The 143,189-nt window shown below is 45.6% G+C and overlaps 3 protein-coding genes across 5 annotated transcripts; 1 reads left to right on the plus strand and 2 right to left on the minus strand.

Moving 5' to 3' along the window:
• Positions 1-10,318: 10,318 nt before the first annotated feature.
• Positions 10,319-73,873, plus strand: Smox (spermine oxidase). 3 transcript variants are annotated; one of them, XM_047541200.1, is made up of 8 exons: positions 36,490-36,657; positions 60,201-60,434; positions 64,351-64,577; positions 69,103-69,276; positions 69,424-70,183; positions 70,896-71,056; positions 72,851-72,940; positions 73,393-73,873. In XM_047541200.1, exons 2-8 carry the CDS (start codon positions 60,227-60,229, stop codon positions 73,528-73,530), a joined length of 1,758 nt encoding a protein of 585 aa, XP_047397156.1. In that variant the 5' UTR covers positions 36,490-36,657; positions 60,201-60,226; the 3' UTR covers positions 73,531-73,873. The 3 variants fall into 3 exon arrangements, with proteins under 3 accessions (XP_047397155.1, XP_047397156.1, XP_047397154.1); XM_047541199.1 differs by lacking the exons at positions 36,490-36,657; positions 72,851-72,940 and adding an exon at positions 10,319-10,615; XM_047541198.1 differs by lacking the exon at positions 72,851-72,940 and having other exon boundaries at positions 36,494-36,657.
• LOC124976300 (basic proline-rich protein-like) lies at positions 36,632-37,498 on the minus strand. The gene has a single exon (XM_047539250.1). It carries the CDS (start codon positions 37,496-37,498, stop codon positions 36,632-36,634), a length of 867 nt encoding a protein of 288 aa, XP_047395206.1.
• Positions 73,874-114,313: 40,440 nt separating the features above from the next.
• Adra1d (adrenoceptor alpha 1D) lies at positions 114,314-138,737 on the minus strand. The gene is made up of 2 exons (XM_047536080.1): positions 136,819-138,737; positions 114,314-117,655 (listed from the first exon to the last, which is right to left on the minus strand). Exons 1-2 carry the CDS (start codon positions 137,927-137,929, stop codon positions 117,054-117,056), a joined length of 1,713 nt encoding a protein of 570 aa, XP_047392036.1. The 5' UTR covers positions 137,930-138,737; the 3' UTR covers positions 114,314-117,053.
• Positions 138,738-143,189: the final 4,452 nt, after the last annotated feature.

Below are 143,189 nucleotides of genomic sequence, written 5' to 3' on the forward strand. Positions count from 1 at the left end.
TGGACAGCTGGGGTAGGTGGGGTGAGGTGGAGTGGGCAGGAATATATTACTCCTGACATTCCAGGCAGGAAGAACATTCCCAGGTAACTGGGCAGCAGGGTCAAGTCTTTCTGCTTCTACCCATGCAGAAAAGCACATGTGCTTGTTCTATTCCCAGCTCCCAGGAAAGAAGATACAGGGCAGGCTCCCCCAGCCCTTGGGAGAGGCTTCCTTCCCTCTCATGTCCCCATGTGACTTATGGCATGCTTTGCAGAGCATAGGACTCTTGTTTTGGTCCTGAGAAGAAGTGGTTTTTAACAGAAAGAGGGCCTGTCCAGAGCAAATTCCAAAGACCAGGAATAGGGACTAATGCTGGGTCCAGGACTTTGGGATAAAAGCAGACTTCTGAGTCATAGGAAGCCCAGAGGTTGGCATGAGGGGCAGCTGGGATGCCCAAGAGAGAGCCTTGGAAGGGTAGAGCAAGTTCAATTGAACTGCAGCCAGCCTCAAGATTGGAAGTCCAATCTATGGGCAGAGGATAATAGCAGGAAGCCCAGATAGCCAGGCACCCTTCAAAATCTAGAGGGTAGGAGGTTTATTTGGGATGGTTATATATCTATATTTATCTACAACCATATCTATCTCCATCTCTATGTATCCGTTAGTCCTTATTACATAACAAACTACCCCCAAATCCAATTAAGCATTTATCTTTCTCACAAGTCTATGTTTTTGCAATTGGATGCGGGGTTGCTGGGCTGCCTGGCATAGAAGCTCATCCAGCAGGCTAATCCAGGCTTATTCACAGTGATTGTCGGAATTCAGGAAAGCAAATGAAAATATGCAAGGCCTCATGTGCTCTTGACTTGGAATTAACATACTGTCACTTCTGGCCACACTCTTTTGACCAAACAAGTCTCAAAATCAAGGCTTGCTTGAAAGTATTTTGCAGAAGACTCTTCTTGTTATAAGGTACTACAATTACAAAGTCACATTGCAAAGGGAGGGGTACAGACTTGGGGCCATTTTTGTCACCCACCGAACACAATTTTTATTTGCAAAAGACAGAAACCCATGTGCTATACTGATGTCTCGCTTCCCTGGAGGACTTACCTGGAACCTTTGTTTGGCCTCCTGTAAATACTGCTTCCACTTCTCGAGCATCTATTACGGCACCAGATCAAAATTCCCCACTGCCACCACCTAGTCCAAGGAGCCCTACAGGATCTGTTAAGCTGATCTACTCAGATCTAGGCAGCTGTGCTTCAATCTCTGAACCACACAGGAACCAGTGGGACCTCTTCAAAGCAAGTCAGATCATATCATCTCCTCCTGACTCAACCCTTTGAAGATGCCATATTAGTTCACAGTTGTAAGAAACAGAAACTGACTCTGACAATGGAAAAAAAAAATCTATTGGAAAGACTCACAGGATGACTAGAAAGTTAGGCCCTGAAATCACACAGGCACCAAGGGTGACAGGGTCAAAACCGTGCTGCTGGAGTACCTAAGGGGTACACTGTGGTCACCACCACCACCTCTGCTGTTCCTACCTTTCACATGCTGCTGCCACCATTGGCAGGATAAATATGCCATTGTTCCTGCTTCCTTGTATTACTGGATGTAGAATCAAAGACCTGGGTGAAAGCAACTGACTGACTAAGACCAAATAATTTGCAAATGGCATTAGGGGAAAAAAAAAAAAAAAAAAAAAAAACCTCATTTAATTCTTATGCTGACTCAGTCAGTGGGAGAGTCCTAGAAATTCCTAGGAAGGAGAAAGATGCTGATCATTCAGTTGTTCTGAACTTTTACTGTACTTAGCAGGTTCCCAAATCCACTAGAACTGGGTGGGGATCTTAACTGGTATGTGACATTTCTACTGCAATAAGCTTTATTTTAGTAAAAAGTCACAAACACCTTTTGATTTAAGTGATAAGGTGGTGAGGATGGGACCTTTGCTTTTTGCAAAGCCATAAAGAGGAAAAAGTCAGTTTGGGAGAAAAAGAAATCAGTCAAAAGTGAAGAACGTGACCGAATCCCTCTGTTGTCAGGCAGAAAAATAGGAGAGGAGGCAAATGATGGGCAAGAGATTCCTCTGGGCCTGGAAGGGAGGTGTGGGCCAGAGAATCCCAGTTACAGGAGCCTCACTGTGAATCCCAGCCACTGGGAAAACCCTTTCCCGTGTCCAAGTCTGTGCAAAGACATGCATTCCCAGTTCTCAGCCAGGGAAGAAAAGGAGAGAGGCTGGAGTGGGCAGCAGTAAAAGATAAGAGCCTGAAGCCACCATTGGTGGCTTGCCCAGGTCTCTTTTACAGCACATTCTCTTTTACAGTGCCCCATCTGCTGTGCCTGTCGGCTCACAACTGCGTGTACCCTTAGCCCAAAGAGAGCCTTGGTGCCTGGGGGTCAAGGGCCCACCCCGCAGCCAATGGTTGCCAGCCAGGTAAGCCCCAGGTGTGTGGTATCGTAGGTGCTGCGGTCTGATGTCCTAGCATGCTGGGGCTGGACTCCTGCTGAAACTACACTTCTGCTTAGCAATCGGGGTGGCAGAAGCCTTGCTCGTCCTGGAGATGAGGGCGCGGGGAGCAGTTGGTACATTTTCGAGATCTCCCCTTCCCTCGGCCCCCCAACACTCGTCCAAGCCAAGCTCCTCTCCGCACGCTGTTCTGCTTTCTGCTCGCGTTTGGGAGCCAGAACAGGCATCGCGCAGGGCCATTGACTTTCTTCTGCCCCCTTGTGGACCTGCTGAGAACGTTGGTGATTCCCGATGGTTTCCCCCCTAGTCTACTTGCTTCTCAAAAAGTGGCACACGAGGACTCAGGAAAGGAGGGAGAAGGGGCCAGGGCGATCCTTCGTAGCTGAAAAAATTGAAGGCAATTTTTCCAAGCAAAGGGTTTGGTGGGTTGCATGGAAGGACGGGTGTTATTCTGCCTTAAACACGTTGGCGTCCTTGAGGTACCAGGTAGGGAAACTGGTGGTGAAGGGGCTGGCTGGTTGATTCTGCTAGTGATTTCTGTGACCTTGGGTCAGGTACCACATCTTTATCAAGCAGAGAGAATCAGACCAGCCCCTATAAACTGGAGGTAAGGGGCAAACTTGGAGGGTCATTCTACAGATTTGAGAGAGTGTTGGTATATCAAGCTGCACTGATCTTGCTGCCTACTGGATTGTCACCACATTACCATTTTAATTGGTTGTCTGTTTTCTTTCTTGTATGTACTGCAGCCTCTTCCTATGGTCTTCCTGCTTCATTACAGTAAGAACTCTCTTACCCAACTCCATTTGTTCATGACACTGAAAAGCCTTCAAAAGTTTCCCACTGCACTTAAAGTTCAAACTGGTGTTCTATGGCCCCCACAACCCTGCATGTTCTGGTCCCTACTTGTTTCTCAGTCTCACCCCTTATCTATCTCCCTTTCTCTCTCTGTTCCCACACCCTCTCTTAGTGCCTTGACCAGCCAGACTCAGAGTGTCCACGCTTTTTAGCCTTCTGCTCAGAACACCCTTTTCTTGTGTGTGTGTGTGTGTGTTGCTAGCTCCTTTTCAGTTCTTTAGATTTCAATTTAATTATCATTTCATAGAAGAGTCTAGCCATGACTGACCCATTTTCCCGTTCTTTGTTTATTTCCTTTGTATCAATTACTGCAATCTTGAATTCTTGTTTATGTATTAACTTCCCCCCTCTCTCCTCTAGAATGTGTTCTCCCTTGCTGCTAGAGTTTAAATTTGAAAAGTCCCCCAAAGGTTCATGTGAAAGGCTTGATCTTCAGTTTGGTGTTGCTGTTGGGAGTGGTGGAACTTTTAGGGGGTGGAACCTACTAGAAGGAATTAAGTCATTGGTGGCTGTCCTTGAACTGGGTATTGGGCCCCTGGCCCCTTTCTGTTTCTCTTTTTCCTTCCTGCCACCAGGAGGTGAACAGGCTTCCTCCGTTACATACTCCTGCCCTGATGTACTGTGCTGCTACAGTCCCAAACAATGAGGACAACTTACCTCTGAGATTATAAGCCAAAATAAACCTTTTGTTCTTTTAAGCTGATTTATCTCAGGAATTTGTTACAGTAATGAAACGCTGACAAACACATTTGCAAAAGGGGCATTATAATGCCTGAACTATGACTTATCACTCTTCTAACTGATATGTATAAATTAAGAATGTGTTCAGCTGCAAGTACCAAAACCATTTGATAAATAATGGTTGTAACAAGTAAGGATTTCTTTTTGCCACCTCAGAAGAAATTCAAAGGTAAGCTATTGCTGGTATTTTTTTCATGACCCAACAATGCCATTTCTATTTCTATACTGTGTGTTAGATTGGACCCACCTGGGGAATCCAGAATAGTCTCCCCATCTCAAAATCCTTAGCCTTAATTACATCTGTGAAGTCCCTTTTGTCATGTAAGGCAATATATTCATAGTTTCCAAGGATTAGGGCATAGACATCTTTGGGATGCATTATTCTGCCTGCCACCCTTGATATCCCCAAGTGTATTATCAATTCTATGTGTAATCCATAAAAAAATGTTATAGGATTTTATCTTTCTTCCTTTCTTTTTGTTGTTTATTTGTTTGGTATTGGTGATTTGAACCCTGGGGCACTTAACTACTGATCTACATCTTCAGCTCTTTTTATTTTTTTATTTTGAGACAGGGTCTCACTAAAGTTGCTTAGGGCCTTGCCAGATTGCTGAAATCCTCCATCCTCAGTCTCCTGAGTCACTGCGATTACAGACTTTCAGGACTGCTCCTGGCACAGTTAATAGTCTTAAATGTGATACTGGCATTGGGGGTGAGGTAGGAAAATGTTGAGATTATTAGGAGACGGGTTTTATTGTGATCATCTCACAGATATAGAATAGATCTTCCCATCCACCCCAAATTTGGCTTCAATGTTGAAACCAATGATGTAGTCACACACTAACAAAGTAAGAAAAGTTTTGTTACTCTCATAATGAGAGATGTCCTGGAGAGAGTAAGCCGGTTACCCAAAATTGCTTGAGTCAGCAGGGAGAGCACTGGCTTGGCTTTTGTTGGGAGTGGAAGTGAGACTCCACTTTATTGAGACTGGGGTGAGGGTTCCTGACCATGGGTTGGGCTTACATGGGTTGAGCTTTTAGCCAGCACCTGGGCTTTTTTATTGATTTGCCCAGGTGTAGGGTGAAATGCAAAAGGGAAAGGTGGGGCTTGACAGCTGTTAGCATCCAAACATCAAAAGTGAAGTCACACTGGGCGTGGTGGCTCACACCTGTAATCCTAGTTGTTTGGGAGATTGAGGCAGGAGGATCATGAGTTCAAAGCCAGGCTCAGTAACTTAGTGAGGACCTAAGCAACTCAGCAACACCCTGTCTCTAAATAAAATCCAAAAAGGGTTGGGGATGTTGCTCAGCGGTTAAGCGCCCATAGGTTCAATCCCTGTTATGGAAAAAAAAAAGTGAAGTCAGATTCTTTATTACCGTTCATTCCTAATGTTTGACTGAAACTGCAATGTGCCATGTTTCATGCAGCTGAATTTGAACTTGTTTAAGTAAGCCATTATGGTGCTCTATGAAGCCTGCAATTTGAGGCCAATAAAGGAGTGGAAAGTTCCACTGAAGGTCTTGCTCAAGAGCTGAGTATTCATTGTCAAAATTAAAAATGTTTGTGCATCAGAGGACATAGAGGAATGTGAAAACACAGCCCACAGAATGGAAGATTTTGCAACTCAGATTTCTGATAAGGAACTTGTATCTAGAATATATAAAGAACTTTTACAGTTGGATAAATAGCCTAATTAAAGTGGATATTATTCACAGAGTGAAAAGACAACTCACTGAATGGTAGAAAATACTTATAAATAATATATCTGGTAAAGGCTTAATATCCAAATACATAAAGAACACCTGCAACCCAGCATCAAAAAACAAACAACCCAATTAAAAGGCAAAGAACTTTACTAGAAGATTTTTCAAAGCAGACATCTGCTTTGACAAATGGCCAAAAATCACATGAAGAGTTGCTCAACATCATTAATCATTAGGGAAATGCAAATCAAAATCATAGTGAGATAATTCTCCACACCCACTAGGATGGTTATAAAACAATGAAAAGGAAAATAGAAAATGTTGGTGAAGATGTGAAGTCAGACCCCTTGTGCATTGCTGGTGGGAATGTCAAATGGTGCAGCCAGTGTGGAAAATAATTTACTAGTTAGAATTGGCATATGACCCACAAGTTCATTCCTAAGTATACATGCAAAAGAATTAAAAACAGGGACTTATGGAATTAAAAACAGGGACTTAAACATTGTAATCAATTTTCATATCATCATTAATCATAATAGCCAACAAATCAAAACAAATGAAATGCTCATCAACAGATGAATGAATAACGATGTGGCAAATTCATATGGAATATTATTTAGCCCTAAAAAGGAATGAAGTTCTGAAACAGGTTACAACATAAATGAACCTTGAGAATCTGAAGTGAAATAGGTTGAACAGTAAGGGACTATATTGTTTGATTTTGTTTATATTATTGGAGGAGGGAGAAACTTACTGAAAAGTAAGTTATTACTGAAAAGGTACCCTTTCTGTTTGGGGTGATGAAAAACTTCTGGAAATACTGGTGATGATTGTTCAACATTGTAACTATGCCTAATGCCACTGGATTGTATCTGTAAAAATGGTCAACATGGTAAATTTTATGTTATCTAAACTTAACCATAATTAAAAATTTTAAAAAAGGATAAGATATTTGGATAGACATTTCAGCAAAGAAGATATACAATGGTAAGCACATGAAAAGTTGTTCAACCTCATTTACTCATTAAGGATATGGAAATTAAAACCACAATGAGACACTACTTCACACCCACTAGCATGGATATAATAAAAAGAGCAGTAACAAGCATTGGTGAGGATGTACTAAAGCTGGAGTCCTCATACATTTCTGGGGGAGGGTACTGTAGTGCAGCTACTTTGGATAGCAGTATGTTAGTTCCTCAAATTGTTAAACATAGTGCTATCACATGAGTCCATGATTCTACCTCTGAGTATATAGCAGGGCTAATGATCAGGGATACAGCGTTCCTTTTTGCAGTGATGAAATCTTCTGAAATTGATGGTGGTGATGGTTACACAAATCTGTAAATATACTAAAAACCATTGGCTTGTACACATTAAGTAGGGAATTGTATAGCATGTAAATTATATCTTATAAAGCTCTATTTATTTATTTATTGGTAGCATGGATTGAACCCAGGGGCACTTAGCCACTGAGCCACATCCCCAGCCCTTTTTTTGTATTTTATTTAGAGACAGAATCTCTACGAGTTGCTTTGGGCCCTGCTAATTTGCTGAGGCTGGCTTTGAACTCACGATCTTCCTACCTCAGCCTCCCAAGCTGCTGGAATAAAGCTCTTTTTAAACGTGCCAAGTGTCTTGTGTTCTGAAAAGTGAAATGAGTGTCTTGTAACCGTCAGCGATGCCTGGAACTGTGGAGGGCTTAAGAAGAATCTTGATAAGGCTTTATAAACTCATAGTTTTGGTATGTGCAGAAACACAATGTATTTGTATCTGGGTATCTGTGAGGCAAGAAATCCCCAGAGTTCTTTCCTCCAAAGGAGGGTGACCTTGAAGAAGGAATTTTTATTGCTGTCATTGGTGAGGCCAGATAGCCAGACCATTGGCAATGTTTCTAGAGTCTGTAAAAATATGTCAGTGGGGCCAGGTGTTGGCCAGTGCTATCATGACTACCTAGTTTGGCCAGTTGTGCCAGCCCTTGGGTCCCCTCTCTTATCAAGGACATTTCCAGTTAAGGTATGAGAAGCTACAGCTTTCCATCCGCCTCCATCTTTTGTGATGGTGTCTATAAGGTGTATGGACTACCTTGGTTGTTTACTCAGTTGATCCCCAAGCGTTCTCTGAGTAACCAAGGGGTAACCTGTTACAGCACCATGGCATGTAGCAAGGGACCTAGGGCAGGGGAGGCCACTTCCTTCTGCAAATGGGATTCACCAGAGAGTCCAGATCTGCTCCCCTCTTGTAGGCACCATTCCTCTTGTAGCAAGGAAGACTCAGTGACTGTGCCAAGTTTTGGGGTTACTGCTTCTGTGACTGAAGGCATAATGGGAAACTGGGAAGCTCAGGGATTATGACAGCCTGTGTTTCCAGGAGAGCCCAGCACGTAGCCAGCAATGGGTCATGGAAAAATCCAGATGTGATGAAGCTCTTGCTTGTAAAGTTCACATGTGACCGCAGGGTTGTTGACACACTCTCTCGGGAAGCTGGTAAAGGTGAGTTTGGATTTCTACTTGAATCATCCCCACTTGTGGGCCTCTGTCTTTTGATTTCTTGTCCTATACTCAGGTATTTGGGAGTGAGTGTGGGGTGGTTTGCTGATTCTGCCCTGGCCAGGTCCCCTTTATCCTTCACATATTTATGTTTCATCCTGCAGAGAGTCTCAAATCAGTGTGGTCAGGGTTAGGAAAAGACAAACTGTCTAAGAAGCTTTTGAGATATTTGTGCAAGAGAACATAGCCAAATCTATAATACTTGCTGATTGTTCTACTTGCTGATTGGACTGAATCATTTTGATTATATTGGATATGGGGGACTGAGTGGGTGGGACCACAGCATTAAGATTGTGGTAGTTCACTGTGAGGTTCCATTCATTCTTTCCAGTTTTTTTGAATAGGATATTAAATGAAAAAAAAAAAAAGTGGGGTAATTACCCTTTCACTAGATAAGTCTTTTTCTTTGGTGCTTGGAATTGAACCTGGGGCCTCGCATGCTCTACCTTTGAGATACGTCCCCTCTATAGATAAATCTTGACTAATGGGTTTCATTTCTTGATGGCCCTGTTTTAATACATTTTGGGCCTAAAACTATTTATTTATTTATTTATTTATTTATTTATTTATTTATTTATTTTTTGGTGGAGCTGAGGATTGAATCCAGGGCTTTGTGCATGTAAGGCAAGCACTCTATCAACTGAGCTATACCCCCAGCCCCTAAAACTATTTTAAAGAGAAGGGAAGAGGAAGGCCCGTGGTTGATTGCTAAGCACCTAAGATTTAATTTAATATTCACTGGCTCAGAGAGTCCACGGCCACTATGGTAAAGGGCAATGTGTGCTTTGAGAACAGGGAATTTAGCCAGGCAATGGTTCTGACAGTTAAGGTGAGGCATAGCTGCTTCTCTACTTTATGCTTAAGATTTTAAGGGGTACCTTGTTTTAATTTATTCAATTAAGATATTTCAGCACTAATAATAGTTAATTCAGAATTTATGTTGTAGAGGTACAAAAACCCATCAGTACTCTTTTATATTTTTGTTGTAGAAATTCCTTCAGCAGAGTTTGGACTTCTACTTGAATCATCCCCACTTGTGGGCCTCTGTCTTTTGATTTCTTGTCCTATACTCAGGTATTTGGGAGTGAGTGTGGGGTGGTTTGCTGACTCTGCCCTGACCAGGTCCCCTTTATCCTTCACATATTTATGTTTCATCCTGCAGAGAGTCTCACATCAGTGTGGTCGGGGTTAGGAGTTATATTCACTGATAATTATTACCTGATTGGTTAAAAGTAGTGGCTCAGGGGCTGGAGATATAGCTCAGTTGGTAGAGTGCTTGCCTTGCAAGCACAAGGCCCTGGGTTCAATCCCCAGCCCTGCAAAAAAAAAAAAAAAAAAAAGTAATAGCCCAGCCTAAGCAGGGGGCAGAGTAGCTCTTTAGCGTTGAAACTTTTTCTTTCTTTATTTTTATTTTTACAGGCTGAATTTGGATTCATTGTACACAAATGGGGAACACCTTTTTGTTTCTATGGTTGTGCATGGTGTAGATTCACACCATTCGTGTAATCATACAGAATCTGAAGTTTTGAGATGAAACTTGATTTCCTGCTTCTGCTGGCAGGTAAGACTGGAGTTTCTCTGCTTCTGCCCGTGGTGGGGCCTGCATGAGGTTAAGCGTTGCAGCTCTTATTGGTGGGCCATGCTCTTCAGTGTTGCAGCAGACCCCAGCAGCTCATCATGAATTTCTTTTTCTTCCTGGGTTCTTGTCTCCTGAATTGAAAGAATGAAATCCACAGACCAGGATGAGTGAATGGAAGAGCAGGATTTATTGAAGAATAAAAACAGGAACAGAACTCTTTGTAGTGCAAGAGGGCATCCTATAGTTTTCTCCCTCTGTGTCTGCTAGTCTAGGGGTTTAGATAGCACTTGGATCACTGCTATGGATTCAAACTTATGCTAATTAGGGTTTGAAAAAGTATAAACCCTTTTGGTCAACTCTTGAGTCCCAGATTCCATTCAGATCAGCCCCATGTCCATTTTCTCCTTGCAGGTCAGGAAGCAGGAGGTTGAGGTCATTGGATGGTCTGTGCTCCCAAGTTCTGGGCTGCAGCACTGTATGGAGCAGGCTTCTGCAGCAGGCATCAGTCCTGTGCCCAGGCCTGGCCACTGAAGGAGGACAGGTCGGTGTGCGTTGGCTTGTATTGCCTCACGTGCATGGTGGGCTCCATGTGGCCACTGGCTGTGCTTGCCGCTCCTGCTCCAACCCACCAGGGCCACCACTCTGTGGCTTCCCCACTCCATCACTCAGCAGGGACCAGTGGGCTGTCTGCTCGGCTCAGCAGCTGGGGAGCGGTATCAGTGTGTTGGTAAGTTGTCATTCAGTTGATCCCAGAGTTTTTGTTAACCCAGTTAGCAGCTGTCCAATAGGGTCATGATGCCTTCTGGCTCTTGAAGAGGGGCAGGGATAGGGCTGGGGTTGTGTCTCAGTGGTAGAGCGCTTGCCTGGCATGTGTGAGGCACTGGGTTCAATTCTCAGCACCACATAGAAATAAATGAATAAAATAAAGGTCTAGGGCGCGGAGCAGGGACAGGCTCTGTTCAACGGGGACATGGAGTCGGAGGCTGGCGCTGCGGCCTCTTAGACTGTGGATCTGACCATTCCCGAGGAGATATTGATCATAAATATCTAAAAATGGGATCAGATGTTGAGAGTGACCAATTTTCTGGGAAGTCATCTGCTGAAGTCCAGTCACCTACAGGTGTTTGTCTCAGAAATCATAAACATGGATGGATCTCAATGGAGTTTTGCTTGCAGTCAGAAATTGGGCTTGGGAAATCAGAAATCTACATCAAATTGGAAAAACTTGGAAAGGGTACATATGCAATAGTTTATAAAGGAAAAAGTAAACTGACAGAGAATTTAGTGGCATTAAAAGAGCCCTGTTTGGAACACTAAGAAGGCACACCCAGTACAGCTAAAAGAGAAGTTTCACTCTTAAAGGATTTAAAACATGCAAACATAGTAACCTTACAAGACATCATTTACACAGTTAAATCTTTGACTCTGGTCCTTGAGTATCTGATGTTTCTATACCAAATTCTACATGGGTTAACTTATTGGCACAGAAGAATGGTATCACATCGAGACTTGAAACCACAGAACCTTCTCATTAATAAAAAAGGGAAGTCTGATCCTGGGCCGACATGTTGAAGATTTGGACCTACATTTTCTTCTATAAGATGAAGGGTCTCTGGTCTGATTCTGAGGTCTTTGATCCATTTTGAATAGAGTTTTGTGCAGGGTGAGAGGGGTTAAGTTTCATTCTTCTGCATATGGATTTCCAGTTTTCCCAACACCATTTGTTGAAGAGGCTATCTTTTCTCCATTGCATATTTTTGGCACCTTTGTCTAGTATTAGAAAATTGTATTTATTTGGGTTTGTGTCCATGTCCTCTATTCTGTACCATTGATCTACCTATTTTGGTACCAATACCATGCCGTTTTTGTTACTATTGCTTTGTAGTATAGTTGAAGATCTGGTGTTGCGATACTCCCTGCTTCGCTCTTTCTGCTGAGGATTCCTTTAGCTATTCTGGGTTTCTTATTCTTCCAGATGAATTTCATGATTGCTTGCTCTATTTCTGTAAGGTACATCATTGGGATTTTAATTGGAATTGCATTGAATCTGTATAGCACTTTTGGTAGTATGGTCATAGACTTCCTTAACAGAACACCCATAGCACAAGAAATAAAAGCAAGAATCAAAACTGGGATAGATTCAAACTAAAAAACTTTCTCTCAGTGAAGGAAACTATCAGCAACGTGAAGAGAGAGCCTACAGAGTGGGAGAAAATATTTGCCACTCATACTTCAGATAGAGCACTAATCTCCAGAATCTATAAAGAACTCAGAAAACTCTACACCAAGAATACAAATAATCCAGTCAACAAATGGGCTAAGGAAATGAACAGACACTTCACAGAAGAAGATCTACAAGCAATCAACAAATATGTGAAAAAATGTTCAACTTCTCTAGTAATAAGAGAAATGCAAATCAAAACTACCCTAAGATTCCATCTCACCCCAATTAGAATGGTGATTATCAAGAATACAAGCAACAATAGGTGTTGAAGAGGATGTGGGGAAAAAGGTACACTCATACATTGCTGGTGGGGTTGCAAATTTGTGCAGCCACTCTGGAAAGCAGTATGGAGATTCCTCAGAAAACTTGGAATGGAACCACCATTTGACCCAGCTATCCCACTCCTCGGCCTATACCCAGAGAACTTAAAATCAACATACTACAGAGATGCAGTCACATCAATGTTCATAGCTGCTCAATTCAAAATAGCCAGATTGTGGAACCAACCTAGATGGCCTTCAATTGAAGAATGGTTAAAGAAACTGTGGTATGTTTATACAATGGAATATCACTCAACTATAAAGAAGAATAAAATTTATGGCATTTGCAGACAAGTGGATGGAATTGGAGAATATCCTGCTAAGTGAGATAAGCCAATCTCAAAACACCAAAGGAAGAATGATCTTGCTGATAAGTAGATGATGACACATAATGGGGGTGGGAGGGGGCAAGAATGGAGGAAGGAGGGACTGTATAGAGGGAAAAGAGGGATGGGAGGGGTGGGGGGGAAGGAAAAAAATAACAGAATGAATCAAACAACATTACCCTGTGTAAATGTTTGATTACACAAATGGTATGCCTTTACTCTATGTACAAACAGAGAACCAACATGTATCCCATTTGTTTACAATAAAAATAAATTAAAAAAAATAAAAATAAAAAAGGGAAATTAAAAAAATAAAGGTCTATCAACATCCAAAAAAGTAAAAAAAAAAAAAAAGAGGGGCAGGGATAAAGTATTCAGGGCACTTCTCATAGAGATCTAGGCAGTGGGTTGCCATGGGTTTCTGTCCTGTAACCCTGTGGATCAGGATCTTTGCTGTGCCAGAGGCACAGGTAACAGCAGCAACATCTGGGACTTTATGAGCCATCGACTTTTAGGAGACTGGACCTCAGCATGTGGGGACTACACTTCCTCTACCTGAATGACCTCTGTGGGGCTTGGGTATTGCACAGGTGTCAGAAGTTCCCTTGAATGCTCTATAGATTGGGGATCCTTCTAATTAGTGGCCCTAATCTATAGAGTCACACAGAAAATGTCAGGTGCTAAGAATTGTTCCCCGAGCCCAGCATCTGTCATAGCTTATGCTGGAATTGAGACACATGGTTCAGTGAGACATGCCGCTAGGGCCAGGCTGAGGTACACACCCCAAAGCCTACATGAAGGAAGTTTCCAATCCTGTGCTTCTGCCCCTAAATTCCAATCACTGAGGGTAAGACTCACTCATTATTAGGAGCATAGTGACTGGTGGCTCAAAACAAAAACAAAACAAAGAACATTGCTTGGAGCCAGACTCCTTGGGTAACAAATGAGCACATTATTTAGACTCTGTGTGTTTTAGTTTCCTTATCTGTTAAATGAGGGTATATTCGTTTGCTGGGGCTACCATAACAGAATACCACAAATTGGGTGGATTGAACAACAGAAGTTTTTTTTCCCTCAATATTGTGGAAACTGAAAGTCTGACATTGAGTTGTTTGCAGGATTGGATTGTCTGAGGTCTCTCTTTTGGGCTTGTAGTTAGCCACTCTCTTCCTTCCTGTAACTTCATATGCCTTTCCCTCTGTCCACATCTGTGTCCAGATTTCCTCTTTTTATAAGGACACCAGTCAAATGTATTTGGAGTCACTTTAACAAACTCATTTTAACTAAGTGATGTTTACAAAGACCCCATCTCTGCAAACAGTCACATTCTGAGTTATTGGGGTTAGGACTTCAACATATGAATTCTGGGGAAGAGTGGGAGATGGACACGCAGCTTAGCCCCTAACAGGAGGATGCTTCCAGGACTTATTCTTTCACAGACTTACCATGAGAATTAAGTAGGACATGCAAAGTGCTCACATCAGTGGTAGAAATGTTTTCTATGATTAAAGATGTAGAAGTGACATGAAAATGAGGCAGCTGTTTTATAGATGACCCAAAGCTCTGGCTTCTTCTGGAAGTTGGCTCCTTTGAGTCCTAACTGTTCTTAGATCCCAAAACCCCTTTCCCACCTCCCACCTTGCACATCCTGCCACTTATTTCAGGTGTCTCACTTCTGAGTCTGAGCTCTCAAAGGCCAGTGTCCCCTGGAACTCTCTTATCTCCACAGGCACCTGACTAGGTGGTCCTCTGAAGCCATTAGGCCTGTGGTTTTCATAGTGTGATCACCTGACCAGGTGATGTGGCACACCTCTGTAATCGCAGGAGGCTGGGGTAGGAGGATCACAAGTTCAAGGCCAGCCTCAGCAACTTAATGAGACCCTGTCTCAAAATAAAATAATAAAGGGCAGGGGATGAGGTTCAGTGGTTAAGTGCCCCTGGATCCATCCCTGGTTAAAAAAAAAAAAAAAAAGTGAGGTTACCTGGGAACTTGTTAGAAAGGTTAAGTGCCCCTGGATCCATCCCTGGTTAGAAAAAAAAAAGTGAGGTTACCTGGGAACTTGTTAAAAAGTGAGGTTACCCACCCCAGACCTACCAAGACAGAAGCACTCAACTTCCAGGTGATTCTAATACACCCTCAAATTTGAGAATGGCTGAGCAAAAGTCTCACCGCAAGTCCTTGGTGAAGGAATCAATTCTGCAAAACTACCACTTGGGGGCAGCATAGGCAGATTAAAAGCACCCCCAAGGGCAAAAGACTCCCTCTACTCCTCTCTCCCCAGTCTGCAAATAGCTGAAGTGACTCTGAGAACCTCAAACCCCATCATCTCACTGGTCCAGAATTCTTCAGTGACTTCCTAAGGCCTGAGGGGCCCTGCATCTGCTGAGCAGTGTCTTCTGCCAGCTGTGTTTCACGCCCTCATTCTCTGTCACTTCTCTGTAATCAGACCCACCTGGGTTCAAATTTCAGCTCTGCCTTCTACCATCTGGGTATGACTTGGGAAAGCTACATTACTCTGAGTCTCGGTTTCCACATCCATAAAATGGGAGCAACTAACAAGACTTTTCTCAAGGGTCTATGGTGAGAGTTGGAGACTTTGTTTATAAAGAGGCTTTAGCTTGGAGTCTGGCAAAGAGTAGGAGCCCCGTATGCTTCCCCTTGTGCACTGCCAAGCACAACACACAGTCAAGGAGCATAGACCTACCTCCATGCAAGTGTGGGCGATGCTATCTGAGCCCACCCACCCATCATGGCTTGGCGGCTGCTGGAGTGTAAATGGCTTTTCCTGGGGTTTCGTCGGGCTTCTGGCACTCATTCTGGGGCCAGAGGCATAAAACTCTGCAAAGGGAGGTTATAACAGTGCCTGCCTCATGGAAATGCTGCGAAGGCTTTGTTAGTGCCCTCGTTGTTTTTTTTTTTTTTTTCTTTTGGGATGGCCCAGAACTCGCCATCTCTGTGATCCATCTCTCCACAAGGAGTGTCCGTCTCAGGAATACTGGGAAGTTGATAAGGACACTGGACACCCCAGGGGGTCTGGCTCACATCGTGGCTCCCTGCTCTACCACTCCTGACCTCTGTGCTTGGGCCCTCAGGTTGGCTCCTGCTTACCTGCTTTCAGACACCCAAGACACCTGAATTTGTATTATAGGATATAAGAAGACAACAGGTATCTGGAACCTTGGCAGTGCAGCTAGTTCTTCAGAGGCTTTGAGAGTCTGAACAGTCTCAGGATGGGGACCTTGAGGTGATGCAGCCCCTCAACCTGCAGCCTACAGGTTCAGAGAATTCTGTACTTTCTTGGGAGGGTGGGTGAACGGCACACATTCATCCAAAGTCACTGTCATCTTCTATTCTTTCTTCTGGTTGCCTTCTGGGGATTGATTTACCCTTGATCTTCTTGTTCTACCTGAGGCTGATCCTGTCCTGGTTGTAGTAGGCATTCATTAATGTGATTTGATGTAAAGAACTCCAAAATATCACCCTCCCCAATCTGAATATCTGCCCTACTGGATTGTCATGCTATTTGTTCCTGAAACTTCAGGGTTAAGCATTGCCCTCTTCCAGTTGCTCTTTAAAAGTTAGCAAATTGCAGTCAGGATCTGCTACATAATGCAAGGTTTCTTGTCCAAAATTATTAAGAATTTCAAGATGGCAACAGTGGAACATTAAACTAAGTGTGGGGCCCCGTGCTGCTGCACAGGTTGCACATTTATAAAGCCAGTTCTGCCTGCACTGCATGCAGCTTTATCTCTCAGTGTGGTGAGTTTGGGTTTGTCTCTTGGGTCTTTGCACCAATGAGGAAAGATTAAGGACACAAGGACAAATATTTGCCTCTTCACTCAACTGAATCTATGAAACCCAGAGTTCTCTTTCCAGCTGACCTTTCTCACTGGGTTTCTTTTTGGAGTCTCCTGAATATTCCTGTGGGTATTCTAGGTCCCTGGAGCCATGGCGGTTTCTTGGGCTTTTTCTGTCTCTGACCTGGTTAACACAGGCAGGCAGCCCTTCCTAATTAGCCTCTGTGGCTGTGTTTGCCAGGCTTACTCTGACTGTGCTTGGGAAGTGGGCTTGGTCTCCTGGGACCTTTCCTCTTTCCTGGACACTACCAGGCCTTTGGGTCTGGGTCCCAGCTGCCCTGAGAGTGCTCCCCAGGCACTTTCTCCATGCACAGGGCTGTTCTTTCTATATCCACTCTTGTTTCTTCTCTGCCCCAGAAGGTTAAGCTGTGTGGCTTTCCCACTGGGCTCCCTGCACGCTGGCTTCTGGCTGGTGAAATCAACTGGAAACTGAAGGGAGCGGGGAGAGAGATGGGGCACCCTTTCACCCAGTGGGGATGGAATACAGGGGTGCTTTACTACCGAGCGACATCCCCAGCTATTTTTTATTTTGAAATGGGGTCTCACTAAGTTGCTGAGGCTGGCCTCAAATTTCTGATCTTCCTGTTTCAGGCACCTGAGTCACTGAGATTACAAGTCACCACACCTAGAGAGGTGGAGCAAGATCCCTTGTAGTAAGCACTGCCCCTGACTGTTCCCACGTCCCAGGTTCCAGCTTCTCATCAGGCAACTCTCCTGTAGCTCTCTCTGCCTCTGGGTTCTAACCCTTCCTGCTAACAGCTCCCTCCCCTTGGCTGCCAGTCCCGGGGTTGTCACAGAATCCAGCTGTCACTGATATTCCTCTGGTGAGATCTCCTGACACCCTGCCTAAACCTTTGCACCAGTGCATGTGCAGCCTGTGCAGTGGTGCAGAGCCTCACACTTGGCTCACAGCTGCATGCTCCATGGTTGCCACTTCAAAGTTCTTTTTTTTTTTTTTTTTTTTTGGTGCTGAGGATTGAACCCAGGGTCACTGAATCACATCCCCAGCCCTTTTTATTTTTTATTTTGAGACAGGGTCTCACTAAGTTCTTAAGGCCTTGCTAAATTGCTGAGACTGGCCTTGAACTTGCAATCCTCTTGCCTCAGCCTCCCAAGTTGCTGGGATTGCACTATACCCAGCCACCTTAAAATTCTTAATCATTTTGAAATAAGAAACCCTGCATTGTCATTTTGCAGAGTTTTACAAATTACATCACAGGTCCTGACTGCAATTTGCTAACTTTTTCAAAGAGTAGCTGGCAGAGGGCAATGCTTTATCCCGAGGTTTCAGGCACAGACAGCATGAGAGTCTGGCAGGGGAGGTGTATAGGCTGTGGGTGGGGAAGGTATTTTTGGGGTCCCTTACATCAAATCCCTTTATTAAACTCTACCAGAAATATGCTGAATGTGCATCTATTTCTTTCTGGGTCCCTGATGTATAAGGATCTTCGCTTTCTGTTGTGACCACAAATCTTTGAGCCATGATCCTAGGGACAGCCAGTTCAAGGGCCATATAGGAACTCAGGCCAGGGCCCATTCCCACAGAAGCACTAGATCCTCCATCCTCAGCTAATTTATACTAAGTATAAATTGTATCTTTTTTTCTCCTTTGGCTTCAGGGCCTGATAGAAACAAGATAGTCTTATCAACTAGAGTGCTATCCCACACAGGTCCCCTTTGACCAGGTGACTTGGTAACCAGGCAAGTAAATAATTAGATAGCTAGGCAACCAGATAACCAGACAACAGGCAATCAAACAACTAGGTAATCAGATAGCTAAACCCCCAGGCAGTGCTCTCTGAGGGGGATGTCTGTTGGTTTTGGGGTTCCATATCTGGTAGTGATTTTCTTTATGGGGCCTCTGCTCCCTCCATCTCAGCCTCCTGCTCAGGGGTGGCACCTAGGACCTAGGCCTAAGTTAATCAGCCAATCAAGCTTCACTAAAGCTGTTCCTGGGACTTGAGTAACCAGGATGAGGCTCTTCCTTATTGGACATTCAGAGAGGTCTGGAGCTGGTGAAGTCTGGAGCTGTGGCCACCCTTTTAAATTCAGGACAGGAGCCAAACTGGAAGAAGGCAAGGTTAAGAGATAGACAGCTACTGCTTGAGCCCTGATCAAGCCATTCCTGAAGCTAGATACCCTGGAGACTATCAATTGTATGAAGCAATGACTTTCCTTTTTGCATAAATCAGTTTATGTAGTGTTCATTCCCTTTCAAAGGAAGAGCAGGACTGGGAGCAGAGCCCCTGCAACTTTGTTCCAGTGCCCTGCTGTTGGGTGTGAGAGGCTTCTCCCTACTCATGAAAGGCTTACTGGAATACCACCCAGAGTGGTAATTAGGAGGCTGAGGCTCAAACCTCAATGAGTTGGATCAATGGACACATCCTTCAGCTCACAGGGCTGTGGGCTTCTCATGGATAGCTGTGGAGAGAACTAGAGCCCTGCTTTGCCAATGAATGAGACTGAGTATTCACACCATTCCCTGGGTGCCACCCCTGGGGCATGTAGAGAAGGGACATGGATGCTTTAAAGTTGGCTCTCAGCTCTAAGGACTTGTTGTTCCCTGGAGAGGAGACAGGGCTCTCCCGCTGCCCCCTTCTTCATTCAGCAATCCCTGCTCCCAGCCAGGGTGAGCTGAGCACATGACTTTTAACAAGGGTTTTATCAGGAAATTCCATCTGCACTCCTAACTCAGCCTTTAATCACTGGGAACTGCCTGTCCCTAGTGCTTAGCCCAGTGGTTCTCAAAATTGGGCTCTAGAACCCCGGCAGCAGCATCACTTGGAAACTGGTTAGAAATGCACATTCTTGGACCCTGCCCTGCCCATCAGAAACTCAGCATGGGCCTACTAGCAATGTGCATTGTAAGGGGATGTCAGTTCTTACTCAAATGCAAGAACCATGGCTTGGAGCTGGTGCTGGCACAAAAGGTGCCCAGAGAGGATTACCTGGGGCTACCTACATCCCCTTTAGCAGCAGGTACATATTTCCCCAGCTGCTGTGGATGAGTGTTGGCTGCTTGACTCCCAGCTATCCCTTCTCCCTGTGCTGAATCACTATGCCCAGAAATGATCAACTGTCTCCTTGGGCCCCAGTCAATGACTGATGGACATGGAAGTATAAAAGGCTCCAGGTGGGACACTGGTGTGAATTATTTTCTAGAGACTCTTTACAAATTAGGCACATTCTAGATTTCACTTGCTCCAACAGCCCAGAGCTGTTGTTGGTACACAGGTATGAATTACTGCACGGCACCCTGGAGCAAAAAATAAACAGTCACCTGACTTGGTTTTGCAAAATTAAAATAAACCTGGCTCTAAAGCTCTGCCTGCCAGGTTGGCAGATGTCTGTGCTTGGTTATCCTTCTCTGCAGGCTGGTTAGAAAGTTAGTCTCTCATACATCCAGGAGGTTGGGGAACCCCCTGCTTTGCAGGCCCTGGTGGCCACCAGCTGTGATTGGATCATTTTCCTCTTGGTCTTGAAGAATCAGCCCCTCTGCCATTAGCTCAAACCTTATAGGGACACGTTTCACAGGGTGCCTAGGAAATACAAAAAACAATTATCAACTCCTCTCCTTCCCCTCACTGCCCTCACTGAGAGAGGAAGAGGGGGGAAAAATATTTGTTTTTTGTCCTAAGTAGAAAAGAAGAAAAAAAGAAAGAAAGGCAGAAAGGCAAGACACAAATTCTTTTCCCCAATTACTTTTTTGTGGGGTCGGTGTAATAGAGCAAATGGCAAGTGTGTCTGTGTGTATTCGTATGTCCATATGTGTTTGTGTGTGGGTCTGTGTATGTTGGTGTTGGGGTGTGTTTGCTTGTTTGTGAGTGTGGATGTGTTTGCAAGTGTGTATAGGCCCGTGTCACTTGTGTATAGAGGTATATTTGCATGTGTGTACAGCTATGTTTGTACATGTGTCTTAGATTTCCTTATAGAGAGATTGTCACCAGGCCAGAGCCTAGAGGATGCCAGTCCCTCCCTCAGTCCCAGGTCTCACAAGTCACTGACACAGTGTCCATCTGCTGCCCTTGTGGAACCCCCTGGGAGCACAGAGCATGGTGCTGGATATAGTTGCACAGGACAGTGGGATGACCTGTTTGAACTCCAGCCAGCTCCCTTTGGCATTTCAGGGTCTGGGGTTCTGCAAAAACCTGAGCAACTATGGCTCTGCAAACACCCAGAAGAGACTGGAGGGAGACCTAATTAAATACAAATAAAAAAATACCAGTGGAAATACAGTAAAACATTTATAAAATTAATTTTTTCCCTGGGAGTTGTGATTATCGGTGACCTCTGTTTATGTTTTTTGTTGATTTGCATTTTTGAAATGTACTATGATGAACACGAAGCATGTGTGCAATGATTGAAAATGAAACCATAAGAAAGCTTATCTGCACCCCCACATCTGGCCCTTGAGTACCTGCTTCTTCTCCTACTCTATCAACGCAGGAAAACTTTTACTTTTTCAACTTGCTGCTTGACAATTCCTGGCATAAGAGAAGTGGAAAGGACTGTATGATTACCATCTGATCAATATACAATATGCCTCACCACCTAGGTTCAAAATTGAACTTTATTTCACATTTTATTTTGTGTATTAAAATATATACTTTATTCCTGAAACAATTAAAAGTAAATCTCATATCAAGACATTCTACCTCTAAATACTTTCTTTTTTTGAACGTTTTTTAGTTGTAGGTGGACAGATCTCTATTTTATTTATTTTTATGTGTTGCTTCACATGCGCTAGGCAAGCACTCTACCACTGAGCCACAACCCCACTACCTCAAAATACTTTCAAATACATCTCCTAAGAGAAAGGAAATTCTCCTTGTAACCACAGTGGCATTCCACATCTAAAATACTTTATTTTACCTAATATCCAGTCAATATTCTATTTCCACACTAGTCCTAAGAATATCTCTTGTAACTGTATTTTTTGAACCAGGATCTAATCAAGGGCTATACCTGGTATTTGGTTTTTTGTCTTGCTCTTTCTCTTTGGTACTAGGGATTGAACCAGGGGCACTTTACCTCTAAGCTATATCCTCAGCCCTTTTAATTTTTTTATTTTGAGACAGGGTCTCATTAAATTACTTAGGGCTTCTCTAAATTGCTGAGGCTGGCCTTGAACTTGGAATGCTTCTGCCTCAGCCTCCTGAGTTGCTGGAATTACAAGTGTGCACCACTGTGCTTAGCTGTTGTGTCTCTATTCTCTTTTCCCCTGCTATCTTTAACTTTGTGAAGAATTCAGGCTATTTCTTGTGGAATGTCCTATGATCTGGATCAATCTGTTTCCTTGTGAGATTGTTTATTGGTCCTTCTCTTCTCTGAATTTTCTTTAACCTGGAAATTATCTTAAAGGTTTGGTAATACTCAAGTTTTCTATGTTATTATGTATTGTTTAGATTGAACATTCTGGGCATAAATACTTGGTAGGAGGCTCAGAGCATCTGGTTATTCTAGTGTCCTTCATCACTTGGTGAAGCCCATGATTTCTCAGTTGAAAGGTTTGTTTCCTCCTTTGAAATTAATAAGTGGGATTTTATTTTGGCATCTTGTAAATATTCCATTTATGCCTTCCTTTCACCTAATATTTTTTACATCTATATATGGTTCTGGCCTGAAACAATTATTACATTGGGGATTAAAGTAATGGTGATTCTCGGCTTGGGATGTAGCTCAGTAATAGAGAGCTTGACTAGCATGTGCAAGGCCCTGGGTTCTATCCCCAACACAGCAAAACTAAAATAAAAAATAATGATTTAGAGATTTCAACGATAGACCTTTGGATTATTATTTTTCAGTGTAATGCAATCAGTTACAATCATTGTTCTTTCTGATGTTCAAAATACCCCAAATTTGCCAATAGGAGCCCTCTAATGCTGAATCACATGTATTTTTGACATGGATTGAACCCAGAGGTGCTCTACCACTGAGCTACACCCCCAGACCTTTTTGTGTTTTATTTTGAGACAGAGTCTTGCTAAATTGCCCAGGATGACCTTCAGCTTGTGATCCTCCTGCCTCAAGCTTCCCAGTGAGTGGGATTACATGTGTGTACCATCCTGGTCTATATCTGTATTCCTATGTATATCTTATTTACCTATTATTTTTACAATGGGACAGATGTTGTACATACCATTTGCACTTAGAATTTTTCACATATCCCAGAAGTCATTCCACATCATATATTATCCTCATTCAACTGTGTAGATGTACCAGAGTTTATTCAGCCAGTTCCCTGTAGACACACATGTAGGTTATTTCCCATGATTTGCTGTTACAAATAGTTCTTCAGTGAAATTCTTTGTTGTTTTGTATTTGTGGAGGTGTAACTTTAGGGTAGTTTCCAAGAACTGGGGTTTCTGGATCAAAAGCCTATGTACCTTCATAGGACAACTTCTTTTAAACCTTGATCTGATCCTGTGATAGTGACTTCCTGTGGTCAGTATTATGACCTCAGACTTTCATCCTGCCTTACCCTGACCTTGGCTCGAAGCAGTGTTCTTTACTGATCGAGCATACAGAATCAACTTTCTCTACCAAAATCATTTCCCTGCATGGGGTTTCTCTGAATTGCTTCATTTGTCTAGATCTTCCACTGATTAAGGGTCTATTGCTAACTCTATCTTCTTCATGAAGCCTTCCCTGAAATTATCAAATAATATCCTGTTTTGTTATTTAAGTCTTCATTCAACATTTCCTGGCTAGAGCAACTTAGAGACCAAAACCCAGTTCTGTTGTCCAGGAGCCCATAGTGTGGTAGATGCTTTGGGAGGCACCAGGATTTGGTACTGGTAGAGGCAGGGGAGGGGCACCTCCCAGAGGTTGGGGTGGTTAGAAGAAATATTTTAGAGCTGCAGATGATATCTGAGCTGAGACCTGAAGGATGCATGTGAGGCACAGAGCCAAGGGCAGATCATGGTTGGTGAAAGGTGTCTTGGGATCAGATTTTCAATATTAAAAGAAATTTCTCTTTCCACATGTTCAAAAATAATGTTTGAATGAAATACTGAATGGACAATGGATTGCACAAAAACATGGGGACTATGGAGGAACTATTGTAACCTCCAGGACCTAATTGAAACCCAAACTCAAGTAGATGGAAATGAGGATTACTAGGGAGGCACATCTACAGTGGTACTATACTAGACATGGGAGCATGAGTTGGGGGATCAATCAATAATAAAACATCCAAGTTTTTAGTTTGGTTATATGGTTTAATACTAGTGCCTTCACTGAGTCAGGTAATTTAAAAAAAGAAATTGGATTTTACAGGTGGGTGAGGGAAATGGGCTTCCTTTCACTTCAAGTTTGTTTGGATTGTCTGGGGTTCATCCAAGTGGAGACTTGTAAGAGGGAATTTATATGAGAGGTCAGAGGGCTTATCTAGACTGAAGATGATAGAATTGTGGGTGATTAGCATATGATGGCAAAAGAAGCCACTTCCAAAAGAGTGTGGCTTGAGAGAAGTCGACTGAGACCCAAATTCAGAAGAACTACATTTGTGAGTTTGCTGGAAGAAAGAGACCCAGAAGGAGCATTCAGAGAGGTGAGAGGAAAGCCAAGGAGGTGGTGCTAAAGAAATTGAGAACACTTCTAAGGAAAGAGGAAATGTCCAGCAAGTCAAAGGATCCCTGAGGAGGATGTACAAAGGTCCACAGAGGACAGAATCATTAAAGAACAATTTCAGTGAAGGGAGGAGGGCAGAAACAACATTCCAGGGGCTTGGGTGATAAGCAGAGCACAAGGCCTGGAGACACCCATCAGAGGTTGCTCTATAATCAATAGGAAGGAGTTGAGACTGAGGGATGAGGGAGGGAGGAAGGGAGAGCCCTTTGAAGGTGGTGTCTGCCATTTTCCATTGTCCCTCAGTATCCAGCTAGAGAAGGAGGAAGGCTGCGATGGAACCTGGGGTGGAGGAGGAATGTGGCAACTGCCAAATAAACACACCATCCAGGGAAGCCAGCCAAATCTGGGCCCAGAATATCTGAACCGGAACTCATCTTCCTTCTCCAGCAGGAAGTGGAATTGGGAGCTGAGTTAACTGTGGAATTTCCGAGGTTGGAGGATGTTCGTGGCAAAACTTTTTATTTATTTATTTTTTCATTGATGAAAAAAGAGTTGGAATTAAGTGATCCCCTCCAAGAATTCCCTCCCACAGAGGAAATGCTTAATTTAGCCTTATGTTCACAGTTAAAAAAAAATATCCCTGAGGTTTGAAGGTTTCTTCTGGGTTGTTTGTTACCCTCTAACATGGCAGGATGTTAAACTCAGACTCTTTGTGTCTTGATTTCAGCCGAGGGCCTAAGAGAATCAGTGGCCCCATTCCAACCTTAGTACCAAGAGGATGTCCTTGTAGACCACTGTGGGGGATGTGGAATGAGGTTTTGAAAACCATCTGTGGAACCTTAGATGGCCCCAATCACTGGCCCTTAAATTTGTTGGTGAGTCAAAAAGGGAGTTGAAAATCCCTTGGGACATGGTGTTGCACGCCTGTATCTCAGCAGCTTGGGAGGCTGAGGATCGCAAGTTGGAGGCCAGCCTCAGGAACTTAGGCCCTAAGCATCTTAGTGAGACCCTGTCTTAATATTAAAATTAAAAAAGGCCCAGGGACGTAGCTTAGTGGTAAAACGCCCCTGAGTTCAATCTCTAGTATCTACAAACAAGACAAGACAAAACACAAGATACAGAAAATTTCTTTAGAGGCATTCATGCTATGAGTCTCTCATCCTTGGGATGAGATAGACTTTCCCTCTCACTTAGGGCAAAATGAGAGGTGCTTCCTTGGTACTACAATACAGAAAAACTCTTGTTCTCTTCCAAAGGGAGATGCCCCTAAGTTCTATCTGATTCTAGCTCAAAGTTCAGGGTTTATGGAAGATGTGTGACTTTTTACATCAGGGCTAGAAAAAACTTCTGTGTTCAATGGCTATAAAAGAGAAGTCAAGTTATCTGGCTTGCACTACATACAAGGATGTGTACAATACTGGGGTGAAAATAAGATAACTACAACCAAAGCATCTTATTTGACCAATGGGAGAGTGGGAAACCTGCAGAGTGGTGGGTGGTCCACAGCTATTGTCAAGCCCACTGGGTGAGTAGGAATCATGAAACTCCCTGCTCTGAGGATGGACTGAATTCCTTGGCCATCCCCTTGGTCCAGTTCATTTCTTCTTTGACCTTATGGCCTTGCCACTTGGAGGTTAATTCTTCTGGATTTAAAGAGGGCTTTGAAGTGTGTGCCCTTCCTGGGTTCTGTATTGCTTTCAGCTTGGCACAGGTCTGGGGGACCAGGATTGCATTATAGGTTGTCTTATAGGCTTAGAATGTCTTTAGTAACCTGGCCTCTTCAAACCCTTAGAAGTCTTCAGATGTATTTGTTCACACACAATTTGATGTTTAACCTCACCCAAAGACTATTTTTTAAAATTAACATTTGAAAAATTTTAACTTTCATTTGTTGTCCTCTATATTGCAATAATCTCCCTTTTTCAACTTACTGATGGCTTCCTTGAAGGTATATGAAGTAATTGACTTCTTCCTTCCTTCCTATTTTTTTTTTTTTGGTACCAGGAATTGAACCCAGGGGTGTTTAACCACTGAGTCGCATCCCCAGTCCCTCCCACCCCCCATTTTGAGACAGGGTCTTGCTAAATTGCTGAGACTAGCCTCAAACTTGCAATTCTTCTGTCTCAGCCTTCTGAGCCGCTGGGATTATAGGTGTGAGCCACTGAGCCCGCAGTAGCTGCATTCTGAGCTTTAGGTGCCCACTGCACCCCTCCTGTAAGACTTGACAAACTCTGGGAGTCTCATCTTTTGCTTAGGATGTTTTTTTAAAGACACATCTTAGAGACAACCAGGCACTTGGGATGATGGCCACTGTAGTGGACTGTTAGAAAGGTTACTATATAATATCCCATCTTTTCCACTTTCTTTTATTTTATAGCAATAGAAGTTTTTGCTGGGAGTTTAGTTGCCCAGCTATGACCTTGCTTCCCAGCTTCCTCTCTGGCTAGGCATGGCCATGTATCCAGGTTAATGGGATATGAGTAGAAGTAACATGTACAGTTCCCTGGTTGTTTTCTTTCTTTTTTAAATTTTTTTTGTAGTTGTAGATGGGCAGAATGCCTTTATTTTATTTGTCTATTTTATGTGGTGCTAAGGATCAAACGCAGTGCCTTACAAGTGCTAGGTAAGCACTCTGCCACTGAGCTACAACCCCAGCCCTCTGGTTGTTTTCTTAAAAGGAGGTTTACCAGTATTCATTCTAGTTTAGTCTTCATTTCTACAGTGATTTATTTCAAATTATTTTGTGAAATTTTATGATCTCTTTATTTCTAAAAATTCCTATTCTGGTTTAAATTGTTATTTTAGATCTTACATAATTTCCTAATGTCTTTAGCTCATTTCAATATAGTAGATGATGTTTTAAAGTCTGTTTTGTGGGCATGACTTTCTGGCTTGTGCTCATTATCATTGTAATGTTATTTTGTTCCTTATTTTCTCTTTTCCTTACAATAACATTGTATGGGATTTGGCCTTGAAAATTTGCTATGGCTTATTTTTTTGTCAAGTTAGTTTTCTTAAATTTTTAGAAGGAAACTGGCCAGATAGGGTAAAAGGACAGTGGGGGGTCCTTACCTTCTTCCAGAATTCGAAGGGTAAACATTTAATATTTGTCTACTAAGGTTTTATTTTCTAGTACTGGGAATTGAGTCCAGGGCCTCATACATGCTTGGCAAGTGCTCTATCACTGAGTTACATCCACAGCCATTTTAATTTAATTTTAAGACAAGATCTTGTTAAGTTGCCCAGGTTGACCTTAAACTTGTGATCCTCCTGCATCAGCCTGCTGAGTATCCGGATTACAGGTATGGGCCACCACGTATAGTTTCAGAATTTCTTTTTAAGGTTTGTTGGTTATCTTTCACCAGGTTTAGGAAATTCCATTCTGTTTCTAGATACCTTAGAATTTTTATCCTTAATGGGTACTAATTTAAAAATTTGTTTTCTGTATTTGATTGTCTTGTATATTTAAAAATTTTAATAAATATGTGTATATAGTATATTTTAATGGTGAACCATTTCTGAATTCTGGAGATACATCTAAATAGAGTATAATATATTTTTGCTTTCAATACATTGCTGGATACAGTATGTAGAATTTTGTTTTGAATGTTATATTTATAATCGATGTCGGTCTGTGAATTTTCTTTCCCATTTCATTCTTGTTTGGTTTGGGGATCAAGGTTTCAAGCCTCATTATAGAATTGGGGCATGTTATCTTCTTATTTTCTGTAATGGTTTGTATGAGATTGACATGAGCTATACCTTGAGTACTTTGAAGAAATTGCCTATAAAACCATGAGAGTTTCCAGGCACAGTGGTGATTCCTGTGATTCCAGTTACTTGGGATGCTGAGTTCAAGGTCAGCCTGGGCAACTTCATGAGTCTCTATCTCAAAGTGAAAAATAAAATGGGGGTTGTGGATGTAGCTTCACAGTAAAGCATCCTGGGTTCAATTCCCAGATCAGGAAAAACAAACAAACAAAACCCATGGGAGTTTTTTTTTTTTTTATTGTAAACAAATGGGATACATGTTGTTTCTCTGTCTGTACATGGCGTAAAGGCATACCATTTGTGTAATCATAAATTTACATAGGGTAATGTTGTTTGATTCATCCATGGGAGTTTTTTTATTTTTGTTTTTGCTCTTTTGGATTTTGGTACTGAGAAGTGAACCCTGGGATGCTGAACTGCAGCCCTATTTTTAAAATTTTTAATTTTGAGACAGGGTCTTACTAAATTGCTGATGAGTCTTGCTAAGTTGGTGAGGCTGGCATTGAACTTGGGATCCTCTTGTTTCAGCCTCCATAGTCCCTGAGATTACAGGTGTGTACCACCATGCCTGGAAGAACTTATTTTTTAATTGGTAGATTTTTAAACTCCTGAATAAATTTATCAAATGATTATAGAGTTATTTGGCTTTTCTATTTCTTGAGTCGTCTTTGAATAGATTTATTATTCTGGAAATTAACTTTTTCATCTAAGTTTTTAAGTTTAGTGGCAACATGTCATTCATAGTTTATTGTTGCTTATAGTTTAAATTTCTGGGTTTTTCCATCATGCAACTTTTTCATTTTTAATATTGTTAATTTGTGCCTTTTTTGTTTTATATTTTATATATACTTAATTTCTAAATCTTATTCCTTCTGGCTTCTTTGGATTTATTCTATAATTGGTTCTCTCATGTCTAATACTAGCTGCATTGCTCAATAATTTTCAGTCTTTTGTATTTAGGATGTTTTTTTCTTGCTATTGGTTGCAGATTACCCTATGGTTTATTATTATGTGGTTGATTTTTGTAAATATTATATATGTACTTGAGAAGAATGAGTTTTTTCTTTTGCTTGGAACAAAATTCCACCTTTGTCTTTTAGGTCAAGCTTACTAACCTGATTGTTCAAATATTCTATGTTTCTCCCCACACCAAATACATTGGTTGTTGTTGAGTCAAATTTCCGGCACCAATCCCTCCAAGGCTTCTCCCTTTTCCTAGCTGATAAATTTTCCTACCTACCAAGACCTGGATCAGATGAACACATTTGACCTTTCTCTCCTCATCTCGAATTTCTACTCCTTATCCATCTGAGAATACAAGCTGACCTCCAAGCACCTCAGGACATTTGCATTTTCATATAGAAGATAATTTTAAAGATTATTAAAAATGTAATAAGCTCACCAAAAGAATAGTGACTTGGTGGAATGATCAGACACTGGCATCCCTGGACATTCAGGGATATTTGTGGACTAACCATTTAAGACAAAGGAGGTAAAGCTACTCTGAAAAGGTTACATACTGATGATTACAATGATAGAATATTCTGGAAAAGGCAAAACTAGAGAAAGTAAAAAGAACCAGTGGCTGCTCAGGGATTGGGAGGAGAAAGAGATGAATAGGTGGAGCATAGGAGACTTTTACGGCAGCAAAATTATTATTCTGGATGATACTACAAAGGTGGACATATGACATTATATGTTTGTCAGAACTCATAATAAGAATGACACCAAGATGAATTTTAATGTAAACTATAGACTTTCATTAATAATAATGCATTGATGTGGGCCCATCAGTTAGTACCACATTAAAGCAAAATATTAAAAATAGGAAAAATGGCAGGGAGGTCAGGGGGTATATAAGAATTCTCTGTACTTTTTACTCAATTTTCTGTATAACCCAAAGCTGCTCAAAACAGTATTCATTTATAAGAAGTGATACAGAAGAGTTCAACTTTTTTTTTGTACTAGGAATTGAACCTAGTGTCATTTAACCCTGAGACACATCCCCAGCCCTTTTATTTTTTATTTTGAGACAGGGTCTTACTGAGTTGCTGTGGGTAGCCTCACACTTGTGATCCTCCTGCTTCAGCCTCCAGACTATTCAGGACGTGGTTAGATCAAGAGTGATCAAGATTGTAGATGCAGATTGAGCAGATGCCATGTTGGAGTCCTTAGGTTAGAGAGAGTATAGGGAAGGGGAGGTCGTTGGGACCCAAATGAGTCTTCCCATTCAGAGGAGAAGTGTTCAGGGAGGCAGGAGAGAAACCAGGAGAGTGTAGGATCAAACAAGCCAAGAGCAGAAAGCCTTCCCAGTAGGAGGCAGTGGTCAAGTGTAGTGAATGTTTCTGGGGGACTGAGTGGTGAGGACCACTGGATTTGGCAACATGATAGTTGCTGGAGTTTCAGCAGAGTGCTCTGGGGGTGGGACTTAACTATCTAAATATCTCACATGCTATCCATGTGATTTTCTCATAGGTGAAAAGCATTGAATTAGGAGGATAGAGACCAGGACATCTGGATGATCTCTAAGTCTAAGAGAGAATGGTTGCCATTCTAGGCAGAAGTTCCTAGTGCTACCAGCTCCAGGAATTCTTTCTCTCTTAACTAGTGATAGATCTATAGGTCAATCCTGGAATTTGCCAAGTATGGAGTGCCATTTACAGGAACTCTAAATTTAAGGAGAAAATAACATTTTCCAAATGTATCTATGTGTATATTTTTTGAGTCTGAATCTCAATATTGAGTTTCATAAATCTTGATCTTCACTCTTGTCCACAGTGCTTTGGAAGGCCTCTGGACTCTCCTTTCTCTCCACAGGTCACCTCTTCCAGGGTTGTCACAAGGACCTTCTTGAGGCCTGGTTCATCTTTCTACACATTCCATTCTAGCTTTCAGTTCTGTTGGGAAATAGTAATGAACTAGCCATTCATTCTATGTGTGGAGCCACTTCCGTCTCAGCTCAAATAAAGACAAAAATGAGTCAGCCTCTTCCAACCTCCAGGATCTCCCAATCCTCCCAGTGACTCAGAAGATAGTCTGTTAATGGATAACCACTCCTCCCAGGAAGTTGGCACCCCGACTCCCCCTACCTGAGTCACCAGCCCTGAGGTGTTCCCATCAGCAAAAGATCAGGGGAGGCAAACCAAGGAAGATCAGCTAAACATGGGCCAGGAAAGAGGATGGGAGTCGAAATGTTAAGATTCAGGAGGCTACATTGGTTCTTCATTTGCTGGTGGCCTCAATTAGACCACCAAAGGGCTCTGTGTCCCTATATGAAAAATGGAGAAATCATAAAGCCTACAACATTGATAGAGTCAGTAGCCACCCAAAAGGAGTGAAGTTAATTCTCTCTGGGAATAAGTCTGGGTGGAGATACATTTTGGAACTTTTCTGTGTAACAGGTAGAGTGCTCTGGGGTGGTTTTATCTTTGAGGACTTCTAGGATAAGCTGTGTTCTGATCAAGGCTTGGTGGAGGGTAGAAGAAGATGGAGGAACTTCCATGAGATAAGGGGGTGGGTTCAGAATTGAGGGGTGGGGCAGGAGGTCAGATATAAGGAGGGCTGGCCACTAACAGGGGTTGGAGTGACCAGTGGGAGGCAGGGGAGTTTGACAACAGGGATGTGGTAGCAGGGGGTTACCTTTGGGGACACAGAGTGTGTGGTGGAAACCCAGCATCCCAAGACCTTGGTTTTGGCAGCCGTGAGTTATGGGTTCTGGCTTTCTTCTCTCTGTCTACTTCATAGCCTTTCTGCCTCATTTTCTTTGTTCTCCTTTGTTCATTCCCTCCCCCCTTTCTCTCTTGCTCCTTCTCTTCTACATCATGAAGCAGGGAAGATAACCCTTGCGTGGGTTGTGTTTCCTTTCCTGTTTAGATGGTATGTGGCATCTGCTTCTGGAGCAGCCATCAGCCCATCCTGTTTACTTGTTTCTGACACAGAAGGTTGTGGTCAGAAAGCCCATCCACCATGCCCTCTGGGGAGCGAAGGACAGTGACACATATGGGCATACACATTCCTGCCATGACCAGGTCAGTCTGCTCCACCAGAGCCAAGAAGGTCCAGACTTCTCTCCCTGTTTCCATGTCTGGGACAGTCTTCAGGGCCAAGGTTGCCTCCTGTGGTGCTGACATCAATGACCCAGGGCTCAGGGCTCAGGGCTCAGAAGAGATGTTCTGAGTGAAGCTGGTTTGCAGCATGCAGCTCTTTTTAGGGTGGGGAACATCTCCGATCCAGAACGGCTGTGCCTGCAGGGGAGTACCTGGTCCAGTGCTCCTATTTTGCACTGGGGAATTAGGTAAGGGGCTTAAGGAATAAGTACCTTTTCCACATTCTCTATCTCCTGTTTCTCCTGTCTGAGCCTCTCCTTAATTCATGTGATTTGAGACATACTCCTAGTTTTATTTTTCTTGGTTTCCTGTACAGTGGCTACTGAACAGGGTTGGGCTGGTGGTGGATGAAGTTTTCTGAATTGGTGATATGGATGGGGTAGGAACAGGCCTATAGGGGAACAGATGCTGGTGGTGATGGGCATTTAAATAGAGGCATAGGGAGACCTAAGGCAAAAAAAAGAAATGGTGTTCTGTTTTTCAAGGTGTTCTTAAACTCTGAGATAAGCACCTAAACACAAAAAAGAGTGTCAAACAAAAAAACTGGGAGACAAGCAAACCCCACATAAATAGAAAGTCTAGGTACAGGGCCATTCACTGATGTTCTGACAAGTTCTTGGAATTTCCCAGGCCAAATAGAGATTTCCAGGCATCTGATCTCCTGGCCTGATAGTACACCAAGTATGAAGGTGAAATGCCAGATACCTAGGCAGTAGAATCTGTTCCAAGTCTCTCTCCTGGTTCCCTTGGTGGGAGATCAAAATAGCTTATAACCACACCTGCTGCAGTGGTTGGTGTGATTTTGCAAGGAGTGTTATTTTTGAGACAACAAGACACTGTCTCTAAAATGAAAAATAAAAAGGACTGGGGTAAAATGCCTCTGGGTTCAATCCCCAGTACCTCCCCCTCCAAAAGTATTCCTGGGTGCTCCTGCTTTGTGGTAGGTTATCTGCAAAGATGATATGAAGAATTCCTTCTATGTCATTTGTTATGGAGTGAATTGTTCTTTCTCTCAAAAGATGTTGGTGCCATAATCCCCTATACCTCAGAGTCTGATCATATTTGGAAATAGCATTTTTACAGAGGGGATTAAGTTAAAGTGAAGTCATTAGGGTGAGCCTTAATTCAATGTGACTGGTTTCCATGGAAGAAGAGGAAACTTGAGATATAGAGACATGAAGAATATCATGTGAAGATGACGGCAGAGACCAGAGTGATGCCAAGGAAGACCTAGCAACCCATCAGAAGCTAGGAGAGAGGTGTGGCACAGATTCTCCTTTCTAGAAGGCACCAACCCTACCGGCACCTTGATCTTGGACTTCTGCCCTTCAGAACTATAAGATAATATGTTTCTGTTGTTTAGGTCACCAAATCTGTGGTAAGCTGTCCCAAGGAAATATGCAGCTCCACTTTTTCTATCCATAGGTAGAGTTGATTTACCCTCCTCTTGAATCTGGGCTGAGCTTGTGACTTTCTTTAGCCATAGAATACTGTCAAAATCATGACGTGGCAGATCTGGGCCTAGGTCTTATGTTGCTTGGTAGATTCCATTTTCATCCTCCGGGAAACCAAACTGCCATGTTATAAGGAAGTCTGGGCTATCCTGCTGGAGAGGTGCCATGGAGAAAGAAGTGACTTTAATTGTTCCAACCCCAGATAAGTTTCCATCTGATGCTTCTAATCAACATTGTATTTAGCATAACTGTCCAGATGAGTCCAGTCAACCCATAGAATTGTGAGAAATAAGAAATCATTGTTAGTCTGTTTTGGGGGTGGTTTGTTTGTAGCAAAAGACAACAGAAACATGCATTTCATTCATTTGGCAAGTAGTCCAGCACCTCAGCCACTATTGCCCCTGAAGTTAGATACCTCTATTTTCATTTTTGCTAGTCTCCTCCTGATGGTTTCTAGGTGGTGCCTGGCTCCTTACATTACTCACGTTCACATGCAAATTCTCAATGGTGATTCTCACTGGCAGGGCTTGGATGATGCTAGCTTCATCAGGAGACTGGAAAAGAGAGTTTCTGACTTTGGAGTAGGGGTGGGAAGAAGGATTCATGAAATGGAAAGTTCTCCAAACACAGAAGAATATTCAAAAAGTACTGGTGCCCCTGAAATATAATGAAGGTCTTCAACAACAGTCAATATTTTGGGAGGGAATTTCCTGTGTGTTTGGTACATAGATCTAATGGTCAACAGTGCCCTGAAATCACTCTTTCTCACTCCCAGTCCTCACGGTTTAGATGGAATTGACTCTAGGGATGGGTGTGCCATTCAATCTGAAAGTCACAACCTCAGTTTGGACATGGCACATGAACCAGTCAGAGCCAACTTGGTATAATCTTGGCTTTTTGCTGAGAAAAATGAGGACTGGGCTGTGAGAGTGTCAGCTAATTTACAGCTGTAAGGAATAGAGATGGAGAGATGGGGAAAGGAAGAGCAAGACTTGATAGTTTTTGAGCCTCTGAGTCCCAAAATTAGTCATACCATTAGAGTTTTTCATTATATGAGCATATAAATTTCCTGTTTGCTTACATCAAACTAAGTAGTTTCCCATCATTTGCAATCCATCCAGTACATGTTAATAATCTTACTTAATACAATAACTCTTTGAAGTAAGGGCCATTTATTAAATACTTCGGGTAAAGCTACATGGAGGCAGAATTCAAACCCAGGGAATCTAATTCTGAAAATTCACTCACAAATATTTATTCTGGCTGAGTGTGGTGGTGTATTCCTGTAATCCCAGCAGCTTGGGAGACTGAGGCAGGAGGAGGATAATGAGTTCAAAGTCAGCCTCAGCAATTTAGTGAGGCCCTAAGCAACTCAGAGAGATCCTGACTCTAAAAAACAAACAAACAAACAAACAAACAAAAAACAAAAAAGGGCTGGGGATGTGGTTTAATGGTTAAGTGCCCCTGTGTTCAATTCCTGGTACCATAAACAAACAAACAAAACCCCACTTATTCTGTTCTCCATGGTGACAGGGAAGGATTCATGGTGGAGGGTGTGATGTTTAATCTGGCATGTAACTCCACAGGAGTATAGAAGTTTGTGGGGAGGGGTGGGGAAAAGGGGCTTTCAGTTGAAGGGAACAACTTGGTCAATGATAAGGTCTTTTCTGCTGAGAAGAAACTTCATCTGAAATTCAGTTACCCCTTATGTGAAGCTTGTCCCCAGGTGGTTCCCTCTTGGAGGGGAGCTTCAAACTCCATTTCTGCAGGGTCACCCTCCTGGTTTCAAGTATGCTGACCTGTGCTCTGCCCTTGGGCTTGTTCCTTGTTATGTCCCCTCAAGCCTGAGATTCCTTCAGGATAGGGACCCTGCTGCCATCAAAGGCTTGTGCCCCTTGGATGAATCTCTGACAGCCCAGGGTTAAATAGGATGAAATTTTCAAACCAAGAGCCCTGCCCCCCCATTAATCTATGAAGATGAAAATCAGTATAGGAGAGCGGTGGTTGCAGAATCTCAAATGGAAAACAAATAATTTCTAAATAATTCTAATTTTTTAAAGAAAAACAAATGAGCCACATACTTATCATTTGTTTTAGCTTTTATTAAGTTGGTCTTCTAGAACTGAGTAACAGTAAAAAATACTTTTTCATTTGTATATATGATTTTTTGGGGGGTGAATACTGGGGCTTGAACTCAGGGATTGAATCACTGAGCTACATCCCCTGTCCTTTCTCCAATTTTTTTTTTTTTTTTTTTTTGAGACAGTCTCTCTAAATTGCCTAGACTGGCCTAAACTTGTGATCTTCCTGCCTCAGCCTCCCGAGTCGCTGGGATTAACAGTCCTGCAACACCTCTCCCAGCCAAAGATAACTTTCTTAAAAAGATCACTTCTGCTTACAGCCCTGACCTGTGAAAAACAGGCTGAGATTTGAATGTTGGCTCACTCCTCTCCAACTGCTTAGGGTTCGAGACTGGTGCGTGGAGGTTTCCAAGGCGGTGGTGGGGTGTGATGTCGGGTTGAGATTGGAGGTGGCCCTTGGAAACTAGTTATCTGACCCCAATTAAGATCCGGTGCAGGGCCGCGGTAGTGAAAGTAGAACCGGGAGGAAGACGGGGACGCATCTTCATCTTCAAAGGTCGGTTCCAAATTCCTTGGGTTAACCAAGGTAGGTGTCCTGGCTCGGATGCTCGCAGACAGCCTCGGCTTTGCTTTACGCCCTGCACAAGGCGGGCAGGGCTGGGCCGGCTACTTTTCCTTTGGGCATGAGTGAGTAAGTTGGAGCTTAGCTTGAGTGAAGAGGTGTGAGTCCAGGTGGCAGCGCGGGACGAGGCAGAGACACCTCAACCCTTGGCTTCAGTGGCCTTCCACTTCCCCGCCTCCGGAGGGGCGGGCCGGGGGAGGAGCTCGGCGCGTCCCTGCCTGGAGGCGGAGCAGAGGGCCGGGCCGAAGCGAACCGGGCGGGGTGGGCCGGGGACTCGAGGCGGAGCGGGGCCCCACACAGGCCGCGGCGGCTGGCTCGGGCCCCTACGGTCCCGGCGGCGGCTGGAGGAGGAAACCAGGCGGCTGGCGGAGGAGGGGAGGGGAGGAGGCCGAGGCCACTTACCGAAGATTCACTTCCCGGGCTCTGCAGGGAAAGGTACCCCGCGCCCGCTCTCCGGCCCGGCCCCCAATCTCTGCCTGGTGTTAGCAGGGGCTACGGCAGCCGCGGGAGGGTGAGGGGCCGGGAGTGGCCCCCTAGGATTCTGCCGGCCCGGGGTTTCGGCGGCCAGCAGGGCGCACTGGCTGAGGGCTGGGGTGCGTTGCGTCCCTGGAGGCTTGCGGAGAGCGGTGGGCACCGCGCCCCCTGGCTCTGATGGGGAAAGGTAGAGTGGAGGAAGGTGGCGGCGATCTTGGGGCGGGGGCTGCGCGGGCCGGGCGCCGGGGGTGGAGGGCAGGCCGGACCCGCCGGCTGCGTGCTTGACGAAAGCCCCTGGGGCGCCGGGCAGGAGCGCTCCGTGGGCGCAGACAAAGCCGGGCGCTGACGCTGGGCGACTACTCCCGCTGCCCGAAGGGTGGGCGCTGGGTAGAGAAGAGAAAGCTCTGCGGAGACAGCAGGGACCCGGAGAGAGGCGGGCCACTCTGTCTCCTGGCTCGGGGCAGCGTCCAGGTGGCCTCCTTGAAGGATCCGGGCCGACTGGGGAGCAGCTTTCTTGGAAGGGCCAACTAGGTGCTCGCGATCGGCGCCGGCTTGTCAGGAGCCAGGCTCGGAAAGGAGTAGGGTGTGTTGGAGTGCTTACTTTCCGAAGAAGAGTGGGGAGCTGAGGAAAACCACTGCTCTGGGTGGTGGCGGAGGCTCTGGTGAAGCTGGTGAGGGGCCCACGGACCCCCTCGGAGCTTGCACCGGGACGGGTACTGCTAGAAGTGATAAGCGCGGTGGGTGGCTCGCACAGTGAGTTGTGCCCACAGGTTGTTTGCAGAACCTGTTGGTCGTGGCACATTACGTTCCAGTCCGTGGGGGCAACTTGGCTGTGGTTGGGCAAACAGCAGGTGCCAGGGCTCAGAAGGACCGGGCATGAATGGCGGGACAGGTAGGCGTGCATCTGGTGTCTGAAGGTGTGTGTAGGGCAAGCCCCACATTTGCATTCCACTGCTTTTGCCCCCTTAACGATTGTTTCCGGCAAGGAGCATTCCCACCACAGTACCTCCCCTGGCTTCAAGATCCTTTCCCCTTTGCTCATTCCTCAGTTACCTTCCCTCTTCAGTGTTAGAAGTGGCTTCATTCCCTACACTACAAGAACAGGCTTTGCTCCCTCTCCCATTTTATAGCCCCCCTTTTACCTTGATCCCTTCTCCCCCTTCAGCTAGGACCCACTGCTCTTCACAGTGGAACCTCTCTGGAGAACTGACTATACCTGCTGCATAGCATCCCTTCTGTTTTGCAGCCCACTTGAGGAGGATTTAGTTCCACTCCTTCCCTGAAACCGCCATGCAATCAGGGCTAGTTCTTTGCACTCCCCATCAATAGTTCTTTGCCCCTTCTCTTCGTTGTCCTCCTAGAACCAATGTCCTTCCTTGGCTCCTCCTGGTTTTCTTCACCCCTTCCTGGCTGCCCCTTCCTTAGTCTTCTTTTCCAACAATCCCTTCACTCATTTCTACATGCTGAAGGCTCTACATGCTCCAGTCTATCCTCACTTCTCTCCTGTCTCCCGATTCCCCAGCTTTGCTTTCTCCTTTGTCCCCTCTGTTCCCTCTCCCTTGCCCCAGTTTTCATTCTTCTTTTGATTTTTAAAAAGCAAGTATTAATTCATAAACATACAGATCTTAAATGATGATTTTAACTAGCTGATTTTATCTCGGAACCTAGCCACTGTATGCAACCACCTATCCGATTTATGATGTCCTGGTTGACAAACAACTTAATGTGGATGAAACCGGACTCTGACTGCACTCCCAGATAGGATCCTTTCCAGGCTGTTTCAGTGTGGCACAGAATCTACTTACCTTTTAAGACAGGCAATCAAGAGGCATGAAGGGTTCCTTCCCCTCTTTTTTCCCCCACATCCAATCAGAGAGGAAGTCCTTTTGGTACTTTCCACAAAATCTAGATCAGTCCTGTTCTCCATGCGCTGACTCCATTGTTACCACCCCAGGTGACTGCCCCAGGCTTCCTGCCCCAGGCCAAGCCATCTTTTAAGTCTTGTCTGGATGCTGTAGTAGCAGCATAGTAGCCTAGCCGCTAATGGGCTAACGGGCTAATGCCTTTTCCATCTGCATGTGTCCTCCTCTGATCTATTTTAATAAGAATAATGTAGAAAATTTTGATTACATCACCCCATTCCTCTAAAACCATTGATGGCTCTCTGTTGCACTTGAATAAAATCTCAAAACTTGCCCCTGGTCAATCAGACCCTCTGTGATCTAGCCATTGCTGGCTTCCCCAACCTTATATTGACCCCTGTCTCCCTGACAGACATCTGAATCATATCTGTCTAACAGCCAGATTTTCCTGCCCCAAAGACTTTAGCTTGTGCTATCTTCTCTGCCTGAGGATTTTCCTAATGCCTTCACTGGGCTGGCTGTGCTCCTTACTTTTCAGGTCCTAACTTAAATATAACTTCCTCAAATGCGTTCCCAGTATAGTTAGAGGGCCCCTCTGCTCCTGTAATTCATTATAGCATCTGGTTCACTTTCTTCATATTTATCAGAGGCCTTAACTGTTTGTTACAGTTCTCTTAACTTTGTTTACTTGATTTTGTCTGACTTCTAAGACTTTGGAACCTTGACTGAATGGCCTGCTGCTGTATCTGGAGTGTTGAGCACAGTACTTGGCATATAACCAATGCTCGGGAAATCTGAGCCAGGTGGGAAGGATGGGACTGGGCAAAAAGAGATGGGTATTGCAGTTAGCACAGGAACCCCTTTAATCTTCAAGTAACCCTGAGGATTTTTATTTTCATTCCACAAAAGCAGTTGTGCAAACTGCTGCAAGATTCTGAGAGAACCAGTGGCATGTAGAAAAGGAAGTAGAAGTCAGGGGCAGTGGCACATGCCTATAATCCCAGCGGCTTAGGAGACTGAGGCAGGAGGATCACAAGTTCAAAGCCAGGCTCAGCAATTTAGTGAGGCCCTAAGCAATTTAGTGAGACCCTGTCTCAAAATAAAGAAATAAAAAAGGTTCAATCTCTGGGGGTGAGGGAGAAGTAGAGAAAGTACAGGTGACTTGAGGGCAAGTCTGTACACCAAGGGGGTGGTTGGGGCATTTGGGCATATGGAGTCTGTGTGGGTCACTGTGGGTTCAGGGCAAATGATTTCCTTTGCTTTATTTGGTGGAAGTCCAGGCTGGATCAACAGAGATGTATGCATATGTGTATTGGGTGGAAGGGAGATTCTCCATTTCAGGAGTGAGGTATAACCTACACCCTTGGGTGGCTGATGGGTGCTCAGCCCAGGGGGCAGGGATTTGGAGAGGAAGAAGAAGCTGGAACTGTGTGTTTGGGGGTCTCTCTATAAACTCTTACCTTTCTATCCACAGTTCTCTTGTTTGCACAGAGGAGCCAGTTGAGTGTTGAATCATGTGACTGGTACTCTCAGAAAGGAGGGCTGAGAGCCAGGGAACCTCAACTCTGGGAAGGAGGGGAGCCAGGCCTTTGACAGGGGAACTGGGGATGGACTAAGCTCACGCCACGAGTTGAATGCTGGAACTCAGGACTGGTGATTCATTCAGATCTGGGGTCAGGCTGGCACACTTAGGAAAGGCCTTGAACTGAAATAGATAGAAACAAGGAGGGCATCCAGGGTTGGAGAAATCTGGCAGGGACCAAGAGGCTGGGGTGAGGCTCTGGTGTACCCAGGGGTATCAGGCATTGTTCTGAGGATTTTACAAAATTAACTCTTTTAATCCTCTTACCAACTCTGTAAGGTCAGCCTTGTCCCATTTTATGGATGGGCAGACTGAGGCACGGTCCTACAACTAGCAGTGCAATTTCGAACCCAAGCAGGTGGCTTTGGAATCCAGGATGTAATCTAGTCCACTCTGTCACTTCTCTCATGCCTCTCAGATGTGTGCCACCTGAGGGCTTCTGAACAAACAAGGGATTTTTCCTGCCTCCCTGAGGTGCCTGGCTTGGGGAGCTGAGGAGGTAGGGGAGAAGTCACATCCTCTAAGGGGGTCTTTGCGTGGAGTAGGTGAACAAATTTTCTGCTTCATGTCCTGCTTTTTCTTTTAGGAGGGGCTCTGAACCTAGGTCAAGTAGTTGGGCGCCATGCAGACTGTGAAGGTGCTGTGGAGGTCTGCTGCTTCAGGTACAAAAACCTGTTAGAATATCAACCCCTCTGGGTATAGCATTGCCTTCTTCGTTGTCTCTTAAAATGCCTGGAGAGGATAGGGAGGTCAGGTGGAGGTTCTGCAGATAAGTTGGCCTGTTTGGAGTTCCATCTAGAATACTGTTAGGTAAGGCTTCAGGCTTGGCCCTGGGAAACCTGACTGTACTCTGAGTTGGCCTGAATTGAATGTGAGAGCAGAACAGGGGGAACAGAGATGGAAACAAGAAATGTCTTAACCCATTTCACCACTGGCCCTGTTGGACCTCTTTTGTTGGTTTGTGACATGGGGTCAGAAAGACTTCTTTTCTTTGCTCCTGGAGGTTGTGGAGGCCAGGAAGCTCCTTGAAGCTACATGCTTGCGTGCCATCTCCTTAGGGACATAGTGCAAAGGAGAAAGGACTTCCCAAGGGATGCCAGTCCCAGGGAAGGAGGAGGGAGGCGGGAGGAGGGAGGAGGTGTGGCACTTTTGCCCTGTGAAGCTTTTCTATTCAGGCACCGGGACACCTCTGGACCTGGCTGACTGGCTGAGGAAGGGTTTGCTGACAGCATAGGAATGGGGCCTGTTTGCTCCAAATTCTGAGCCTCAGAGTTTTGGGGATCTGTCCATCTATCTGAGCATAGCCTGCCAGCTCCACAGGGAGAGAGGATCAGTCAGCATTCTTTTCTGCATTTGGGGAAACTGAGGCACAGGGCAAACATATTTTGAAAGCTCACCAGGCTGCATGGTTGTCAGGAGGTCTGTGGAGGAGGCCTTTCCATAGCACCTAAGTCCTTGTCTGCCGAGTTAAAGGGAAGACTGTGACAGAGCCTCAGGTGGGCAGACTAGAGCTGAGGGTGGACTTCCTGACAGCTGGGCACTGGGCCTTGTTAGCTGTCATTGGCATCTCCTGTGTCCCAGCCTGGTATTCAGAGCCAATAAGGACAAAGGACATGGTTCCCACTCTCCAGGAAACAAAAGTGAGCCATGCCAGCTGTGATATAATGAGGTACAGTTCAAACTAGCTTGCTGGAGGGAGTGGTGCTTTGAGAGGGTCCTAGAGTTCTGGGTGACCATGCTGACAAAGGAGGGGTGGCATTCCCAAGGTAGAGGGGGAGCCCAGACCTGGAGAAGTGGGTTGAAGGCAGGCTGGGAAAAGCCTGACTGCCAGCTGCTGAGTCTAGACTTGTACTAGGCCCCAGGGAGCCACTGAAGGTTATAGGTTATGATTGACATGACTTGATTAGAGCGGTGGTCTATAAAAGTGCTTCTCAAAACTCAAACACACGCGCATCACCTGCGCGGCTTGTTAAAATGCAGGTTGGTCCTGTCTGATTCAGCAGGTCTGGGGCGAGGCCTGAGACTCTGCATTTCTAAGAAGCTCCTGGGCAGTTCAGTGCTGCTGGTCCAGGGGCCACTATTTGTGTAGCAAGGATTTAGACTGGAGTTGTGAGGAACGGGCACAGTTCAGGCGGGACTCAGGACAGGTAAAGAGGACTATCTCAGTCCCTGTGGACTGTGTTGGGAAGGTCTAGGGAGCTGCCTGTGTGGGAGTCTGGGGGTGCAGGTGAGGCTGGGGGCGGGGCAGAGAAGAGCGCAGTGGATGTGGAATGTAGGGGTTGGGGCTGGGTGAGGGACCTCTGCGGGTGTGGGTCTCACCTGGGAACACAGGCTTGATTTCTAGGGCTCCTGACTTGGAGGAGCTCCCAAGACCAAAGGAGGTATCTGGGGTGGCTGCGTTCCTGGGCAGGGTGATGTGCAGATGACATGCAGGGCACCTTATCTCTGCCCGCAGCCAAGCTGGGTGCTGCGGGTAGCCAATCTGGGGTGAGCACCCTTCCTCCAGCCAGGGTGGGGTGAGAGATTGGAAAAACAGCTGACTCCAGCCTCCAGCCCCTCTGTGACATCTCTGAAAAGCCTTTGAAGTCTCCCCAGCTGTGGGCCATCACCCCTGGCGTGTGCCCTGTCCCTTCCTCTGGCTGGGTGTGAGTCCCTGGTGATGCTCCTGATGGTTACTTGAGCTGCTGTTGGGGTTTTATCCCACTTCGGCTGTTCCCCCGAGCGAAGCTGGGAGTCGAGGGGCCTGGATGCTTCTCTCTGCTTTGGGCCTGGCTGGGCCTCTCAGGCAAGTATCTGCTCTCCTTTGAGGCCTCCGTTTCCTTGTCTATAAACTGAGAGATGTTCAGTTCTGGGGGCAGGGAGAGGTGTCACAGGGTTTGTTGGTTGGGGCACTGCATCTTCTTAGAATGGTAGCTTAACAGATTTTAGTTTTGGTTTAATATTTAAAACTTGGATGCTAAGTGATGGAGTAGAAAAAACAACTGGCATGAACGAGCTTGGGCGGTGGTCTCCTAAGGCTCTTTGTTCTTCAGGCTCTGCACTGAGGGCACTGGTCACCTGAGGTCCCCCCAGACACTGGCAAGGGAGTACATTCTCTATGCTTGGAGGAGGTAGGGAAGCTAGATGTGGAGGGTAGAGTTTCTGCCATCCTGGGTAGTGCCCATAGGGGCTGGCAAGGCAGGGGGTTCACTTGGTCTCAGGCTTTCCAGTTATCCCACCTGCCTCTTCAAAGGAGGTCAAGGCCAAGCCAGTCTGACCCCCTCAATCTGTGCCAGGCTGTCCTGAGGGGGTGGGGAGGCAGCAATTCTCAGATTATTCTGAGATACCTCAAGGGTTCTGGGGACAAATAAGAGTAGAAAGTGGCAAATCTCCATCATCCTGTGGGAGATTCACAATGGTTTTATGTGAATTAAAGGCTCTGACAAGTCCTGTAGAAGGAAACCATTTTATGTCTCCCAAACTGAGTTGACCAAGGAAATTGTTTTCTGAAGACTCCCTAATAATATCCCACTGACTAGGAAAACCCCTGGTGGAAACACCTGATGTGGAAGGATGCTGCTTATTGGGAGACCACAAACAAGGTGATGGACAGGTCCAGAAATGTCAGGGAGGAAAGGAAGGATGGACAGATGGCTTCCTGGGAGAGGTGGACTCAGTGACAGGCACATTTGGACAGTCAGTGGCAGAAAAGGGCACTGCAGAGGGAGGGGCAGGCTGGATAGTACCTGGGCCCAGAGCTAATCCTGGGCTCTTATGGCCATGGCTCGGCTTCACTGGGCAAGTGACAAAGGGACCTGGATGGATCTATCTGATGCCTAGGACCAGGTGGTGGCTGTGCCTGATCTTCTGGATTCTGGGAGGGTCTTCCACTCTACACCTCCCTGCCATCTCCTCATTCTTAACAGCAGGGTTAAGCTTCTTTCCCAGAGCAAGAAGCTAAACTTCTGTGTGCCTCAGTTTCCCTATTTGTACCATGGGGAGGTTACCCCCCTTGTAGGGTTGTGACAGTCAAAAACCAGCTGGCTATTGTTATTTGGTGTGATTAATGGATGGAGGTATCTCCAAGGAGGGACCTGGTGAAGAGGACCGTCATCATGGACATGCAAAGGCATAAAAGCCAGCCCACAGCAGACTAAGGCTTGGGGTGGGGACCTGATTAGAGCAGAGGAGTCCTTCGAGGAGAAGGCAGAGTGAGGGCCAGGGCAGCCAGGACTGTCTTCCTGGAGGAGTGGCCAGCAGGGGCTGGTGGGGAAGCAGAAGGAGAAATCACAGGCTTGGATCTGGGAGTCAGAGGACACTGCTGATCATGTGTAGGATACCAGTGGCCTTCGCAAGTGGGAGGTGACAGGGACCTGCCTCATTTGTTAGGCCGTGGGGAGCCACTGAAAGTTTGGATGTGATCAGAGCAGTGTTTAGTGAGAAACACGGCAGGGATATGCAGTGATGGCGTCAGGGGTGCAGGACCCTCTACCCGTCCCCGGCCAGTAGTAGCTGTGCTCCTTAAAGCATGGGAGGGGGCTGGTTGCTTCCGTGATCCTTGTCTTCAGATTCTTGATCATTTTCCCCAAATGCTAGGAATCTTACTCTGTTGTCTTCCCTGGGAGGAGTGTAGGCAGTGGAGGAGGTGGGAGGGGGAGAGTTCCGGGGTCCCTGTCCCTGCCGTCTCCCTGCCCCCTGTGTCTGGTGGGGATAATCGGTGAGGCTGCCCTGCCTTGTCCTGCCACATCTGGCTTCCTCTGCAGTGTGAGGACTCTTTGTTCTGCAGCACAGGTGAGGGGACAGGTGTGGCATTTCAAGCAGTGTAGGAGGAGGGGCAGGAATGGTGCAGTGTTAGGTGCTGACAGGCTGGTGTGGGTGACTGACACCCAGCCTCAGAGAAGCCCTAGGAGCGGATGCTGTGGGGTTCTTCCTCCATCCCCAGCTACACTCCCGTGTCCTCCTTTGCCCCTTGCCCTTTCCTTTTCAAATAGGCGGGGGCCCAGGACTCTCTCTGAGTCCAGGGGTGGAGGGTGGAGAACGAAGGAAAGCATTTGGGTTGAGGCAGAGTTGGGTGGTCTGGCTGCCCTCCCCTTCTAGGTCCAGATCCCTGAATCTTCTACCTGCTTCTTAGGGGAGGGTATTAAGTTCCTGTGACTTGAGACCAGGAGAAGCGGCACTTGGAAATGAGTCGGAATTTATTAGGAAACAGAACAAAGAACCTAGCCACCCCCTGTCAACCCTGTGCCAGGCCTTGGCAGATGCATGGTTCCTTGCCTCCCCACGTAGCCTGGGAGGCCTGGTGAGATGAGACACAGATGAGACACTGTCAGTGCCAGGAAATGGAATGATGGGGGTCAAACTCTGGGACATCTGGCCTGATACCCTCTCCTCACCCAACAGCTCTCTCACAATCTGTCCCAAGACCCTCACTTGGGAGTGTTGGCTCAGCTGCCTACACTTCTGATCCTGGGAGTAGGGTGGTATTCTTTGGAGGCTAGCAAAACACTAGACCCCAAGTCAGCTTGATTTAGGATGACTCAAGCAGGAGACACCCAGGACCACCAATGGGCAAACGCTATTAGGAAAGATTTTTTAAATGCTGCCTTTCAATGTTAAACACACAGAGGGCTCTTTTACTCACTTTAATTTTGGTAAATTAATTTAAAAAGACCATACACAATACAAAATTTTGAGAGTTAATCTGAAAAGGTTTGGAATCTAAAAAGTGACTCAAGGAAAGACAACAAACTTGACTCTTGCTGGATTAAAAAAAAAAAAAAAAGTTAGGCCTGAGACCTAGTATCTTATGGAGTAGATACTGGAGTGTATTTTGTCAGATGGCAGGTTGTGGAACGTCTCACAACCTCAGTTTCCTCCCCTATAGACAGGGGTGTTGATGTAAGGATTAATTGAAATATTACACAGGGAAGTACTTAGCACTGCATTCTGTAGCTTGAATGTGCTCAGTGAAAAGTAGCGATAATGATGATGGTAGAATGTTAAGAACTGACCCTTTTTGATTTCAAAAGCTTTTGAGTTGTTAAGTCTCTTTGAACTCAATAAGGGACTTGAAGAATATGTTTATCATCCAAACTCAGCATCTAAGCTGTTTTATGGATTAAATCTCAGGCCGGGGCTTGTGTGTGCACTTTCTATGAACACCTTTGGTTTTTCAGACCTTCTACCACTTGCTTGGGGGACTGTGTTTCAGGACTCTGATGTTTTGTAGAGTCCTTTGGAGGCTGGTTCTGTGCACTTGGTAGGTAAGCATGGACAAAGCACCGTGAAGTCACCAGAGGGCATAATTTGGGGCCAGTGAGAGAAGAAGTGACTGTCTATAGAGAATAATGAGTTAGTTGCTTTTTGAGTTTTCATTTGTGCTGGCAAAAGCAATTGGCATCATATCACTGATTCTATTTATGAGGAGAAAAGCACGGTGAAGGACTGTGGCCTGGCACAGTGTGGCTGAAAAGCCAGCACCATGGGGCAGGGAGACTAGTGTGACCTGTAGCTCACCCTGCTAAGCATGCAGGCCAGGAGGCAGGTGGCCTCCTGGTGGCAGCCTCAGGTTTTGGCAGTGTAGCTGGGGTGAGTCTCCAGGCTTTGAGATGACGTCTGCCAACCCAGAGTGCCTGACACAATGTGTTCAGTGTCAGTACGTGAGGAGGGGTAAGACAGGGGAAGTACCAAGCCCAGGGCAGTCCCTGTGCCTGCCACCCTGGGAGGTGGAGTGGAGACTGAGAACTGAGCAAGGGTTGACCAGAAGGAGCCCTGCTGTGCCACTCCCTCTCTCTGGGTGGCCTCCGTCCTGTGCGTGAGGTTCTCTGAGCCCGTCTCCTCATCTGTACAATGGGTGACTGAACAGTGAAAATGCAATGATGCAACGAATGAAAAGCCCAGCCCAGGGCTTGGCTCAGGAAGCACAAAATAAATAGCAGTTTGCTATGAGGTGCAGCTGGTGGCTGGAGTTTTGGGGGAGGTTTTCCTTCTGTTTTTATTGTGATCATGCATGCTGCCTGCACTCTGTGATGCACTGTGCTGTGTGTCGACCACAGAGAGGGAGTTTTGCTGGAAACTGGTTTATGGTGGAGGAGGAGCCCTCCTCCCCCTGCCAACATTCCCTGGACCCAGACAACTCTGCCATTGCGGCTGTGGGGTCTCTTTGCAGGCAGGGAGCACAAGTCCCAGGCTGGGCCCAGTGGGGGCCCCATGGCTCAGGAGAGAAGATAGACTTGTAGGAGACACCCCCTCCCTGGGATTGGAGTCAAGTGTAGTTGGGCTTTGTGCAGAGTCACGAGGGGCCACCAAGGGGAAACTGCACCCCAGCTGAGCTGCTCCCACAAGCCTCAGTTCTTGTCAGTGGTTTTGAAAGAGTTGTGGAAAGTGCTGACTGGCTGTCCTCCTTAACCCTGGCACTGTGGGGCTGTGGCTCCTGGCAGGGAGTGGGGAGAAGCCTCAGGGCCCAGCCACCCCCTCATCTGTCAGCTCATACCTCCTAGGCATCCAGTGCCTGATCTACACAAAGGGTGTATCTCTGTGCTTGTGGGTGACGCTGGGGACACTGACTCACCCAGCAACAGGTCAGGTGTCTGTAGGTGATGCCGGATACAGTGCAATGCCCAATGCAATGGGGGTGGCTTTTGGTGGGCAGCAGGGGTTACATGCTGGGCCCTGTGAATGGAAGCCGCCTGAAGGGTTGCTTGCCCAACTCTGGTGATGGCCTTGAGGCAAGAATGGGGCTCAGGAATCAGGCCAGCTGGGCCCACTCTGTACTTGTGGGTCCTGCACCAAGGTATTTGAGTTGTTTTTTTCCTTTTTTTTCACATCACAGGCTTGTTGTGAAGTGAAGAGCCAGGTGGCCAGTTGACACAGTTACAGCCAGTCTTGGTTCCTGTCAGTGGTCATGACTGGTCATTGGCTAACCCTGGCCCCCATAGCCTGCCATTCAGTAAGTCACCAGGAGGTCAACACAGCACTCTCACTTCCTCTGTTCCACTGTTACCTTGGCAGAGAGGCCTTCCCTTACCTCCTTACATAGAGCCCTCCCTGTCCCTTCCCTGTCCCTCCACCCTGACTTCTTTTGTTTATGGCACTTGTTACCTGGACCTGCCAGGTTGTCTAGAGATTGACTTCTGGCTATTGCTGTATTCTTAGTGCCTGATGCCTGCCCCAGAGTAGCACTCACTAATTTTTTTTAGATATGGAAATAATCTGTCCCCTGCCACCTGCCCCTCTCCATTCTTTCTCAAACCTTGGCTGTGCTTATCCCCAGTCTTCTCAGCACCTGCCATGCACTGCAGACCTGGGTCCTTTAAGATGGAGCTCAGACATCTCTCCACCCACATGTCCTATGCCTGCTCAGATTCCATATCCAGCAGGGCGCAGCCCACGGAGGATGAAGTGCTCCATGCTGTTTGTTGAGTGACTGTGTGGTCCTCCTGCCCGCCCCTCCTGCTTCCTCTGGAGAGCTAGGGTAGGGACCTCGCTGCCTTGCTGCCTTAGGTCCGGTCGGGGGTCTTGTGTTCTCTAGCAGGCCTGCAGGCCGAGGCCGTCCTGTCCTGTCCTCCGGGTGCCACCGTGCACAGAGCTTACCTGTCCTGTCCTGTCCTCCGGGTGCCACCGTGCACAGAGCTTACCTGTGCGGCTAATGCCGGGAAGCTCAGGGCGCGCTGTCCACGCCCCAAGGGCGGGCTCGGGTGGGGCTGGGGAAGGCCCTGCGCGGAGGCGGGAGAAGCGTCTTCCCCATCAGGCACTGGGACGCTGCCGACTCCCAGAGCGGCTGCTGCAACAATCAGGGAGGTCAGGTGAGTGTGGCTTGGACCTCGGGGCTTCGAGCCTCCCCAGGTGGTTCAGGGAGGGAGGAAAAAGGGGCCTCATCTGTTGAGGGTTGATCTTGTAAGTAGCGCCTGGGAGCCTTTGTGCTTGGGGCTCCCCTGCCTGGTGCTAACATCTCAATGTGGAAATCTGACTCCTTCCCCAGCCCACCTTAGATTAGATACCTTTTCACATCCTCCCTGGAATTCCACATGGCAACCCTCATCACTGTTTGTTCTACTCTTGCTTTAATAAGCCATGAGCTTCAGGGCAACCCAGTCTCTTTAAGTCATTCTTGTCTTCCTAGGGGAAAGTGCAGCTCCATGCAAGACTGAGTCCTGGGGGAGACAAAAATACAAACATAGGTCTCTCTGAGGACTTGTGAGAGGAAGCTTAAGACCCAGTAGAGACCACAGCAGGTGTAATGGTAATTCCCGTTTTACAGATGAGAAAAAAGACTTTTTAAGAATACTCTGAGCTAGACCCCATCCCTGCAGCCTGATACTTCCCCTGTGGGAGCAGTCCCTGTGCAGAGGTTGGGCTTTGGGCTGGAGTGGGCCTTGGAGGCAGAGAAAGGGGAGGAGGATATGGAGATGCATGGTGCAGACAAGAACACCTGTCTGGCTTTAGGTGTATTATAGACATGGAATGAAGAAGTCTTTGGGAGCCAGGCAGAGACAGCATAGAGGGAGACCTCCAGCCAAACTCTAGGCTGGAGTGACCTTGGCCACTGCTGCATGACAGATCCTGAATATCTCTGGGCTGTCCTAGAGTCTGCATTTGGAGCCTACTTTAGAGCAGTGACTATATGTTAGCGTCATGTAGGGCCCTAAAATAATATCCACATTTGAGCCTCACCCCAAGGAGTCTGATTTAAATGATGTGATGTGGGTATGGGTTGTTTGTAAAAGTCTCCATGTGAGTCTAATGTACTGCCTGGGAAGCAGTTCCTGTCTTCTGGGCCTTATAAGCTGTTGGGCCTGGGCCAGGCTCCCTGCCCACTGTACCTTAGTCCCACATTTCAGAACAGAGGGGGTTGAGATCCTCAGTGGAATGGGGACCTCCACTTTGAGGATCTCTGGAGAGACAGTTGACGACTATTAGTTGTCTATTGTCAGGTAAGAAAGTAGCCCCAAATTAGTAGCTTAAACAGTGATGAACTTTATTATCCTTGGGGTTGGGGATGTAGCTCAGTGGTAGAACATTTGCCTAGCATGAGCCAGGTCCCGGGTCCTGGGTTTAGTTCTCAGCAACATTCACATGCGTGCACTTGCACACACACACACACACACACACACACACACACACACACGACCTCATTTATATATATTATCCTTATCATTAATATGATTAGGAATTGGGAACAGTTTATCTGGGTGATTCTGGCTTAGGCGTCTTCCTTGAGACTGTAGTCACCATGTTGGCCAGCGCTGCAGTCAACTGAAGATCTGCTTCTAGGGTGGTTCACTCTTGCTTGGCAAGCTGGTGTGGCTGTTATGGGAGAGCTCAATTCCTGGCCTGTAGGCTTCTCCATGGGGTTGCTGGAGGGTCCTCACGGTATGATGACTAGCTTCCCCACAGGAAGCACTCCAAGGGAGCGAGGTGGAAACCCAGTGTCTTCCTTAACCTTGTCTCAGAAGTCACAGTCCATCATTTCTGAAATATCCTATTAGCTACAAAGGTGGGCTTGTGGGAGGAGGGAATAAACTAGGGTGTGATACTAGGAGAGAAGCATCATTGGGGTTAATCTTGGAAGGTGGCAGCCACACAGGTTGTCCTAGAGTTGCACTTACAGCTTCATAACCCTTGCCTCATTGGTCCAAGTGCAGCCAGCAAGGGGAATCCTGGGCTGATCTTTCTCTCCTAATGCCCTGTTCCTCCCTTGCCATAGCAGTGTCCCTGCGGGTGAGGTGGGGTGGCTCTCTGAGGCCTGACAGTCCTGCTGTGCAGTCATCATGCAGGAGGCTCTTTGACCTCTCTACTGCTGGATTTACCCCATCCCTACCCACATCTGTTCACCTGGACCTGTCCTCGCTGGGGTAACTGCCATTAGTATACAGACTGGGCCATATAGGTTAATATAAGAGCCATTGCTGCTCCATGGCTGGCTCTGGGGTAAGCACTGTGCACGCACTGTCACATTCAACCCTCTACTGATGAGGAAACTGAGTCTTAGTTCCTATCTAATAAGTGGTGGAGATTCAAACCACGGTGTTCAAAAGCAAGTGATCAGACCCCAGGATCTTCATGGAGACCATGGTGCTATAAGGAGGGGTCATCAAATCAATTATTTTATTTATTCAATTGGGTCATCAAGTAAAACATAAAGAACTGTGCTTTTGTGATTGTATGTATGTGAGAAAGATGTTATCTTCCTGGGGTTCCCTTGGGACTGTAGTGACTTGGGCATCTCAGAACAGAGTTGGTACCCTTGTCTTGAGACTGTTTTTTTCCTCTTTGAGTTTTAGCCTTGTCAAAAGACCTTTTTCTAGGGGAGCAAGTGGCTGTGAGCACCATCTTCTATTGGTCCTCCTCTGCCTATAGCCTGGTCTGTCATCACCAAGGACAGCTTTGCACCAGTATAATCACCAGGGCAGTGACTGGTTCTCTGGTGTCTCTTACATGTGTGGTCGATGACTTCCTGGAGGGGAACTCAGAGTTGTGGTGTGAAGTCCTTCTCAGAGGGAGGAAATCCAGGATGGCCTCATCCTGAGAGTTGCTTAGAGAGCTGCAGGAGATTGGAGACATAGCCGCTGTGGATGGGCTTGGGGTCAGGGCTGTCCTTTCTTAGGGTAGGGGTGATTCCCATTTTATAGATGGGAAAAATGAGACTCAAGTACTAATGAACTCTTCAAGACCATACTGGTTAGTGGCAAAGGCTGCCGTCAGGGTAATTTGATCTTCCACAGAACTAGCCAGGAGTGGCGTAGCTAGCCTCTTAGGCCCTGACAGCTGAGAGGGCATGGTGCCTGCATGCCTCTGGAAGATTTGGGACCTGTATAGGGACAGGGGTGGGTCCTTCTTGTGGAGAGGAGATTCCCTCTCTGGCCAGCCAGGACATCTGCACACAGACACTCACGAAGATGGGAAATCAGGGTGTGGAGTGTGAGCAGCCTGGAGTTGGAGATAGAAGCTAAACTGGAGTGCTGATTAAGAATTTGAAAGGTCCGTAGGAGACATTCGGAAGACATGGAGACCAACCCCTGATCTGATGTGTTGTCTGAATGTAGTCCACTCACTAATTTTTGCTGAAGGTGGGTTCTGTAGGGGGCCGGGTTGGGGAGCTTGGGGTAAAGCTGTTGGGGTCAGGGTGTGGGAGGAAGAACTGCAACCCCAGGCTGTGTTCTGCTCAACTCCACCTATTTGTCTCTCTCAAGGTGACAGTCATCGAAGTCTCTAACTGAGGGGACCTTTATGTCCATCAGGAAGACCCTATCCTTTCTATGGCCTCTTCCAAAACTTTTCCCCCTCTTCCACCCACAACTAAGCTTCTAGTTGAGTAGTCTCCTGGGCCTGTCCCTGCAGGGAGCTATACAATTATTTATTCCTCCTGGGAATGAAGGTCCTGGAACAATTAACCTGGGTTGTCTGCAGGCCTATTCTGCCTTGCAGAACATCCAGGGTATAGAGACCAGTGTGCCTCCTTGTCCTGCCTACTGGTTCCCCGGGGTAAGGGGAGCATTTGGTTCTTGTCCCCAGCACTGAGTTAAGGGCTGCCTCTGTTCTTGCAGCACAGGCCTGCCAATGGCCCCTGACTCCCCTATTTCCTTCTGAATAGGCTTATAAAGCCTTTTACAGTTGTGCTTTTAGGGACTTTACACATTTAGGGAAGAGATGTGGGTAACAAAGACATTGTGCTTGGAGAGAAGTCCAGGTGCCAGGAAGAAAGATGGAGCCTTTCCCCTCTTTTTGGCCTATGAAGGTCAGAAGACACTGCTAGTGGTTGGTGGTCTGTGGAATGAGGCACTTCTGCCTTTTCTGGTTCATGAACTTGGAGTTGACTAATGGCTATCTTCTCTGGTGCTGCCTCATGCTCAATGCTAGGTAGGATAGTCAGGTTGAATCAGTGTTGTGGGGTTCAGACTGAGTTATTGGGCTAGGATTCAGTCAAATACCGGTTGTGGGGTACTTGATTGATGTCTGATACTGGGGTTGGGACCAAGACTGAGGCTGAATTTTGAGCTCCCATCAAGGTTGGGGTTCTTCTCCATGAAATGGAGTTCTGGGCCCTTGGAGAGGTGATTCTGACTTCCTATCCTGGCCTTTTAAAGGCTCTTTGTCCCTTTCCTTCCCCTCTCAGGTGGTCTTTGCAGGTGGCCATACTGTTTACCTGTGTTATGTCATTTAATCCTCCCAGCAGTCCTGCCAGGTAGCTGGACCTTCTGACATTTTATAGATGGGGAAGCTTGGAAGACTAAAGGAGGCTTCAGGTATTGGATGGGACTAAGTCAGGTGAGTCCAGGAAGCAGGATACAGATGCTGTGTCATTGGGTGAGTTCAGAGGTGTTGGTCAAGCAGGGTTCAGAGAAGGACAGACACTGGTCTAGGGGTCACCTGGAAAGCAAGGAAGATACTGAGCTGGAACCTTAGCCCAGTTCTCCAGGTTCCTAGGCCTGTGTTTTTTCCCTTTCCTTTCCTGTCTTCTGGGCTCAAAGATTGCCTGTGCTTTTCCTCCAAGTCTGGCTCAGTAATCCTGCCTCTTTTACTTCCTCACTGGCCTGGATGAGGAGGCTGGGGAGGGTCTGGCTGGGAGTAGTTGAGGGGGGGCCCTCCCTGGGGTGAAGGGGTGGGAGGAGCCTTGCTGTAGACACAGAGCCCCTTTGTCTGCACTGCTGTGCAAAGCAGCTGGTCTGGGATTTCTGGGCATTTTTTACATTGGAAGAATAATTGCATTGTCTGGGGGGACTTGAGAATCCAAAGCCCTCCACAGACCTGACAGGCAGCCCAAAGATGTTCCCTGGGCCAGCCCCTGGCTTCCATCCTTCTCCCTCTCCTTGTGTTAGAAGCTTGAGGGAGAAAGGGGGTCCCTGGAGGGAAGGTGAGGGGGCTGCTGCCCATAGGCACTCAATATATTTGTTGGGAGGAGAGGCGTGAAGTCACCAAGGTTGGTTGGGGAGGGCGCAGGTGAGCCGACCAGCAAGCTGAGGGTACCCGGGACATGTCTCCCATGAGCAAATGTGTAACATATCTCTCATGGGCAAATGTGGGGGCTTAGAGGAGGGAAAAGCCTCTGGTTGGAAGGCATGGTCCATTTGGAGGGGTTCAGCTGGTGCAACCCTAGACCCCAAGGGAGTAAAGTGACAGGTTGGCCTGTTTCCTTAGGGTCTTACCCTTCTCTTGGAAATGGATGAGGAAATTCATCCTGAGGTGGCCCTAATAAAAGGACAGGGCACAGGCACACTTGACCTATGTGACCTATGTTCAGAGGGCCCGGGAATGTGTAGAATTCTGTGTATTTTTGAGGGGTGTCTTTGAGGAGGGATGTGGGTACCTAGGAGCCTGGCTCCTGCTGGCATTGTTTTTGTTGAAGTAGCCACTCTTTGGGTGAGGCAGAGGCAGGTGCCAACACTGAGGAAGAAGGGATGCCATACACCCAGCTGGGCGGTTGGCCCTCCTATGGGTGACTCACTGGGCATGGCCATGCTTACCTGGGGGCCAGTCCAGCCTGGAACCTGGCCCTACTCAGTGACCATATAGGGCAACAGCCTCACTGCTGAGACTCTAGGCAACAGAATTTCCTGAATGAGATTCTGGTGCTCTGGGGGCTGACTGGGGACTGTTGCAGCACAGAGTCAGTATGAGGAACTCACAGTTCAAGGTGACTGCTGCTTTGGAAAACAGTAATGGAGCAGACCTGGTTCCAGCAATTCAGGTCCACAGTCACATACTGTATGTACAGTCACAGTACTCCTAACGAGGGCGCATCTGTGTTAGGAAGACCCAACCAACTTCTGACACATGCGAGGGAGGGGGTTTTCCACAGGTCCTTAGGTGGGCTGTGCTGGGCTGGGGGGGTAGGAATCTGTATGTTGGCAGGTGTCTTGTGAGTGGGAACCAAAGGCAGAAAGTCCATCAAGGTCCAGAAAGTTAAAGGGCTGACCTGCCAAGGGCTTCCCCACGGCTGGCATGAAGTGGATGCTCGATGAATTGCTGAATTGTATTCTTTGATCGTACTGCGAGAAGCCTGGGCATACTTGTCTTTGTGAAGATGAGGCTGGAGGATTGAGACCAGGCACTGGTGAGGCTGAGAGAGGGGGCTCTTGGGGGAAGTTGGGTTTGGAAATGACAGTGATTTGGGCTGTCAGTATGACATGGCCTGTCCCAACTGTTAAGGAGGGTCTTTCACTAAGGATGCCTCCAGCTTTGAGCCGCAGGACTGCTCAGTGCTCCAGTGATTGATGGGGTAAGTGCAAGGAGATGTGCCCTGTCCCCCCTTCATTTCAGGACATTTCCAGGAAGACTCAGCAGGGTCAGGTGTTAGAGACCAGGACTAACCATGCCTCTAGTATCTGCATTAGGAGGCACTTGTTGCCCGGGTTAATTTCTGGGTGACAATGAAATTGGAGAATGTGGGGTTGAATGGAGGAGGAGGGGCCAAGCTTGGCTGCTAATGCCCACCCTAGTTTTACCTGGTCTTCTAGTTCTTATCTATGTTTGACAACCCTGCCATTGGACAGGGTTTTTTTCTTTTTATTTCTTCTTCCTCTGCTGCCTCTTGTCATCCAATTTGGCTTTGGGGACAGGTCAACTCAGGGTGGCTGACCCTGTGCAGCAGGGGGTGGCTGTGGCCTGTGGGTTAGAGAAGTGGTGGGGAGAGGCAGTGGGACATTTTGAATGGGGGTGGGAGGTACTCATGTCCTGGCTGGCCTGATTTCTTGAAGTTCTGGGGCTTGGTCTGCTTGGGGACATGGGAGCCCTAATGTAGGCACTGGGCAGGATGCCCCAGGTGCCCCCCCCCTTTGCCATGGAAGCAGCAGCAAGATGGCAAGTGTCTATTGCCCTGCTCCTCCCCCCTCCCCCGCTTCCTCCTCCTTTTCCCTGCCCGGCTGAGCCAGCATTTTTTTCTTCTCTCCTTTATCTGCGTGAAAAGTACAGGGTGTTCTGTTTCTCCTGTGCATACAGATCAAGGAGTGGATGTTATTTATTTATTTATTTACCCAAGTCGAGAAAAAGACAGGCAGGCACTGAGGACCATTTCAATGATTTTCTTCCTCAATTAGGCAGTTTCTTATTTAAAAAAAAAATCCAAAAAGAAGGTGATACAGACCAAGAGAAAACAAGAAAACGAGTTGCTCTCTCCCCTCCCCTGCTGGAGACAACAAAGTCCCAAAGGTCCACCTGAGCCTTTAGCACACAGTAGGTGTTCCTGGATGTCCTCTCTTTTCAGTTGGACCTGTGGGATAAGGGGGACCACAGGGAAGATTCATCCCCCTGCCCTCTGTGGGCAGTGTGGCATTCCTCTGGCTTTTGGGGAGCACCAGATATTGATGGGACCGGTCTAGAACAAGGCCTGTGGAGGACCAGGACTGTGGGGTTAGCTGTGAGGGTCAAGGGTACAGGGGAACCATATGGTCTACAGTTACTTGAGTTGCTTCCACCTGATACCCCATGCCTGATATCTTTGTGCGTTCAAAGTCTCTTTGAGACCTGGTATGGGAACTGGGGGTTCTTTTTGCATTCATCTTAAAAACAGTGCCTGCCAGCAATTCCCATGTCCAATCCAGAACCCATTCCCGAAACAGCCTGCTTGTAATGTAGCTTCAGAACCTGACAAATTAGTTTCTTGCATGAGCCCCTTGAAAATGCTGACAATCTTGTGACAGCTACTAAGTGCCTTACTTGACTGTCTCTACAGTGGACAAGCTGGCCATACCTGGGGGAAACCAGGAGGTCAGGTAACTGGCAGCAAGCCTCCCCCATCCAGGTTTCCCAAGGAAGGAGCTTACCCAGTTCCCTGGTTTTCAGAGGCAATGCACCAGGGAGCCTGATGGGAAATAGGATAACCCACCAGGAACCTTCGTTTAACCCTATTACACCCTGGACCCCTTAGCAGCTTTTCAAGATGCAGTTCCAGTGAGGTTTGAGAACCACTGCGTCCATCTTACCCACTAAGGGTATAAAAGAAGTTATGGGGACGGGGGGGTAGGCGGGGGCGGGGGGCGGCTTGGCAGGGGACCCCCAGGCCTGGGGAGCTGGGGCATGGGGGCGGGGCCGGCAGCAGTGCCACGTCGTCGCGGGGTGCCGGGGAAGCGGTGGCGTCATCGCAGCTGGCGCTGGGCCCTCCGCAGCACGCCGCGTATTTACAAACCTGACGCAGCGTCCGCGCTCGGCTGGCAGACATCCGGCAGCATCATCCCTGACCCTGCCTGCCCGCCAGTCCCCTGGCGCGTGCAGGCGGCCACATCCTCACCTCTAAATTTAGACGGCAGGAAGGAGAACTGGGGGAGGGGAGGGAAGAAATGACTAGAGCTAGCTCTGACCCCAGGCACTTGAGAGACAGGAGGACCTAGCATATCAGGGATAGGAGGCGAAGGGAACAGGGACAGAGGAGGGATGAGCAAGGGCCCTGAGACCAACCTTGGCCTCATCCCCTGGGAAAGTGGAGTCACAGCCTCTGTTGGACGGGAGGCAGGGAGCCCCTGGTTCCTGAAAGTGGAGACGGCCTGTGAGGGGTTACGGCCTCGGGCGCCACCTTCTGGCCCTCTAGGAAATCGGTTCTGCCCTGTGTGGGTTCATCTGAGTCTTAGGGTTTGGAGGGTGGTCAAGGGGTCCGGGATTCAGAGTGAGGAGGTGGTGGGTCATTTCCATCCAGGCCCAAGCATCATGTGGGCAGGTGGAGTAGGTAGAGAGAAATACAAAGAGCAGCTTATCAGCCTGAGCATATTTTGAAAAAGACCACTCTTTGCTAAGATTGATATTTAAGGACACCATTCCAAGTAGAATGGAAAACTGTGACCAGACCTTGGGATGTGCAGAGAAGGAAGTCAGCGTGCCAGCCTTTGATCCATTGGTGGATGGATTGGAGGGCAGGAGTGAATATCCAGAGATAGACATACATAACTATAGTAAGTTACCCAAATTTTTTTGGTGTTGGGGATTGAACCCGGGGACACTTAACCAGAGAACTTCATCCCCAGCCCTTTTACTTTTTATTTTGAGGTAGGGCCTCACTAAGTTGCCAAAGCTGGTCTTGAATTTGCAGTTCTCCTGCCTCAGCATCCTAAATTCCTGGGATTACAGGCCCCATTTACAAATCTTAAGTATACAATCAGTGAGTCTTTATTTGTGTACTGTGTAACCGTCACTCAGATCAAGATATATATTCCCTCCACGCAGGAAGTTCTCTCTGGACCCTTCTCAGTCACCTCTCCTCCCTTATAACCTCTCTTCTGATCTCTGTCTTCACAGAACTTCCTGAACTTCGTGTAAGTGAAACATACAGTATGTGCTCTTTTGTCTCTGGCCACTTGCTCAATGTCATGTCTTTGAGGTACATCTATGTTGTTGAAAGTATCAAATAGTTCAGTTTTGTTTATTGCTGAAGAATATTCAATTGGGTGAATATATATATTCACAATGTATATATCTGTTCTACCGCTGCTAGACCTTTGGGTTGTTTCTAGTTTTTTTTTTTTTGTTGTTGTTATTAGAAAAAATTGCTAGGAACATTCTTTAACACATTTATTTGGTGGAATATACCCTACTTTTCTTGGTTGTATTCTTAGCAGTGGATTGATGTGCAGTGGGAAGGGTCATACTCAGCTCTTAGGTGTGGGTGACAGTTTTTTATTTGTATTGTAATTGCAGACAGCTTCCTATACTTGAGTTTATTCCCCTGTTAGATTCTGGATACTATTAGATTCTGCAACTTCTGTTATCAAAGCTCAGTGAAGGCAACTGGAATAGAAATTGTTTGGGTCAAGGAAAGAACAGAGACAGGATCAGGACTGAAGAGTATTGTCCATGGACACCTCCAAACCCTCTCGATCATTCTGGGAATGGAGAAGCTGTGTCTTCTGGTGCAGATTCAAACACCCTCTTAGCCTCCCAGCATCAGCTCCTCTAGTCTGGCGTCTCTGAGCGAGCTGGCTTAGTGTAACTGTCAATTTGATGTCTGGCCTCTGGTGCCACGGGTCCTCATGGTCCTCTGTTTCCTGGGCTCCTTGCTGCTTTGTGGTGACCAAGGGGCTGGGTGGCTGGGCAAAAAAAAATTTACCCGGAATAGCAGAGGCTTGATGGACACCAGCCTCGTGGCACTTTCTCGGGGGGGAGGGTGGGTCTTTGTCCTTCCCACCAAATTGCCACCTCATTGAGACTGTGAAAGACCAACAGAAAGCCTAGAGGAGTAGAGAAGGGGTGAGAGAGAGAGAGAGAGAGGACACACACATACCAGGCAAGAGTCAGGCAAGGGAGGGAAAGCAGTGTCTATCCTTGTATGTGCAAATATCCTAGACTTGGTGTGAGCATCCTGCAGTCCGTGCAAGTATCTCGGGGCCTGTGCAAATATCCTTGGGTATGTGTGAGCATCCAGGGGTTGGTGTCAGCATTCTGGGGTTGGTGTGAGCATCCAGGGGTTCGTGTCAGCATTCTGGGGTTGGTGTGAGCATCCTGCAATCTATGCAAGTATCTCGGGGCCTATGCAAATATCCTTGGTATGGGGTGAGTATCCTGGGGTTAGTGTGTGCCTCCAGGAGTTGATGTGAGCCTTTTGGGGTTGATGTGAGCTTTTTGGGGTTGGTGTGAGCATCCTGGGATTGGTGTGAGCATCCTGGGGTTGGTGTGAGCATCCTGGGATTGGTGTGAGCTTTCTAGGGTTGGTGTGAGTATCCCGGGGTTGGCACATCCTGGACCACAGCAGCCATTTTTGGCTGGCTAGTTCAGGATCGACAGCTCATGATAAATGTCTCTTGATTTTGGCTTTTTTGATCATCTCCTCACTGGCCGTCACTTGCCTCCGCTTTGGGAGCCTGTGAATAGGAAAGAGGCACTAACAAATTTGGGATGAAATTGATGGATGTCAGGGACTTAGGGTGGGCTCCATTTCCTGGTGGGAACCCCAAATGCATCCTTCCCTTCTATTCTTTACTTCCTCTCTTCCTCCTTCCTATATTTACCTCTTCTTCCCTCCATGCATCCTTTAGAGGTCACTCTTCTTGTCCAGGTCTTCAGAGAGGGAGGGTAAGATTCAGTGCCCTCTGGAAGCAGAGTGTGATGGGAGCCTGTGAGTGTCCCTTGGGGCAGCTGAGCTGTGACACCCCTCCCCCTAGGTTCCTAGAAGGTGAGTGCGGACGGTATGCAAAGTTGTGAATCCAGTGGCGACAGTGCGGATGACCCTCTCAGTCGTGGCCTTCGGAGAAGGGGACAGCCTCGTGTGGTGGTGATCGGCGCTGGCTTGGCTGGCCTGGCTGCAGCCAAAGCACTTCTGGAGCAGGGCTTCACAGATGTCACTGTGCTTGAGGCTTCCAGCCGCATTGGAGGCCGCGTGCAGAGTGTGAAACTTGGTAAGCATTACCTACCCCAGAGCAGCACCTCCCTGGGTCACATTTTGTTTTCTAACCCGTGGCCCTGCCTGAAATCTCATTATTTTAGCTCCTTCCTTGGGATAACCGTTTCTTCATGTAACCTGTCAGTATTTTCTAGAAGTTTCCTTTGTGTCCTTCACAGAGGGGGAGAAGGTGGGGTTCTAACCTGTATTTTTGAAGAATGCTAGCTTGGTGCTAGGATTCACAGTGTTCAGGGGGAAGGGGACATCCAGAAGCAAATTTGCTTGGTACTGGGTGGGCTAGTTGCTATGCAGCAGGAAGAATTCTTCAACTTTCTATTAGTCATTAACTGTTTTTTTTTTTTTTTAATTTTAAATGGACACAATATATTTATTTATTTATTTATTTGGGTGCTGAGGATCGAGCCCAGTGCCTCACACATGTAAGATAGTGCTCTACCACTGAGCCACAACTCCAGCCCAGTCATTAACTTCTGAGTATGAATTAGTGTATTGTAACTAAGAGAGCTAGTCCTAGGGCAGTAGAAACTTAGGTTAGCAGAAGTGGAAGGGATCTGGGGCCTTCCCTTCATACTTGTGGATGATGTGTGGGTCTTAGGATTGTCTGTGAAGAAGATCTATTCAGGTTGCAGATAATGACGACCTTGGAGGAAGCAGCCAAGTAAAAGATTTGATTCTGGAGTGGGCAGATTTTGCCAGGTGTCCTACAGAAATGCGGCTGGAGGTCAGGGCTTCCCAGTCATTGTGGAGGTCTGACCAGTGCAGGGTTAAGTGGGTTGGGACCGTGAAGATGACCCACTGAGAGCACACGTGGTGGCCTGCAGTCTGTGGATGGCATAAACCCTCTAGAGGATTTTGTGTGTGTTTATGTCTCTGCCACCCTAGCTGGCAAGGACAAGCAGAGCCTGTGTGCTCACTTGCTCAGAAGGGAGGTCGTCAGGCTTATAACCAGCAGAGGTTGAGGATACCCGGGGACCCTCTCTTCTTGTAGAAGACAGAGTTAATAGTCTTTCCCTAGAGCGGTGCCTGGAAGGCACATGTAAAGTTTCATACCTCCTCCCCTGGCACACACTGTAGTGTCTGCTGGCAGTGAGGATGAGAGTACCATCTAAAGGACTTCTAAACCTGGGACAGCCCATGGAAGCTCTGGGACTCTTTGCTAACATCTGATTGGCTGGCTGGCTGGGAGCCTTGGGGAAGGCAGTTCCAATCTGATTTCCCAGTCTGGATGAGATGTTCAGCGTCTGACACAGAAACAGAAAACAAGAAGACAAATGACCCAGTCATGGTAGCTGAGAGCTGAGACATGACCATGCTAACGAGTCCTCCTTATCTGTAATCCAAACGGATCATCCTCTCAGACAATCTCAAGACCTGCATCTTACCTACAAAGGGGCCCCAAATCCCCTCCCACCTCCGCTCACCCACCTTCTTGTTGCCTGGGGCTAGCTCTCAATCATGATGTGTGAATTCACACTCATACAGAAAAGTGCTGGCACAAGGTGGCACTACAGTAGAGATGGGGTGCGGGAGGCTGAGAGGATGCTTGGGTGGGAAGGCTTTCTGTGGGGAGGGAGGCCCCGTGGGGCAGGTAGAGAGAAGAAGGAGGGGCAGTATGTATGGAATGATGAACGTGAGAAGATGGAGCTGGCACCTTGCCAGGAAGGGGGAGCATGTGTTAGAGCAAGGGATGTGTGTGACTGTTGTGTGTGCACAGATGTGCAGGCCTGAAAACCTAGCTGCAGCTGGACCTGCCACAGTGGGAATTGGTAGCTGTGAACTTGTCAGTGGTGAGAGCAGGGATTGAGGGCCAGAGGTTCCCAGGACACTAAATGTCTGTGAGGTTGGCATGGAAATGATGTCTGGTGCCCTTTGGATGCATGGATGATAGAGACAAGGATGACAGAAACAGAAAGGGCAGGTGGGAGAGGGCAGGCAACATCCTCAACTGGGGGCTTGCTCTGTGCAAAGCTTGGGGATAGAGGTGGAACACTGACCTTGAACTTCTCATCTCTTCCTGCTTTCGATGAGTATCTGGAGGCAGGAAAGGTGCCCTGTGTCAGGACTGCACAGTGGATGGTGTGACTTGTAACTCCCTACTGTGTCCTAGGAAGGGTTCAGGTCCCTCCTCAGAGTGCTGGTAGCTTTCCTCTTCTATTGGGAACTCACAGCAGACCAGACAGGTGGGGGAGCCCAAAACCTAAGGCTCTGGAGGAAGTAATAGAATGGCCTTAGTGATCACCAGGTACCTCTTTGCAGGCAGGGCGCTTGGTTTTCAGCTATTGGTGCTCTTCAGTCTGACCACTTTTCTTGGTCAAAGGGAACCATACATTCCTGCCTCTTCCAGAGACACCAGGAAATTCTGTTTTGTTAGCTGTATGAGGTTGTGTTTTCTCTTGTTTTTGGCATGTCCATGTGTACAAGTCTATTTTTAGTAACTGCTGATTTAATTAGAAGCAACCAAGGAAAGAGGAGACATGAAAAAGAGGAGTACATGCCTAGTTCTTAGGGTGAGGAGTAATACTGCTGTTTGTTAGAATGTATTGGATAGCTATTGCCATATAACAAAATGCCCCAAAATGTAATGACTTAAAGCAGCATCATTTTATTTGCTCAAATTCTGCAGGTTGGAAATGTTGGCAGGACTCTGGTAAGTAGGTCTTTTGCTGGACTTGCCTTAGTTCCCCCATATGGCTACAGTTATCTGGCAGCTTAATCGGGGGTTGGTTAAGATGTCTAAGATGGCCTCACCCACATGCCTGGTGGTTGGCATAGGTTTTTGGTTTGGGCATGTGTCTCCAGTATGATAAGTCTGTTTTCTTCTCCCTGGTGGTTGTCACATTCTAGAGGGTGAGAGTAGAAGCCACGAGGTCCCTTGAGGCCTGGGCTCTGAAGCCACAAATATCACTTTCAACATATTCTACTAATGAAAGCAAGGCATGAGTCCAGCCCAGATTCCAGGAGAGGGGAAAAGGGCTCCACCTCTTGATGGGAGAAATGGCAAAGGCACATTGCCAAGGGGTGTGTGCAGAAGGAGAGGATGGATTATTGTGATCATCTTGGCAAGAAATTTACCATACATATCTTGAACTAGCCTGCAAAAACAAAACACCAAAGATGTTTCTGTCTTTTCTCTTTGTATTGTTTCAACTTCTCTGGGAACTAGGCAGGGAAGGAAATGAATGTGCCATGGTCCTTGAAGCATCAGAAGTGGAAACTGAGGCTCAGGCACAGAGGCAGATTGTCTTAGAGGGTCTAGTACCTTGACTGGGGAAAAAAATGGAACCATTTCCCAGACCTGTCCCAACTTGGACCCAGGAATGACCCCACCCACCCACATCAAATAGATTCTCAGGGTCTACCCACTGTGCTAAAGGATTAGAAGGCTTGTTTTTCCCTGGAGGTATGTTTTAGATTTCTCCGGGGGAGGATTCTTCCAAACTGGAATGTTGGCCCTGTCTCTGCCCTAGACCCCCTTGGGAAGGGTCTGTTTTGTGTCTGGGAGAAGGGCTTAGACTCTGGGGTGATGGTGGTATTGAGAGGTTGAAATACAGCTGGATGAGGATCTTGGTGCTTTACTGTGCCCAGAAACTCATGGTATTCCTTCCGAGTAGGGAGGCACCCGGGAGGAAGGGGGTCTGGAATCTGGTGTTATTTTGGAAAAATGAGAGCCTTCCTTCTAACAGGTCCAACCCTGAATCATTCAGGGTGGCTCTTCTCTTACCTGTAAAGTGGGTTTCACTGGGAACTTTTCCCTGAAGTCTTTGGTTGGTTTTCAAAGGGGGACTCTGAGCCCTTTCTTGTCCTGCTTTGGGGGTTGGGAGATTTCTCTTGGAGGAAGAAGAGGAGGAAGTGTTCAGGCCCTCTCTGAAGAAATCCCTGTCCCTCTAAGGGCCTTTTGTTGTCACCATTAGGACACGCCACCTTTGAGCTGGGAGCTACCTGGATCCATGGCTCCCAGGGGAATCCTATCTATCATCTAGCAGAAGCCAATGGCCTCTTGGAAGAGACAACTGATGGAGAGCGCAGTGTGGGCCGTATCAGCCTCTACTCCAAGAATGGGGTGGCCTGCTACCTTACCAACCACGGCCGCAGGATCCCCAAGGACGTGGTTGAGGAATTCAGCGATTTATACAACGAGGTGAGGGTTGGGCAGGCAATAGGGCATGGGGAGTGTGGGAGGAGTTGGAGACCTGCTGGGGTCTTCTGTGATCCTGGTCGTGTGTCTTTGCACACCTTGGGCCCTATCTTTGGAGAGGCAGGACAGTTTGAGAATAAAATGTAAGTAATTAGTGGAGAGGTACTAGGCAAGTCATTATTGATGCATATGATTAAATATTTCTCCAAAATGGCCTTAAACATCTTTTGTTAGTTTTATTAGTAGATGCTTGGGTGGTGGTGTTTGCTGTGGTTGGTTTTTGGATACTTTAAAAACTTACAGTTTTTTAAAACTTTATTTTCTAATTATTCCCAGTACACAGTAGAACTGATTTTTATGTATTGATTTTAACTTCCTTGATGAATTTTAATTCTAATGTATTTACTAATATACTAATTTGTATTCTATAATGTAACTATTAATATACTAGTTTATATTCTATGAATATTTTGGAATTTTAGGTACTACATGAAAATGAGAATTTTGTCTTTTCCCTTTGTAATCCTTAGATTAGTGTTGTCTAATAGAACATTTCACAGTGATGGATGTATTTCAGATCTACACTATCAAATATGGTAGTCACTAGCCACATATGGCTTTTGAGCACTTGAAATGTAGCTGTTATAACTGAGAAGCAAAATATTTAATTTTAAGTTGTTACCGTGTCTAGTGATTACTGTACTGGGTGCATAGCCTCAGAATATTTTTCTTACTTCATTGCACTGGTTAGTATCTCAGTCCGATGTTAGAAGTAGCAATGGCATACATCCTTGAATTATTCAGGTTTTAAAAAAATTGTTAATGTTCTTAGTATCTTTCAGTGGTGCTGTGAACTGCACTGAACAGGCAAGGTAATGTATAGACCTTGTTTTCTGATAGCCTGTCATTTGTAATGTAATGACCCTTTTTACTCCATCCAGGACAGCAAATGGGCCAGCAAGCACCTGCTGTACATTTTCTAATCTCTTGCTTTGGAAGTCCCTGCTGTGTGGAGGACAGGGACACACACAGTTTTCTCTGTAGGCACTGGCAGGGTATGTTGTGTGCAGTTACGTGGTATTATGTGTTTACACTCAATGCAGAGAGGTTGAATTATTAGTGATCAGATAAGGACTAGTATTCCTCAAAATAGACCTTCCTGGTCTGCACCCTGATTCCCAGGCTCTTGAGAATGCTTCAAGCATGGATGCATCTTTTTTTTTTTAATTTATTTTTATTGTAAACAAATGGGATACATGTTGATTCTCTTGGATGCATCTTGAGAATGACTTTCAGGACCATGACTTATTATTATTTTCCCCCCTGCACTGGGGATTGAGCCTGGAGACTAGCACATCCTAGACACATGCTTTACCACTGAGCTACATCCCTGACCCTTGCTCTTTTAAAAGTAGATCATCTGCTGGGCGTGGTGGTGCACGTCTGTAATCCCAGCAGTTTGGGAGGCTGAGGCAGGAGGACTGCAAATGTGAAGTCAGCCTTAGCAATTTAGCAAGGCCCTAAGCAACTTAGTGAGACTTTGTCTCAAAATAAAAAAATAAAAAGGGCCAGGGATGTGGCTCAGTGGTAAAGTGCCTCTGGGTTCAATTACCAGTACCGAAAAAAAAAAAAAAAAAAAATCATAATCAACTTCTGTGATCCATTTGAGTTTTGAAAGTCAAGGGTATGAGTTGTGGAAAATATGGTAGATAAAGTAGGTTATCAATTTATCAATCTGTGTGGTGATGCTTTGGGTCTGAAGGAGGAGGCCTAACCCTGAGGCTAGGATTTCCTTGCGTACCTGTTAACCATTGCTAGAGGCCATTCTGAGGAGATGTGGTCTCAGCTTGTGATGATCTGCCTGAGGATGGTTCTATAAAATAGGCAGCCTCCAAACATGATGACTTTGAAGGGCTGCTTATTTGAATGTATTATATTTTTAAACAAATGAACAAATTTGTGCAGTAGAATCATATAGAGCTTAGTCTCTGGGGGAAGATGATCAATTTTTTTTTTTAGTGGGGATTGAACCCAGGGGGATTTAACAATTGGGCCACATCCCAATACCTTTTTTATATTTTATTTTGAGATAAGGTCTTGCTGAGTTGCTTAGGGCCTCACACTTTTGCTGAGACTGACTTTGAACTTGAGATCCTCCTGCCTCAGCCTCCTAAACCACTGGGATTACAGGCATGTGCCATCATGCCTGAACCTCTCTGATCTTTATTTTTCTTATCTGTAAAAAGGACATGGTTGTACCTACTTCATAGTGTCTTAAGGAATTAAATGAGATCCCAGTGAAAAGTGCTTAATTAGAATTGAGGTAGCTGGGCATGGTGGTGCATACCTGCAATTGCAATAGCTTGGGAGGCTGAGGCAGGAGGAGCTCAAGTTCAAAGCCAGTCTCAGCAATTTAGTGAGGCCCAAAGCAAATTAGTGAGAACCTGTTTCAAAATAAAAAAATAAAAAGAGCTGAGGATGTGGTTCAGTGGTATCAAAAAAAAAGCCGAGTGGGTCAATAGTATTAGCTACCATTGATATATGTCCCATTTCTCAGGGTCATATCAAGAAACCATTATTTAATAATGGGGTTGGGGGAGACTACCCACATGACAAACTCTTATTTTGTGTTTAAGTTAAAGCTGTCTTCCTCAGTGGTTGATACAAAGAATCATATAGACAGGCAACATTTGTTAGTCTTCAGTTGGGTTTTGGCCACTAGTCAACATGAGCTAAGGACTGGCTACCATGTTGCTAATCACTCAAGGAAGAACCCCAGGGAGGAGGAGGCAGTTGAGAGCCTGACTCCTTGGCAGTAATTCAATGTGAGGAATTTGCTGAGGACTCCATGAGGAATTTTCTGAGGACTCCACTTAAGGCCAAACACCCAGTATCTTGTGACTGCAGGGAGGACAAATGAACAACAATTTAACTCATTTTCTTCTGTATAAGTTATACTTAGGAGACATGTTTAATTCATGTTTCTATCTTGTGTGCAGGCCTTTCCCTTGAGTGGAATGGTGGGGGAGGGGAGTGGTGACATTAGTAAGCTTTGCCACCTCCCTTGACTCAGTGGTCCCAGGGCCTGTCCCAGGGCTGGGGTGCAGGGCAGACATTGTTCCCACAGATATATGCTGACCGAATCTGAACTCACTTTAGGAAAGGAAACACACCACTAATCAACTCAGCTGCAGATGTTCAGCTAGGAGCCCACATTTGCCAGTGTCCTGGGAATGACAATAGTGGGTGGGGGATTATGACATTGCTGCTCACAGACTTTCGTGATTCCAGGGTTTTGGATTAAGTCTTAGTCCTTGATGTCCCAGTCCCTGCCTGTCTTTCCAGAGTCATCTCTTGAACAGTCTCTCTCCTTATTGCTCCCTCTGGCAAGATTAATCCACAGTAAGGTTCCTGAGTGCATCTCCATCCCTCCCCCTGGCTCCCTGTCCCTCTCTGGCTGTGTTCTTCCCTGTGCCTAAAGCACTTTGCTTTTCTTTCCCAATGCCCACCTGCCTATCTCTCAACTATTCAGGGCTGGGTTGATCTCACAACACCTGGGTAATTTTCTATCACAGCATGTCCTATAAGAACAGCTGTCATGGAATGTCTCTATAATTTGAGTGGGCAGGGGCTGGGACTCTTTCTTGCTCACCATTACAACCTGTGTCTGACATGGAGCCTAATAAATGTGTGTTGAGTGAATGTTGGGACCTGCCCAGGGATGGCTTACTTCTTTAGCTCCCTAAAACTGCCCAGTGTTTTGTGGAGGTTATATATCAGACAGGCAGGGGATGAGCAGAAGGACTCTGTTCTAAGGGACTGATTGTCACTATTGCTGAGATGTGGGTTGGAGTTCTTGCTGAAATGTGCCCACAAAATGATTTCCATTCCTTGGTGTGCTGGGGCTTCCTTGAGATGTCCCTTCCGTGTTCATCTCTCCCCTCCGCATTGCCTCTTTTTTTCACATGTATCTGAGACCCAAACAAACGGCATGCTTTGTGTGGGTCTGAGCAAGGTGAAGGAGGCATCTCGGAGTGATCAGATCTCAGGGTCCCTCTGCTCCTCTCCTCTGCCACACTGGCCAAGCCACAGCTGCAGGCTGCTTTCTTGGGAAAGGGCAGAACAGAAATGCTGGGACGGGGGACAGGGAAGGTGTTATGCATTTGGTTCTTGGAAAAGGAGGGTGTATGCAGACCTGTTTCTTAGTGGGATGTGGAGCCCTTGTAGACCTGTACAGAGCCTCTGAAGGGGTCTTTCCCCCAGACTGTACAGGTGCCAAATGTTTCAATTCCAAGCAAAACCTCAGTCACAGCCTCTGAATCCATGCCACCTCTCTGAGGGGAGGATGCTGGCTGCCTAGGGCAGCCTGCCATCCCAGCCTGCTTAGCTGGGTGCTACCTCATGCAGAGGCCAAGAGCTCAGCACATCCAGGGAACCTCCTGGTAGCTATGACTTTGGAGTTGGGCCCCTTCCATTTGGGATGGAGGTACAATGAGGGAGTGTGAGTTTCTTGGGGTCTCTCTGGCAGGTCTATAACTTGACCCAGGAGTTCTTCCGGCATGGTAAACCAGTCAACGCTGAGAGTCAAAACAGCGTGGGGGTGTTCACCCGGGAGGAGGTGCGCAATCGCATCAGGGATGACCCTGACGACCCGGAGGCCACCAAGCGCCTGAAGCTTGCCATGATCCAGCAGTACCTGAAGGTATCTTCGCTATCAAGTACAGGTGTCAGAGTGAAGAAGACTGATTCTGGGGAGCCTGGGTCTGAGGAGGGCTGTGCTGCTCTGAGTTCTTGTTCCCTGCCTGGCCTGGCTCTGGTGTCATTGACTTCTCTCTGGGTCTTCCCACAGGTGGAGAGCTGTGAGAGCAGCTCACACAGCATGGACGAGGTATCCCTGAGCGCCTTTGGGGAGTGGACGGAGATCCCCGGTGCCCACCACATCATTCCCTCAGGATTCATGCGGGTTGTCGAGCTGCTGGCTGAGGGCATCCCCGCCCATGTCATCCAGTTGGGGAAACCAGTCCGTTGCATTCACTGGGACCAGGCCTCAGCCCGCCCTCGGGGCCCTGAGATTGAGCCCCGGGTCGAGGGCGACCATAATCACGACACCGGGGAGGTCGGTCAGAGTGGAGTGGGTCCCCAGGGGGGCAGATGGGATGAGGATGAGCAGTGGCCGGTGATGGTGGAGTGTGAAGACTGCGAGGTGATCCCGGCGGACCACGTGATCGTGACGGTGTCGCTGGGCGTGCTCAAGAGGCAGTACACCAGCTTCTTCCAGCCAAGCCTGCCCACAGAGAAGGTGGCTGCCATTCACCGCCTGGGCATCGGCACCACAGACAAGATCTTCCTTGAATTTGAGGAACCCTTCTGGGGCCCTGAGTGCAACAGCCTGCAGTTCGTGTGGGAGGACGAGGCGGAGAGCCGCACCCTTACCTACCCGCCGGAGCTCTGGTATCGCAAGATCTGTGGCTTTGATGTTCTCTACCCGCCAGAGCGCTATGGCCACGTGCTGAGTGGCTGGATCTGTGGAGAGGAGGCCCTCGTCATGGAGAAGTGTGATGACGAGGCGGTGGCTGAGATCTGCACCGAGATGCTGCGTCAGTTCACAGGTGTGCCCTCCGCCCGCCCTTCCCACCTGGCCCCTTCCTCAGCCAGCATCTGCTGCTAGGCCCTTGGCAGCTCTCCCCTCCCCAGATTGTGAAACTGAGATAGCTGTGGGCCCAGGGAGCCACTACCGGGCACCAGCCCAGCCTCTGACTCCTAAATTGCTGACACTCTCACTTTAGAGTGTGAAACACTCAATGGACACTGTGTCTTTTCCCCTTCTAAGGACTGATGGCAAAAACTGGGACATCACTGCCCATTCCCTTCCCATGATCTTCTTAAGAGTTGGATTTGTGTTTTGCTCTCTGATTCTTTTAGTGAAACATTATCTACACGTATTCCCAGAACTTCACAGGACCTCTGACTTTAGAAGGGGAAATATGATTATTTGTAATTTTTTTTTTTTTCAGTGCTGGGGATTGAATCCTCCACCTTATGCTAAGCCAGTGCTCTACCAATTGAGCTACATTTCCAGCCCCTGTAGTTATTTTTAAGATAAGAAAATTAGGACTCTAAGAGATGGAATGTTTTGCTGGGAGTCACCAGGAGGTGCTAAGGGGGCCTGCCTCCCTCCTTCTCCCCGCTCAGTACCTTCTCTAGCAGCCTGATCTTCCTGGAGCCCTGGAGGTGGGGTGGAGTTGTTCATTGTGGGATGTCTTCCGTATGCAGTTTTGTTTCTTATTCTTCCTCCTCTTGACTTTTCTGACTCCCCAACAGGGAACCCCAACATTCCAAAACCTCGGCGAATCCTGCGCTCAGCCTGGGGTAGTAACCCCTACTTCCGAGGTTCTTATTCATACACACAGGTGGGCTCAAGTGGGGCAGATGTGGAGAAGCTGGCTAAGCCCCTGCCCTACACTGAGAGCTCTAAGACAGCGGTGAGTGGGATGTGTTTGGCGAGAGGCCTGGAAGCTGGGGTGTGGGTATTTTGTGTGTGTCTGGTCCGGGTGGAGGAAGGGTATCAGGTAGTGTTCACTAAGGGGTGCTAAAGTGAGGCAGCAGTGGAGTAGCACCTGTAATGAAAGAGGAAATAAGACAATGTGCACTTAACATCTGGAAGAAAAAAAATGAAATCAAATTGAAACTTTAAATGCTTTCTTGGGTTGATAAAAACTGAGCCATTTTGTTCTGTTAATATGGTAGCCGTTAGCTACATTTGGTTTAAATCAACCAGAATTTCAATTAATAAATTAAAAATTTAGTTCCTTGGTTGCATTAGTCACATTTCAAATTTAATAGCCACATGTGGCCAGGGGCTACCATATTGAATTATGCAGCTACAGAATTTTCCAGTGTCATAGAATGTTTTGTTAGACAGCACTGATTCAATGGATATGTTTTCCCACCATGTTTTAGAAAATAAAATTAAGAAAAGTGCTCACCCCAAAATTATGTCACATGTACACTAAAAAAATAGTAAATCTGAAAGAAATACATATTTTCACTCCCCAAAAGTGAATTTTTAGTGTTCCCAACCAAGTGTACACATAACAAATGTTAAAACCCCCACAGAATTAAATTTAAAACAATTCTTTGGAGTTATTGGTGCAGGAAATTTCATTCAAGCAAGGTGCACTGTGTCAGTCCTGCTGTGTTCAGAGGGAGAAAGGAAAGAGGTCTTCAGAGAGGCCCTTACCACTGCCATAGCCATCTTTGTGAAAAAACAAACCTCTTGTCACCTGCCTCTGGACTAGTGCATGTAAAAAAGCAAAATAAAACAAAAATAACTGTGACTTAAACAAAACAAGTTTACTTCCATCACACAAAAGGAAATCTGGAGGTAAGCATCAGGACCTAGTATTATTAGCAACTGGCTTTCATCTTCAGGATCACCTTGTCGTCCAAGAGGGGTGCAGAGGCTCTGGCTTTTAACATCTGCATCTTAGGCTAGAAGGAGAAGGAAAGGCAGATAGGCAAAAAAGGAAATCCCTTGGGGCTGAGGCATGGGTCTCTAAGCAACCATGCATTTGCATTTCATTGGCCAGAACTTTACCACTTGACCACACCTTGATGATGGAGAGGCTGGGCCACATCATTTTTATTTGGCATCACCTTTGGCCCAGTTAAAAACTAGGACTTTATTACTGAGGAGTTAGAGGAGAAAGGGTGGATGTGGGAACAGGTGTTAGCTACAACATCCTTCCCACCACCTTTTCTGTTTAAAAACCTCTATGGGTTCCTTGTTGGTGGGATGCAGCTTCATCTGGGAACTTGTTAGAAAAGCACCCCCAGATCTGCAGTGACCCCCAGAGCTGCTGGATTAAAAACTGCATTCTGTCAGGCTTCACAGCTGGTGCCTTGACACTTGCACTTTGAAAGGCACTGGGAAAAAGTCCACACATGCAGGCTTGAGATGCAAGAACTTGAACTTTACCTGGACCTCACCCTGAGGGCCTGCTTTCTCCAAGTTGATCCCTGGCTATACAAAAATTTTACTGTCCCCAAAAATGTGTGGTGCATTTTTGCCCCCATCTTATTTTTCTCTGAATGTTCTTTGCCTAATTATTCATCCAGCATATTCTGACAATTGGCCCAAAGGTCCTATCCTCTGGGAAAATTAGTGGGATCCCCAGGCCTCTTTTCTGAGCTTTTGGCACCTCACTCAAACACCTACCATTGTCATGTATGACTGCTGTTTAGTAATTGGGTTTCACGTCTGGCTTCCCCACCAGCATGGAAGCACCACAAAGCAGCAGCCTGCTCACCTTTTATCATCCAAGTGCCCAGAACAGTCCCTGGACCCTGATAGGGGCTCCATAAAGGTTTGTTAAATCACCACCTGACTTTATCAAATGCTTACGTTCTTCCAGGTTCTAAGTGCTTAGATACATGATTTCACTCAGTCCTTGTAACCACCCTCAGAAGTAGGATGTATAAACACATTTGGCCAATGAGAAAAATCAAGGCTTAGGGAGGTTAAACCACTTGCCCTGTTTGCTACTGAGAGGCTCACAGAGCATTTGAGACTGTAGAGCCTGGACTTTTAATAGCCTCAGGTCAGAAAGAACCAAGGTCTGGATGTTTGGGGAAGAAACAGGGGAAGGTGACCAGGTGGGATGCATAGTTCCTCATCCTGTGGAAGCAGCAATACCTGCATCTCAGATGCCTGCCCACTCTTCTCTGATTTGTAGTAGGGATGAGGGTTCTGGGGCATTCAAGAAGCCCTTTGGCTTCTGCTGCTCCTCCACCCTCACCTCCCCTTCCCCCTACCCAGCCCATGCAGGTGCTGTTCTCTGGTGAGGCCACTCACCGCAAGTACTACTCCACCACCCATGGTGCTCTGCTTTCTGGCCAGCGGGAGGCTGCTCGACTCATCGAGATGTACCGAGACCTCTTCCAGCAGGGGACCTGAGGGCTTCCTCACTGCCTAGCGTGTTTCTTAAAGAACAACTAACTCGTGACTGCCAGCCCCTGCCCCTTGCCCCCTTGTGCTCCTAACTGCCCAGTCCTCTGTAGGATTTTTATCTTTTGTAGAGCTAGATAACCTGGCTGGCCTCAGACCCGGCCCTATAGCTTTCCCTTTTCTCCAGACCAGGTGGTGACCCTGTGGGGCCCATTGATTTACCTCTGTGCTGGGATGCTGACTTCCCGCGCCTCCCCTCCTCCCTCCTTGTTATTGCAAGTGCCTTCAATACTTTTCATTTTGGGATAATAAAAGAGGCCACCCTTCCTGTGCTCCTCAGCTTCTCTCCTCAGCTCTCCTCAGCCTCTGTGTGTGTGTTTTTAATCACACCTCCTTTGAGTGGGGGTGGGTGGGGTGAGCCATGGCCTGACATATCCCAGAAGGGTAGGTGCCTGCATTGGCTGGAGGGGGTGTCCCCTACCCCAGTCTGTTTTGTGGCTGTTCAGTGAGGCCCCTTAGGAACACAGGCCTCTCCCTGCCCAGTGCTGGCTCCTTCAGGATGGACCTAGGTCGACCTTGTGGCCCTTTGCCAGACTTCTTGGAGCTTGATTGGATAACAAGCTGCATGGAGTGAGGTGAGTTCCCCTGGGGGGACCCCAAGTGTGGCTCCATGCCAGGCTCAGATGTGTTCATCGTTAATCTGTTGCTGGTCACAGAGTGATGGATCTGGCCCTTGCAGAGGTGTCTTTTGAGCCTCTGGGAACATTGATAATATGACCATTTTTTTGGGGTAGGGAGACATCCTGAGTGTGACTTATCTGCTGTGTTCCAAGGACCTACCACTTATGGGAGGTGGGGATAGGCTTTTCTTCTCTTTTTGCTGAGTGGAAACACATGTACCCCCATTTATACTCCACCCACACTCCTGCAGATGCTTCTCATGCATGTGTAGACATACACTCGTCATTCACACGTGTACACATAACATGAACCTTTGTACACATGTCCCCATACCTGGGTTAATCCACTAGAAGTGTTTATAGAATTTTTGCTAGGGATTCATACCCATTTGCTGGTATAACTTAAAAATTTTAAGTATATATATTGAATTTTTTTGAACAGAGAAATATATTCATGGGGTTCAAGCCCCCAAAACCCATTGAAATATGTGTTTTTTTGTGTGTCAGGGGGTGGGCGTACTGGGGATTGAACCCCAGAGGGCTTAACCACTGAGCTACATCCTTAGTTCTTTTTTATTTATTTATTTATTTATTTGGTACTGGGAATTGAACATGACCACTGAGCCACATCCCCAGCCCTACTTTTTTTTTTTTTTTAAGAGACAGGGTCTTACTGAGTTGCTCAGTGCCTTGCCATTACTGAGGCTAGCTTTGAACTCATGATCCTCCTGTCTCAGCCTCCCAAGCCACTGGGATTACAGGCGTATACCACTGTGACCTGTCTAGTTCTTCTTATTTTTTATTTTGAAATTGGTCTTTCTGAGTTATTTAGGGTCTTGCTAAGTTGATGAGGCTGGCCTTGAACTTGTGATCCTCCTGCCTCAACTTCCTGAGCCACTGGTATTATAGGCATGTGCCACCGCGCCCCATGAAACATCCCTTCTTACACATTTCCAGAATCACCATTGTCCTCCATATCCCCTTGCTATTAGTGTCAGGTGTTTCTGTTCCTAGATATGCCAATATTAAGGTAATTTTTCCTCCTTTTTATACAAAAGTGCCAAAATATTCATCCTGTCCTGTATTCTGCTTTTTTGTGTGTGTGGTGCTGGGGATTGAACCCAGGGCCTTGTGCATGCAAGGCAAGCATTCTACCAACTGAGCTTATATCCCTAGCCCTGCTTTTTTAAACTAACAATATACACTGGATATCTTTTCACAGTAGTACTTAAATAGACTATGTAAATTTAGACCTTACTTTGGTTAAAGCAGGTCTATCTCCTTCCTGGTCCAGAGTTATTTTCAGAAGGCACCTCAACTCTGTGCCTTGGGAGGGACTGGTCCACCTCTCACCCTCCCTAGTTCCTGGATTTCCCTACCAACTGCAGCAGGATGGACAAAAGCAGCCCCATGGCATAAATATGGGGGAGGAAAGTAATAAACAGGTTCTCAGGGTCACAGGCATAGGAATTGTAAAGGACTCCATGGGAGTGAGAGGGCTGGAAATGTTTCTTTGGTGAATGCCTGTCAGGTGTGGGTAAGAGGGAGGGGGAGAACATTCACTTGGTGCCAGTCACCCTCTGGCAGGGAGTCAATCATAAACACTGGGCACACTGTCTCTTGATTTATTATGGATGCCAACTCTGACTGGAAGGGTGACTTATCCTCCAGGGTAAGTGAAGTCCCAGAGCAGTTAATTAGTGTGCCCATCGTCACTCAGGTAGGTAGTGATACCAGGACTTGCACCAAGATCTGCCTGAGCCCACTGTCAGGCTCATTCTATTGTATTGTACTTGATGAACAGAAGAGGCTGGTGCCACCAAAGCAATCTGAAACCATTGCCAGAGAGAGTGGACACGGGCTCAGCCTCACTGGGAGGCTGTGTGACTGATTCTACCGAGGCTGGTCTTGTGCTTGCCAGCATTTCCCCACCTGATTTCCATCCAAGAGAAATCTGAGTGAAGATGCCCACAAAAACTGTACCAGAATTTTCATAACAATGAAGTTCATAATGACTAGAAACTGGAAACAGCCTGAATGTCCACCCACAGAAAAATGGATGAACTGTAGTACATTCACACAATGGAATACTACATAGCAATAGAATAAAATGAATGACTGTTTGCCACAATGTGGATTATCTCAAAGACATGGTTCATTGTTGAATGGAAAAATCCAGACACAAGGCTATGTACTGGATGATTTCTTTTATATGAAGTTCAAGAACCTGCAATGTGAAAATGGGGATGGGCATAATTAACAGGAGTTCATGCCTTTGCACATTGGTAAAAATGCAAGTTACATACTGAATATTTATGTATTTTTTTGTATCATGTGACTCAATTTAAAAGATTAAAGTGGGGTCTGAAGACTTCCTCCCCACCCTCCCAACCTAAAATGTGCTGTGTTGGTCTAGCTAATTTCTTTCTTGGCAGAGACAAAGCATTCTAAGAGCAGATAAAGGGAGGAGGAACCTACTTATGCCCACTGGCTACCCAGTGATAAGTGTGGACCTTGAGTCCATATAGAATGTCACTGTTTATCAGATCCATTTTCTGTGTGTCTCCTCATCCTCTCTGTATCTGCGGATGTGCGAGAGAGGCAGGGAGTGTTTCACAGCAGAGGAAATTGAGGTTCCCAGAAGGACCTGTGTGGTTGAGCAAGGCCACATAGCTTAGAGAGGATATGATCTCATGGGAGTGGGAACAACCCTGGGAGGAAGCCAAGGGAACCCTTGGGACACACAGGTGGGGACAGGTCGGGGAGGGATGGCCCTGGAGAGACTGCCAAAGCAACCAGCCCTTCAGTGTGCTGCTCCACATCAAATAATTGCATAGTGTAGGTAGGATTTATGATTTACAGCTCTGAAAAACAGATTCCAAGCAGATGAATGAAGAAAGATCAAGAACCCTTCAGAAGCGTGTAGCAGCTAGACACACCAGGAACAAAGGATGTATTCCATGTGGTGACTAACTTCCTGAAGCAGATGTGGTATTGATTGACAACCAAAGGGATCTATCAAATGTGGGATGCTCGGGCCAACACCTTTGCCAATGGTGCCATATAGTTCCCAATTGCTTGATGAAGGTCACCTGGAGAGAAAAGTTCTTTCCTGTACTGGATTCTATGTGGACTTGGTTTCTTGTGTGCTTTGGGTATCAGGGAATCCATAGTCACAGCATTTAGTTGTGGCTTTGTAGGAGCCTCAGAAACGTTCCATCAGAGGGCCTGGGGTACTTCTCAGTCACTATCTCTTCCTGTCTTTGCTGCTATGTGATAATGAGTTATTTTCTACTTTGTGGGAACTGTCTGCAGCCTGTCCCTCCCACAAGTATAGCACTGAAACGCCTCTGGTTTGAGTCACTGTTATTTTGCTTTCTGTTGCTGGGACAAAATGCCTGAGTAATTAACTTAAGAGGAAGAAAGGTTTATTTTGGCTCATAGTTGTAGAGATTTTGGTTCATGGTCAATTGGCCTCTTGCTTTTGGACTGTGGTGGCACAGTACATTATGGTGGGAACACATGTTGGAAGAGGTTCACCTCATGGTGGCCTGAAAACAGAGACAGGAAGGGATTGGGGTCCCAATACCCCCAATGACCTAACTTTCTTCCATTGGGTCCCACCACTTAAAGGTTCCAGTACCTTCCAGTAGTGCCACAGGCTGGCATCCAAACCTTCAAAGCATAGGCCTTTGGGAACACTTGAAATTTATTCCATAGCAGTCACTGTGCAGGGCCTGGTAGGAGAGGCTCAAGGACAACCCTGTGGTGCAGAGTGAGATAAGAGGGGCTGCTGGCTCAATTCCTGAGAATTGCCTGTATAATTAATGGTCTTCCAAACTTAATGGTAGAGTTAGGAGAGACTGGGTTTTCTTATAATGACTGACTGGGCTGTTTGCTGAGGCTACTCCTGGTTTGTGTAGGGAATCAAACTATCAACACATGGGAAGAGTTGTTAAGGAGACGAGGACATCTAATTCATGTTGTGTATTTAACATAAGAAAGGAAGGAGCTGGTCAGCGCCCTGTTGGAATACAAAAGCCATTCTCACTTCTCATGATTCTAGAGGTGGTTGGTTTACCCTGAGTTTGCAGAAATGTTCAAAACCTAGATCTCAGGGAAAGGAAGGTGTTGGGCATATTTTATTTCTGTAAACTCAGTATTTGTGCAATTTGATCTATTGGATTGGGTATTCCCCTCGACATTTCACTATGGACTCAACCTCTCCTTTTTGTCTTAGATCTGCTACTGTCCCCATTACCATACCTGGAGCACATGAGGTCATGCTGTAATCTGTCCATCCCTAGCTCAAGGCCATGTGGTTACTTTATTTATCAGTGGCTTCAGTGTCCTTTCTGGCTCCCTGGGCTATTGGTTCTTTCTTTGCTTAAATTAGTTTGGGTTAGGTTTCTCTCGCTTGTGATCAGTCCTGACTAGTTCAAATTGGTTCCAGGACTGGGGTTTTACATCTGGTTTACCATTTCCCTTGGTCTCTCTCCAATACCTTCAACTCTTTTGACCTTTGCTTTGTTAAAGCCTGTGGGCACAATCCTAAGTCCTGGATCGAGCCACAGTCATGCCTGGGCCACTGAAGGGGCTTCTGGAGAAGAATGCAGAGCCACACCTGCTAGCTGAAGCAAAGCACAGTGAAGCAAATCAAACAAAACAGCAGGGCAATGCCTACAGGATCTGGATGTAAAGTGTTCAAATCAAAACTCTTTATTCTACTCCTTCCCAGACTCAGCTGCCTCTGTTTTTCTCCACTTGAGAAGCATTTGTGGAACCACCATTCGACTCTGTGCAAACACCTTGAGTCATCCTTGATTCATTCTGTTTTTCTTTCACACTGCACATCTGATTGTTAGATTTACCATTGGTGAATCTTGCTGGCTCTCCTTACAAAACATCCTGAATCTGCTCCTCCGACTGCTTGCATCTGAGTTCTGGCTGGCGGCAACAGCCTCTTAGGAGATGTCCCTTCCTCCACGTCTACCCTTTTAGCCTGTTCACCACACAGCCAGTGTGATCCTTTCAAAATATCAATCCAGCCTTGCTGTCTCCCTGAGTTCCACTGACGACCATCACACTAGGACAGAGTGATCTCCAGCACCCTCTGTGATCTGTCCCCTGCCTCTCACCTCCTGCCCCGCTCTCCTTCCACTGGCCCTGGCTATTCTTGTTGTCTTGGAATACTTCTCTCCAGATATTTGCAAGCCTTCTTCCTCTCTCTCTTCAGGTCTCTATGCAGCCGTCACTTCTCTGGGAAGACTGCCCCGAGCATCCTGTTTTCATAGCCTCGCTCTTCTCTGTCCTCTCCCCATGAGTGTTTCTTCTTAGCCCTTCCTTTTCCCTGATGTTATTTTTTGGTGTGTGCTGATGTACTCGTTCCTTTGCCTGTCCCTCTGCCCACCATGATATAAATTTCATGTTACCTATTTTAAGTAAATTTCACGTTCACTGCTGCATATACAGTATGTCCAAATAGTGCCGGGCATAAGAGTAGGCTATCAATAAATACTTGCAAAGTGAATGAACAAGGAGATGAAGACACCAAGCTAAATAGTGCCATCATGGAGACTCATGGTCAGTGTGGTGACAGTCCTGGCTTTTCCTTGTCCGCTCTTTCCCCTTAAGCCTCTCATACTGCCCTCTCCCGGCAACTTCACCCTTCCCACTGTCATTATGCAACATGACTTCCTGCTTCATAGACGAAGTAGAAGCCCCCTAGAGGTCATGTCCTCACCCAATCAATAAGTTCTCCAGCTTCACACCTGCCCTGTGGGACCACCCTCCTGACAATGGGAGATGAGGCTCTGCCTCTTCCAGGCAACCCTCCACCTGTGCATTCCTTGTTCCAAATATAGGGGTCTTGCCACCTCCTTCTCACTCCCCCATCTCTCTACTCCATCCTTTCCATCCATATTTCCATATGCTCCTGTCTTTCCCAATGCCCTCCCTTTCTTTGTCCCCCTGGATAGTCAAGCTTTACAGTAGCATTTTCCACACTTGCTCTTTCTGCATCCTCGTTATCCTCATCCTAGAAGTTGTTGGTGAGAGATTCCCAATATTGCAGAGAGAGACACAAGAAAAGCCAGACTGATTCCCCTTCTCCATGGCTAGGAGAGGTGAGGAATAACCCTGCTCTTGGATCTCTAGAAGCAAGCGTGCTCTCTGGACTGTAACTCACATCCTCTGGCACCATCTGCTGGCCCTATGAGAACCAAATCTTGCTGCACTGAGAACGTGTCCTGGATTCTCTGAACTGATAAATAAAAATCCAAACAAATGAACCAACAGACAAAAAACGTTAAATTACAGGTCCTCCCTTTAATTAATACTGAATAAATTAATTCTACAGTACCATTGGTTTTTCATTCTTAACAGTAAAAAGAGGCCTTATTGGTCCCTAAAGTAATTTCTTTTGTTCTTTTGTTCATTTGTTCATTCTTTTGTTTGTCCATCAAATGTTTAATGACTTATTTTTGTATGCCAGGCCCTGTGATGAGAAAATGTTTTTTAAACATGAAAAATTATTTAATGACAGTACTCTTGAAATTATATATCTCTAAACACCACAATAGTCCTACAATAAAGTTTGGGCAGAAAATGGGGAATTTAGTGCAGAAAGTCTCACTTAAATAACAGTTGGGGAGGAAGTTCCTTTGTGTGTGTGTATGTAGTTTGCACTATTAGTTTAGTTTAGGGGCAGGGTGAACTGAAAGATAACCTGTTTTTTAACTACAAAACATACTCAGTTGATCAAAATTGATTAAAGAACAAATCTACATTTTTAGATGATCTTTAAAAATCAGTTCTCTGTTCTGAATTATCCATTAACTACTGGGGATTCAAGCTCACTGCCTCATTATTAAACTACATATTCATGCTGGGCACAGTGGTGCACAACTGTAATCCCAGGGATTTGAGAGACTGAGGCAGAAGGACTGTGAGTTCAAAGCCAGCCTCAGCAACTTAGCAAGACCCTAAGCAACTTAGCAAGACCCTGTCTCTAAATAAAATATAAAAAAGGACGAGGGATGTGGCTTAGTTTAATCCCTGGGTTTAATCCCCAATAGCAATAAATAAATAAATAAATAAATAAATATCCATAAAACATTTATAGCAGTGATGTTCTAGTTACAAACAGCTTCTACTTTTCTAGGATATAATTTCACTTTGAAGAAACTTTAATTATGCTTCAATTTATTTGTTAAGTCTACTAAATCAATAAATAAAATGTAATTCTATCTTGTCCCCCAAGGGAAGCTAGATTTCTGGTTGTATACAGTTCATTTATGTGTGGACATTAGTGATAGAGGTGTGAGGAAGAAGTTTCTGTATGAATATTTTTACTGTGTCCCAGTAAATCTGGCTTCCTTGTGGGGACAAAATAAGGTTCCATTAAAAAACTTATTTATTGGAATAGAATTGCATATGTAGTTCACAGATCATGAGTATCCAACTTTAAAAATTTTGAACCTCCCATGTAACTAGAAACAGAAGCATCCCTTGTGTCTCTCCCAGTCACTACCCCACCAAGGGTCTATTAGCTTGTTGTTACTGTAACAGAGTACATGAGATAATAAAGTTTATTTTTGCTCAGGGTTTTGGAGGTTTCAGTCTGTGGTTGGGTAGACCCATTGCTTCTGAGCCTGTGATGAGGCAGTACATCATGTGGTACAGCAAACTACTCACCTCATGGCAGCTGTGAAGCAAAGAGAGAGATGGGAAGGGGTTTCAATATCTTCTTCGAGGACATGCCTCCAATGACCTAACTTCTTCCCACTAGGCCCCACCTCCTAAAGTTTCCACCACCTCCCAATAGTGCAACGTAGAGGGACCAAGCTTTTAACACATGAGCTTTTGAAGCTCTTTTAGATCCAAACTACAACAAAAGGTTACCACTATTGAGACTTTTCACACCTTAGTTTATGCCCATTTTTTACTTTATGTAAGCCTGCATTATTATTATTATTATAATCAAATCTCTGAGATTCATCCCTGTTTGTGTAGCGACCATTGGTTCATTCTCACTGTCAGATAACATTCCACTTTATGATGTGTTAAGATTTACATATCACCTCTGGTGATGGACGCTGGATTTGTTTCAAGTTTTTGGCTATTAAAAACTTTGGCTATGCATGTGCTACTGTATGTCTTCTGGTGAATGTATAAAAGCATTTCTATTGGGTACGATGGGCCACAGGGTACAAGCAGGTAGGTATAGCTTCAGGGTATAATGGCTCCAAGCCCCTGCATTTCACACTAGTGGGAAGCATAGGATTTCTCCCTGCTTCCCCTACAGGGGTGTTGACACTCAATCATTATCTGTCTTCATTCTCCTCTCTTTCATATGACCTTGACCTGAGAAAATTCAGCTGAGGGGGCTGGGGAGATAGCTCAGTTGGTAGAGTGCTTGCCTTGTAAGCACAAGGCCCTGGGTTCAAATCCCCAGCACCCCAAAAAAAAAAAAAAAAAAAAAAGAAAATTCAGCTGAATCTCCTTCCAGTTGATATCACAACAACTGATGGCTGGGCCTCCCACCCCCAGCCCTCTTTTCGATCAAATTATCCTTGTTATGTGCTTGAGGCCGCCCTGGATACCAGGGCAGCCAGCATGTGGATCCCATTGCCAAGAGGGAGCCAAGGCCCTGGGACATGACACGGGTAGCTGACGTTCCCACTCTTCCTCAGGTGGACTTGCCATCCTCTACCCTGGGCCTCCATGGTCCATCCCATTGTTCTTCCTGGTCAAATAGACAGGTCAAATGGTGATGGGATTGGATTCAAAACCACTGTTTCCTTTTCACATTGAACAATCTGTTTCTTCTTCCTCCTCCTTTCTGTTTTCATTTTGTGCTGGATTGTTTGTATCCCACTTCATAAATTCTCAGTGAAACATCTTTGCTTTACTCCATACTCTTGCTCCTTAGAATGTGATCCCCGGACCAGTAGCATCAGCAGGTCTCCTGGAACTCATTAGAAATGCATTATCTTAGACTCCTCTTCCAGACAGAATCAGAATCTGCAATTTAAACAAGATCCCCAGGTGATCTCTGTGTATATTTGGATCAATATGTGCTGACTGCCTTGCTAATGGGGACACTGGACTGTGCCTCCTGCTTTTCAGAGAGCTGGAGTGAATCAGCTCCTTACCTCCACACCTTGTCTTCATCCCTCGGCCTCTCAGCTCCTTCCTACTTCCAGGGAGTTGCCCATCTTTTAGTTACCATGCAGGCAGGTGTTAGGACTTCCCAACAGCCCAGGTGTCCCAGGGCTGGGATGACCTTCTACCTCTTGCATATCTTCAACCCTGCTCTTTGAGGTGTGCTGGTGGATTAGCAGCATTCTTCTTACCTGGGAGTTTGTCAGAGATTCAGAACCCCAGGTCCCACCCTGGACCTGCTGAATCATTCTATATTTTTAATAAGTCCTGCAGATGCTTTGATTTCAGGGTAAAGTCTGAGATGTACTGTCTACGCACTAGGATTATCTGGGGGAGATTAAACAACAACAACAACAACAACCACCACCCAGAGTTTCAGGCTTAGTTAGAGTTATGATTTCCTTGTTGGTTGCACATTGCAATCACCTGGGGAACTTTAAAAGCCAGGGTGCCCAGGGCCATTTCCAGAGCTCTATTTGAATGAGCCTTACCTCTGTGCTTTTCAATGTTGGCTGCGGCTCCTGTCTTGGATTTTCCAATAGGGGTTTCCTTGTGGCTTCTCCTAACACAACGGCCTTTGTTCCATGAGTCATGGAACCAAAGAGGTGAACTTGACCAAGCATATCTACTTCAGTTCTTCATGCAGGAATTGGGGAACTAAACCCAAAGGGGTTCAGATCTCTTGGGCTATTACAAGACAGACTTGGGTCAAAGGTCCATGAGATTTCTACCTGTGTAACCCCTACTGTGACTGGTGTTTTTTTAAAAGTTTTCCTTTTAGTGAACTATCACATAGGTACTTTTGTGGAAAGAGAATGTTTACAAAAGAAAGCTTGTGATGTCATAGCAGGGTTCCTAGTCAAGCACAATCAACCTTTCCTTTATTTAAGGGGTTCTGGGACAGTGCAGTTACCCAGATTAATCCATTTCATAGATCATGCCATATTCCAGGGGTAAATTTTTGGACAACTTGTCATCATTTCTGTTTCCTTAAACTTGCCATTTGTCTTTGGCCAGTTATTATATTACAACAAATTCTTCACCATCAAACTTTTACACCCCACAATTGAATAAAAGAACTTAGCAATGCCTGAGAAGTATGGAAATTACCTCTGTATTATCAAAGAGACATGTGATTAGGAACCATTGTTTTTCAAGTCTTTCTTTTTCTATAACAATCCTTTCTACTTCAACCTTCAACTTTTTATACTGAAGTATAGCTTGCTGAGCGTATGGTAGTTCTCCTGACCCAAGACTGTATCTGTTCTGAGCAGCTTTTCTAAGCCTTGGGGGACCAGCTTGCAATGAATCCTTTGCTTCTGTTGTCCCTTGGTGTTATCTGTAAGTAATAAAATTACTTTCTATATGTTGTGGTATATACGGTGTTCCATTCTACCAGACTTTTACAAATTGGTAGCCAGTGTATGGTAAACCTGCTTCATAGAGAGATTACTCAAAATATGAATATATGATGAGTGAATGATCTGAGTGTACTACACAGTTCTGTGCCACCAACCCTGTAAAGAAATAAAACATTGCCAGCACTACCAAAGCCCCTTTTGTGAATCTTCTTGTCTTAGTCCATTTTCTGTTGCTATAACAGAATGCTGGAGACAGGATAATTTATAAAGAAGAGAAATTTATTTTGATTCTTGGTTCTGAAGGTTGAGAAGTCCAAGGATGAGCATTTGCTTGACTTCTGGTGAGGGCCTCATGCTGCTTCATCTTGTGTGGAGGGGGAAGCTGGTGTATGTTAAAAAGGGAGAACATGAGGGTTGGACTGCTTTATGATAACCCACTTTCATGAGAGCCAGAACTCACACAAGAAAGGCATTCATCTGTTCAGGAGGGTCCTTCCTCTGACCCAGATACCTCCCACCAGGCTCCGCCTCCAACACTTCTGCTTTGAGGCACTGAGATTCCAGCAGAGAAGCTTTTGGGAGATGCACTTAAGTCATAGCACTTCCCAAACACAAATTCCTCTCCCCTCCCCAAAGGACTTGACTTCTAACACGATTCTTTCTGATTTGTTTGCCAACCTTGAACTTTCCACAACGGGGATCACTCAGAATGTGGTTGGCTTCTTTTGTTAAGTGTTTTATTCATGAAATTTATCCATGTTGTATGTGGTTGAAGTTTGTGCATTTTTATACATATAATTTTCTTAACCCATGTTGTTGTTATTATTATTACCATTATTATTAGTGGTGCCAGGGATCAAACCCAGGGTCTCTTGAATGTTCTTCAAGCACTCTGCCACTGAGCAACACCCCCACTCCTACCAAATCTATTTTTGTTGAATGTTTGGGTGGTTTTTAGTGTGTGGCTCTTAGGTGTGCTTGTCCTTGGGTGTACATGCGAACACATTTTGACTGATCTATGCCTGAAATGGATCTGATGGCTCAGAGTCACTTCATCTTTGGGTAGTAAGATGAACCAGTTTTCCCAAGTGGTTGTGCTGTCTGCCAGGCTTCAGTGGTTCCCTGTTCTTTCTTGTAATGTCCTTGTCTGGTTTTAGTATCAAGTTTTTTCTGGCCTCGTAAAATGAATTCGGAAGTGTTCCCACTTTTTCCGGTCTAAGAAACAGTTTAAAATTGGTGTTATTGCATCCTTAAATGTTTGATGACATTCACAGGTGAAGAATTCAGTCTTGGAAAGTTTTAAGTTGCAGGTTTAATTTATTTCTTCATTGTAGGATTATTTGTATTTTTATTTTAGAAGAGACTTGTAAGTTGTATTTTAAGATTAATTTGTTCATTTTACTAGGTTTTCAAGTGTATTGGCTTAAATTTCATAATATACTTTTCAATCTTGATTTATGCCCACATATCATAGTGATTAGTGATGTCCTGACATTGACCATTAATTGTTTTTCTCTCCTCCTCCTCCTTCTCCTCCTCCTCCTCTTCCTTCTTCTTCTTCACACTGGGAATTGAACACAGGTGTGCTTTATCACTGAGCTGCATTCCCAGTCCTTTTTTTTTTTTTATTTTGAGACAGGATCTTACTAAGTTGCTTAGGCCTGGGTAAGTTGCTGAGGCTGGTCTCAAATTTGCAATCCTCCTGCCTCAGTCTTTCAAGTTGCTGGGATTACAGGCATGCACCACTGTGCCTGGCTAATTCTTTATAGAGCTCAAGCTCATTGGAAACTTTTATATTATCTTAAAAGAAAGAACTTTGGGCTTTGTGATCCTCTCTTTTGTACTTTTATTATTTATTAATTTCTGTTATCTTTCTTTTTCTGCTTTCTTGAGACTTCATGTTCTCTTCTTTTTGATGTGGACATTTACCTTATGAATTTTAGCTTTTCTTCTAACATATGTATGTATATATTTGTATTTTTGGTACTGGGGTTTGAACCTAGAGCAACTTTACCACTGAGCTTAGCTCCCAGTCCGTCCCTCCCCACTGCTTGCTTGCTTGCTTCCTTCCTTCCTTCCTTATTTATTATTTTGAGCCAGGGTCTCACTAAGTTGCTTAGGGCCCCACTAAATTGCTGAGGTTGGCTTTGAACTTGTGATCCTTCTGCCTCAGCCTCTCGATTCTCTGGGATTACAGGTGTGTGCCACAGGGCCAGACTAACACATATGTTTAAAGCTATAAATTTTCCTCTGATCACAACCTTGACTTTATCCTGTAAGTTTTGATGTCCACAGGATCGGTAATGATATTCCATTTCTTTAAAAAAAAATTTTTTTTTAGTTGTCAATGGACTTTTATTTGATTTATTTATATGTGGTGCTGAGAATCAAACCCAGGGCCTCACACATGCTCTACCACTGAATTACAACCCCTGCCCAATATTTCATTTCTGATATTGGTAATTTGTGTCTTTTTTTTTTTTTTGTCTTTGCTAGAGGTTTACCAATTTTATTGAACCAGCTTTTCAATTCACTGATTTTCCCCAATTATTTCCCATGTCTTTGATTTTTACTTGTTTTTAGTATTCCTGCCTCCTACTGCTTTGAGCTTACTTCTTTTTTTTTTTTCTAGTTATGTAGACAGGAGATCAGATTATTGATTCGAGATGTTTCCGCTTTTCTAATGTGTCATAAATTTCCTGCTCAGCACTGCTTAAGCTGTATCCCACAAATTATGATCTGTTATATTTTCATTTTCACTCAGTTTAATGTTTTTTTTTAAACCTCCTAATGGAAACTTTGTCCTCACTGGGCCTTCTTCAAATTCTCCTGTCTAGACAGAGAGAACAAGATCCCGTCTAGAGACATGCGACAGAGAAGGAACAATTTAATAACTAGTCCAGATCTGATGTCTGAGGACTGTGGCTCTTGAAAAGAATCTGCCACTGAGCTTCGTTTTCCTGAATGCTTTCCCCATCCTGTTATTTTTTATTATTGCTAATAAAAAGTCCACTGATGACAAACCCATGGTCACTGTGATTATTTTTCCTTTCTTTGGTCATCTCTTTCCCCACTCTGACCCTTCCACTTCTGATTCTCAGTCTATTTGAAGATGTACTTATTAAACTGTGATTAATCAAGTTTAACGTCAGTGTGTCTAAGTGTTGATTTGATTGTATTCCTTCCAATTAAGATTCATCAGAATTTTCAGTCGTAGAGCCTACAGAGTGGGAGGATATCTTTGCCACTCATACTTCAGATAGAGCGCTAATTTCCAGAATCTATAAAGAACTCAAAAAACTCTACACCAAGAATACAAATAATCCAATCAACAAATGGGCTAAGGAAATGAACAGACACTTCACAGAAGAAGATCTACAAGCAATCAACAGATATATGAAAAAATGTTCAACATCTCTAGTAATAAGAGAAATGCAAATCAAAACCACCCTAAGATTCCATCTCACCCCAATTAGAATGGCGATTATCAAGAACACAAGCAACAATAGGTGTTGGCGAGGATGTGGGGAAAAAGGTACACTCATACATTGCTGGTGGGGCTGCAAATTAGTGCAGCCACTCTGGAAAGCAGTGTGGAGATTCCTCAGAAGCTTGGTTTGGAATCACCATTTGACCCAGCTATCCCAGTCCTTGGCCTATACCCAAAGGACTTAAAATCAGCATACTACAGAGATACAGCCACATCAATTTTCATAGCTGCTCAATTCAAAATAGCCAGATTGTGGAACCAACCTAGATGTCCTTCAATTGATGAATGGATAAAGAAACTGTGGCATATATATACAATGGAATATTACTCCGCCATGAAGAATGATAAAATTGTGGCATTTGCAGGCAAATGGATGAAATTGGAGAATATCATGCTAAGTGAGATAAACCAATCTCAAAAAACTAAAGGACGAATGATCTTGCTGATAAGCGGATGAGGACATATAACGGGGGGTGGGAGGGGTTAGCGTTAGGGTTAGGGTTAGGTTTAGGGTTAGGGATAAGGAGGGTGGTAAGAATGGAGGAAGGAAGGACTGTATAGAGGGAAAAGAGGGGTGGGAGGGATGGGAGGGGTGGGGGGAAAGGGAAAAAAAATAAAAGAATGAATCAAACAACATTGCCCTATGTAAATTTATGATTACACAAATGGTATGCCTTACTCCATGTACAAATAGAGAAACAACATCTACCCATTTGTTTACAATAATAATAAAAAAAAAAGTCAAAGGGCAAAAAAAAAAAAAAGAATTTTCAGTCTTAGGATTCATTAGGATTCATGTCTAGGAAAGTTCTCTATCATTATCTTTTAAAATTATTTTTATTTTTTTTTAGTTGTAAACAGACACAATACCTTTATTTTATTTATTTTTAAGTGGTGCTGAGGATAGATCCTAGTGCTTCACACCTGCTAGGCAAGTGCTGTACCATTGAGCCACAATCGCAGCCCCTCCACTATTATCTTTTAAAATATTGCTTCTCTCCTGTCCTCTCTCCACTTTCTCTTGGAGTTTTTACCTGGCACATATTGAAGCTTCTCAATCCATTTTTCTTGTTTCTTAAAGTCTTTCCTATAGTCTCCTTTCTCTCTGCGCCACCTTCTGGATGCTTTCTGACATCTCTCATTTCCTCTCGTTCATAATGCCCTTTTCCCTGGTTAGTCTCTAGTGTTTCCTCTGTGAAGATTATAAATGTACTTAGATATTGCTCAGTCTCCTCTGGTGCCTGGTTTTTGCTACACTGTTGTTTGCTGGATCAACTGACTCTCGGAGATGTTTTCTTTCTCATTTTTGACTGGGAGTCTATCCTCGCTTGCTTATTGTTGGAATTCTCTGTGCTCTGATTCATGAAGGGTCCTTGCGGGTCATTTCTGCATGACTCTGCTAGGGCCCCCTGGGTTTCACTGGGTCTGAATGAGGTTTTTTATTTTTTGGCTTCGGTTTTTTTCACCTTGAAGACAGTACACGTTGGTACTTGCAGCCACTTGCAGCAGAGGTTTCAGGTTTGGATTTCTCTCGGTGACCTCTTTTCTGTCCCTGGCTTTCCTGTTGGCCTGTCTTTACTCACTCCAGTGGCAGAACTTTTCTCTGACCTGCTTCACAGACAGAGCAACCTTTCTTGGCTGCTCACCTCTGCGGAGAGCTCAGTTTCAGGTCTATGCCGTGCCAGAGTCTGGAGTTGTGGCCTGAAGTCTTGTGTCCTTGAGGACTTTTGAGCCCTTGCCCCTAATTATACTCAGATCTGATCTTTGAGGGCCCTATGATGGATTCAAAATCACCATCCTGGCTTTGTGTTTCTCTTTAATTGTTGGTACCTGGGAAATTTCTGGTGAACTTGTAAAGAAAAGAACTGGGAAAATTATCTTCAGACTTCTGGAGGGTGGGAGGTTCCACCCTCCAGAAGTTATTTTGTTATTTTGTTGAGGGATCTCTGCTTGGCAGTTGGTACCTTCTGTGTGTTCTCACATGATGGAAGAGAGTTCAATGCTTTTTAAAATTTTCCTTGAGTCTTATCTGTGATTCATGGATTATTTAAAGATGTGCTTTTTAATTTCCAATTGGAGATTTTCACCATTATCTTTCTGTTATTGATTTCTGGTTTGATTCCATGGTGGTCAGGGAATGCACTGTATGATTTCAATTTTATTAACTTTGTCCAAGTTTGTTTTATGACCCAGAATTTATTATATGGTTTTGTTATATGATCCACGGCTGCTTGAAGAGAATGTGTATTTTACTCTTGTGTAGAAAATGTTGTAGATGTTGATTCAGTATGCTTGATTGACGATATTATTGAATTCTTCTATACCCTAGTGGATTTTCTGTCTAGTTCTATTAAATGTTGAGAGAATGATGTTGAAGTCTCCAACTATAATTGTTTGGGTTTTGGTTCTATTGTTACTGAAAGCTCGGTAGTTGTCCCCAGTGCCAATCAAATAATAAGGTTTTGAGAAAAAGGAAAAGAGAAGTTTTATTGCTTTGCTAGCAAAGGAGAAACACAGGGGACTCCTGTCCCAGAGGCTGTGATTCTACCTGGTAGGGGAAACAGAGGGCTTTTAAAAAAGTGATCCAAAGGTTACATTCCAGCTGTGCCCCGTCAGGGTCATAATTCACTAGCAGACTTGAGAGACAGCTGTATCTTAGGTCTTCTGTTGCTTGCTATCCTGAAGTCTGAGTTACTTCATTCCTGTGGTGTGTGTGCATAGGACAGATAACTCGAACTAGGATAGGAAAAGTAATCTTGCTTCCCCCAAGGTTCGGAAGGAGCTGAGGGAATAGAGGAAGAAAAAAAAAATGTCAGTTTTTTTTTCTTTTTTTTTCTTGTAAACAAATTGGATACATGTTGTTTCTCTGTTTGTACATGGCGTAAAGGCATACCATTTGTGTAATCATAAATTTACATAGGGTAATGTTGTTTGATTCATTCTATTATTTTTTTCCCTTCCCCCACCCCTCCCACCCCTCTTTTCCCTCTATACAGTCCTTCCTTCCTCCATTCTTGCCCCCCTCCCTAACCCTAACTCTAACCCTAACACTAACCCCTCCCCCCCCATTATGTGTCATCATCCACTTATTAGCGATATCATTCGTCCTTTGGTTTTTTGAGATTGGCTTATCTCACTTAGCATGATATTCTCCAATTTCATCCATTTGCCTGCAAATGCCATAATTTTATCATTCTTTATGACTGAGTAATATTCCATTGTATATATATACCACAGTTTCTCTATCCATTCATCAGCTGAAGGGCATCTAGGTTGGTTCCACAATCTGGCTATTGTGAACTGAGCAGCTATGAACATTGATGTGGCTGTATCTCTGTAATATGCTGATTTTAAGTCCTTTGGGTATAGGCCAAGGAGTGGGATAGCTGGGTCAAATGGTGGTTCCATTCCAAGTTTTCTAAGGAATCTCCTCACTGCTTTCCAGAGTGGCTGCACTAATTTGCAGCCCCACCAGCAATGTATGAGTGTACCTTTTCCCCACATCCTCGCCAACACCTGTTGTTGCTTGTATTCTTGATAATCACCATTCTAATTGGGGTGAGATGGAATCTTAGGGTGGTTTTGATTTGCATTTCTCTTATTACTAGAGATGTTGAACATTTTTCCATATGTTTGTTGATTGCTTGTAGATCTTCTTCTGTGAAGTGTCTATTCATTTCCTTAGCCCATTTGTCGATTGGATTATTTGCATTCTTGGTGTAGAGTTTTTTGAGTTCTTTATAGCTTCTGGAGATTAGTGCTCTATCTGAAGTATGATTGGCAAAGATTTTCTCCCACTCTGTAGGCTCTTTCTTTGCATTGCTGATAGTTTCCTTTGCTGAGAGAAAGCTTTTTAGTTTGAATCTATCCCAGTTATTAATTCTTGCTTTTATTTCTTGTGCTATGGGAGTCCTGTTGAGGAAGTCTGATCCTAAGCCGACATATTGAAGCTCTGGACCTACTTTTTCTTCTATAAGATGCAAGGTCTCTGGTCTGATTCCGAGGTCCTTAATCCATTTTGAGTTTAGTTTCCTGCATGGTGAGAGATATGGGTTTAGTTTCATTCTGTTGCATATGGATTTCCAATTCTCCCAGCACCATTTGTTGAAGAGGCTATCTTTTCTCCATTGCATATTTTTGGCCCCTTTGTCTAGTATGAGAAAATTGTATTTATTTGGGTTTGTATCCGTGTCCTCTATTCTGTACCATTGATCCACCTTTCTGTTTTGGTACCAATACCATGCTGTTTTTGTTACTATTGCTTTGTAGTAGAGTTGAAGATCTGGTATTGCGATACCCCCTGCTTCACTCTTTCTGCCAAGGATTGCTTTAGCTATTCTGGGTTTTTTATTCTTCCAGATGAATTTCATAATTGCTTGCTCTATTTCTGTAAGGTACATCATTGGGATTTTAATTGGAATTGCATTGAATCTGTATAGCACTTTTGGTAGTATGGCCATTTTGACAATATTAATTCTTCCTATCCAAGAACATGGGAGATCTTTCCATCTTCTGAGGTTTTCTTTAATTTCTTTCTTTAGTGTTCTGTAGTTCTCATTGTAGAGGTCTTTCACCTCTTTTGTGAGATTGATTCCCAAGTATTTTATTGTTTTCGAAGCTATTGTGAATGGGGTAGTTTTCCTAATTTCTCTTTCTGAAGATTCATCACTTACATATAAAAATGCCTTAGATTTATGTGCATTGATCTTATATCCCGCTACTTTACTGAATTCACTTATGAGATCTAAAAGTTTTCTGGTGGAATTTCCTGGTTCCTCTAAGTATATAATCATATCATCAGCAAATAGGGATAGTTTGTGTTCTTCTTTTCCTATTCGTATCCCTTTAATTTCTTTGGTCTGTCTAATTGCTCTGGCTAGAGTTTCAAGGACGATATTGAAAAGAAGTGGTGAAAGAGGGCATCCCTGCCTTGTTCCAGTTTTTAGGGGGAATGCTTTCAGTTTTTCACCATTTAGAATGATATTAGCCATGGGCTTAGCATAGATGGCCTTTACAATGTTAAGGAATGTTCTCACTATCCCTATTTTTTCTAGTGTTTTGAGCATGAAGGGGTGCTGTATTTTATCAAATGCTTTTTCTGCATCTATCGAAATAATCATGTGATTCTTGACTTTAAGTCTATTGATATGGTGAATTACATTTATTGATTTCCTGATGTTGAACCAACCTTGCATCCCTGGGATGAAACCCACTTGATCATGGTGCACTATCTTTTAATATGTTTTTGTATGCGATTTGCTAAAATTTTGTTTAGAATTTTTGCGTCGATGTTCATTAAGGATATTGGTCTGAAATTTTCTTTCCTCGATGTGTCTCTGTCTGGTTTAGGTATTAGGGTAATATTGGCTTCATAGAATGAGTTTGGGAGGGTTCCCTCCTCTTCTATTTTATGGAATACTTTGAGAAGTATTGGAATGAGCTCTTCTTTAAAGGTTTTGTAGAACTCGGCTGATAACCCATCTGGTCCCGGACTTTTCTTTGTTGGTAGGCTTTTGATGACTTCTTCTATTTCATTACTTGAAATTGGTCTATTTAAATTGTGTATGTCCTCCTCGTTCAGTTTAGGCAATTCATATGTCTCTAGAAACCTGTTGATGTCTTCGAAATTTTCTATTTTGTTGGAGTATAGATTTTCAAAATAGCTTCTAATTATGTTTTGTATTTCAGTCGTGTCTGTTGTGATATTTCCTTGTTCATTCTGAATTTTAGTGATTTGGGTTTTCTCTCGTCTTCTCTTTGTTAGTGTGGCTAAAGGTTTATCAATTTTGTTTATTTTTTTGAAGAACCAACTATTTATTTTGTCAATTTTTTGTATTGTTTCTTTTGTTTCAATTTCGTTGATTCAGCTCTGAGTTTAACTATTTCCTGTCTTCTACTACTTTTGGTGTTGGTCTGTTCTTCTTTTTCTAGGGCTTTGAGCTGTAGTGTTAGGTCGTTTATTTGTTGAGTTTTACTTCTTTTATTAAATGTGTTCTATGAAATAAATTTTCCTCTAAGTACTGCTTTCATAGTGTCCCAGAGATTTTGATATGATGTTTCTTTGTTCTCATTTACCTCTAAGAATTTTTTAATTTCCTTCCTAATATCTTCTGTTATCCATTCATCATATAATAGCATATTGTTTAATCTCCAGGTGTTGGAGTAGTTTCTGTTTTTTACTCTTTCATTTATTTCTAACTTCAATCCATTATGATCTGATAGAATACAAGGTAGTGTCTCTATCTTCTTGTATTTTCTGACATTAGCTTTGTGGCATAATATATGGTCTATTTTAGAGAAGGATCCATGTGCTGCTGAGAAGAAAGTGTATTCGCTCTTGGTTGGATGGTATATTCTATAAATGTCTGTTAAGTCTAAATTATTGATTGTGTTATTGAGATCTATGGTTTCTTTGTTCAATTTTTGTTTGGAAGATCTGTCCAGTGGTGAGAGAGGCGTGTTAAAATCACCTAGTATTATTTTGTTATGGTCTATTTGGTTTCTAAATTTGAGAAGGATTTGTTTAACATACATGGATGAGCCACTGTTTGGGGCATAGATGTTTATGATTGTTATATCTTGCTGATTTATGGTTCCCTTAAGCAGTATGAAATGTCCTTCTTTATCCCTTCTGACTAACTTTGGCTTGAAGTCCACATTATCTGAAATGAGGATGGATACTCCAGCTTTTTTTCTGAGTCCATGTGCATGGTATGTTTTTCCCCATCCTTTCACCTTTAGTCTATGGTATCTCTTTCTATGAGGTGAGTCTCTTGCAGGCAACATATTGTTGGATCTTTCTTTTTAATCCAATCTGCCAGTCTATGTCTTTTGATTGATGAATTCAGGCCATTAACATTCAGGGTTATTATTGAGATATGATTTGTATTCCCGGTCATTTGGTTCATTTTTTAAATTCTATTTATTTATTTATTTATTTATTTATTTATTTGACACGCCTTGATTCCTCCTTTATTTGACAGTTCCTTTAGGATAATTCCTCCCTTTGCTGATTTGCTTCTTTATTTTTTATCTCTTCCTCATGGAATATTTTGCTGAGAATGTTCTGTAATGCTGGCTTTCTTTTTGTAAATTCTTTTAGCTTTTGTTTATCATGGAATGATTTTATTTCATTGTCAAATTTGAAGGTAAGTTTTGCTGGGTATAAGATTCTTGGTTGGCATCCATTTTCTTTCAGAGCTTGAAAAATGTTGTTCCAGGCCCTTCTAGCTTTTAGGGTCTGGATTGAAAAATCTGCTGATATCCGTATTGGTTTCCCCCTGAATGTAATTTGGTTCTTTTCTCTCACAGCCTTTAAAATTCTGTCTTTATTTTGTATGTTAGGTATTTTCATTATAATGTGCCTTAGTGTGGGTCTGTTGTAATTTTGTGTATTTGGAGTCCTATAAGCCTCTTGAACTTGATTTTCCATTTCATTCTTCAGATTTGGGAAATTTTCTGATATTATTTCATTGAATAGATTGTTCATTCCTTTGGTTTGTTTCTCTAAGCCTTCCTCAATCCCAATAATTCTCAGATTTGGCCTTTTCATGATATCCCATAGTTCTTGCAGATTCTGTTCATGATTTCTTACCATCTTCTCTGTTTGTTCAACTTTGCTTTCGAGGTTAAATATTTTGTCTTCAATATCTGAAGTTCTGTCTTCCAGGTGTTCTATCCTATTGGTTATGCTTTCTATGGAGTTCTTAATTTGGTTTATTGTTTCCTTCATTTGAAGGATTTCTGTTTGGTTTTTTTTCAATATATCTAACTCTTTATTGAAATGATCTTTTGCTTCCTGTATTTGCTCTTTTAATTGTTGATTGGTGCTATCATTCAATGCCTGCATTTGCTCTTTCATCTCATCATTCAATGCCTGCATTTGCTCTTTCATCTCATTGTTTGCTTCTCTGATCATTTTAATTATGTACATTCTGAACTCCCTTTCTGTCATTTCTTCTGCCATGCTGTCGTTGGATTTTATTGATGTAACATCTAGATTTGTTTGGGGCATTTTCTTCCCTTGTTTTCTCATATCGTTCAGGAATCAGTGGGTCATTAAGATATTGCAGATTTCCTCTATTGACTTATAACGTCCCTGAAGATTGCTAGTATATTCCCTCTTATCCTTCAGTAGCCTGCAGTCTTGGAGGAAGTTGATAATGTGGTGCTCCACAAGGAAGCTGCCTCTCTAGGGTTGGTGACCCTCAGGTGGGGTATATTCCCTGCTGGTGGGCAGAGGTGCCTCCACTTGCTGACCAATGGTCATCCAAAGGGGAACGAGGCTGCGGGCTGAGGCAAGGCCTGTTTGAGCCTGTGCCTCTGGTTTTACTGTCCTTGTGGGAAAACCTCACCCGGCAGGGAAGACTCACCCAGTGGGGAGTTCTCGCTGGTCAGTTCCCCTCCTAGAGGTTCCCCTCAATCTACAACTACCGCCTGGGCTGGGCTGTCTTCCTCTGCAATGTTCCCAGGGGCCTGGACCTACCCCTGGGCCTGGGAGCCTCATCCTTCGCAGACGAGTCTCCTTAGGCTGCCTCTTCTCAGAGAATCTGCCTGCAGTCCTGGAAACTTCGCTCCGCCCCTAGGCGTGTCTCTGTGCGGCTCTTCCAGCAAGAAGCGCCTAGGTCCTGTGACCCTGCTCTGCACCTAATTGCCTGGCTATGCGGCCCCTCCTCTGAGCCGCCACCTGGAGCCCCGTACAATAGCTCCGAGACCCAGAGACCCGCCACACACCTCTTCCTCTGGACAGCCGCCCGGTTTCCGACGCAGTCACTAGAAGTCCAAGCAACTCACTTCGCGTCCTCTCCTCCCGCCTACCACCCGTAGCCCTAGGCAGTTACTGCGAGTCCAAGTGACCCGCCCTGTTCCTCCTCCTCCTCATGGTAGCCCCCTGGGTGTTCAGGAGCGGTCACTCGGAGACCAAGTGACCCACCGCGCTCCTCCTCCAGGCAGGCCACCGGTGTTCAGGAGCGGTCGCTTTGAGTCCAAACAACTCACCACTCGCCTCCTCCTCTGGCAACTGCCTGTGGCTCTGATGCAGTCACTCCTAGACCAAGTGACCCACTGCGCTCCTCCTCCAAGCAGGCCACCAGTGTTCAGGAGCAGTCGTTCTGAGTTCAAACAGCTCGCCATGCAGCTCCTCCTCAGGCAGCCGCCCGGAGCCCCAGTGGTTGCTCCGAGTCCAAGCGCTGTGCTGAGCCGCCTCTTCTACGATGATCCCAGTTGTCCGTGTTCACCGCTCCAGCGGGGGGAGGGGCGTCTCACCAAGCAACTCTACTTCACAAAGTTCCCTGCGTTTCGGGGCTACCGCCCCATCCGGCACGCCTCCCCAACGGGAGAGACTCACCTGGAAGCTTTGAGTTGGTCCCAAGTCTCTCACTATCTCCTCTTTTGAATCCTGCATCCTGGAGCAACATGAAATGCAGCTGCCCTCTAGTCCGCCATCTTGAAAAACCCCCAAAATGTCAGTTTTAAAATAAGCCACAGTAGCAGAGCAGCAAGTGTTATGTTCAAAGCATGAACTGGACCCCAGTTTCACTATCAATTATTTTTTATTAGAAGACTTTATTTCTTTTAGAACAATTTTAGACTTACAGATAAAACGGGCAGATAGTAGTCTCCTCTTTCAATTTCCCCTGTTACCAATATCTTACATTAGTATGGTATGTTTGTTACAAATAATATGTAATGTGGATACGTTGTTATAACTAAGGGTCATCATTATTTGCATTTCCTTATTTTTTCCAAATATCCTTTTTTTTTTAAAATTCCAGAATACCATATTACATTTAGATACCATGTCTCCTTAGGTTCTGTGGTATATTATGAAATACAGTAGTCCCTCTTACTCATGGGGGATATGTTCCAAGACCCTCAGGAGAGAAAAAGCATTGATCATACCAAATCCTATACATACACTATGTTTTTGCCTATATGCCCTGCAGCATTGCCAGGGACTAGCAGAGTTAATCTGTCCTTGTATGTTTAATGGTTTTATGTCCCGTTGCCTCCTCTGAATCACTACCCTGTGCTTTGGGGCTGTTATTAAACAGAACACAGATTACTTGAACATAAGCAGTGTGATACGATGAGGTTCAATCTGATACCTGTTACTGAGTGACTAATGAATGGATAGTATAGATAGCATGGATACTTCAGATAAAGAAACGATGGGGGTCCTGGACAGGACACCGCAGGATGGTGAGAGATTTCATCATTTGACTCAGGACAGTGCACAACTGAACACTTCATTTATTTGTGGAATTTGAACATTTAGTGTTTTTGGACTAAAGTTGATCATGGGAAGCTGAAAGTGGAAAATGAAATCTCAGATTTGGGGGATGGGGCAAGGGCGACTCCTTTAGGGATCTGATCTTTGTTCCCTAATCATGTCACAGAACTCCTAAAATCCTTGGAACTTCCTGAGTGATGGGAATGCTTTATATTTGTTAATTGTTTTTTATAATGCCCCTTTTATCATCACACCTGAGTTTGTGTTAATGAAGTGTGACCTAGGTAAGATCTTAGGTATTCTCAAGGTGGGAACAGTCACCAGAAAGACCAAGTGATTAGATGTTTAGAGGGCTGGAACTTCAGTCTCACCCGCCCACCTCCAAGGAAGGGATGTGACTAGATCAAGCTCTATACAAACTCTTGAACTTTCTATAAAAGTTCTGATTAACTTCTGGGTTGCTGAACACACAGAGGTTCTGGGAGGGCAGTGTATCCCTCCCCCGCAGAGTATCCCAGTACAGAGTCACGGAAGCTCTGTACTGATTTATACTTTGCCCTAGTCATCTCTTCATCTGGAAGTTCATCTGTCATCTCCATCTTATGATAAACTAATAAAGTGTTCCCCTGAGTTTTGTGGTCCATATTAGCTAATTATCAAATCCAAAAAGGGGGGATTATGGTAACCTCAATTTATAGCAGATCTGCAGATTTTCTGCATCTATTAAGATTCTTTTTGTATCTATTGAGGTAGGAATCCAGGTTTATCCTTAGTCCTTGACTTTGGTTATCTCAGTATTACTTATTGGATGATCTGCCCTTTCCCCTTGATTTGAAATGTCACCTAGTTGTTAGGTCAGCCATGAACAGGCAAGCAAGAGTGGGACAGTGAAAGGCCACTGAAAACCACAGGGAGCCTTATCAGACAGGTAAGCACCTGGAGGATGGGAACCTGGTATGTCAAAACCTCCTCCAGCCATTACTACATCCCCTTAAGAAAAACTATTGTTTGAAGATCATGTCACAGCCTGCCAGGTGGCCAGGCGAACCCTCCCTTATCTCTGAAACTGTGTCACAACCATCCCAACCACTTCCTGTGACCAGGACGTACCAGACCTTCACAAAGAAAAGTTGCTGAGGGCAATCCAAAGGGTAAATGGGTTAAGGGGGTATGAGAAATTGAGGAAAGAACAATGAGCCCCAGAAATCCTTAAAAATTCCTGAATTGGTGAGGGTCCTTGTCATTCTCCTCTCCCAGAGGACCCGTTCTCACCCTTGAGGATATTCCCTTTCTTCCTTCTTGCTTCTAATAAACCGTGCTATTCTTTTACTAAGTCTTCTCTCTGGCCTGGAAACCTCACTCAAGCTGTGTGTGTGTGTGTGTGTGTGTGCGTGTGCGGAGGGCAGGGGGTCTCTTCTGCAACAATGATGATTTTTTTTTTTTTTGTATTGAACCCAGGGCACTTCATCACTGAGCCACATCCCCAGCCATTTTTATTTTTTATTTTGAGACAGTGTCTCACTAAGTTGCTTAGGACCTCGATAAGTTGTTGAGGCTGGCCTTAAACTTGTGATCCTCCTGCATCAGCCTCCCTCGTCGCTGGGATTGCAGGTATTGACCATCATGCTGGGCTTGCAACACTAATGATTATTGCTGGGGAACAGGAAACTTATTAGTGTTTGAATATTGATTTAAACTTGGCTAACCTCTTTTCTAGAACGAATTATTTATCAGCCAGTTTTCTGGGTAGAGAATTATATCTGCAAATTTTGATAGCTATTTTCTTTTCTGTCAATATACTAATTGCTTCTTTCGCCCTTAACTTACCACATTAATTATTGCTACTGGTACCATGATTGCATTAACTATTGCATAATTATTACAGTGTTGAATAAAAGATTGGCATGGGGTCACAGCTTGTTCCTAACTTTCATGCAAATACTTCTAAAGTTTCTAGTAAGTTCCCAAATTAAGGGCCAACTATGATAATTATGATTCATTACCTGTGCCAGGTAGCCCAGACACGAATAAAACCTGTGACTCCTTTCTGTGCTCTAAAATGGCATAAGTCAGTTTCTTGACAGGCCATAAGATATGTCTGTTCCTGGAGATGAGTCAGACTTCTTGCCCAATAAAATATCTTACTGAGGCTCCATGAAGAGAAGGATGTCAGTGGCCTACATCTAAATAAATAAATAAAAAATAAGTGTGCTAATAAGTGTGCTATTTGCTCTAGGTTTCTGGTAGGTATTTCTGGTGGGTATGTTTTTTCAGGTTATCTAATTTTTTTTGTGAATGACATTAAATTTTATTGAATGCTTTTTCTGCATCTCTTGAGAGTATTACAGAATTTTCTCCTTATTTGCTAGTGTTTTAATTACATTGGTAGCATTTCTCATGATATCTTTGTATTTGGGGGTTAGTCTTTACCTTGTTGTATTAGTCAGCTTAGATTAAATTCTGCTTTGGTAACAAGCAACCCCAAATCTTAATGAATTACAATAGACGTTAATTCCTTATTCATGTCACATGAGCATTGAGGATTGATTTCATATCTTCTTAATTCTAGAAAGAAACATGTTATAGCAGATACTGGAGAATCTTAATGCTTTTATTCAGAAGTGACAGGTGTTACTTCTATTCAAATTTCGTTGGGCAAAGCAAGTCTGTCACTAAGCCTGATGCCAATGAGGCAGGCATGTGAGCCTTCTCCAGGGAGGTTCCTAATAGGTAGGGGCAGCAAATGTTCTTACAATAATACAATCTACATTATTGGTTGTTGCTTTAATGTTGCTGGGTTTGTTTTGCAAATATTTATTTAGTTTTATTTGTATTTATGCTCACAAGTGGCCTAATTCTATTTTTGTTGGCTTTTTTGCTGCTATGACTAAATGATCTGACCAGCACAATTGTAGAGGAGGAAAGGTTAATTTGAGGGTTCACTCATGGTTTCAGAGGTCTTAGTCCATAGAAGGCACCATTCCTCAGGGCTCAAGGTGAGGCAAAAAATCGAGTGTGGCAGAGGGAAGCAGCTCGAATCATCAGGAAACAGAGATTGTCTTCACTTTCCAGATACAAGACATATACCCCAAAGTCACGCCCCAATTCCAATGTCCTCCATCCACACCCTACCACTTTAATTAATCCACCAGGGATTAATTCACTGATTGGGTTAAGACCCTTAAAACACAATCATTTCTCCTCTGAACCTTCCTGCATTGTCTCACATGTGAGCTTTTGGGGGACATCTCACATTCAAACCATAACACCTACAGACTTTTTTCTTTTGTGATTTAAAAATAATTTGGGTTGCATTATATCTTTTTTACTATAAAAATTGGGAGGGCTGGGGATATAGCTCAGTTGGTAGAGTGCTTGCCTCACAAGCACAAGGCCCTGAGTTCAATCCCCAGCACCGCAAAAAAAAAAAAAAAAAAAATTGGGAAAGTACTAATAAAATGTTAGTTATCTGTTTCCTAAAGGATTAAAGAATTTACTTGTAGAACTGGTTGGGTCTAGCAGAGTATGCATGTGCATGCATGTGTGTGTGTTTTGGAAAAGGATATGTGGCTACCATTTTAATTTGTTTTATGGTTAATGTTCTGTTGAGAATTTCTACTTTTTTGATAAAGATCCAATTTTGCAAATTTTGATTGAAAATTGGCCTTTTTCTGTAGATTTACACATCTGGTGGCATAAAGTTGTTCATGGAATTCTTTTTTGTGATTGGTTATGTCTCCTTTGTGTTTCAGATTTGTACTTTGTTTCCATATTTCCATTGACTGGGCCTTGTCAAGGGTACTTCCCCATCCTTGGGTATGGTTTTTATTTATAGGTATCTTTGAAAACCAAAGCACACATAAGTAGATGAATTCCTCTCCTGGTCTTGAATAGGTCTTACTATGCATACTTTTTCAGGCGTTGCCATGGATAGCATACACTTGAAGTTGATAGGTGATTTTATTGTCATAATTTACACCTGATGTTTCTGTCTAGGGCTACTCTGTTCAATATGGTGGCCTCTACCTACACATGGCCTCTGAGCACTTGTAATGTACCTTGTCCAAACTGAGATGTGCTATAAATGTTCACTATTCATTGGATTTGAATAGTTTGGACATAAAGAAGATGTAAAATATTTCAACAACTTTTCAATATGTAATCATATTGAAAGTATATTTGGGGGATGTTGGTTCAATATATTTCATGTAATATGATAGATGAAAACATGATATTATATGGTATGATAATATGATACACATCAGATTATATAATTATAAACTGTAAGATTAAAATCAATTTTACTTATTTCCTTTTAATTTTTTAGAATGTGACTAATAGAAAATTTTAATCATATACCAAACTTCCATTATATTTCTATTAAACAGCACTAATCTAGGGCCAATATTTAAAGTATTCTTTTTGGAACAACAGCATCAGCAATACCTGGACGCTTGTTAGACATGAAGAATGTCACTTATAGAAGGATCCTCAAGTAGTTATACCCAATAAGAGTTGAGAAGAATTGATGTAAGAGTCATAAAATATTGTAGCAGTTATATTAAAAGGGATATAGAACAATGGAATATAATATAATTAGGGATTTAAATAGGGTGGTATTATTGCTAAATCAAATTTTCTTTTTATTATTTATTTTTATTAATTTTTTTCATACATGTATATAGGGTAATGATGACTGTCTCATTCTACCATCCTTCCCATCCCTACTACCCCATCCCTCCCCTCACTCCCCTCTGCATAATCCAAAGTTCCTTCATTCTTCCCTACCCACCCACCACTATGGATCAGCATCCTCTTATCAGAGAAAACATTTGACCTTTGCTTTTTGGGTTTGGCTTATTTCACTTAGCATGTTATTCTCTAGTACCATCCATTTACCTGCAAATACCATAATTTCATTCTTCTTTAAGACTGAGTAATATTCCATTGTGTGTATGTATCACAAATTCTTTATCATTCACCTGTTGAAGGATATCTAGGTTGTTTCCATAGTTTAACTATTGTGAATTGAGCTGCTATAAACATTAATGTGACTGTGTCACTGTAATATGCTTATTTTAAGTCCTTTGGGTATAGGCCAAGGAGTGGGATAGCTGGGTCAAGTGGTGATTCCATTCCAAGTTTTCTGAGGAATCTCTGTACCACTTTTCATAATGGTTGCACCAATCTGCAATTCTACCAACAGTGTATGAGTTTACCTTCTCCCCACATTCTCACCAACTCTTATTATTGCTTGTATTCTTAATAATTGTCATTCTGTCTTGAGTGAGATGAAATCTTAGTTTTGATTTGCATTTCTCTAATTACAAGAGATGATGAACATTTTTTCATATGTTTGTTGATTAACTGTACTTATGTGAAGTGTCTGCTCAGTTCCTTAGCCCATTTATTGATTGGTTATTTGTTTTTTTGGTGTTAAGTTTTTTGAGTACTTTATATATCCTAGAGATTAGTGCTCTATCTGAGTTGCATGTGGTAAAGATTTTTTCCCATTCTGTAGGCTCTCTCTTCATGTTATTGGTTGTTTTCTTTGCTGAGAAGAAGCTTTTTAGTTTGAATCCATCCCGTTTATTGATTCTTGATTTTACTTCTTGCACCTTAGGAATCTTGTTGAGGAAGTCAGGTCCTAAGCCAACATGATGAAGATTTGGGCCTACTTTTTCTTCTATTAGGCACAGGGTCTCTGTTCTAGTGCCTAAGTCCTTGATCCACTTTGAGTTGATTTTTGTGCAGGGTGAGAGATAGAGGTTTAATTTCATTTTGTTACATATGGATTTCCAGTTTTCCCAGCACCATTTGTTGAATAGACTATCATTTCTCCAATGTATATTTTTGGCACCTTTGTCTAATATGAGATAACTGTATTTATGTGGGTTTGTCTCTGTGTCTTCTATTTTGTACCATTGGTCTACATGTCTATTTTGGTGCCAATACCATGCTGTTTTTGTTACTATTGCTCTGTAGTATAGTTTAAGGTCTGGTAGTATAATGCCTCCTGCTTTACTCTTCTTGCAAAGAATTGCTTTGGCTATTCTGGGTCTCTTATTTTTCCAAATGAATTTCATGATTGCTTTTTCTAGTTCTATGAAGAATGTCATTGGGATTTTAATAGAAATTGCATTAAATCTGTATAACACTTTTGGTAGTATGGCCATTTTGACAATATTAATTCTGCCTATCTAAGAGCGTGGGAGATCTTTGCATCTTCTAAGGTCTTCTTCAGTTTCTTTTTTAGTGTTCTATAATTTTCATTGTAGAGGTCTTTCACCTCTTTTGTTAGGTTGATTCTCAAGTATTTTATTATTTTTTGAGGTTATTGTGAATGGGGTATTTTTCCTAATTTCTCTTGGTTTATTTTGGTTTATTTTTGGCTTTTAAATTGACTTAGTTTCTCCTTTGATTGACCTTTCCTTTAGTGTAGTTCCTCTCTTTGCTGGCTCACATTTTTTTTTCATTCGCTCCTCATGGAATATTTTGCTGAGAATGTTCTGTAGTGCAGTCTCTCTAATTGTGAATTATTTTAAATTTGTTTATCATGAAAGGTTTTTATTTCATCTTCAAATCTGAAGCTTAATTTTGCTGGATATAAAATTCTCAGTTGGCATCCATTTTCTTTCAGAGCTTGATATATGTTATTCCAGGACCTCCTGGTGTTGAGGGTCTGGGTTGAGAAATCAGCTGAGATCTGAATTGGTTTCCCCCTATATGTAATTTGATTTTTTTCTCTTGCAGTCTTTAAAATTCTATCTTTATTCAGTATATTAATCATTCTCATTATAATGTGCCTTGGTGTGGGCCTACTGTATTTTTGTACATTTGGGGTCCTATAAGCCTCTTGTAGTTGATTTTCCATTTCATTCTTTAGATTTGGGAAGTTCCCTGATATCATGTCATTGAAAAGATTGTGCATTCCTTTGGTTGTATCTCCATGCCTTCATCTATTCCAATAAATCTTAAATTTGGTCTTTTCATGTTATCCCATATTTCTTGGAAGGTCTGTTTATGGTTTCTTACCATCTTCTCTATATGGTCAACTTTATTTTCAAGAGTATATATTTTGTCCTCATTGTCTGAGGTTCTGTCTTCCAAGTGGTCTAATCTGTTGGTGATAATTTCATTGAATTTTTATTTTGTTTTATTGTTTGTTTAATTTTGAGGATTTCTAATTGATTCCTTTTTATAATCTCTGCCTCTTCATTGAAGTGATCTTTCACTGTATTTTATCTCCAGTACCATCCTTTATTTTGAAGATCAATCTAACTATGTATTTTCTAAACTCCTTCTCTGACATTTTTCTACATTGTTGTCTATGGATTCTATTGTTGGAACATCTTGGTTTTTCTGAGGCACTTTGTTCCCTTATTTTTTCATTTTGTTTTTGTGTCTTCTCCTCTAGCAGTATGGATCTGAGGCAGTACAGATTCTACCCTGTAGTCTTTTAGTGTCCCTGAAGACTTCTAATACTTCACCTTTAAGGGGACGGCCAATATTAACAGCACCCAATGCAAACAATATGTCACCTTAAACCAAATTGCTCCTATTAAGGTGTTTATAGTTTTGTCACAATAGAAATGAAGTGTTCAATTATTGTCTACAATATAAACACTAAGTTTGCTAAAAGGGTTTACTGTTTCAAATGATGGGCAATGAGGGACCAGAAGTAGTGTAAGATGTGATGTTTATGAGGTAGAGGGAGAGAAGATAGAGGTAAAAATTTATAGTAAGAGCCAGGGAGGAATTAATAGAGGTTGGCTGTTAGTATGAGAAAAGTGAGAAAGAGAATCCAGGGAAACAGGGGGGTGAGAGAAAAAAATATGATGCATGAAAAATATTTTGGATTCAAAATAAAAAAAAAGGAGGAGGAAAGACTCAATGGAAAATTGAATGATTGCTTCCACTGGTTTTCAAAAAATTTCTCAGCTTCCCTTCTCCACCAATAGGTGGGGTTGTCTGAAGTTTGGTGTTAGCTCCAGTCCAGTAGGTGCTGGAGTGGTTGACTGGGTGGGCTGATAGCAAGATGCCCTCACATCCTCTTACAGTTTTCCTACCCATTGTAGCTGGCCCCTCCCATCCCTGCACACTTCAGGCTCACTGAGCTGGAGAGAGCCCAGTTTTCTCCAGTTTCTTTGACCTGTACTTCCCCCAGGGAACTGCCTCAAGTCTCCAGCTTTCCATAGGCTTGCCAGACCCAGACTGACCCACACAAACCCAGTTGCAATCTGACGGACCTGGGCTTCAACTTCCCCAGGCCCTGTCTTCCTATAGGCCCAAGATCTTAGTGCCCTTTTAACTTGCAGAGTGACCACGAGGTATGTGCTCAAACAAAGGAGTGACACTGCAGAGTGGCAGCCAGATACCACACCAAGCAGAAAGACCTCAGGTGCAACCAGACCTGCAGGTATCCCAATATATCTCCAGACCCTGGCCTGAGTCCCCAGACTGAGGTGGCCACATCCTAGATGGTGGTGGCTGTGATGGGAAACCTGCAGCCCTGACTGTTGTTCCAAGATGGTGGCAGCTGTGTGTAAGCAAACCTGTGGGTACTGTGACAGTGGAATTCCAGGCAACAGTGGGCAGCAGGTGATCCACTGGTGGTCTGCGGGTGTTCTGCAGGTGGTCTGTAGGCTAATGGCAGATGATCAGCAGGTGGACATTGGGCGGTGTGCCAAGGGTAGGTGAAAGGCAGGCGATGGACAGGCAAAAGACGGGTAAATGGTGGATGATAGGTGGCATTCAAGAGGCAGGCGATATGCTTGCAGGTGGTGGGTGATCATGGTAGACGAATGGGGTGAACAGCAGGGGGATTGATGGGCAGCAACGATTGCCTCACAGAGAAACAGAATTCCTCTCCTTGAATCCTGAGTTGTGGAGTGACAAGGAATGAGTCTCCCTTTAGTTTGCCATCTTGGATCTCCTCAAGGGTACCTTTTTAAAAAGAGGGATTCATTCGTGTTTGAGAATATCTGCCTCTTGCCTTTATTCTTGAATGATACTCAATTTAGTGAAGGAAACCAGTCTCTCCTTGTGACTTCTACACACAAAACAGGTGTGATCCGGACCTTATGACAGATGAAAAACCTGGGACTTGGCAGGGAGATAGTCCTTGTCCCAGGCTACAGGAGTACATGACCTAATCTGGAGCAGTGTGGTAGTTCAGGGAATGAGCTACACTGGTGTGTTGCCACTTGTGGTAGGTAGGTAGTGCATGTGACCTCTGCTCTTCTCTTCTCCTTATGTTTGCATGTTTTTCCATGTGACTTTCCATCTACTCCCACTTAGGAGGTGTTTATGGGCTGAACCGTGTCCCTGCCTTCAAATTTATTGAAGTTCTAACCCCAATACCTCAGAATGTGACTGAGTTTTAGAGTGGGCCCTCATTCAGTATGATTGGTGTCCCTAAAAGAAGAGATTAGGATATAGAAGCACGCAGAGGCAAGTCCATGTGTAGACAATAAGGAGAAGCCAGTCATTTACAAGCCAAGGAGACAGACCTCGGAAGATACCAATCCTGTCAATAGCTTGACCTTGGACTCCTGGCCTATAGAATTGTGAAGATTTCTGTTGTTTAAGCCATATGGTCTGCGGTACCTTTTTATGGCAGCCCTAGAAAATGAATGCAGAAGTGGAGTCCATATTCCCACACTGCTTGAATCCAGGTTTGACCAGGTGACCTTCAGCCAAGAAAATGAAGTGGAAGTGAGTGAATGCCAATAGGCCTTGGGCATTCTACTTGTGCTCTTGCATTTCTGTGGTCACCATGACAACATGCTTGGCTTAGGCTGATGGAGGACGACAGACATATGGAGCAGAGCTGAGTCACTCCAGTCACACTGGTCTCCCCAGCCAGGGTCAGTCTATATCAGCAAACAGCCAGCCAGCCTGTAGACTGGGAGTGAACCTAGCCAAGCCCAGCTGACTTCAGACAGTGAGATTTTGTGGTTGGTTGTTACACAGCTTCCTGTGGTAATAGGAGGCAGTTGCATATCCCTGAACCTTCCCAGCCAGAAGAAGATGGGGAAGGAGTGTTGAGGAGTGTGGGGACCTCGTTGTTGCTTAGAAGATTGAGTTGAAGGAATAACCAAGGAAGATGCCCTAGACCCAAAACCAAGGAGCCTAGGGCCAGAGCAATGGATACATTGTGGAGAAGAGGTTCAGAAAGATACAGCAATGTGATTCTCAGATTTCTTGCCAGGACCATAGCTGTCCTCTGGATGTGACACTACCATTCTGCAGTTATATCTTGTCTACTCAGGGGAGTCCCCCAGATTTTCCTGCTTGTGGTCCCACCTTCATTTAGCAATTGCTGCTTGCTGAAAGCTGGCTGGCCCTCATCAGTTGTAGGGTTCAGGTCCCACAGGATGTCCCTGGCCTGGTTATTAATTTCACTGTGGGGGCTCCTGGGGAAGCTGAGGGCTAACTCTGCTACAAGACTCACTTTCATTGTAATACACTGGAGGATTATTCAGCAAATATAAGTCATATAACTTTCTTCCTTGGAGCAGAGCATGTTGTCTTGCCCCACTGGCTTTTAGGTTAGCTATGTGACTTGCTTTGACCATCAGAATGTGGACAGACATGTTGCAATAGGAGCAGAAGCTTTTAACATGTGGGTACAATTTTGAATTCTTGTGTACTTGCCATTTGTCATGAGAAGTACTTGCCATTCGTCATGAGAAGTGCATGCCCCAGAGAGCTGAAGTTTCAAGGAGAATATGGAAAAAAAAAAGTAAGAGATGTGAGTCCATTAAAGCCTGGGACTGAACCTGGTATCTGTAGACAGTTACAAGCAAAAAAAAGGTAAATGCTTGCAAGAAAAAGAAATGCTTACTGTTGTAATTCTTGAATTTATGGGTAACTTGTTTCACAGCTTTATTGTAGTAAAAGCTGACTGATACACCTTTCATCCAGCCCAAGAGGGATATTTCTGGGCACTGGCAATAGAATGAACAATGGGTTGATAGACTGGGAAGGTACCCAAGGCGAAGTGTGGCTCCTTAGCAAAGGGGCATGGAAGGAAGAGCCCAAGGGATTTGGGCCCCTTGAGGAGGCTTTTGACCAAGACCCAAGGAACTGCAGGAAATAGAGACAGTGAACATTCTTTTTGTTCTACCAGACGCAGGAAGGATCTTCTTCTACCCTCACTGCCCAATTCTTGATTGAAAAGGAAGAACTTCATTTTAAAAGTTCAGAGCTGCTAACCACTTCTCTTCCATTAGGTGAAACACCTGCAAAACTACAGTATCTTACTCTGATTTCCAGGTTCCTTCTGCCCCCAGATCCACATATATGGATAGTCTAGTGCACATGAAGTCTTTGCTAGATGTAGAAAGTTCTTAAAGAAGATCAGGAGAATGGGAGAATCATGGCTCCTGTACTCAGATACTCAGAAAGCAGTTTATGGGCAGTGGGACAGTGGACATAGATTTAATGATTGGGCCGACTTTTTGGAGCTAGGGGTGAGTCATAAGGATCTAGGCAGTGGAGAGAATCAAACCTTCTCTTTACCCCTGGCGAACAATGCCTTTGATGCAAAAGTTAAAACTCTGGTAAGGGTCCCAGGTCTTTTAATTCAGTTTCTTCACCCCTGAAATCCCTACTGCTTGCAAATGGTTGGTTGATATCCTTATTTTTCAGACCCATTTTGAATTTGTATGCTCATTTTAGGTCTCTGTTGGTATTTTATTTCATTTTTTCCATTTAGTTTTTTTCTCTTTCCACATTTTTTTATTGTTGCATTATAGTTGCACATAATGATGGGTTTTGTTCTTTGTTGGCATTTTAAGAGAAAAGGTCTTATAAAGGAATTGGCAGGATTCTACCATAAGTTGAAAGTGTCTGTCTTTGATTAAAAAAAAAAAAAAACTTACCTGAGATTTTAAGGGACCCTCATAAGGCAGGCAGGTCTAGATGGTAGTTCGGGAAGGGGTTGCTGAGCATGGGTATGGTACAGGGAGATGCTAGCTTCATTTCTAGAATCTCCTTAGAATCTACCTATTTCCATTACCTTTACCTCCATCTCTCTAACAAAGGCATCCTCATCTCTTGTCTGGACTGTTGAAGGTACACAGTAACTGGCATCCTTGCTAATCTTTGAATATGCCACGTATCCTCCAAAGTCAGGATTTTGCCCATTATCTCTTCTGCCTGGAATGCTTCTTCTCAGGGACTTGTGTGGCTCTCTACCTTATCATCTCCAGGCTTTTTCTCATCCATCACCTTCTAGCTGAGAACGTCTTGGGGTTCTAGATCTAAAAGTGTGATCTCCCTATCCCCAATACTTCCCATTGCATTTCTTGCTTATCACCATCTAACCTACTGTGTATTTTGTTGATGTTGTTTATTGCTTATTATTCCTGTGTGTTCTAGAATGAGAACACCATGGAAGCAGAGGAGTTTTTTCCCCTCTTATTCGCTGATGGATCCCCACATAGTAGGTGCTTAGTAAGTATTCAATGTATGCATTATTCAGTGATCTCACCTGACCTCACCATTTGTTGTTGATTGAAGTATACTGATTGGTTGAAGGGTGCCAGGAGGTACGTAGGCCTCACCTGTCAGGTACAGCTCACAGCTGGGGAGAGGGAACCTCAAGTACCTAATCTGAATAAGATCCAGGTTTGTCCCCTAGGGTGACCATCGTTGCTCCCTAAGAACTTGAAAATAAAAGCCTTAAGACTGTCTTTTGAGGGTTCCACTCTGAAATGGAACCATGGTACTTGAGATTAAAGACAAGCAAAGTGAACTGCAAGGCTCAGATCAAGATGAAAGGCTGGGAATGAAGTGTGAGTCAGTTAGCCAAGAGGATGGAGAGGGATGGATCACGGAAACAGAAGTGGAACCCTGGCCATGAACTTCCTGGCTTTGCCTCTGATCTCTCTAAGTGGTTTTGAGACCATGGTTTGGCTTGTTGTCAAGTTCATTTATTGTCCCAGGGATGTTGGTTTGTGTGTTAGTTAAGTTATATTTCTCATTAAATATTAGCAAATGACCTTGGGCTTATAAACCTCACTTCCTAGTGAGTTAGGCAGTCTGCATTAGCTTTATGAGACTGGTCACTAGAACAGCTTGCTCGAGCTATTATTCTAAGGTCAGCTTCTTGGCCCAGCCAGTCAGTTATTTTCTGGTGTCTCCCTTTCCTTTTCATAGGTCTCTCTCAAAATTCTGCACATTTTGCAGGGTATGATGGCACATGCTTGTCATCCCAGCAACTGGGGAGACTAAGGCAGGAGGATCGCAAATCCAGCAGTTTCAGCAACTTAGTGAGGCCCTGTCTCAAAATAAAAAGGACTGCAGATATAGCTTAATGGTGAAGAACCCTGGGTTCGATCCCTGGTTCAAAAAAAAAAAAATCCTACATATTTGGTCAATCTGGAAGATGTCTTTGAGGAAGAGGGCTTCCAGAATAATCCCTTTGTGCCAGGGTCCTGGTGAGAGGGAGAAACCCTTAGTTTATACTGTTTTCGAGTGAAATAATTGAATGTAGGCTTGAAATGGGTTGGTGGCATATATAACAGACATGGAAGTCTACCTGCCCAATATCCATTCTCTGTGGTTTATTGGGGCCAGAAATCTGATTTTAGTTCAGGGTAACAGTGTGCCCAACAGAAGGCAATCAGTGATCCTACTTGCCCTAAAATAAGGGTTGACAGACTTTTCCTGTAAAGGGAAAGGGAATAAAATTTGGGCTTTGTGGTCAATCAGCAAAATCGAAGATATTATGCAGTAAATTCATATAATTTTTACATATTATGAAATATTTTTCCTTTGTTTTTCCCCACTATCCATAGTTCATAGGCTGTACCAAGTCGGGTGGTGGCTTGTAGAGTTTCTGGACTCCAGCTCTAAACCAATCACACCTATTTTTCCGGTCTCTGTGCAGGGTGGTCATGTGACCCAGTTCTGGAAAATACGACCTTGAGTGGAGGTGGGGGGTGTAGGGATGTTTCTGTGAAAGCTTTGCTAGCTTGAGGAAAGGAGGTAGACCCTTCTCTTTCTCTGCTTTGAATAACAACTTGAAAAATGGAGCCACTAGTCATGATGCAGCAACAAAGAGGACAAAAGCTCACACAACAGATTATGAAGCAGATAGAAAGAGTGTGGCAATTCCAGCAACCTGTTTGCCTTGTAACTTGTCAAGTGAGAACACTAATGCCCAGGGGTTTATATAGATATTGATCAGCTTCCTTATTGCTTGCTGCATGTGTAACTGACCCAGTGTGCTAGAGATGTCATTATCTGACCAGTCTTGCCCCCTCTGGGAAAGACTTGCTTCTTTCTCACAGGCTCATGCACAGTAGGCACATTCCACTCCCATCTGCCTGCCCCTACTGATGGGCCTGACCCCAAATTAGCCAATCCATAGACCGACCTTATGGCTTGGCTCAAATGATGAGTGAGATCAATTTGATTCCCTCTAGGAAAAGGATTCCTTCTCTGGTTTTTGGTAAGACCAAAAGAGGTGGACACTACACACTAGCAGTATGGTGGAGATACATGAATGGTGAATACTGAAGGAAATGTCCACAAATGTCACAGCTGAGGTGCCTGCAGATGCTTCCAGTGCATCCTTACCTCTGGCTCCTGGCTCTGAAAGTTCAACCTGTGTGGCTCCATTTCCTGGATTTCTTCTTGGTTCCAAACACATCCTGTGGTTTCCCCTTAGTAACCCCGAGACCAGGGCAATTTTAGAATGTGCGTAGGATCTGTTCAACATTGCCTTTGTTGCCCTTCTTCCCTCAAGGGGCAGGATGGGGGAAGGGAAGGTGGGTCAGCTCAGACAGCCAGAGCAGTGCCAAGTCCCACTTCCCAAAGGTCCCACCCCCCAGAGCCACCTGGATCCAATAGCTCCCTGGGGAGCTATTCCAGGCTGAGAGGCTGCGGGGACTGGTTTAGCCTTTGCAAGCATCTGGTTTTGTGCTTTCTTGAAGTCAAGAAGGAAAAAAAAAAAAAAAAAAAAAAGGAAATTCTTTCCAAGTGGATGGTGAACATGTACCCCCCTGGGGGTATAACAGGACAGGAATAGACTCAGGGTCAGAAAGGCTCTGAGGAGTCTGAGCTCTGACAGGTCACTGAGGGGAGGGCAATGGAGGTTCCAAACCTTTCCCTAGGACCTGTCAGCGCCTGAAACAGGAGGGACCAAGGGAGGGAATGGCTGGTGGCAGTGGCGGTGTGGAGCCTGCAGGGGCAGTGGGGCTCCAGATGGGAGGGTAAGGTGGACTGGAAGCAGGCAGTCCCACAGGAGTGCACAGCATAGCTGACTTTCTAGACTCTGGCCAGGATGAACTGTGTGTGAGCATCCAGGGGGGCTGTGGGCTACTCAGGGCTTAGTTCTGAGTTGGGGATCTTTGAAGGAGGTCTTGAGAACTTGAGAAGATTCTGGAAGTTGGAGATCAAAAGGGCAGGGCAGGTTCAGGAAGCAAGTAGCCTTGGGGTTTGTATTTGGGGTGTCTGGAGGTCACCAAGGGGGAGGGTGAACACATGCAGAGCTGAAGACAGTCCCTTGGGAGTCATTTATAAGCAAGTGGTCATTGAGATGATGTGAAGTGGATGAGATTATGTGGAGAGTTGAGAAAAGTTGGAATAAAACCCTGGGGAAACTTTTAAGGGCAGGGAGGAGAGGCTTTAGAGAAAGTATGTGTGTGTGTGTGTGTGTGTGTGTGTGTGTGTTTGTGTGTGTGTGTGTGTATGTGTGTGTGTGTGTGTGTGTGTGTGTGTGTGAGAGAGAGAGAGAGAGAGAGAGAGAGAGAGAGAGAGAGAGAGAGGTGCTTAACATACCAGGAGAGACCCTAGGATCCCACAGGTTTCCCTGCATGGCCCAGAGGCAGGGAGTGAATATTTCAGCAAGCATGGTGCAGCCATCAACATGGACTGTGGCAGAGTCATAGTGGAGGAGAGCAGAGAAAGGAACTGTCCCAGGTGACTTGCAAAAGCAGCCCTGGTCCTGGAAGAGTGTGAGAAGAAAGGCAAGGTGGGTGGCAGGAGCCTGCTAGAGAGGGAGGGCAGACTGCAGCTTCCGTCCCTTGGGAAGCAAGAATGAAGCTTTCTAAGGATAGGGGAGGTGGACTTAGGCAAATGCCATTGTCCCTGGAAGCTTGCTTCTGTCCCTATCACATCTCACAGGATCATCCCTTTCCCACTCACTGATTCCTTCAGACTTCATCCATCCTTGAAGCACACGTAAAGGAAATTCCCTCAAGGCAATAACCCTCTTTTATGTGCAGCCCCAGGACAGTCTCTCTAATCAGTCATAAGGTCCCAACTGGGGGACCGAGGCACCTGGGGACCCAGGAGATGGTGCTGCGAATGCATTTCTTCCAGGCATTCCCAAATCACTCGCAACACTCCCTCTTCCACAAGGGCGTTGGTATTCCTTTCATTCCTTTTGCCTATTCTCTGACCCTCTGACATGTCCCAAGAGCAAGGTCAGTGGCAGCATTCTATTGGCTTTTAGAGCAAGATCCCTGGATGCCTCTGCTATATGGCATGGTCTCGCTGGGGCTCTGCAGCCCTCCTGCACCTCTGGTGGGCTTGGTAGCTGGTGTGAGGGTACAGGAGGAGGCAGCTGGGTGCAAATGGCTGCTGTGCCCAGGAGACAGGGCTGAAGCTTGAACCTAAGAACTGTTTTGCAGGTGATCATCACACCTGGAACAAGTACCGAGCAAGACCTCAGTTCTTCCTGCCTCCACTTCCATTGGGGTATATAGGGCTGGGAGGCCCCCCAAATCCTCCTTCCCATTCTGTTCTCTTGCCCTCATTGTTGACCTCTTGTGGATTCAACTAGCCTGGAGTGTGGGAGCCAGCATTTACCTTGCTCAGAACTCTGTTTACCACTGTGCATGAAGCCAATGTTCAGTCATTTGACACTGGGTTCTGCCTCTTCTCCAACCCCTGATTTGAAAGATTGCTCCTACCTCTGTGAGAAGACAGCAAGGGATGCCTCCCAGCTTTACAGTGGCAATATGTGCAAAGTATGCACTATACTCCCAGCACTGGCTATGAACTGCCCTTCCTGTGCCTGGGGGTTTGGGAAGGTCAGGTCTGCAAGCCTAGATCTTTTTATAGACCAACCATGTGAAATATCTGCTTCCAAGTCCTGCTGTTGGCTGCCTTTTTACCTTGTAAAGGGGATGTCAAAGGCTTGAAATTGTGGTGACCTTTCGAATAGACTACCTCCCTTGTACAAGATAGAGACTTCCGGCACACAATATTGGTCCATGTAGGCTCAGCAGTGACTTTTCTAGTTTCAGAATAATCCCAGGCACCCCAGGGTGATGTTTAACCATTGCTCCTTTCAAGGGTTCACTGGCCACAATCATCACTCTGATGCTGGTTGGATAAATGTGGTTGGTATTATCTAGCTGAAGACTGAACTTCCTACAATCCATGGGAATATGAGATTTTACTTAAAGCTAACAAACAGCTGATGCTAGGTATGGGTTTTCTTCCTAACCATGTATACCTGTCTACGTGGGCTTGTATATCTTTTTATATAAAGCAATTTTTTTTACCCATTTAACTGATGACCACCTTTCTCACTGAGGCCCTCAAAGCATCAGGGATGCATCAGGGGAAAATTTGTGCTTATGATTACAATTTGGTTACCAGGATTAATCATGTGAATTTTAAAAGCCAATAAAACTCCCAAGTCCTTTGGTCATGCTAAAAGACCCAAAGGACAGTAGTCATCAATTAAAGAGACAGTTGAGTTGAAACTAGAGAGATAAATAGATACCTAGTCTATCTTGTTGTGCACCTAAGGATTTCTAAGGATTTTAGAAAAAAATTCTTTATGGATTATAGGCTAAAGTTTGCACAATTTGGACAAAATATAAGTACTCTTACCAATAAATATGTTTCAAAATGACAAATAAAGCTCTCCCCAGTTGGCAGCTTAGAATCCCAGCAAGAAGTGATGGGCACAGGCACAATGAGCTATGTACAGAGTGTAAACAGTAAGGCCCTTGAAGGGAAGTAATGAGGGGCAGAGCCAGGTGATGGGTGTGCAATGGACCAGTGTAGGAGCGTGTGGAGGGGGTAGTGGTTCCAGGGCAAAACACAACGGGTTTGTATGACAGTCATCCAATATGCCACCAAAGCTTGCCAGCAGTGGTGGTAGGTTCACTGGGTCCCGCCAGTAGGCAGTTAAGGAGAAATTGCCCATCCAGGAGCCCTGACCCCATTGTCCTTTCCCCTGGGGGCAGTCACGCAAGACCTTGGTGCCTCTTCCTCTCGAAGAGGAGGAACGGGCTTGCCTGGCCATAGTTGAGGCTGCCTACTCAAGTCAGGGCAGGGCAGGTGGGGCTGTTAGTTTATAAAACAGGAATTGGGTGCGAATGGCATCACAGATATGCAGCCCCTCCCTCCTAGGAAAAGAGCTCTGCGCACCTGTGTCCAGCAGGGGGCCCCATAACTCCCCACCCTTCAAGGGCTCCAGCCCTGCTTGCTCTGGGATGCCACAGAAGCACCCAACCTGAACATTTTTTGAGTCCTTGATCCACCCAGGCCTCGCCAACAAACCCAGCCTCCCTCCCCACAAAGCCCCTACTCCCACCCTCAGCACATTCCCCAGTCTAGCTTGGGGGTCCTTAAATATCAGTCTCCCGGAGGTTGCTGTAGTCGGCCAAGTCATAGGCCTGGCAGGTGGCGCCCTCCGCCACATCTTGGGGAACGCCTAGGGACACAGCTTCCACTTCCGACCGCAGGGCACACGCGGCCTCTGCGTGTTGCGCGCCCCCGGTGCGGATCTTTTGTGACAGGCTGGAGACCTTGGCCCGCAGCTGGGTGGTGGGCCTCCGCAACGGCCCGAGCAGCCTCCACTCGCGAAAGGCGCAGGACGGCTTTCGACGGCTAGAGCCTGGAGCCTGCACCTCGTCCGTGCCTGAGCAGTCAGGAGCTGGGGGCGCTATGAGAGCCAGCGGCGCTCCGGGGGGCGCGGCACTCGGGCTGGGGGAGCCATCGGGGCGCGGGCCACTGGTCGAAGCCCTCCAGTGGTGGCCGTAGACGCGCCAGAGGGGACGACGGCGTCGGCGGCGGCGGCACTGGCAGCGCAGGAGGCGGAGGAAGGCGCGCTTGAACTCGCGGCTGGAGCAGGGGTAGATGAGCGGGTTCACGCAGCTGTTGAAGTAGCCGAGCCAGAAGATAACCTTGAAGACTCCCTCCGATGGCTTCAGCTGCGGGAACAGGGAGCCTGTAGGGCACAGAGACCTGGTTTGGTTAGCTGCTCCGGGAAGGAGAGGTCCAGGCAGGCCCTGGGCGCAAAGGGGACAGCCTCTCTACCCACTTCCGGGAGCTTCAAGGGATCTCCCCCAGAGATACAATTTAGGAGCTCCATGAACTTGGGTGGGGAAAAGCAATCATCTCCACGTTTACTCACTTCCACCTGAAACTGAACATTTTCTTCAGTGAGTTCAGGCAACAAATTAGAGTAGAATTGGACAAAACCATGTGAAATTGCTGTTTTTGTAGATCAGAACGAATAGTGCAAGATTGGCAGTTCCCGCAGTTATTTTCCTATCACATTCAATTGCTGCGGATGTTATGAGATTTTCTCTGTGCTTCTCATTATTTGAAAATGACAGTCGTTAGAATGTATCACTAGATCTCATTTAATGCCTTAATGTGGAGGCACATTTCTTACCAAGTCACTGATTTCATGTAAAAATATTTTGACATTTTCAGTAAAATCAGTTTCATCTGCCATTTTTTTTCTATTTTGTTTTATGCTTTTGAAAGTATTACTGAAGAGGAATAGATTTCACCAGGTACCTAGCACCAAAAGGGGTAAGAACCTGGAAATTAAACCAAGGCTTACCCCATGCCAGGCATTGTACTGGTTTCTCCTGTGAGGAGGCAGGAAGCATGGTCCTTGCTCCCTGGGTAGCAATATGAACATCACTGAAATGCAGGTGGGTGATGGTAGTGTAGTACTCAGTTTTGTGCACACATGGAGGGGGCTCAGGCTTGGCAACAGCTTCCAGGGATTTCGGAGAATCAGCCTGGTTGGGAAGGGTCAGAGTGTCTTACAGGTAAAAGTCACAGGTGGGCAAGGATGCCAAGTTTGGAGCCTGGAAATAGCCGTAGGATCAACTCATGAAACTTCACTTGGGACAGATGGTGAAGGGCTTTAAATGGAAAGTTCAACTTTTATTTTGTGGGTTAAGAACCATGAATTTTTAGAAGCAGGTCAGAGACTGGGCATAGAATTAGGCTTCAATAAACACAATGCCCATGGGTTATCAGAATGCAGGACAGGGAGGCTGTCCCATGGTGGTCAGGGAAGACTTCTGGGATGACTTTGTGGGGGCACTAAGCAGTGGGGGTGGGGATACTGGTCTTGGAGCTGTGCTAGGAAGACCCTCCTCCCCACAAACCTCTCCCCTGACATCCCTGCCATAGACCTGAAGGAGGCCATGTGTCTGGAAGGAACAGCCACTTGCAAAGATAGAGTCCAGGAAACAGAGGCCACTTTCTTGTCCTTCTCTACCTCAAAAGCAGTAGGGGGTCCAGGGTGTTCCATTCTAGACAGGGGCTGCAGCTGCCTGAGACTAAACAGTCCAGGGTCCTTGACAAACTGTGGAAACTTCTGTATCTCCTCTTGCTCTCTCTCAAATAAAAGCAGGATCCCCTAGTGAGGGGCAAAAGGCACCATGCCCCACTCTTTGACCTGGAGACCCTTGTATGTTGCCCACCCTTACCATATATAAACAGTTCTGGGTACCGCGGATGTGGTGGAGGAAGAGGAGGGCCACACAGCATCACACAGCCCATGAGCAAGCTATTTGGCTGTCTAAAGTCTCACTTTGTATTTCTGTGAAATAGAGATAATAATATTTCTCTGGAAGGGATGTGGTAAAGATTTATAGGTTTCAGAACTAATGCGTTAGCAGATTCTTAAATACCAGTGAGAGACTGGGGATGTAACTCAGTGGTACTGTGGTCGTCTAGCATGTGTGAAGCCCTGTGATCCCCAGCATCGCAACACCACCACAAACTGGTGTCTATTCACCTCCCTTCCTACTCTTTCTGTGACTTTTGAGAGTGGCGAATATATCCCTGAGGAGAGACCAGTTTCCACATATAGAGAGTGAGCAGAAACAGTAACTGAGATGTGGTAGGTTTAGGGTTGCTGGAGCATCAGTCGGGGTGGGTTGAAGAGATGATTCTCCCTGGGAGAGGTCTGGGTAGTCCCTGGAATGTGCGGGTCACCAGGGTGGACCTCAGCTTCCAGGAAGGCGGCCCTCAAAAACAGCATCCCTCAACGGCTGCAGTCAGATCAAGTGCTGAAAATAACTTTCTGACTCAGACTACAATTCTTTTAAATTTAGCCCAGGATGACAAATCAGTGGAGTATGCTTTCCAGTGGTGAGCCTGAAGCCGGCCAAAGGACATTGTTACCAGCATGGTTTTTATTCAGATTGGGGGGGGGCAACATAGCATTTTATGATGTGGCCTGGGTCTTGTAAACATTAATATTCTAATTTATGCTCAACTGACCTGTGTGAAGCCTGCTGTGAACAGGGAATTCCTTATTTATCAGAGAGCTAGAATTCAAACTCAGCCTCCTATCCCAAGATTTCCCCAGTGTGTCCTATTGAGGATTTTGTCTTACTTTGGGATCTCCCAGAAGTAGACTCTGAGAAAGATTTAAATGCCAGTCATTAATTTGGGAGGCAAATGAAATACCTGGAGTGGAGAGAGAAAAAGAAAAAAGCAGGGAGCCAATAAGAGATGGCTATCAAGTTAGTTATTGATACGGGTAACTGGGGCTTAATCCTACCAGAGGGTCTCTGGGTGACTGTGCAGAACACAAACCTCAGAGTGACCCAACTAGGGGCAAGGGAGGTGGGGTATTTATATCAGTCATGTCGGGCTGCTCCATCTGGGTGTTCATTTTTCCTACTTCTTGCCTGTTAACTGGGTGAACAAGGATTTTGGTGGGCAGAGAAAGTTCCTGGGTAGTGATACAGGCAGGTGCTCAGGGAGAATTGGTGCCATATACGCTGAAGGTCTAGGGGACTAAAGGTCTCCAGATATCTGTGTCTTGGGCTTCAGACTCCACAGGCCACAGCTCCTAGGAGACATTCCTCATGTTCTTATAGATGGCAGGCCCGAGGTTCCTACAGGCCAGCTTTTAGTGGGACTTCTTTCTGGAGAACTTCTTTCTATCAACTCCTCCTGATCCAGCAGAATTATTTGTATTTCTTTCTCCCCAGCCAACCCCCAGATCATCACACTTACTTCTAAGGGTCAAGAACACTGGAGGTAATTATTGGTTTTCTGTTTATTTTGACCTTAAATGCTTGGCACATAGTGCTTGATACATTCATGGACTTTTCTCTTTCTTTCTTCTTTTTTCCTTTTCTTTTTTTTTGGCACTGGGGATTGAACCCAGAGGCACTTTACCACTGAGATACATCGCCAGTAGCAAAAAGAAATAAAAAGAAAAAAGAAAAAGAAGAATCCATAAATGTCTCAAGCCCTGTGTGCCACACATTTAAGGGCAAGGCTCCTGCAGCCTGCTTCCCACACAGCAGCTGGGGGATCCTTTGAAAACGGAAGCCTGAGCATTTCATTTCCTCACTTAAAACCCATTTCCCACTGCCGACCATGACTTCCTGTCCTCTCTTTCTCATCTGTGCTTTGACCTTCTTCCAACTCCTCGGATTCCTCCCTTGCTTCTAGGCTTAGCTGAACACCTGCTTGCTAGCACTTCAGCCATTCCCTACTCCATCCTCCCCTTGGACTTAGGTTGGATTCATCCAGCCAGATCCTAACCCCAGGCAATTTAACCCATCTCTGAGCATGCTTAGGCCTCCAACCTCAGCCATGTCCAGGAGCAGTAGCAATCTCAGCTTCATCCTTGGCAGCTCTCTCTACTGTTCTGTGCCAGCCCTTCCAGCTCTCTGAGTCTGGCCACCACCCTCTCTTCTCCAGAGCAGCCGATCTTATCCTCTGTTTCACAGAGGGAACCGAGGCCACAGAAGCTAGCCGCTTGCCCAAACCTTCTGGCCTCTCTTCCTCCTTGGTTAGAAAGGAGTCACTCTTCCACCCACGGTTGGTGTCCCTGCCTGTGCTGAGGTCCTTGATCCACCCTGTCACAGCTGCTGTCTTTCTGGCCATGACCTTGTTCTTTTCACCTTTTCCAGGTCACTCCTGCTGCCTCTCTTCCCCAGGGCATGTCACCTGTCACCCCGCTGCTTTCCCAGCCTTTGGATATCCCTCTTGTCCGCCTGGATGCTGCTCATTTTATCTTTGATTTCCAGGATGCCAATTTTGTGATTTGTAAACTACCCTTTGTCAGTTTCCTTTCCTTTCCTTTTTTGTATACTTACCCTTCAATAAAATTTGTTACAGCTCCATTACTCTATGACATGATGTTTCTTGGAGGCAGGGATGGAATTTGTCTTTTTATTCCATTCTCTAGCTACAAGTTCCTGACCCAGAACAGTGGCTCTGAAATATTTGTTGAATGAATGCATAAATGGCATTTGGATAGGTGGTCTCCAATGTGCTGAGTGCTTAGTATCCATTAGGCTCCACGTAGGGCCTGTGATATGTTTTCTTCAATGAATCCTCAAGACATCCTACTTTGTGGAGGTTCTAGTTAACCCTAGAGATCGGCGTCAAGCTATGCACTGAGCTTGTCTGGTCCTAAAGTTCTTGGTCTTCCCACTTCATCACTTAAAGATAAAGGGTCAGGGACCACAGTCATTCCCTTTATTCCTTTAGCAGGTGCCCCATGAGCAGCATGCCTGTACCCACTTCTGGGCTTTAGCATGGTTTATCTGGCCAGGAGTGTGGCCCTCCTCTTTTCTCCACAGGTGGCTTGTCCCCTGTGGACTCTGCAGAGACCACCTTCTCTGCAGGTGTTTCTGTGATTAATCTCACCCTGCCTGTGGCCTGGGCAGGTGGTAGTGGTCTTTGGAGTGTGTGTGTCCTGCATACTCTCTTCAGCTTGCCCCAGGCTATGAGACGTTGTTGGCTTTCTGTAGGGCCTCAAGGGTACCCTATGGCACTCAGAAGGGCTGGGCTATTATTGCCTGCTCTCTGGAGAGGGCACCAAGTAGACCCCAGACTCCTAGGATGAGTCCAGAGAGCTGCCTGGGCATCTCCTTCACCTCCTGCAAATCTTTGCTCAAAAGTTACCTTTTGGAGACGAGGAATGGAACCACCATTGACCCAGTTATACCACTCCAAGGTATTTATCCTGAATAATTAAAGTAAGTACATCATAGAGATGCATGCATACCCATGTTCATAGCAGCACAATTCACAATAGTCAAATTATGGAAACTGCCTAGGTGTCCATCATCAGATGAATGAATAAATAAGATGTAATATATATATATATATACACACACACACACACACACACACACACACACACACACACAATAGAATTTTATTCAGCCATAAAGAAGAAATAAACTATGCCATTTTCAGGAAAATGGATGGAACTTGAGAATATTAGATTTAGTAATATAAATGAAACTTAGAAAGTCAAGGGTTGCATGTTTTCTTTCACATGTGGAAGCTAGAGAATAAGGTGGGTGGGAAATCATGAAAACAGAAGGGAGACCAGTAGAATGGAAGAAAGGGATCAGGGGGTGGGAAGAGGGGAAGGAGAGGGGAAATACTGGGGAATGATATCAACTGAATTATATTGTTATATTGTATACATTTATGAATATGTAATAACTAATGTCATTACTACATATAATTATAGTGCACCAATAAAAATATGGAAAAAAGTTACCTTTTAGGCATGAAGTGGATGCTGTTGGTGCCCCCACTCCCAGCTGCTGTGAGGGTTGGCTACCAAAGGCTACTACTCATCCTCTTCTCTGGAGAATTGTCCCTAGCCAATGGGCACTGCTTCAACTGGGGAGATGAATCTGATCCCATGTTGCAGCCTGCAGCCAGGAACAGCCTCCTTGCCTCAATGTGGTACAATTCTGTGCTGCCCTTCTTGCTTCGATCCCTAGGGGAGTCAGACTGATGCCAGCCTTTGTTGGAGACCACAGTCTGAGTTTAACTCTTCCCCTGCCCCATCTGCTTCCTCCCTTCCTCCCAGGTATCTCCTGAGAACACTCTCTCAATTAATTCTTTATAAAAAGAGCCCCCATCTCAAATTCTGCTTCCAGGGAACCTGATCCAACACACTCTTGTTCAAGTTCCTGAATGTTTCTTCAAGTTCTTTTGCTTGGTCCTCAAACTTTGATCCAAGGATTAGTCCTTGGTCACCACCATAACTTGTCTGCCTGCTGTTGTGAAAGGTGGGACAGGAGTGTGCACATTTCTGTCCATTTCTCCTCATTCAAAAGGTGGTTTGGAGTGGGGTGGAAGTGCAGTGGCTACTCTTACCACCTATGAGTAGAGACAGTAAGGATGTAAGTGGGAGATGACTGACCATAAACAGCTCCTGCCTGCTTCTCTGATACTTGTCTTTGTTTTGTCATGTGGTAGGCCTTCATCCAGCTGGAATGGCTGCTCCTGCCTGCCTTCCTCCATTCCCTCTATTGGGGTTGCTATGATTTGGATAAATGTCCCCCCAAGACCCATGTGTTAAAGGCTTGGTCCCCAGTCTGGGAGATACTGGGAGGGGATAGAACCTTTAAGAGGTGGGACCTGGTGAGAGATCTTCAGGTCACTGGTGGCATGTCCCTAAAGGGGATTGTGGGACCCTGGTATTTTCCTCTTCTTCTTCCTTTACTTCCTGGCCATAAGGTGAGTGGTTCTGCTCTGCCATGCACTTCTGCCATGATGAACTGCCTTGTCACAGGTCTCAAAGCATAGTGATCATCAACTGGAACTTCCCAAACTATCTGCCAAAATAAACCTTTTCTCTTTTTAATTTAATTATCTCAGGTACTTTTTTTTTTTTTTTTAACAGTGATGCAAAACTGACTAACACAGGGGAGTCTGTGTCAAGAATGTGATCTAGAGCCCAGTGGACTGGACCTCTGCTGGCAGAAGAGGCAGGGTTTCGCCTGTGTCAGCAAACAAGCATGTCGGCTAGGTCAGCCCAGTCCAAGAATTGTTGGGGAAACTGAGGCAGGGGATTATTTGCAACGTAGATTATCATAGGCCAGTCCTCTCTTCTAAGGACTGGGAATGGCCAAACCCAGGAGGAGCTGCTGAGATAACAGGTAAGGCAGGAAAGGACATGGCTGGAGCTGAGCAAACTGGCCCAAGAGTGCCGAGAACAGACAGCTCTGAAGCCAGGGGGCAGACTGTGTGATTAACAGTACTCTTTTGGCATCACCAGAAGGGAACTTGTTCTTGGCAGACCATCAGAATTCACAGCCAGTCTCTCCCATAACTTGTAGCCAACCATGAAATATCAGGCTTCACCCCATCCTTCCCCCTTTCCTACCCCCTCCTCCACTAGTGATTTTTCTACCCATAGTACACCATCCTCTCTGGCTGAAAGATACAGAAGTGTTAAAAATATTCTGTCCTTCTAGATATTCAGGTCTCCTCCCTCCAGTGAGGCTAGCAGAGAAGGAATTCCAGCTCCAGATTCCTTTCTTGTCTCAGTTCTCTAGCTGCTCCTGCAGTGGCTCTGACCCTAGAGTTCAACAGCCCCTCCCAAGAGGGGCTGAACCTCCAACTCCTCACAGACCTCTTTGCTAAATTAGAAAGGGTCAGATAAACCTCTCTAATAAAGCACATTGGGGGGAGACCTGAGGGCCCAGTGGGGAGTGCGCCATGCATCTGACATCCGACTGAGGAAAGAGACTTCCAGGCAGAGGCAAGGGCATGAGCAAAGGTCATGAGGCATCAGGGTACCTGATAAATTGAGGGATAACCAGAAGTTAGGATGGCTGCAGCAGAAGGCAAGAGGGAGAGTGGTAAGAGATAAGCCATTTGAAGTGGAAACACTCACAGAAGGCTGCCAGAAAGAGGTGAGCTGGGTAGGAGTCAGATCTCATGGATTGTGAGCATGTGGAGGGGTGAGTTGAGGGCACTGTGGGGCCAGCTGTGACAAGCCAAATCTCTTGAATTCCTTGCATTGCCAATTTTCCATGGTAAGGGGCAATTGGCAGGCTCTTCTTTCTTGAGAGGGACCAGGAATAGGCCAGAAGTCTTTCTGTGCTGCCATGATTGCCTCAGGATCCTTGGGCTCCCTGGGGCCGACAGTGAACTATTGGTCTGACCTGGGACACACTTCCATGGCAGCAGGGTGGGGAAGGAGGGGCAGTTCCCAGAGCACAGAGGCTGTGTGGAGGCCACATTAGGAAGATGAGCCGTGGACTCATGTCCTCTTGCCACCGAGAGGCCTATACCAGCTCCTGCTCCTTTCTTTTCCACTTTTTCCCCTCCTCTTCTCCTCTCTTTTCTCTACTTTCTCTTTCTCTTCCTCCTCTTTGTTGCCACCTCATCACTGATCTTCCCTGATCTAATCTGTAGCCTTAGAACAGGCCATACTCAAGCTCTGAGTGACCAAGACTGCAGTTCTGCTGAATGGCCCTTGTGCTCAGACACACTGGACCCTGACCCAGGCGTGAGCCTCTGAGCTCTGGGGCACACTAGCAAATGGCACATGGCACTTCTGCCAGTGCAGAGAAGGTCCTCTGGTAGTAGCCACTCTGTCTGGGAGTCCCAGCACTGAGCTGCCTGAGCATTGCCTCCCAGGCCCCATGTTAGTTCTCAGGGCCCAGAACTTTGTTCTCCTGGGCTTTCACCCACAAAGTGAAGGAATGAAAATCCGCCATCATCTCTAGGGTGCAAGGTGAAGCAGAGCTCCCTGGGCTAGAGATGGGATCCCCGAGGAGTAGACTCAGGGTCTCTGCAGGTCCAGAAGAGGATTGGGCCATGCAGGAAGTAGTCATGTCCCATGGCAATGCCTGGGACCTTCTCTTGGCCAGCATCTGGGGTAGGAGGGAGCATGGCACTGAGCCTGGGCATTGTGTGCAGGGGCTGAGGGGTTGGGTGAGAGATGAAAACATGGCTGTGGATTGATCCTTAACCCTGGGGAGACTGGAAGGCTTGAGAAGGAGAAGAAAGGGGAGACCAGAAAGGGAAGACAGTGTGGTTGGGGTGTGCAAGTGTGACAGACAGAATAAGAGCCCCCAAAATATCCAGACCCATGAAAGCCACCTTCTATGCTGAAAAGGACTTTGCAGATGTCATTCAGGACCTTGAGATGGGGAGACGATCCTCAATTCTCCAGATAGGCACAAAGTAATCACAGGGGTCCTTGTGAGGGGAAGTGAGGCAGGCAGGTCAGAGTCAGAGAAGACATGACAACAGAAGCAGAGATCAGAGCATGCCTGCAGGGTAGAGGAGGGGCCTAGAGCCAAGGAATGCAGCCACCCCCAGAGGCTGGAAGAGGCAAGAAGGGAATTCTCCCCTAGAGTCTCTAGGAAAAGCTCAGTCCTAAGGAGACTGATTTTTAGGACTTCTGACCTTCAGAACTGGGAGATAATATGTTGTTTTAAGCCACTAAGTTTAGGGTAATTTGTTATAGCAGCAACAAGAAAATAACATTGGTGGGACTTTGGCACCTGGAATGTGAGTCTGGAACTTAAATATGGATCTGAGGGGAAGAGGGCCTTCTAGGAAGGTTGAGAAGGCACAGGTAAAGGAGTAACAGGTAAAGAGGGAGATGAAGAATTCTGAGAGGCCAGGAGAGAGAATGCAAGCTGACATACAGGGGTGAATGAAAGAAGAACTTGAAGAAGCCCCTGAGTATGAGGTTCTGGCAGCCACCAGTGACCATGCCAAAGGAAGATCCAGGGCAGTGTGTCCTCAGAGGATGAGGGTGGGGGGAAGGATGGCAGGAGATATTTGAGTGAGACTAATTGGTAGGTGGAGTATTATCAATAGCAGAATATTCTTTAAAGAAGTTAAGTAACAAGGAATACTCTTGCAAATAAGTGAAAAGAAGGAAAGATCACAGTGAGAAGGCAGGAAGAGGGTGAGGGAAAAGGGGGCCACAAGGTTGATGGAAACTCATTTTTAAGGAAGCTCTTGACATATCAGTACGCTGGGTGTGGGCAGAGGAGAGGTGGAAGGTAAGGAGCGTCAAGCAGTGGCTGGTACAGGAAGATCTTTTGGAAAGCAAAGAGCTTTGAAAGGGAGTTAGACCTGACTGGGAACCTGAAGGACTTCTGGAGAGATCCTAAGGCCTGCTACCAGGCAGAGCCCTGACTATGGAAGATGATTTTTTCTTTAGTGAGTGCTTACCTAGATCCTGGTTTGCATTCGTTCATGAGAGATGATGGTTCAGTTTTCAGGAACTTTGCAAGCTGGTTAGTGTGTGTGTGTGTGTGTGTGTGTGTGTGTGTGTGTGTATTTTGCTAGCTTGCAATTGACCATAGTAGGAATATTTATACCATGGGAATGGGCAGATGCTACAAATCAACTCCATCCCAGAGCCATTAATGAAAATTTCCCAGCACACCACTCTATACCACATGGAAGAATGGCCTGATTCAGGAAGTAGAAGTAGGTTGAGGAGAGAGAGTTAAAAATGGTCAGAGAGGATGAAGTGATAGATCATGGGACTAACTGACTAGGGAAGGGAGGTGTAATTGATCAGGTGACAAAATGTAGGGCAGAAGGGTGAAGGCTTGGGTTGTTAAGATCAATGAGAGATATAGTGGGAGGCAGGACAGGAACAGATGGGGGCAGGCATGTGAACTTGGGCATGGCCCTAAGTAGAATGGGGGGAAGGAAGGTCACTGTAATGGGAGGCCAAGGTGTCATCATGGTTAGCCTCAATATAGCGATGTCACACTGATGACAGGGCAGGGATGAAAGTGGGGGAGAAATCTTGTGACCCTAAGACTCAGGTCTTTAATGAATGAGGCAGGTCATTCAAAAGGTCATTGAAAGTTTGGACCAGCACTTTAGCGGGAGTTGGGCAGAGGATGAGATCTGCAGAGAAGGGATCTGTATCTGTGCCCAAGGACAAAAACCCTTCCCCATCAGTGGTGTATATTTCCTTTACAAAAGATTGTATTTCCTAGCTCTGTCCACTGGATGTGTGACCAATTCAGAATCAAGGGAACAGCTGAAAGCTCAGACTTTCTTTGGTCTGTGACTTGTCATTTTCCACTAAAAGAGACCAGAACTTTTTAGAGAAATAACTATTTCCAGGTCCAGGGCAGGAAAAGCATAAGCTGAAAGTAAAATGTCTCACCAGATCAGAAAGCAAGGAAGTACTCAATATTCTCTAGGTTGTGCCAAAGTCTCAGGAGCCAACTTGAAAAGGCACCCACTGGTCAAGCCCCAAATTATGATGTGTGTAAAGTGTCAGAATAGCATGGATGTCTAAAAACCATGGCATTACCACGGTATTAAAAATCCCCCATTGGTCACCTTTGGAAAGAACACTGGAGAATTAACTCCTCATTTGATAAGTAAGGGGGAACATTGAGTACCTCTCCTGCCTTTTCTATAGACACTATTTCAGCTAAACAGCTAGTGGTGAATTCTTTTTGGAATTCTAGTGAATAAATGAAGAAGTACTGATAGGATTAAAATACTACCACTTTAAGCCCCAGTGGTCCAGGCCATGATCAGTGCTGCTAAAGGCAGTAGACCTTATAATGGACAGCTCCCGCTGACAGTACCTGAACCTTGATCAATCTTGACATTGCACAAGAGAATTCTTGTCCAAACCACCAAACCTGAATCTCATCAAACCAGCTTATAGGCAGTGCAGGGAACAGAGGGACATGGTAAATGGTAAATGGCACCACCAGGATACAAAGTCCAGACTGTGGGTTACACCTTGGGAGAAGTAATTTGGTTTCTTTACTAAAGAAATTGAAAGAAAAAAAGAGGTGGTGGTGGTGGTGGTGGGGAGGAATTTATCAATTAAATAATCCTAGTAGGCAAATGAACCACATACAATACATGTATGTTTTTTGGATCCAATGATCAAACAAAGTAAATGTTTATAAAGCAATCAGCTCCTTTTGAACACTACATAGGTATTTGATGATATTAAGTGGTTATTATAATGTGTTACAGTAAATTGTAGTTAACTTTTTAATGTTATTATATTCCAGAAATATATACTGAAAAATTTACAGTCAAAGTGATATGGTATCTGGGATTTTCTTCAAAATAATCTGTAGTGGTGGGAGAGTGGATGAGGGTTGAAACCAACCAAGATTAGCCTTGGGTTGAAGCAGGGTCACAGGAACATGGGGTTTAATTATATTATTCTTCTACTTTTGTAGGTACTTGAAATTTTCCACGGAGAACAAAAAAAGAAAGAAAGAAACCAACCACCACCACCAACAAAAATCCAGGACTGGGGCTATAGCTCAGTGGCAGAAGTGTGCTTAGCATGTCCAAGGCCCTGACTTTGATGCCTAGCACTGCAGAATAAACCAAAACTAAAACCAAACCAAACCAAAACAAAACAAAACACCCAAAACAACAATCCCACAAAGAACCCTAATTTATTGTTTATTCATTAACATTCACTTGATCAATGTTAGATATGCTTAAATTTTTTAAGGCATGTACACTGATAGTCACACACTCATTTCACTAGTAAGGATGGTTGACATTTAATAGAAGGAAGTACACTAAGTGAGATAAACCAGTCACAGGACAAATACCACAGGATTCCACATATGTGAAGCACCTGAGATAGTTAAATTCATAGACTCAAAGAGCAGGATGGTGCTTCACAATTCCTTATGGGAGTTACCATTCAATGGGCATAAAATTTCAGTTCAGGAAGATGAATAAGTTCTAGAGCTTTTCTGTACAACATGGTTCCTATAGTCAACAATACTGCGTGCACACTTGACATTTTATTAAGAGGGTAGATTTCACATTAGGTGGATAAAATAAATAAAAATAAAGTAAGTAGGAGGCTGTGCTTTACCACACAGACCCTTGGCATGGCAGGATGGAGAGAGACCATGGATTCTGCCCTTTCCTTTTTTTTTTTTAATTAAAAAAATTTTTTTTGCCCTTTCCTTCTTATGCACATATTTTCTGAGTACATATTATGTGCTAAGTACCACAAAAGCACAGATAGGAGACTTCATGCCAGCCTCTTCTTCAGGTTTTTGCACTGGGATGGGGGGCTAATGTCATCACCAAAGACCTGTCACACAGCATCCCCATCTCTTCCCCTGCATCTGCAGACCCAAGAAGTATCTCAGGAAGTTGTGGAGGTGGGTCCTTTGGCACTTGGCCAAATTTCAGACACGCCTGTCTGCACCACTCCTTACCTGACTGTCACAGTGTGCCTTCCATTCTGGACATCAATTCCTCAGTATGGTCACAGTCTCCCACCTGCCCTGTCTTGCTCTAATTAAGGTACTCAAATTGACAGTCAAGTTCATAAGTGCGTACATCTCAAGCATACAGCTTGCTGACTTTACATATGCAAACACCAATGTGATAACCTCCCAGAAGAAGATACAGAACACTGTCAGCCCTGCCGAAGGTTTTAGTATTCGCTTCCAGTAGGTACCAACACACACACACATACACACAATCACTACCCTGATTTTTATTGTTGATTAAGTTCACGTTTTTGAACTTTATACATAGAACCATATGGAACACATGCTTTAAATTTCTGATCTGACTTATTCTGTTTAGTATAGTGTACACAAAATCCACCCCTGTTGTTGTGTACACCCATAATTTGTTCTTTTCCTTGTTGTACAGTAGTCCAGTTTATTTCTCCATTCTCCTGCTGATGCAGCTGGCCTCATCCCTTGACCCTTATGCATTACAAGACTGTCTCATAGACTCCCAAGCCAGGGGCACCCCTGAAATATGGCTACTCTTCTATGTCCACATAGTAAGTTCTCTCGCTCCTCAAACTTTGTGATATGTATTGAGTATCGACAAGGACAGTGTACTCTGGGGAAAGTATGTGCAGTGTTTAAGGAGCATGTGGACACCTAACTAAGTCTGGGTGTTCAGGGAGGTGTGTTGTACCAGAAAGACAGACTGACAGTAGGGAGAGAGACCCAGTGTGGCTTGTGGATGGCTGATGTGTAGTCCTGGGACGTTGGCTGGACTGTGTGGGGGCTTCTGATATCTGGGTCTCTGGACAGCTTGAACATCTTGAAGTGCATTTGTTGGGGGGTCCTGGATTCTGAGCCTCTGGGCATGCCTTGGGTGATAGCATTCAGAGGCCAGGGATGCTTTGTGACCTGCCTAACAAAAGACAGCTGGGAGTGCAAGTCTGGGGGATCTGCCAGTGGTCATCAGGAATGACAGGGGGTGTGGCTGGTGTGCGTGTGTGTGTGTGTGTGTGTGTGTGTGAGAGTCTTAGGGAACAGATCTGCCTCTGGGACTGGTTGGGGGCATTTCCCAGGCAGCAAAAGCCGAAGGTAGCCAAGTGATATTGCTATGAAGATACCAAGGAGAGACATGGTCTCTGGAGGCTCTGGGAAGAGGAAGGAAGCTCTTCAGCAGATGGATGCTTACTAGTGGCAGGTTTCCCCTGTTCTTCCTGTGCCTCTCTGGTCCACAGGGAAGGTGACCTGCATGATCACACTGAGTGATAAGTCCAGACCTCTGGGAGCAAGGGGACTCTTGCATCAAGTATCCCAGGGGCAGAAGGCTGAACCAGGCACACTTCCAGCCACCCACGCCTCCCAGGGCTACAACTCCATGCTGACCATGCTCCCACCTCAGGGGTCCTCCAGGGAAGTCCCAGGCAGCAGCACTGACTGCTGCCTCTCCCCATAACCCTCTGCAGGTTTGCGCTGCTCTAGACATTGAGGCTACAGGATGCCCGTGAGCGGAGACCGTTTACGCAGTTTCCTGTGATTTTCCATGGCACTTAGCCCTGCGCCAGCTTGCTGAGGTCAGTGGGTATGTGTCTGTCCTGGGCAGGGCTGCCAACAGCCCCTCCTCCACAGGCCTCACAAACCAGTGTCCATAATCTCTCTTATCCAATCAGGAACATCTTTGAGACTGAAAGGACAGCACTATCATAATCACATTGGTCAACAGGCACATAGCAGGTCTGTCCTAGGTAAACAGGGATGTGCCATCTGTATGCATGGAACAGAAGGTTCATTGGGGTATCAGCATGGAAGCCAAGGTCACAGGGTGGGTGAGGAGTAGGTGGTGTTTATGTGTCCACAGCCATCTCTGCAATCAGCAGAATCCTTGCGGCCTAGAATTAGTGTTGAACTTTTGATGTCTAAGGTTCCACTGAGGTACTCTCTGCCTGACTCAGGGGAATGTGTGCTACGCAGTTGCTCCTTATCAGGAAAGTGGGGCAGTCAGAAATGTGGGGGGTGATCCCCAGTCTCTTTGGGCCCCTCAGGATTTTAGGTGTCTGGCATCTGTGTCCCCAGGGGCTCTCATAATTTAGGACACCCACTGGTGGTGCTGTCTCTCTCTGATGCTTCTCTGGCCTGACCCACAGCATTAGGTGATCAGTCCATGGTCCACAGTGCCAGTGTCCCTTTAGGACTCTGGAACTTTTTCTTGTTATCCCCTGGGTTTTTGGTGGCTATTGTTACCAGCACTGTCTCTGCTGTTCTTGGGGCTGCTGCTTCTACTTAGCTTTGTGTGTGCAGGTGTTAGTGGGGACACTGTGGTGTGCTAGGCAGCCCTGGGTAGTGTCTTTATTAGCCCCATAATTTCTGTGGCCTATGGTCTTTGTGGACACATACTACTTTATCCTAATCCCTCCATCTCTGGTGTTCATTACAACCAGTGTAGCCATTGGGACCTGTGAGGAGGGAGGTTCTCTATCTGTGTGGCATTCTTGCCCAGCTGCTTTTTTCCCCCTTGTACCAGGGATTAAACTCAGGGACACTTAACATCTGAGCCGTATCTCTAGACCTTTTTAAAATTTTTTGAAATGGGGTCTCACTAAGTTGCTTAGGGCCTTGCTAAATTGCTGAGGCTGGTTTTGAACTTGTGATCCTCTTGCCTCAACCTCCTGAGCCGCAGGGATTACAGGCATGTGCCACCACACCCAGCCCAGCTGCTTCTTTCTCTGCTTCTTCTGGTTCTTTCAAAGCAGGTGTTCCCTAAGCTCCACCCCAGCGCCTCTCTTCTCTACTCCCTCCATCCTTTCTGGGAGACTACACCCCATGCTCCTGCAAGCACCCCCATCCTCGACCCCATATTGAAGTTCGCCACATTCTCCATCCTCCACCATATACCTGGCACCTCCATGCCAAGATCTGCCTGCCCCTTGGAGGGCACCTTCCCTTCAAAGCGGTGCTGCTCAGAATGTTTCAGGCTCCTCCAAAGGCACCTCCCCAATCCCAGGCCTGAGGGGTGTGAGACCTTCCTGCCCATTTTTTCTGCCTACACGGCCTCCAGGCCACTCCTGCTCCCATAGCAGCCTCTGCCCTTGTATTAGCTCTTCAAGTCACATGAGGAGGACTGGAATATTCTGTTTCCTTGCTTGACTTCTGGTCTCTTGCCTCATTATTGTCAACGCCATTCCATTCGGCTCCACCAGATCCCTGAGCTCTTGTGCCTATGTCTTAACATCCAGCTCTGTGACTTTACGTATGCATACACCCATGCAGATCTCTGCCCAGAGCAAGATACAGAACATCTCTAAGGGTCCCCATGCCACCTGTGAGAAGCAGCGGAGATGTAGGAATTGAGGAAGAGCAGTTGCATGCCAGGAAGGGGCAAAGACCCTGGAAGTGTAGGGATGATTTCTTAGAAGAGGGCAACATGTGATCTGGACCCCAAAAAGCAGCAGTAGCCCTTTGCTGTCCTTATTGTAACTGCAAAAACCAAGAAAAACCACACAATCAGCAGGACACTGGATCAATGCACCTGGAAGACACTCAAATGTACTGCTGTGAAAATGGCCCAGCATGGCATAAATTTCAAGGACATAATATTGGGTAAAAAGAGGCAAACAGAAGAATGAAATGCACAGCAGGTGCCATTGATACAAATTCTAAAGTCACACAAAGCCATGCTATCCTTTGTTATGAATACAGATGCTTGTGGTAAGAGTATAAACAAATACTCGGGAGTGACAAATGCCAGATTTGCCTCTGGGGAGGCAGAGAGAGAAAGAGGAAGGCCGGGAGGAGGGCACTGAGTTGCAGCTGGGTTCTATTTTTTTTTTTTTTTTCATTTTTGAAAGGAGCAAGAGGTAGGGATCTAATGCAAATATGGAAAAAATGTTAACATCTGTTCAACATGGGTGGTTATGGCACATAGGTGCTTGTTATATTATTTTCTACTCAGTTGTGTATTATTCTGTAATTAAAATTTTAAAAGACGTTGAAGAAAATATAAAAAGGGAGGTGGTATTCCCTCCAGGAATGTGTAAATAAAGAGGCAGGGGGAGAATGAACTGGGTGCAGGGGCTGGAGCTTAAGAGTTCTAAACCCTGGGTGGGTGAGCAGGTGTCTAAGGTGGGGGGCACACCCATTTTCTCCTGACTGATCATTTGTCCTCCCATCCAGGTATGTTGCTTTCGGAACATTCCTTGCTCCCGTACCCATAGCAGCTTTTGGGCAGATGATCTCAAGTGGGGGATTTTATTCATGCCTTACTCTGCATTGGCATCAGCATATCCAGCATTTGCTACATGCCACAGTTACATTCATGCAAGATAATTCTCACAATAGCACTCTAGGCTAGCATTATTATCATCACCACCATCCCTGTTTATAGATGAAGAAACAGGCACAGAGTGGGTAAGGCATTTGCCTGAAGTTACACAGCTAGTAAGAGGTAGAGCTGGAACTTGAATCCTGGCTGTTTGGTGCCAGGGCCTGTGGCTTTCAATGTGGGGTTCTATTGCCCCTCATATGCCAGGTGCTGTGCTGGCCACTGTGCCTTCAGTGATGAAACAGTCATGCGACCCTGCCATCACAGAGCTTCAGAGCCAGTAGGGAAGTCAAACATCAAACCAAGCGACACACACACAGATGTAACATAACTGATGATTTAGTGAAGAAAGAGAACCTCATGATTTGAAGGAGAAACTAGGGAGGACAAACTGAGACTGATAACTCTAAGAAGAGGGGAAGTTTAAGCGAAGACCTAAAGGATGAAGTGTTAGCCAGTAGGGACCCAGGGGTGGTGGTGGTGGTAGTGACTGTCCAGATAGAGGGAAGAGCAGATGCAGAGGTTCAGAAATAGGCATGGGTTTGGTAAGAAAAGAGGATCAGAGAGGTAAAACATGCAGAGGGCAGGTAGAGGGAATGAATGGGGGCAAGGTAGCTGGAGGTGGCCTCTTACTTGGGACCTCCTCTCAGGAGGGGAATCACATGTCTTGACTCGCCCTAGTTGATGTCTGTGGTTCTTGTGTAAATCCTCAGTGTTCTGTTTTGGCTTAGACAATAAATTTGCAGGCCACCCTCTCCAGGCTATGGTACAGTTGGATTTTCTTTCCAGGGTAGTGGGAAAACACTGAGGGATTTAGTGAGAAAGTGACACATCTAATTTATAATTTATAAAGGTCACTGTGGCTGCCGTGTGGAGAGGGCCTGCAGGGGAGCAGAGGGGAGGCCATTGTTTCTTCCCTGACTCAGCCTCACAAGATGGAAGGAGTCAGGTCAGGGAGAAAAGGCAGGGGATGTCCTGCTTGAGCTGGCTGAGGTTGTAGCTGTGTGGGAAGTGACTCCAGGCAAGTGTCCCCAGAGATGCTGTCCCCTTCTTCTCCCTGTGCTGGTCCAGCCCCCCAGTCCCTGCTGCAAGAGAGCTCTCAAGGAGTGAAAGGAAGCCCCTGAGAACAGTTGCCCACAATCCCAGGGCAACTTGTGAAGGAATTAGGAAAGTTCCCTGAAAGAGCTACAGGACTTAGAAAATGTAAGAAATGATGATAAACAATATGAACTGTCCATTTTATAATTTTCCCCGTCTTTTTCCTTCTCATGCCACACAATCCTCTCCTGCAACTCTTTCACAAAGAGCCTTCAGAAATAAAAGCTCAGGGGTGCACTCAAAGATACCAGCAAGGCCAGCTCCCAAACCGAATGAGTGCTGGAGGAGGCAGGTGGCTTTTGGTGTCTGCTGATGCACATGTTGACTGGCCAGGGCCTGATGCCCATGAATGAATGAACACATGTGGACCCATCCACTCTGTGTGCCTACTTCACGTGGGGGTGGGGGTGTGTGTAGGGGTCACACACACAGTTGACCACACACTACGGGAGAAATCTACAAGGATTTCTAAGGATTTTCTATGGTTAGAGGAGCTGGAAACAAGACCAGGATTTGTACTAGCAGTGAAGAGGGGAAGAATGAGGTTTTGGAACCCTACAAAACGAAACCAGTTTCTTATTTTCCATGTACAAAGTTGCTAAATCATCCTTCTAGGGTGCAGGATCATCCATGCCCGCCAGGAAGCCATAGCCATGGGCTTGGGGAGGAAGTGTAGGGGCCAGTGGGAGAGGGTTCACTTACCCAAGGGCAGGACGAAGAAGAAGGGGAACCAGCAGAGCACGAAGACACCCACAACGATGGCTAGCGTCTTGGCTGCCTTCTTCTCGCGGGAGAACTTGAGCAGGCGAACGGATAGCGAGCTGCGGAAGGTGTGGCCCTTGGTACTCCGAGTCCCATGCGCCCCGTCTGCGCCGGTGGCCGCACCACGACAGTGGATACGCAGCACCACCTCTGAGGCCTTTCCCCGCTCACGCTTGACGCCCGCCTCGAGGCTGCGCGTGGTGCTGCGCGCGACCACGTAGACGCGGCAGTACATGACCACGATGACTGCCATGGGCAGATAGAAGGAGCACACCGAAGAAAAGACGGCATAGCCTGCCTCCTCCGTGATGCCGCAAAAGCGCTCGTCCGGGGGCACCGGCTCCTTCCAGCCCAGCAGAGGCCCCACAGACACGACGAGGGCTACGGCCCAGAGCAGCGCCAGGATGGCGGCCGCCTTGCGCTCTGTCATGATCGCGGGGTACTTGAGTGAGTGTCGCACGCCCACATACCGATCCACCGAGATGGTGCAGAGGCTAAGGATGGAGGCCGTGCAGCACAGCACGTCCACGGCGGCCCACACGTCGCAGAAGGCCCGACCGAAGGCCCAGAAGCCCAGAACCTCCATAGTGGCGGAGAAGGGCAGAACGGTGGCGCTCAGCAGCAGGTCGGCTACAGCTAGGTTCACTATGAAATAGTTGGTGACCGTCTGCAGGTGGCGGTTGCAGGCCACCGAGAGGATGACAAGCAGGTTGCCCGCTACAGCGGTGAGGATGAAGGCTGCCAGAAAGACACCCACACCCACTCCCTGCGCACTCACAACAAGCCCCCCGACGGCCGCTGTGCCATTCACCTCGCCACCCGCGCCCGTGCCCCCCGGCTCCCCCGCGGAGCTTTGGTTGTCCTCGCTGCCGCCCGCTCCCACCACGCCGCTGCTGCCGCCCGTGGCCCCCGGAACGCTGCCCACCGCTGGGGCCTCCGAGGCAGTAGCGCCGCCTGTGCCGCCCCCGCCGCCACCCGCACTGGAGCCCCCGGCGCTGCTGTCCGGGCGGGGTCCCTCGAAAGTGACGCTAAGGAGGTCGCGGAAAGTCATCTCAACGCGCAGCCGTCGGGTGCCTTGCCGAGATGCAGGACCAGCGACTGGCAGGGAGGGGGCCGGAGGGCATAGCCGCAGGGCTCCGGGATCAGCCCCGCGCGCGAGTCCCGTCTGGGTCCTGCCCAAGTTCCTGTGATGCGTAGCGTGGCAGCGGGAGAGCGGAATGCCAGGCCCGGAGGCGAACGGGGCTCCCCGAGGCCGGCCGTGGAGTTGGACCAAAGAGTCTGGGCGGGTGACTCGCGCTGCTCTCTGAGCTTGCCCAGGCGATTCGGGCAAAGCGGCGGCTCCGGGACCCGGCGGTGCAGGCAGTGGCCACTGCGGCGCTCCCAACTCCGCGCGGGGGGCGGGACGGAGGAGGGGCAGCGCGTGGAGGGAGGAGGGGGCGGCCGGCGCGGAGAGAGGGGGCGCCGAGCTCCCTGGGAGAAGGGGCTCTGGACTCCAGGAGACCGCGTGTGCGGAGGTCCGGAGGGGTTGCTGTGCTGGCAAGCGCTCCGGCTCCTGTGCTTCGCCACCTACGCCTCACCGCTGGTGCCACAAGAGCTCTCTGCCCTCGCTGTTCCCTTCGGGTTCTCTCCGGCTCCTCTTCTGGACCCCCTCCCCCTTTGCCCTCAGCCCTCGGCCGCGTCCATCTTCTTCGCTCCCTCTCTCCAGTCTCCGGGTCACTCACTGCTTGCCCTTGGACGCGCGGAGCTTAGAAGGCGCGATTTCCCGGTTCCTGGACTCCGGACTCCCGACTCCCGCCGCCAGAGAGCAGCAAGCGCCCGGGATCTGCGGACTGCGGACTGGACCGTGCAGTGTCGCGGCGGTCGCCTTCTGAGACTGCCTGGATTAATCTGCCGCACCTCCTTTTTATCTTTCAGACCACAGGCCAGAGCAGCGTCTCAAACGCTTCTCCTGCCCATTGCGAAGGCGTGGAGAGAGCCCCGGAAGGGGTCAGAAACCTGGTATGGACTGAGGCCGAAACTGGGTATTATGGGCGCCGGAAGAAGAGACTGTGTGGTTATAGCCCTGAGACCCTGCGCACGACACAGTGATCTACATAACAACTTCCACTCTGTTACTTTACTCTACATCAAATGTCAGAATAAATCTTTCTACTACTACTCCAAATAAGCGGCCTGGAGCTGGGGAGGGAGAGCTCAAGTGCTGGAGGGTGGGAAAGGTCACTTGGCAGGATGGATGGGGGAGGGGGAGGGAAGAGAGAAGTCTAGCTGCGAATACCCAGGCTCCGTCCATATTAGCTGTTGGACCTCTCTGTATCTCAGTTTCTCATCTGTAAAATGAGAGTAAGGGCAGTGTCTACGTAGTGCCTGGGTTTCTTAGTTTAATGGGGATTAGCATGGCAGGGTCTGAATATGGAGGACAGGAGGCAGAAGAGGTGTGTGTCATTGGTATGAAGCAGGGACACTGGTGGAGGTTAGGGTAGGAGGAGCCTCTTATTGACCAGCAGATCTGGCAGGGAGAGACACAAGACGATCATTCATTTAAAAGGCTGCTGGACACTGAATGACAGAGGAGGAAAGGACCATAGGGAGCATAATGCCACCATTTAGGTGCAGGATGAAGACATTGAACACTTTCTAGGGGACTCTTTGGAGAGAGGGCTGGGAGGAGGTGGGTTTGGTGTCTGTTGGTTGTAGCTAACACTGGAGCAAGTTGTTTGAAAGTCCTAGATGAGAAACTGCTTTGAAGAAAAAGCAGAAAATGAAATATGGGTAAGCCCCCCAGCCTAGGAAGCCAATGCTGTAATAATCATAACTTAGAAACAGCTCTTCAAGGCCCATGGTTACCCCATTAAATCATCCATATTTTAGTTGGGTCTTTGGGAACTTAACACTGTGGGTTGAAAGGAAAGCAATGTGGCTTGAAAGGCTTAGCTGGCAGTTGACCAAAAACAAAACCCTGGATTTGGGCTTCCTCTCTGAAATGGAAGGACAGGGGGCACTCAACAGGGATGCCAGGAGTTCCTCACTTGGGAGAGCAGGGAGGCATTCCCAGTGCCCATGACTGACTGCCCTCTCATAATGTGGGACAGGTGTAACCCCAGTGGAGTCCATTTGCTTCTAGATCTAGTCAGTTTTCAAAGAAGACTGGGGATAGGAGGCTGGGGCTGGAGTACTAGGGGACTTCTTGGTTGGTGTCACAGAGATCTGAGCTTGATTCTGTCTAGAGAGACAGCAGAAGACTGGAGGTGTCTTTGCCAGCAAGGTGAGAAGGAGACATGGAGTAGGGTGGAAGAAGATGGGGTAGCCTCATCCCTTTCAGACTTCTGTGGTCCTCAGAAGGTCTGCAAGAGGAGGTTTTAGAGATCTTCAGGAAGGAACATGGAAGGATAGGAGCTGTGAGATCAGCTATCAGTTTCCTGAGCTAGCTTATCAGATGCTCGATTCTGGGAAGGGTGTAGATACATCTACTGCTGGGAGGGGCAAAGAGAGAAGGAGTTGTCTCTCTCTGAAGGGAGGTCTTAGCAGTGAAGGGATGGGAAAGTAAAGAAGCTAAATATCACCCTCAGCACACCATCCGCACCTACATTTTTGCCTGGATACATTATGGACACCTCAAATTAAAGGTATTTAACAAGACAAATTAAACAAAACTCACCATCTTGGACACTCAAATCCTCAACTTGCTGTATTCCCTTATGAAAATGGAATCACCATCCAGGCAGTTGTTACAGTTGAACATCTAAATACATCCTATGGTTCACCCTCTACTGATTGTTCGACTGATTGTTTTGCCACTTGACTTTGTGAATCATCTCCTCTCTCTGTAGTCTCTTCCTTAGGTCAAGTCTAAAATTTCTCCCTCTAATTTTCATTTCAACTTCAATAATGCCTCCTCCTAGTCTGTTGCTATATGGATCTTTCTAAGTATGATCATTTTACTCTTTCCTTTCTTCTCTTTTATTGGGAAGTGGTGACATGCAAAGTAATTAGTTTAGATGAGATGACAGGGAGTATGAGGTGGTTGTTTTTTTTACAAGGATGCTGCTCTGAGACAGGTTCACATGGGACCCTAGGATTTATTTTGACTACAAATGAATGAAAGTGAATGAATTTCAGATGAGATTTATATTCTAGAGCAGACACATCCAAAAAGACATACTCTCCCCAAATGGCTAGAACTCAGGGTCTAGGAATTCAGATTCTCAGGCAAATTCCCAGTGCATTTCCATTCATTTCCCTCTAATCTGTCACCTTTCAACCATCTTCAAAGTCTTCCTGGAGAAAGTAGACTTCAGGGAGAGTTTAAATGCACTTTGGATCAAGAATTGCCTTCCATTTTTCATTCTTCCTTACTTTGACTCGGTCTCTGGAAGTGTGGCCATCCTTTTAAGATACGTGGGAGGACTTTCTGAAAGTGTCATGCATGTGACCCATCGATTCTCTCAGCTGAAGAAGACTTATGGTTGGATTTATTCCTTTGGTTAAACTACTTGTCCCAGATAGTAGAAGAATGAGCAAGACCAGTGGTAGCTTCAATTATGATGCAATATGAATGCCCCCCTCCATCCACTGAACTTTTCCAATTAGAGTTGAACCTTGGCAGGCAAAGTGTGACTTCTCACTGAAGAACCTTCCCAGGGCAGGGAAGTCATTAGCAGTTTTACAGGAACTCTTACCTGGGAACCATCAAGGGCATTCAGGCTCTGTACTTTCTCACACTATGACCTTTGGCAAATCCCTGGGCCCAGTTGTTTACTTTATACTATGGGGCCAATGGGATTGGACTAGAACACAGATTAAAGTATGGGAACTCTTTTTTTTTTTTTTTTTTGGTACCAGGGATTGAACCCAGTGGTGCTTTATCACTGAGCCACATCCCCAAGCCCTTTTTACTATTTTATTTAGAGACAGGGTCTTGCTGAGTTGCTTAGGACCTTGCTAAGTTGCTGACTTTGAACTTGTGATCCTCCTACCTTAGCTGCAGAAGACATGTTTGGGTAACCCTAAAATGGCGGCTGGCGTTGAGCTAAGAGGTGTGGTGCATAATTAGTGTTAACACAGCGTGATCTACTTTTGCCTAATTAGTTAATGTCTCCTTTGTGCTAGTGGTCAACAGATATTCCTCATTCTTTCTTGATTGGTACCAAGGGGCGTGCTTCAATTGTGCTAATCCTAAGCTGATTGGCTGCCTTAGGTATATAAGACACACACCTATAGGATAACCGGATAAGCAGCTAGTAGAAGGGATAACCGGATAAGCAAGGATAAGCAGCATCTCTGATAGAAGCGCCTAGGATAAGCCACACCTCTAGATCGCTGGGCGGAGGATAAGCAGCACCTCTGAATGATGGCAGAACTCAGGGTGCAGACTGCAGAACGAAGTAGAGCCACACCTCTAGATAGCAGAGTGAAGGACGCAGGATGCAGGATGCACCTTTAAGAAGAAGCAGCAGAACTAAGAAGATATAGATCTCTGAAAGTGTAGTCTCTCTTAAGCAAAGTCTCTCTTTCTCTCTTATGTTAAGCCTCTCTTTCTTATGCAAAGCCTCTCTCTCTCTCTCCTCTCAAAGCAAGTAAGCCTCATTTCCTCTATCCTCTATAAACTAGCGAATAAGCAAGCAAGCAAGAAAGCAGCGCACTAAAGAGAAAGATAGTAGAAGCAGCTCAGTTTCCAGTCCACCTCTGATAAATACCCGCGCAATTGTTGCTGCAGGCGGTAACAAATTGCCGCGGGCGGCGACACAGCCTCTCTAGTTTTTGGGATTATAGGTGTGGGCCACCGTGCCCAGCAAAGAATGGGGAACTCTTGCTTCAAGTAAAGTTTTCACATAAACCCAACTGGTTGCATCGGGAGGCCTCCCCTCAAGCCAGAGACTCTGCCATGGTATCTTGAGTGCCAGGAGTACTGTGGGAAAGTTGCTGGACCAATAAGCTCTGAAGAACCCATTGGCCTTTGGGTTCTTTGTGTTTCAAGTGGCATGGTTCCCAGTTTAATAAAATATAGACTGAGCACCTATATTTATCTTTCCTCTCTTACAGGACCTCTTTAGAGTGATAGCAAAGAAAAAAGAATGGTTTGTCTCACAAGTGAGAAGTTTGAAGTTGACCAACTCTGGACTCCAGCCCCTAAAGAGCATTTCTGAGGCATCCTGGACCAATCCCTCTCTTGTGAAGATGGTACAGATTCATTGGCACCATCAGAGTCAAGATGCTAAATGGGAGGCAATGTTTATGGAGGTGATTGTGACAGATACATCCTGTTTGTGGGCACCAGCTGGTCCTCTAGTGCCCTGTCACCATCCTGAGCAATC

Source organism: Sciurus carolinensis, chromosome 2 (assembly GCF_902686445.1).
Source record: "Sciurus carolinensis chromosome 2, mSciCar1.2, whole genome shotgun sequence".
Classification (NCBI taxonomy): Eukaryota; Metazoa; Chordata; class Mammalia; order Rodentia; family Sciuridae; genus Sciurus; species Sciurus carolinensis.

What these genes read in the sequence shown, in the direction of transcription:
- LOC124976300 (XM_047539250.1), bottom strand. Translation starts at nt 37,498, where the DNA reads ATGTGCCACGACCAACAGGTTCTGCAAACAACCTGTGGGCACAACTCA.
- Smox (XM_047541200.1), top strand. Translation starts at nt 60,227, where the DNA reads ATGCAAAGTTGTGAATCCAGTGGCGACAGTGCGGATGACCCTCTCAGT. An exon ending in CGTGCAGAGTGTGAAACTTG is followed by an intron (nt 60,435 to 64,350) that starts GTAAGCATTACC and finishes TGTCACCATTAG; the next exon opens with GACACGCCACCTTTGAGCTG. An exon ending in CTGATAGGGGCTCCATAAAG is followed by an intron (nt 72,941 to 73,392) that starts GTTTGTTAAATC and finishes CCCCCTACCCAG; the next exon opens with CCCATGCAGGTGCTGTTCTC.
- Adra1d (XM_047536080.1), bottom strand. Translation starts at nt 137,929, where the DNA reads ATGACTTTCCGCGACCTCCTTAGCGTCACTTTCGAGGGACCCCGCCCG. An exon ending in CTTCTTCGTCCTGCCCTTGG is followed by an intron (nt 117,656 to 136,818) that starts GTAAGTGAACCC and finishes TGTGCCCTACAG; the next exon opens with GCTCCCTGTTCCCGCAGCTG.